Genomic DNA, 144,179 nt, shown 5'->3' with positions numbered 1-144,179 from the left:
CTTCGCAATAGTTATTCTCCTGATGCAGTCCTTGGCAGTTCTTCTCTTGAGTGGTCTTGCAGTATTTAGCGTTAAGTTTTTTCGTTACTCATTGTGTCACAATCTAGATACAGTATGGTGGATATAACACAACATCTTCCTGAAGCCTGGCTGGATTGTGAGAGAGTCAGACATCGCGCTCGGAGGCCTCGGAGCTCCGTCGACACACCCGACCCGACATTCCTGACAAACGACAGCGAAAGTGGTTCGGAAGAAAAGCGGCTGTCGTCACCAGCACGGGGCCCCAGAGACCTGCGATGGTAGGGAAGGGAGGAGGACATGTGTGTTCAGCAAGCCTCCGGCGACACACCGTGTGTTTCGTGAAGCAATCGCACCTCCCTTCGGCAGGTTTGTAACCTCCTGGCCAAACAGAACCCATTATCTCGTCACGAGTCTTTCAAGGTCAGTCAAAGCACTTTATCTTACGTTATTTCATCGCATTGCTGAATAGGGAAAGATACTAAAAGGAAAAACGTTTCCGAGTCTAAATCGGTGTCTTAATATTAAAAGTTTGAAAACGCAAACCAGAAGTATCGTTTTCGCAATTAATGTGGGTTTTTTAAAATTGAATATGTTTATTGTAGCCCGCTATAAGGATTACGTCGATCCTTCCAACTCTCTCTGTAACCAGGCATGAGGCCGGCCAGGTTCGCCGAGCACCCGCCAGGCCGCGGCAGGATCTTGTGAAGGAGCTTGTCCGGGACAACCGTTAAACCATTTTTTTTTAATTATTAAGTTTTCTTTTTAATCGAGATTCAAAAGAAAATTGTCACACTTAAATCTCAAGGCCCAACATTTACACACACGAATTTGAATAAGAATTTCGCTTGAAGAAATAACTGAACATTATATATTTTGGTTTTTATTTAATTATTGTAATACTTTTTTCTTTAGTCAATTTTTTTATATTTTTTTAAAACCATTCATGAATTCACATATATTAATGTTATTTAATACAAGAAACACAATGTCAAATATTTATGGGAGACATGCTTACAACTAACACATGTGAAATTGGCAATTGTTGGACTAGGTGTGGGAGGAAATGCATTTATTGTAACCCACTGTGAGGATTACAATGATCCTTCCAAATAATGCTCTCTGTAACCTTATGGAGCTTAAGTTGCTGTCTTCATTATATATATTTTTTATTTAAACCCTGGCCACGCCCCTGCGGGGGACGTGAGGGTCAGGCGGCCCGTCGACGGGGAAACTGGCGCGAAGTGGACGGCTTGTAACCTCTGCGGTCGCCACTCCGAGAAGCGCGGTGTACATTGCCAAGTGGCGCAATGGTTCGAACCCCGGTCAATCCGTTCCGATTTCCATTTCCCGCAAATACCGAGACGGATCCTAGAAGTGGGCTGTGTGGTTGATTCCTTCCCCCCAATTTCCCTGGTCGCGGAATATATGTATGTGTACAATGACGCACCGTTGACAAAATTTAAAACCAAATAACTAAATACATATACTGGTACAGCTAACCTTTACTGATTACCAGTATTACTCAATAACGCGATTACGGGTTGCGATATTTTCCAACAAATACACACACACACAAAGCATGAGCATGTCGCATATATATATATATATATATATATATATGCGACATGCTCTTAATGGAAAGATCGGCTCACTAGCAAAAAGACTAAAGACTTGTACTTGAAAATTCAAATTACCATCTCAATCACCGTGTCTTAAACGAACAGTAAGTTCGGTTTGCTTTCACATGTCAATGAATTTAAGTATTTTTTTCAAGTAGTGGGTAAATTTGCTCGTCGACACACCGGTGTTGCAACGTTTCAAACAGAGCTGAGCACTACAAGATTTTTTTTTTAACTTGATTCAAAAACACCACAGTATATTTTGTATATTAATGCTACACATGTTCCTCATAAGGATGCAGTAGGCGTCGCACCGGTTACTGGCATCGCAGGCAGTCTAACCTCCAGGCGCGAATGTCCGGAGACATTCAGTATATCATTCTGCTCTGACATAATGGCTGCTGAAGGAAAAAAATAAAATTAAATTAAAATATTGACGGGGCATGAGACAGCGCGTGTCTGGCCTGCTCGCCGTCGAAGACCAGCGAGGAGGTTCTCTTCGCCTCGACGACTGGCGTTTCGCACCCGGCAGGCGTCGGTCGCGGCGTCGAGTTGGCCCGCTTCCAGCGGCTATCTCGCAAACCACTCGCGTCCATTCACGGAGCTCGTTTTGTTCGTTTCACCGCGTCACTGCTCCCTCCCCGCTCGCTCTGACGAGTTGTGGGAACGGAATGGGATGGGAGGGGCGGGGAGCAAGCGAGAGCTACGGGCTAATGGGAATCTTCTCCTCATTCACCACGTAGCGACTATTAATAGGGCAGTTCTCCCCCCCCCCCCCCCCCCCCCCCGCGAGTCGGCCAGCTGATCACAACAGAAGCCACCTGGATTTCGCGACTCGTAGCGCGCCAAGCTGAACTTCTAACACTTTGTACGTTTAGGGAACGCTTCTGATACTGGCCCTCAGCTGTCCGTGAAGCATCCTGTATGATCCTAGCCAGTAATAAAACCAGTCTGTGTTCAAACACAAGACGATCCTGCCTGAAACTTCCGTGAAAAAAAAAAAACGTGAACTTCTGTGGATTTCAGCCCATAAGGTCAGATGAATCTGTGACGTTTTACGAGCTACTTATGAAAAACGTGGTCGCATACTCTTTTCTGCAACTTCATTCGGTTATATCCCTTCTTCAGGCAAATTCTAAGATTTTTTTTTTACAGTCATTGTCGATTATGTAGCCAATCTCTCTATATTGTTGTGTTGCTACACCTTGTATTCGACAAGAACTTAATCAAAATAAAATTCTTAAAATTAATTACACTACCTTTTTTTTACACGCGAAAGAATGATTTCCAATTTAAGAATATCTTTACTTGAAGCAGAGATTGTCGATGTTCGCCTGGTACGAGGAGTTTTCCATTTTACTGAAATTTTAAAACTCACGAATAAAAAAAAGGGAGGGGAAGGAACAAGAAACTTTCATGGTATGTATATCATTCAGTCCATATACTTTGCTTGCAAGTCAGTACGCACTGAATTAAAAAAAAAAAATAATTATATTTGATTGCCGCCACGAGAAATATACGCCACACCAAAGGGACTGAAAAGTTTGGCCGACAGTACGCCCCTGGTGGCCAAGAAAATAAAGTACAACTGAACGTGTTTGTGCCAGAACCAAACGCTGCGCCATACCGACAAGTAGCGGTGTAAAAGTAACTAAAAAAAGTGTACCCGTATGTATTCGTTACTATAACAATTAGTACTCGTTATTATCGTATCGTTACGTTACTCGTTGCTTCTGATACCGCATAACCTGCTATGTTATGTTGCAGCACCGAATCGAGTCTTATTGCATACGCGTACAGTATGACGTCACGTAAATAATAATAAATAGAATATAAAAAATTAACAATATTTGATAATTAATAGTTTTTGTTAACCAAGAAACAATTAAATCTCATTATATTGGCTTTATTATATTATCTCTTTTAAGATAAGAAAAAAAAGCGTGAAAATTCGCGATAATAAAAAAAACATACATAATTCTAATTTGTAAAAAATACTTTCTTACGTTGTTTCTGTTCCAATCTCAAACTTTGTCTACACATTACAATACCTTTAATAAACAGTAAAAAAACTTGGACGACGAATTTCCAAATTATACTTTACTTAATAAACAAACATCGTTCTTTGTAACGTAAATTCATCCCATATGCGCGCGCATGCGTGAAACATACTGGAAAATGCGAGTATACGAAATGCAGCCGTGTGAAACGTTTCGTTACTCGTATATAGACGGCGCACCCGTCACTCAGTACCGAATACATGCGGTTCGCTACAGCTCTACAGACAAGGCGGGGGTTGCGCAGACAAGAGACAGTCGACCTGGACGCCACGTGGGCGCTCCGACCAGGCGGCAAGAGCACGGCTCCCGAGAAGACGCGGCGGTGTCGGAAGTGTTCGGAGAACGCGAGGTGCGGCCGCTAGCTAATTGCCTTCCCGAACCTTCGGCTGTCGCTTCTGCGACCTACTGACGCAACTGGCTGAGAGGGAAATTTCTTGCTGCACCTCGTGCAGGATAATGTACATTTGGGGTTTCCCCCCTCCCCCTCTCTCTCTTCTCTCGCTACTTCGTTAGAATTAACAGGTGCTGACAGTATGAGTTTCTGTGAACGTTACTATCGGTACCTACTACTGACAGCATTACATTTTTTGTATGTTAATCTTATAATTTCAATTGATGGGATATACTGCATGTGCCAATGTGCGCCAGTAAATATCGATTATCTGTTTATTTGAGTGAAGATTATCCTGAGAGCTGAACATAGGAAATAAAATCCCATAAAGCCAGAATCATTTGAAAGTGTAATACTAATTCCTCCAAAAAAAAAATTAAAGCAATAAATGTAGGGTAGCTCAGCACTAGGTGGGTGATGATCGGACTTAATGATGAATGAATGAATCAATCAATCAATGAATGAATCAATGCACTTAACGTATCGTCGACATCGAGACCGTAAGAGACAGTTAAGAGATGAGACAGGCGCATTCACGGAATAAATGGGTGGAAGAAACTGTAACGTCCGTCACTTTCCCCACAGGCTGTCTGTCTAATGCAACACTGCAGTTCCCCAAAAACTAACTAATTGTATAAAATGATACGAAATTCACCGAAGTATAAATAATTTTCAACATAATGTTGTTTACGTTACAAAAAGGTACTGCTCTTGATTAAAACTTCTTGACAGTCTTATGATGAGATAGTTAAACGTTTATATGTTTATGTGATTATATAATGCTATGGGACCAATATGAAATGAAATAAATGCAGATGTGTGTATCAGTTTACGAAGGATTGCATAGAGACCTAAAAAAGGAACCTTTTGCAAGCCAGCAGACGCCCGCAAGATGAAGCGAATGATAGTGGCCGTGACCTTGAGGTCCCCCCCCCCCCCTCCCGCCAACTTCTCCAGCGTGTCGGAGGCCACCTTGTCTCGCCAAGCGAGGTTCCTCCTGGGCCGTCACAGCTAGCACGTCAGTGCTCACGTGAGCGAGCTGGATGAATTAGAGCTTTACTTTATCGTTGACATCGGTGTCATTAGAAGCAGTGAGGGGGTGACACAGTGGGCATGGAGCTTGGGCGTTAGGGAAACGGGAGTACCTCGAGAAAACCCGCTAGATCGCAGAGACGCCGGCAAAGTCTCCCGATGACCATACTCCCGGGAATCGAATCCCTGTACCTTGGTTCTTGGTGGTGGGCGAATGCTGTGAGCTCTTTAAATCATTTAATTAATCATTTATTTAAAACAAAGTTTTCAACATCAACGAGCCAACCATATGCCTTTTTTAATCAACGTTTATTTGTTTAATATGACGTTTTTATTTACCTTTGGTGCAAATGTACACTGTTGGAAATCACCGTAAAATTTAAGGACTTTAATTGAAAAAAAAAGTATTAGCTCTTCGTAATTTCAAACTAGGCCGTATTTCTACGTACGAGTTGTATGTTTCAATTTAAAAAAAAAGGCAAAACACACGCGTGGACAAAAAAATGTTCTTACTGTAGACTTCCACAGTTTATGAATGAAGGTGGTTGTTATTCACTGAATTCCATGTTCAAAGTACATAAGTGAACTCGGTGTCCGTAAATTGACGAAGACGGACGTAAGTTTGCGAAGATCAGTGGATAATCTCTGTAACCAGCGTTCTTCGTAAATTTAAGGTGAAGGTTTTTCAACGGTGTGCGGCCGTGCCTTGCCCCGGGACTCGAACCCTCTACCCCTCGCTCCGGAGGTAGGCACCGGCGCTCGAGCACCGCGGGACGCAGCTACCACTCGCGAGACACGTGACTAAACTTAACCAAAGATAGGCGGTCCTCGACCTGGGCTCCAACCAGCGATCCCGACGGCAAGTCAAGCGCGCAAACCACTCGGGCAGCAAAAGACCCCAGGAACTTGAAGGAAAAAGAAAAGAAAAACCTCGGCTGCATCGACCGGAAAAGAATTTCGCGGTCTGTGGGTTCTCCTTCCCTTTGCAACTTCCCGGCGACGTCTCCAAGCATAGTTTGTGGTTCACGGTTAATTGAACCCTTTTTTTTTAAACACATCTCTTTTTTTTTACTTCCAGCTAATTTTTCAACTATCCCACATTTATAAAAATTAGAAAAGGTTCTGGGACTCCCGAACTAGTGCACGAACGTCCATCAGTCAAGTGACACTGCGAAATTTTTCTGTAGACGGGATAAACGGAAATATTTGGATACTTGTGTACCATGGCACGTATCCCTGATTTTTTTTTAAATCACTCCTACCAAGTGCAAGGATGGTTGACTGATACACAAGGACGTGACCATGTCCTTTCCCAATTCCCAAACCTTCTCCGAATCGCTATCGGTAATGTCATATGAAAAAAAAATTAACTCGTGTACGATTACTTACGCAAAATAAAATAGTTTTGGAAGGTCAGATATAGCAAACACGTTCATTACTTAGCAAGTAGAATTACATTTCTTAACTTTGCTGAAACTTCATTTAATATTACACTCTCGTGGCAAGACAATACTCGGTGGTTGGATGCCAAATTATGGATAGGACTCATATAAATATTGGTGAGCACCGAGTCAGTGTTCAAGTGGTCAGGAGCAAAAAAATATATTGAGATGTCCTTTTAGCTACTTTCAGTGTCGAATTTTCTCCCAGAAGTGTTCCAACATTTTCCAGAGGGCGAAGCGAACGCAAAGATGACGTAAGTTGACGCAAGACAATCTGCGAAAATTGCTGTTCTTTTGTTTTTACAGCCCGCTTTGAGGCAGTAGCAGTACGTCAGCGGCGTTAAATGTTATGGTGCGTTTCATGGCACTTCAGAACCACGAATCAAGTGCGTCGCATCTGAAACAAAACGTTAAGTAATTTTTATATAATTTTTTCAACAAAGTTTCAGCAATACTTGACATGTGGTCAAAAGTCTGCGATACTCGAAATTGTAGACCGAATCAACACTAACAATCTGGAAAGTTTGGCAGAAATTTATTTTTCGATTTATTTAGCGTTGTTTGTAATTAGTCAGTAAACGCGGATACACGCAGTAACCAATTTTAATAAGTAGTTTATGGGTGGAACTCGGCAGCGCCTTTGAAAACGGACCATCCCAGCGTAAAGCTTGAGTGTTGTTTTTGGGAACCACGGGGAAACCGGGTCTGGAATCCGGCCCCTCCAGTAAATCCAACCGATTACCACCGCGCCATGAATAATGATAATTAAGAGCGAAGCTGCATTTGCAGACCTGCCGTCGTCGGGAGCCGCCTCGGGTGTGTGTGTGCGCGTGGGGAAGCCTTATTTTCACAGACGAGAGAGCCAAACGCCCGATCGTGCATCTTCGGGTTTTTTTTTGTTCATTGTAACTCATGATAACTAATGGTTAGAGACCTGCAAAATTCGCGGATTCATTTCGTGATATGCTACAATTCAAATAATTATACCTTAGCGCTGCTTCTACCACTGGTTCACTGTTAATCTGGAGGACTAAGGGCCAATTAGAGACCCTCACTCATAGAAGTGTCGAATCGCAGGCCACCCAGTCGAGACGACTCACAAGTCAGCAGCCAATGAACAGGTGGCATTTTGCCAGTGTGTGTAGAGTGTAGTAGAGTCTATCCTGGAGGTCATAGAACCCGCGAATTTTGCAGGTCTCCACTAATGGAATGGTCAATTAGGTTAGGTTAGCTACATTATAAATACTTTAATAAAACATTGTGGACGGTTGATTTGGTTAGGATAGCTACATTAAATATACTGTGAAATCACGTAAACGGTTTCCTAGCAATGAACTTCGGGGAACTTCGGGTGTTGGCTCTCTCGTCTGTGAAATGGAAGGCTTCCCGTGCGTGTGGGGAAGCCTACAACTCACGTAGTTTCGGTTCCCTGCAAGAATTTCCGAAGATTTCCGAAGTTTTGCGTTTTGGTATTAACGCCACTTCAGCCGCTAAATCAGAAGTTTCCAATGAAAGCAAGCATGTTGTGACTGACCTAACATAACCCAACCCTTCGGATTTTTTTTTTTTTTTAATTTCAATTTTTGAGAGAAATCCGAAGTTGCACGAACGTGGTAGGGAACCGAAACTGCGTGAGTTGTAGGCTTCCCGTGCGCGTGCGAGGAAGAGAGAAGAAACGAGGCGTGACGTGACGCGCGGCCCAGCAGGTGTCGCTCGCTGCTCCGAGGACAGCGGCTACCGTGACGGCCGACCGCGGTGACTCACTCGCGAGGTCCCTCAACCCGGGCAGGTCTAGACTGCTCAAGTGCGTTACTCGGTGCAGTACAAAACTATACCGTATATTTGCAGGCAAATAATTAATAGAAATAAAAATTTCAAAGGGCTGGAGTGATATTAAAACAAACGGTTGGTAAAGTAAAAATTCAAACAAATAAAAACAATAGTGCCTGGAGTCCCTCCGCGCGGAAGAAGTGAAACTTCGTAATGTGGAAATGAAAATAGGAAGGGGTAGAAATTGATTTTTAGTGAAATCGTATTGTTTCTTTAAGACAAACTTTATTAACATTAGCATTGTAAATGTTGTATTTTCGACGATTTTAACGAAGATAGGAAATGGAGATCGATTTGATGATGTCGAACTTGCACTAGAAATATCGAAAAAATTATGAATATTATAAATTAAAATAGAACAAGTACGTATTTCAGCTAATTTCACGACCCTCACACTATTTACTTCGCTGCATAGCAATAATACCACGCGCATATTGGACGCTACTCGTTGCTAACGCTCGCGCTGGCCTGTAACTGGTATACTACGCGCATGCGTTCGAGTGCCATGCATTCACTCACGCTCTGGCTGTATCCGAATACTGGCCTAATGGATCCCTTAGCTAAGGGATCCACTAAAAGTGCATCGTAGTGGACGCGGCCATCTTTGTGTTGAATCCGAATTCTCACAAGGGATGCCGATGCATCCCTTCACGCATCCACTAATTCGAGATTTCTAGGGATGCGACACTCGCATCCACTAACGCGTCCCTACATCCATTAGCTTCGGAATCGGGTTTTATTTTGTTTGTGTATAATATTACTTCAGATTTTCAGCATAAGATTCGTTTAAAACATTATAAGCGAAAGTGATAACTTAAACAGAGACAAATGAAGACGTTAATAAATATAATAAAAATACGAATTTAAACTTAAAGGATAATTCAAAACTCATAAGTATTTTTTAAGTTTACAATTTATAAAATGTATTTTATTTGGATCGCTAACATGTATAACATACACGTTACATTATTTTTTAATTGGTAGGTATTTATTATTTACGTTATGCTGAATATTCGTAGACATCCCTACTCAAAATGGCTGCGTCAACATTAGTACGACTGACAGTCAACAGGTGGTGCTAGCAGTAAAAGTATTCGGATACTATCCATCCATTAGAAATGCGTCCTCTACATTGTGGCTGCATTTGCTAAGGGATGTAGGGATGTGTGTGCTAAGGACGCATCCCTATGTATTCGGATACAGCCTCTGTGTCTTTCTATTCCCCCTCCCCAGGAGCGTTGAACGTTTAACGCAACAGTGCTTTCATACCCCCTCCATGGTAGCGTTAAACGTTTAACGCAACCTTGTTGGAAGTCGCATTAGAAGTTTCACTTCAAAAATTTAAAATAAATAGTCACGTGTATGCGATTTTTTTTTTAATTTTGTAAAACAATCGTGATAAAATTTAATTATTATAGAAAATCAATACATATGCTCAATAATTATTACAATTTAATACTATTTATTAAATAATAATGTTAAATTTATAGTACTAAACCTTCCACAGACACTCCCTGCCAACAACGACAATGGAAGCTTGCGTGCGACCTGACATCGTTTTACGTACGGGAACATAACCTCACTTATATAATACACTTTAAAAATTTTATAAACACAATTTCTATCACTAATATTCACAATAAATGAATGTGTTAAATTATATACATATACTAGTATTAAATTTCAAACACTTAAGAATAACATTTAAAAATTATATAATTTTTATTGGTAAGTAGCCTTTTTTTTTCATCCTATGAAAATTTCGTTGAATGTTGCGCACGCATCGCATAAATTCAGCCAATTTTTTTTTCTTATCGCGCCTGAAGAAGTATAACTTCATAAATCACTGTCCATATAGTCTGTCATGTAACTTGTCCCAAATTTGACTTCACTTGCAAAGCATCGCATGGTTTTGTTGACGTTCAGCTACATAGTCTCCACGAACGCTTTCCTGCTTCCTTAGGGCTTTGGCATCCTAAATTGTCATGTTTCTATAAATTTGTATTTTTGCTTATGCTTTTAAATAAATTCGTAAGATAACTACGGATAATTTATTATGAATGGTTTTGTCAAGCCATATTTAAAGGCTAATTTATATTTCAGTCTAGCACGAAAATAGAGCATGTAATCGTGTGATATACATTTTTGAATAAACTTTTTCAGAGTTTTTGGAATACAAAATTATTGTTTAGTTATGATTGATATCTTAAAATAAAATGATTAGTTAAAAATTGCTTAGCGCATGATTTAATGGTCTCAATTCATGCTAGGATTGAAATATAAATTGGCTGATGAAACCATTTATAAACCACCAACTATAATTATATAGATTTAATTTTTTAAGTAGGTTTTAACAGTATTTGAACTGGCTTTATTTATTAAATGTTTGCATTACATTTTATTCATTATGTTCCTCTAATGACGTTTCAAAGTATGGTTTTGAAATTTTTAGTGTTGCCTAGTGCTGAATTTTGTTCGTGCATAAATCTGATTAAATAAAAAATTTATATGTTCGTTTAAAATCTTAAATCACCGAAAGTTTTTCTCAGATTTCTTTGAACTCTTTATTGTGACTGGTAAAAATATATATAAAACTTATATATAGGTAAAAATATTGATAAATATGGAGGTACAGATAGAAACCTAGATACATAGAAGTGTAGATAGTGATATGGAGAGATGGACTGAGATATATATAGAGAGATTTATATGTAGAGTGAAATATAGTGAGATTCATAGATGGACATATATAGAAAGACAGAAAGAGATGCTTTGTATATGTGTGCCTACTTCAAACAAATTACAACAAAAAGAATGCAAGAGGCTTAGAAACCTATGCCGGGGCATTAGCTAGTAATTAAATAAAATATTACCGCGTAATTTTAAACCGCTGCGCAGAAACGCTGAACAAGGTATGTAACCGGTAGCCGAGGGAACTGCCTCCTTGCCGTGCAGCGTCCGCGCGAAGGCACGCGAGCAGTGACTCACGGAGATTGCGGCGAGTGTATCCCTCCGCCGCGACCTTGTCTTGGGCCGGACGCGGGCGACGCTGGTTGCGCTCGGTGTCCGTGAACTCGCCGAGCAGCCCGGGTGTGAAGGGGGGGGGGGGGGGAGGAAAATAAAAAAACGTGTCGGTGGTAGTCATCACGGAACAGATGCTATTCAGGTTTTGTGGAGACTCGAGCTGTTTGGTCGATGACGTAATTTTCACGTTCCACGCCTTACGTCAAACAACGAACCAGAAGTTTGAATATAAGTAGACACAGGACCTCGAATAATCTTTTTTTTTTTTTTAAATTCAAGCATTACTAGACCCCATATTATTCCGTTACAAAAAAAAAGTGTTAATGAGATTGATGATTATTCCGTATGTTTATTTTTTTTATTTCCTTGGAGACTTTAACGTGAGTGTAAGAAATCAACATCGTATAGCCCAATGTTCGCATTGCGATGTTATTTGTGCATTTATTGTTCATGGTGTCAGAATTTGTTCGTAAAGATGTCGCACCGTTTTTGAAAATAATATCGTCCCGTCAGTAACTTCTGTCGTGCCATCCGTGTTTTACTTACTTTCACAAATGTCACCTGTGCGAGGTTGGACAGAGAGGTAGGTTCCCAGGTGTGCTGCCAGATCTGGAAAAAAAATTTTCGAGCCAGCTGCTAAGTGTCGTAAGTGCACGAACAACCAAGCCATTTTCCACGTCCTTGGAAGGAAACACGGTGGCCATTGATCGGTCCGAAGAAGCAGGCTGGATGTCCTGTCTTCTCACGGTCGGGTGTTCCCATAGTTGCTGGGGCCTAAACTCTGCGAGACCCTGGACTTTCTGGGTTTTTTTTTTTTTTACTTTTATGCAGACCCTCCCCCGTAAAATGAGAAAAAAAATGTCAAAATCAAACCAACCTGGAACTTAAAATTTTGACGGGGGTTTTTGCTAATTTATCTTGAGAAACGTCAATTTTAATGTTTTTTTTAATACGAAACCAAGAATTGAAAAGAAAAAAAGTTTTGACGAGCACTTCAATTCACATGCCAATAGAATTCTGATTTTCCTTTTCCCAACAATGTCGTCCCCGACGAGTGAGGCTGGACTCTCAATGATCCGTCCACGTCCATCAAATACTTCTCCATTCCGATGCTGCCCGTAGACAAGAAGGTTTACATAGTGGTAAAAATTTATTTTGTTAGGTAGATTAGATTTACTATCATGAAAGTTAAGCACTTATAAATATTAAATTCAATTTTTGTTTCTCCCTCTGATATTTTTCAAATGTATTTTCAGTTAACCATAAGTAATTATTACAACTTGTATTTCTCTTTCAATTTTTGTACCAAACATCAAACTGTAAAATGTGTTCAAACGGAAGCTAAAAACATCTAATGGAAGTAGCTAAATAAATAAACAAGCTTTAAAACCTTTTAAGATCTTAAAGTTTGCCGGCAATATCTAGCTAATATTTTGAGGTTAAAATATAATCCGTCCAACAAAAAAGCAGTCAAAAACAACGCAACTGAATAACCAGCTTCAAATGACCGATGTACGATATGGTTCAATTCATGTCCACAGAGTATGCAAAATTTAAGTGAAGCCTTCTCTATGAACACACTCTACGACTTAATAAAAAAAAGCAGTGGTATTTATAATTGAAACTTTTCATTCAAAAATGTAAGGTTACAAAAAAGCACTTAACGTTCGCAGAGAGAGCTTCAAAATGTTTTTTTTTTCCTAATCAATATATTTTTTAAAAATTTCCGGGAAAACCGGTTCCTGATGGGGGAGAGAGAGAGAGAGAGAGAGAGAGAGAGAGAGAGAGAGAGAGAGAAATAACGTCCCCCACTCCTTCATCGGGCGCGGGAAACAGGATCATTTAAACATATATTCTCGCGACATCCTTCGGTCCCTGTCTTCCACAAATCCTGGCAACGCCCATGCGTCCGTCCGTCGAAATTTAGAGCTTAGGGAGCTTTGACGGATGGACGGATGGAATTTTTCGGACCTTCTGGTTGGCCAAGGTGGGCCCCGAGAGTTTAGCGCGTCGGTTTTAACCAACACATTCATCACTGGATAGGGTGCTTGTATGTTGTACACTACCCATATGTTTGCCAATATGCAGCATGCAGTAAACAGAAAACTTAAAAACATACAGAAAGTTTTCCATAAAACATAGCTTTTACGTTTAGGTTTATCAACCCCGTTTCACAGTCACGATTTTGCAAGCGCAAGCTAGGGGCCCGCATCCCCCCCCCCCTTTTCAGAATCTACGCCCATGGTCGTGGCCACTGTTTCTCCTGAATTCCTATGTAATCCGTTTTAAAATTTTGAAGATTTTTTTTTTTAAAGAAATCATTGAGTGTGTAAAAAAAGTCGATAAAAATACGCTCTTTCGTTTTCGATCAAAGCAATGTAAAAACACCAAAAGCCGCAGCACAAGTAAACAATAATTTTTTGGTCGTTTGGAAACTCTTCGTCCACATTGCAGAGGGTCTCAGTGAAGAGAACACTGCGCATCGCTTTCGGCGATGAGTAACGCGTGATCAATAGCGCAAGTCATGCGCGATCGCGAGATAAGGCGAGCCCGGGGGGGAAACCCGTCGAAGGCTGACTCGCTCGGAATACGCGATGCGCCCCGAAGACGCGGCCTTCCCCCAAGGATGCCCAGCGCAGCCCTGCGGAACCGTCCGCCTGCCGTTGGGCCCGCGTTCTGATTGGCCCGGCGCTCGGCGCTTCGCATTGTGCGGGTTGCCAGCTGGAACCCTTCCGTCGTTACTGACTCGTATCCTTGGGGCGACTGAAATGCTGCCCCTTGGAAGGGCAGCCCTTCAGGATTTTTCTGGCAAATGGTTTGTTTGTACAGCGACTGGAAGAGCAGCCCATCCAATTTTTGAAAACATGTTTCTTTAAGTGTTTAAATAATCCTGAAAACTTGCCCCTTGGAAGGGCAGCCCATCAGGATTTTTATGACAGTAGTGTTTTTGAATGGTTGTCTGAATTGTTGCCCCTTGGATGGGCAGCCCTTCAGGATTTTTCTGACAGTGGTTAGTTTGTAAAGTGACCTAACCTAACCTAACCTAACCTAACATAAGCTAACCTAACATAACCTAACCTATCTTAACCTAAACTAACCACTGTCATAAAAATCCTGAAGGGCTGCCCATCCAAGGGGCAACAATTCAGCTCCCCCGTATCCTTCACTGTCGCTCGAGAAGTGCACGCCTGTACGTGAAGTATTAAACAGAAACGTGCAGGTGTAAGGCTACAATTATGATTTTAAAGTTAACCAGAACCATTCTTGAGAATGTCCCACTTACACTCCCCGCTTCTCGTCGCATTTGGACGCACCAAAGTAAAATCAAGTTATATGTGTAATTACACACCGTTGTCATAGATATGACACCTTCATTTTGAAAGTAAACTAACTTAATGTATTTTAAACGATAGTAATCAAACATTTCGGGCTTAGTTACATTTCTGTCCGGACTAAACTGATGAAAATATTAGTATCGTTTCATTAATGAGAGGGGTTTGACGCCAATCCACATTTTTACTACTCAATCAAATTATGCATTCAACATTTGTCTGAGGTTAAACCAACGGGCTGGTGGTATGGTGAATAGTAATATTCGGCGCTTTTGTAAGCTTTAATGTTGGCAAAACGTAAAATTAAAAACATGTCATATATTTTGTTGTGTAAAACCTTGTCACGGAATCATTTTGTGTTCAAATATTACCAGTTGGAACATGGCACTGGTGATGCGAAAGAATGCGTTGCCAGTCGCTGAAGCTGGAACTCCTCGTAATTGAGAAGTAGGTACTTCACTGACGTGCTAAACGGAAAATAATATTTTTTTATTATTTGTGCTTGATAATCTTGTCGACAGCGAAGTCATTCGAGATGACAGTACATAACCGCACACAACAGGGATGATTATTATGATTTGTTTAAGGGTGCGGTCTTAGTCTTCACCGAGGAAAAATATACCAGCGCATTGGTGGCTTCGGGAAACCCAAATTAGGATGACTCGGGCGGATTAATTTCGATGTCGGGTCCTCTGTAACGTGTGTGCAGTGGTGAGACACTGACTGGTCCGCACCAGAGGGAGAGACTGGAATCCCCGAGTCGGGCATCAGGCAGCATCTCGCGGAGATGACTTGACGTCCACACCTGCTGTCGTCGAGCGAGCCGTGGAGGTAGAGAGGGAACTAGGTTGGCCGGGTTGGTGTAACTGTCGCCGGCGACCCCCGGGGAGGCTTACGGTACACCGCGGTTCTCTCTCCAGTGCCAAGGCCACGTCGCAACCCCTCCCCCTCCTCCTCCACCTCACCCGACACCTGCTGCGGCGCACATGTCCTCGCGCCGACCACATCTGGGGCAGCAAGCTCACCAACACGACGACAGACTCTCTTCCCTCCGCGTGGCGTGTCCGCTGTCGGTTTGGACAGCGCTCGGCGCAGTGTTTGTTCTCCGAGCAGACACGGTGTGCAAAGCCAACGGTAGTGTAACATCGGTATGTCCAGAAATATCCTCGGTGGCGGACCGTTAAAAATATATATAAAAAAAAGCTCTTGAGATCGTCCCTGGAGTTGTACCGTTGGGTGTACCCAACAGCTGACAAGACTCGTCTAACTTAGCAACGGAACTGTGAGGACAAGGCAGTAACGGTGGAATGAATACTAACTAATCCTGTGAAGAATATCCTCCCGTAGCATTAGCCCGTCGCAGATGCATGTTCAATTTCTGCTGACCAGAGGCCTTGAATTTGTTTATTTTATGGGTATATGTATTTCAGGTTTTTTTTTGTACTTGTGCTACTTTCGCCATTTTCACGATGGCTATTTTTTAAAGGATGTAATTAATGTAGGCTCATGTGTAGCTTTGGATTTTGCCGTGGGGGTTTGAGTTCATTGGTGAATGTAAAAGCAGTTGATGAGACTAATGAGAGAGGTTTGTTCAAAGTTTTTTTTTTCTCCCAGAAAACTCAATGTTTCCAGTGAAAGTTAACGATCAGAAAGAAGAGGGAGCTTCAGGTCTTGTTGTCATATCGTTAGTTACATTAATTCTGTAGATTGGGAGATGTAGGTTCGGATTGACGTGACGTGCCGGAGGCGCTAGTAGTCACCTCAGAGCAGCAGCACGCTGGAGAGTGATTGGTGGGGGGGGGGGGGGGGGGACCTGGTAACCGCGCATTGTTCCGCGAGAAGCCGCCCCAACAGAAATAGCCCGGATGGGGAGGGGCGATGGTAGGCCGTAATTATTAGTCGCGTGTCCTTAGCGCGACGCGAGTGGGTTAGTTAGACAGCGCGTGCCTTCTGTGAAAGGACGCCGCCTCTAAGGACCGTGACGTCACCGCCGGGAAATGCAAAACGCCCTGTGTCGCCGGCGCGCGGCGTAGGTACTGTCGGAACGCGAGGGATGGAGGGACAGTGTTCCGGAATGCAGCCTCCTGGAGACAATACGAGTACAGGGATAGCACGCAGTTTGGTGAGTCGATTAGCCAGAAGATTTAGTGAACCGCCGCTAAACTTGGTGTGAAAACGTTTGCCCTCGCAGGTTTCTAACCCACGCCCTTCTGCCGCCAAGGAAATTGGCAAATGTGGTATGACGGCAAAACCCCACTTGGAGGTCTGGCTGCGAACTGAAAACAGTTATCTATGACCATGGATTTAAAATATCAAAACATTTTTTTTAAGGACTTTTAATGACTTATCGTCCAACTGCGCTTAAATATAATCATGATGTTTTAATGGCCGTCAATAAATTTTAGGACTAATAAATTCTAGGTAAAATTTTTTGTGGATAAGTCTGACGGTTGAACATTTATTTTTTTCTTTTCAGAAGTTAACACCGCGTAAAAGTAATTTAAAGTCACCGAGCCCATCCTTCGTTCCAGCGCCTCCGCGGGGGTCGAAAACCTCGCAAACTGATTCATTCGGTTATTTTTTATTATTATTTTACAATCCTCGAGACCTGCGCGCACGTACCTCCCTCAAGGCCGGGTTCGCGTCTCCCTTCCTCCTCCTCCTCCGCTCCCCCCTCGCCCTCACCGGCAGCTTCCAGCTGCGGCAGGGAGAGTGACCGCCCTGGAATGCAACCACCGCAGACTACGAGACGAGAACAAAAAAATAGCATCTCTGCAGTACCGAGCCACCGACCCATGGTGTCTATCACCTCGGTATCTGTTTGGGAACCAAAGCAAATTCCTACAATGTAATGGCAAATAATTATCCTGGAACGAACATTCGTGCTAGTCTTTTGAACTCGTGGAACTACAGATGGTTTTAAAGTTGACCAAAAACTTTTTTAAAATGATACTCTGAAATTTAAAAAAAAAATGCGCGGCTTATGGAAATCTTATTTTTTAACATCTCACAGGGAAATACTTATTAGAAATATAATTGCATATATTATGTTTTTTTAAAGTTAGAATGCGTGCAAAAAGTCATAAATTAAAAGTTTATACTTGAGTTAAAAATTTTTATTTCTTTATTTAAATTTATGTGGAAAATAGGTTGTACAATTTGCTTGTGTAAACTATTTCTCAGAATAAAGATGTACTACGGCAAGGCTAAATATACAGGCAGGACTTTACATGGGAAGATCGTGCACAAAGTGTCGTAACGTACATAGTTATTTGTAGCTATTATGGAGGCGATGCTACAAAAAGCCGCGAGTCACACCAGAGGCTGCGTACGAACCATCGCAGGAGCGACCTCTTCGACACGTGGAGCCGCGCCCTAGCGGCCGCGGCCCCCGGGAATCCCCTCGAAGCAGCAGCACGAGCAGATGACGGCAAGAAGCCAACCTCCCGCCCCGTCACCGAAGGAGGACGGTCGCCGGCGAGACCTCGACCCATTTGCACCATTTGCTGAATCCTGGCCGAAGGGGAAGGGTGGAGAAGTGTTTTGGCACCTCGCAATTCCGCCACGCACGATCAGCGTGACGTCAAGAAGGCGCCATTGGCCAAGGCAGCCCGGCTGAAGACGATGTCCTCAGGAGGTCGCGGGGTTGTCGTGTCCACCGGCTGCGTCGACACGCGCTGATGGAAAGTCGCTCTCGGGTCCGAGAGGTCCCGTCAGAGTGGTCTGTGTTTTTTTAACACCGCGTTTCATTACTTCACAAACCGTGATGTATAGGACCCACGTGGAAATAACCTGGACAACATACAATTTAAATTTTAACTCACGCGCACGGCCAAATAACGTTCAAAAAAACCGCCATAAAATAAGAATCCCTGCATAAAGGTTGAGCATTAGGTTACACGATTACGAATATCAAAACTCAGAAACAGCCAAGAGTGTGTGACAGGCTCAGTCACCTTGCAATAAGTATTCAGTTGGGAGAGAGATAAGAGTGAGAGAGAGGTTGGTTGTGATCGCTAACTCTTCACGTTTATTGTGTAGAGGGTCGTGAGTTAGATCCCCGACACCTCGACAACGTGAGTTTCGGAGCCCACTGTAATCTTGGAGGTCCCGTCGCCGTCGCCTGTGCGCAGTCGTGAGACGCAAAGACCCTGTCAGAGTAACAAGAATAAATTACGGGTGACGTCGAGGTTCGACAGGAACCGTCGCCCGGGAAGAGCGCGCGCGGCCGTCGAAGGTGCGATCACCGCGCCTCGGACGAGGACGGCTGTCCGGTCCCCGCCATCGCTGCGTCACGTCGTGCCGGTGCGCGATTGTGGGCCAAGGCGGAGATGGACGGCCACGATGGCAGGTGGGCGGAACTGTCGGCTCGAGGTCCCCAGGCGGAGCGCTTTCGGAAACCACCCCCCGCTGGCCCGTCGCTGCGCCCGGTACCACACCGCACTCTCGAACATGGGCGTCGCAACCGGGGGGGACGAGGGGGACACGTCCCCCCCCCCAATAATAAAAGTCTTCAATTTCGTCCCCTCCAATAATATATTTAGTTTCGTAGTTACATTAAAAATATGATTTCTGTGATATAACCCATATGTTGCGCATGGTGCATTTAGTCCAATCGTGGTAATGTGAGCACTGTGTTTCTACAAATTTGTTCTCTGAAAATATTTTTTATAAAAAATAAATTATATATTGCAACCAACTATAATTAGAATATTTAGGAAAGAAAATGCCTAAAAACCACCTTATTGCACCTTCAAACCCCAAATTTTCCCGGGGGGGGGGGGGGGATCTTTTTTAGCCATGGGCTTAGTGTGGAATTGCTTGCAAAATACTAACACGCATACCTGAGACGAGACTATGACATCCTTTCCTTGGGGTTCGAAGACAGATATTTGTAACTTAAACATTTTGTACCATGATTTAAAGACTGAACTGGACTGTTGGTAAGCTCTAACTAATGAACAGTAGAGAATACTAACTACGCGATGATTTTTTACTATCAAATAGATTAGATACGTTTAATGTTTCGCCAGATAGCGCGTATGTTTACATTCGAAAACTATATATATATATATATATATATATATATATATATAAAATTCATTCGTATTAAGACCTGTACATTTTCATTTTACCATGCATGTAGTGTCGAGACAGAAAAACAGTTTATGAGAAATTGTCCCTCGTCTAACCTGACCGCATCAAACTCTTGACCTCCTGAATACCTGAAAGGCATGACGGCACGTTACCGAAAACCCGCTGGACAAGGTGACGTTTTTGGAGGTGCCGAACAAGTTGCCCATGATTTATTTCAACTGCTTCCCCCCCCCCCCCCCCCCCCAACTAAGTTGCGAGGTTTAATGGTTGTTGTTTGGCTCCACAACCCTTCATCTGAACACAGGTTTGCGGGACTCGAATGCAGGAAAACTACAAGACAGCTCTTCGCGAGATTCAGGTTCAGAAGCTGACCCGGTGACTCGCGCCTGGTGAACATCGAAACACGTTTTATTTTTTGTTTCTCCCCTGCGGACGAACAGGAAATGTTTTATGCAAAAAAGGAGCCGGTCTGGTGCAACTTCCAGATTTTTTACGGACCCATTAATCTCCAGTTTCTTTTTGAGATCGTCTCTTGGTGCCGTTATTGGCGCACTACCAACATTCCTGTGACTTGCAGAATTTTCCCTCCACGCTTGTAAACAGTCGCCTTTGCTTGGGGGAAAAAAAAAAAACCTTTCGAATGATGCGTGCGAACGAGCACAAATAGATTGTATGTCCAGCTGAAGAAAGAAAAACTTGTTTTCTGTCTTCCTTTTTTGTTGGTATAGGCTCCGTTACGCGGAGAGCCAATGCTTGTATCTGTTTTTTTTTTCTTGTACTATGTAATGTACAGGATTAACAGCATGGATTTCTTTATGAGCTTAATAATGTATTGCATATAAAGGACTGTTAATAAAAAGGGCACAAAAAAATCGCATTCATTGACCAATATCATTTCACCTTAGTAAAAAAAATACACCTCAGAATAGGAGGCCTTTTTTAATGTCTTTCGAAATCAAATATTGCCAATAAATGAGTACCTACTTTATTTTAACTAAGCGTTTTATAATCGAGTTGTGTAGATTTCTTAGCTGAGAGTAGTTGTGAAATGGGAAGGGGGAAGAAATGCACATGTTTACTATTTTGTTTTTGTTCTTTGCGGGTTTAGGCCTACCGCCACAGTTTTGTGATAGCCAACAAATATTACATAATATATAGGTGACAAAAAATAATTTTATACGATCAACTAAATCATTTATTAGTGACAGATAACTTTTGCCGTCGTCGGTAGACCACTCATTCATAGTAGAGAACAGTAATTTTTTTTAAATTTATACTTATTTAGGCACTTTGTGAAAAGAAAAAAAAAGATGAGAGTGAATTTTACGATGCGCGCGCACTATGCAACGAAATTTTCACAGGATGAAAAACAAAGGCTACAAACAAATAAAAATTATAAACGTGCTTTTAAATTTTATACTTTAGTAATTGCTAAAGAATACTGGAACATAACATAAAAAAAAAACATTTATTTATTGAAAATATTAGTAACAGAAATTGTGTTTACAAAATTTTTAAAGCGTATTTATATAAGTGAGGTCATATTTTCCCGTATGTATAATTTATTTGCATTATAAAATCATTTAAATAAATAAATTAGAATAAAAATTCAGCATAGGTATTTAGCGATTTTTATTATTATGTATTAATATTGATATATATTATTTTAATAAATGAAAAAATTAATTTTACGCACATGTTAATTCATACTTTACAAAACTAATTCATATAACTACAGTCCTTTTAATTATTTGCAAGCAAAATTAAAGGTTTTTTTTTTGTCACGCCAAGTAAGGATAACTTTTAACGCGCGTACGTAAGTACTACATGCAGCCGTTTGTTTTTTTTCTCGTGATCGTGTCGTTGAACCTGTTCACAAATACATAAGTTCAAGGAAGTTCAAAGGTCAGGCTCACGCGAATAACGGGACGCGATGCAACTCGCTCGGCTGCAGCCTCCCCGGCAGATATTATGTCTCTTTCCGGACGTGAGCAGCATCGCGGCGTGTCTCCCGGGGTCGTTGGCGATGCAGTTTTGTTTGGGGAAGGGGTGGGGGAGGCAGGGAAACCGGACTCGCTACACGAGGAAATAAACACGCTGTGTCTCGACCTGCGCCGGCGCGCAAGATGCGCTCTGCCCGCGAAGAGCCCGAGGCGAGCGATGCGGCGCGGGCTCCACGGGGCGTGTCCGGGTTCTTCTAGGGGGGAGATGACCTCGTGGGTGAACACTGATACCAGCAGTTCTAGTTTCAGAAGGCCATCCCAAAAATAAAAAATAAAATAATAAAAGAGTGCGTTAAACACGGCAATAATTAACTGTGCTTTTTTTTTTTTAACTGGCTGGGCACTCGAACAGTAGTTGTGTCATCGACTAAGAAGAGTGGATTTATACACACATACATGGTCGTTTATCCCAGGGAGGGGGGGTGTGAATTAAGTAGCTCCTTCATGAGGGGTCCAGTTTGCGGTTTGCAAAATAGTAGCTGTGAAACCGGGTTGATAGGCGTAATCGTCGAAACTATGTTTTATGAAAGGAAAATTAACTACCTGTATATTTTAAAGATTTTTTTTTTTTGCTTATTGGATGCATATAGGCCATCATTTGGGCAGTGCATAAAGTTCAAGCATTCTATTCAGATATTACTTGTGTCCGTTTAAATCCACACGCAAACCTATCGATCGCCCCCCCCCCCCCCCCAAAGAATTTTTTTTAAATAATTCCGGCGAATTTTCGCGAATTCTACAGAGTAGCGCCCCTGCACACATGCAGTGACAGTTTTCTGCAGACGGGAAAAATCTGGAAAGCAGGTCTCCGGGAATTGAAAACCTGGAAAAACACAAGTAAATTGACAAAAATGTTAGTTACCGACAAGGATTAAACATTTGATACTGGTCTTTTCCGTTGTTTTAAAACCACCTGTCGCTTAATCATAGATTATTGTGTATTTGAAAACCTATATGTTTTCATAGTTAGTTGAATGTGATAGAAAAAATCAGTGAATCAACTGTTGTACTGATTTAATGATTTGAAGCACAATCAAATGTCAACAGTGATTCACCTGGTAACAATAAGAGTCTGTCTTAAAAGTTTGATCAAATATAGCGTCATTATGTTAAGACCAGCAGCACTGATACAAACAACAGTGCAAACTGTGTCGTGCGCGGAAAATATTTTGTGGTCATTTTGACATGACAAGTGTTAAAATGGGTTTCATAAGTGTGTATGCACAGTAAATTATTCTAGTTATCTTGATTTATGAGGCAAGGAAAAATACTTGGTTGCACAAAGGAAACAGGGGAAATCTCAGGGAAATTGTGTAAAGCAAGAGATTGGGAACACTGGATGAAGGAAGGTCTAGTTCGCTTCAGGACGTCGCATCGCGCCTCAGCACCGTGTAACATGGGTTCCAACCTGTTCTGGCGGTTAGACCGTCGTGGGTTCAAAACCAGGGGTTATTTATATGGACAACGGCGCGCGCGAGAGAGCGCACAGCAGGATGAGAAATGAGACGGTGTGCAAAGATGGAAGCGTCGGTCCCCCTGCGACGGTTGCAGCAACTTGCAACAGAGTTGCAGCGTCGCCGCCACTACATCATCCCTCTCTCTCTCTCTCTCTCTCTTTTCCGCCGGTCGAAAAGGGTGAAGCAGGGAAGAGTGGAGGCGGTAGGAAGAGACAAGACTACGGATCGTGACCAGAAAAACTGCCCCCTTCGGGAGGTAATTATTTATGAACGCTACTTCCTCTTGTGTTCCTTGCCACAAACTCGCCCCCCAAACAACCCCTTATTTTCTCCTCTTTCCGCCTCCACCAAGCCATCAACCACCGCCAGGAACCTCTACAGCATACCGTCGGTGACATTGGTCACTCAACGGCCACCAGGTGCCAGAAACTCTCCCGAGGACATGTCCAGGTGTTCCCTTATGAAGGTGAGGAAGGAAAGGTAGAGAGAAATTTTTAACGATGCGGTATCCTCGCTATCTTCCTGTTTACTTTGTTCGGTGCTCATAAATCCGTATAACCACGCAGGAGCTGGTTCTAAAACAAAATGAGCGCAAAACCTTGAAACGAGCACTGCCGCCGAGTTGCCCTCTGGCGTCGCCAGCGCATGTCGTACTTCTGACCGAGAGTCCTGATGCCTTTCATGCGGTCATCTCTTAACACAGGCAAGTAGCCACGTAAGTTTGACCCACCACCCCCATTCAGAAAAAATCTTGGAGAAGGTTTAGTGCCAGGATGTTTTTTGGATATGTTTACATACTCAACTCTTATTGTAGGGACAAATGTTTTTAACATGGAGTAGTCACGTTTTGGTGAATCACAGATTTTCAGTAACGCAGCTATTGCGCACTTATTGTTTTATTCAAGTAAAAGTCGAGCTTATTTACCCACCCAATAAAACCCGGGGGAAAAAAATGTGACCGAGTCGTTCAGTACTCACCAGTGATTTGAAATATGTAACCTATGTAACAAGCAAAATCCCGGTTACGTCGAGTAGTGTTACCAGCAACATTTTTTTTTTTACCCTACACTTCCAGTTTGCAATTTTCGCTCACGCTTACGATGCATGTGTTTTCGGATGTTCACTGCTCTTGATTTACCCATCCCTCTAAATTAAAAAAAAAAATGTACGACATTTCATCGATTCAGGAAACTACTATTAAGAAAATTAAGTGTTCTAAAACTCATTATTCAATAACAAAAGTTTCACTCGTAATTATAACTCGTTCCAGAGAAATGTGAAAGTGTCCATGGGCTAGATTGTATATTAAAGCTTATGGGGGGAAAAAGGGGGGGGGGGGCATTATATTTAGGTGGGAAGGGAAGGGGCAGCCCCCTCAAAGGTGAAAATGGGACTTCAAATAATTTACGCAGCCGGTATGGATTGTGTGCGCTGTTGTGAATCAGTAGGTTCGAAAACATGGCGGTCAAATCTTGTGCGTACGACCTACTGTTTATGTAACTTATTTTTTTTAAAATTAAGCATCCAGCTTAACTTGCCTCAAACTTGAGAGTTCTTAAAAGAAAAGTACCGGTGGTATCCATTTCCCAGCCAGTCACTTGCAAAACCAACGAATGGCGTTTTTTGACGAGCACTTGACAACCACATGCAGTTGTTTATAAAAAAAACTGTTCACCCAACAGCAGTGGCAGAATGATACGTAGACCATTGGTGCTAATTTTGAGAACCGTCAAATTTGAGATAAGTAACGTACATTGTCTTCTCCTGGCTGCTATATCGTACGTTATTATTATTATTATTATTATTATTATTATTATTATTATTTTGTAAATGGAACAGAAATATTCATGTTAACTTACATATATTTGAAAATTTGAACGTTTTACGTGAAAACAACTGTATCACTACAAAATAATGTTCGCAGTGATACTGGGTTCGTATTCTTACCCGGGCATTTATGCTTTGTGTTGTCCCAGTACCTCCAACAGTTACAGTAATTTGTAAACCGTTCCCCGAATAGCTTTCCAGTTATAACTGCGCACAATAATAAGCATAATAAAACAAAATCGTCAAATAATTAAATATTCGATTATCTTTATCTGTGGTTTTAAAAAAAATTACGCTTGAATGAAACAGTGATTAAAAAATATAAATTTATGCGCCAATTTTCGTAAGAAATACTCTCTGTATTATCTCGAGAAAAAAAAAAAAGTATTTCATATAAGCAAAAAAATAGCCATGGCCATGTGTTGTGCAAAAGTTACAATATATTTCTTGTAGTATTTCGAACTATTTCTTGGCAACTGGTTTCCAAAGGAATCTTCTGTAAAAGTACAGGACATATATATATATATATATTCCTATGTAGGCTAGGTAATCCTCTTGGAATTCCGCCAGTCGGGCCGGAGCGAACGTCTTCCGTGGGCGACGGCACCCGAAACCCGGCCGTCCACATTCCTCGCGTGCCTTCGGGAGGTCTCCGAGGCCTGCCTCGGAAAAAGAGTGGATCCTCGTCGCTTTCGCGAAGTCGCCGGCCCGTAGGAGGAACCGTTGGGTCGGCTGACCCATTGCTGCCTCCCCCCCCTCCTACTCCCTCACGCAGGACGAGGCGGGGACGCGGGACAGAGCACACACAAGCCTCGGGAGGTCAGGAGCGCCGCGGCCAAGGTCTTCACAGATGTCCAGCTCCTGTCCGAGGCTGCCCACCAGGGGCGTAGCCGGGGGGGGGGGGGGGTGTTAGGGGTTCAAACGCCCCCCCCCCCCCCCCCTATCACCCCATTCCATTAATTTCTTATTCATCACTCAAACAATTTTCATATTAAAATTAATAAAAATTTTACCATTGCAATATTTAAATTTAAGTACCGAAAACTGCTAAAATAGCACTATTTTACACCTTAAAATCCTAATTTTCCCTGGGGAGGACCCCAGGACCCCTCGCTTTAATATTGGGTGGGGGGGGGGGGGGCATGCTTCTTAACACCCCCCATACACAAATCCTGGCTACGCCACTGCTGCCCACACCTCTAGCTGTCCTCGTGACAGCTGCTGTGACCATCGTAGTCTACGTTCGTGACGCGCCTCGGCTGTGTGCAGACCGTTGCAATAACATTGGCTGCAGATCATCTTGAAAATTTTCCCTGAGGCACACCAGGGGTCTCCACTTCGTATCCTGCCATAACTCTGTACCTACGGCATTCACTAACTTACGAAGTTGGTTTGGAGTTGTATTAAACATCGTGTTCTGGTTTGGTTTGGAGATCAGAATCATGCCACTTGTAACCGATATTATGTTCGTGAGTCAAGGTTTAAATTATTTTATTTCCGAATGGCTTCACCGTTGCGGCTGGTACGATAGGGAGCAAGTTCTCGTGAATACTACATATGTGTATTTGTTTATACATAATATCAAAAAAATAGGAAAAGGCCCATTTCCAATGGTGCTGTGAAACGCACCTGGCATATTGCGTTTGCTTTGATTATAGTGGTTGGGCTGTAACTTGGAATGACATTTAAAATAACAGCTCTGTACACTGTACAGACCAATAAAACATTGACTTTTGCATTAACGGTTGTAATTTTCTCATATTACGTTTTCATTACTATAAATTCTTATTGCTCGGTGTTGAGTATTTTTACCTGGAAGCTCCATTGTCGTGTGGGTACTAAATCCAAGTCATATTATCCACACATCCGTGTAACCTTACCATTTCAGGGTTGCTAGATATTATAACGGCTCACCGCTGAGTGTCAGATAGGCAGTTGTGGTTAAAGGCAAAGGACAACATGCAAGGTAACATGCAGTGTAATATTGGTTTGTTCTGGTTGACAGTTAAATTATATTACATGTTTTTTTTATGTGTAAACATCTTAGCTCTCGGTATACGGTATTTTGTAGGAGAAATTTCGTGGGTATGGAACGGAAGTCGATGAACGGAAATGCGTAACCACAGTGCAGTGTCTGCGTGGAAGACTCGGAATTCTCGAAAAGGTGGCAGACCTGCGTGATTCATCCATTTATGTATGTATATGCCCTAGCTATTTGAAAAGTGCTTGTTTATTGTTTTAGTGTGTTGCGATTAATTTAGTACTTTTCGTGTTGAAGTAATCAATTTTTTTTTTTTTAACTAGTTATCGTGTGTTGTTACCAACGATGTTGTTTTGTGTATATTACCAAAATTTACAAGGTAACCTGCATTCAAACATAACCTTCCTTTATACTGTTTTCGTCACGAGTCAATTTTATTTTTATTTTCGACTTTAACATTAATTTGCATGTATTTATTTCTTATTTCTTACTTACTTGTCGTTTGTTTCTATGAAAACTTCTGTGCTTTCACTATTTTGGATTATTTTAACGATAATTTCTCCCCCACCCGACCATGGTGTTATGTTTGAGTAGATTGTTGCGCGGAATTCAATACCAGAATAAAGCCAATAGGGCCTACACATTTGCTTGCACCATGCGAGCAAACTTCACCCTAGCTCTTCTGAAACTACCCGAAGCGCATGAAATGCGCCTACGTTGAGAAAATTTGTAGGAAATAAATAAACATTAGCCTAACCTAACCTGTGTTGAATTGGGTTCTGTTTGGATATTACCATCCTGTTAGACAAGATTTAAAAAGGAGAAAATATTTATACCGTTTTTTTCCCTAAAATGAATACTTTTCGTATATTTATTACGCTCGGCATTATGTTAAAAGAATTCTACAATCGTGTCCGATTTTCGTATTGTAAACTTATTTGCAACATGAGAACACACGTGTTTGCTCGTTACCGGGGTGAGATGTTTACACATCACTGGCGAGTACTCAAAGACTCGTTCGATTTTTGTTTTTTTTATTTTTGGGGGGAGGGGGGCAGTTAATCTGTTACTATCCAATGATTATATCCCGCGGTTATGCATAAAGGATTAAGGCGCAGGGACCTGGGCTCCGTACCAGTAGGTTCCGACTCAGCGCTCTATATTGTTTAAGTGTTGGAATAGAACCCCTGACCTTCGCCTCATGAATGCGACGCCTCAGCGATTACGGCCGCCGATGCCAATAATCGCTTGGTTTGTTTGTCACAGCAAAACAGGCCATGGGTAATTCCTTCGTCTGCATTGTGTTACTCGCACTAACCCTGGATAATGTGATATAATTTAAATTAAAAGTTCAAAACAAGTAAACAAGTAGAGGAAGTGGTGTGACGAACATCGCTTCCAGTTCAGCCGTGAATATTGAGAGAAATCTGAAAATTCATTGATCACGAGTCAGACGCCCAAATATACCACGATTGTGCATCTTCGGTTTTTTTTTCTGTCGTAAAAGTAAAAGTTATGTTAGGTTATGTCTATTACACAAATACAGTTCTCGCGAAAAATTAATTCTTTTTTTCGGAAGGGTTGCTCGTCTATGTGATCGTAGCTAAACTGAACAGTTGTTAGGTTAGGTCAACCCCGTTAAAAACAAATGGATGCGTGTACTTATGTACGCGTGTTATAAGTTATACTTAATTAGCGTAATAAAAAAACTTACTTAATTTTGCTTGAAAATAATTAATAGAAAAATAATAAAATGGATCTAGTGATATTATAAATACGGATGGTAAATTATACATTAATTTAATCAAATTAAAAAAATACTCAGTATTCAATATTAAAACGAACACATGTATCAATTTAATCATTCATTGAAAAATAATGTACTACTTTATAATTTTTAATGCAAATAAATATTACGCACGGGAACATAACCTCACTTAAACAAATACGCTTGAAAAAAGTTTATAAACACAATTTTTATCACCTAACATTCACAATAAATATATATTTTTTAATGATATGTACCAGTATTTAATATTAATCACTCAAGTACATGTATAATTTTTATTTTTACGTAGCCTTTTTTTTTAACCCTTAAAAATGTCGTTGCACGGTGCGCGCGCATTATAGAAATACATTATCATCATTTTTTCCATAACGCACCTAAAGAAGTATAACGTAAATAATTTAAAATCGTGAAAAGCTGCCCGAGCGCCGGACGTGTTCGGTAACCGCCGGAGGAGTGAGGAATGCGCCCTGCGCGGGTGGGAGTGGCTGTGCAGTTGCGCCGATGCCCGGCCGAGGAGGCGCCTGATTGGCAGCCGTGCGGCTCTGCGTGCCGTGCGTGACTGGGTTCCGGCCGCGCACGCACTTGCGTCACGCAACCCGAGGTGCCAACAGGCCCCGGGGCCAAGGCCGATCCCTCCACGTAGTCGGCACGTGTCGAGGGGTCCGTCTTTCTCGCCTCACTTTTGGAACAGTCCTAAAAAAAAATTACCTCGATTGTCGGAGATGAATATATGAAGTCAATCTACTAGCCATCATTTCCAGATAATGTATCCGTCACTTATGGTGCGTTGCATTAATATTTTTTTTTTTGTTAAAGTACAGTTGACAGAAGGGTATTCATATTCCGTGAAGAGATTTCGAGCTTAGCTGGTAGTTGAAACATTGTAGCATCGTCTTCGTTTCGTGTTTGGTTACGTTTCACTCAGACATGTCTACTGTATGGGGAACCATGGGGAACACAAAATAGGATGGCCCAGACCGAGATTTCAACCCGTGTCCTCTGAAACGGGAATCCAGTGGCGAGCATTTCTTTATCTCTTATGCCGCACATAAGTTAAAACACATCACTGCTACCGAAGTCCTGTTGTGGTAAAACCTGATACTGTGTCATCTCTCTCACACATATCTCAGACCTGTTGTAATAAAACTCGTCGAAGCATACTTCCACACGGTATTTAGAAGAAATATAAATTGGCCCATGGAGCTTTACTCTCGCATGAGTCTTTCAGAACCTTTTATCAATTTGAGATCTCGTTATTATATCTCTTATAACCACAATCTTCATTTCCCTTCCCCCTTTTTCGCATTGTCAGTCTTCAGACGGCACTGGATGTGGAGTACGAATCGACGTCGACGTACCCGCGACCCTAGACGGTGTGCTGCCGCGGATCTAACCGCCAAATAAAGCGGAGTAATGAACTGGAATGTGAAGACCCGCAAAGGGGAAGAAGGCAAGGCGAGGATAATGATATGGCAGGTGAAGGAAAGGAAGTCGGTTGGAAACACTTCTTGATGACGAGTTCGAAGACCTCGGCGGAGCAAGAAATGGCCACCACTTCGCTCCCGCGGACAGCAAGATCTGCTTTCCTCAGTCGTCCCGCACAGCACGAGCAATGTCCGAACCCTTACGTTAAAACTGGTTAGTTATTCGAAGAGGCAGATATTTTCCGTGAAAAAAAAAAAAACTCTTACTAGTCTGCAAAAAGGTGTGTCCGCACAAGCAATGTAAATGCTTCTGTGTTTTTTTTTTTTTTTTTTTTTTTTTTTACTAATTGTTCCAGTAAGCCCGCATAATGTCTGTACATGAACTGTAGTGCAGCGTGTAGTTAATTTTTCTTAAGTATTCAAATAGACGATTTTTTAAAACATAATTTGGGATTAGACAAAAAATGAGCGTCTTGATGGTTGTTCTTCAAAACAACCTGTGACCACAAAAACATCTCATACACAATAAATTATTCTCGAACGGGTGATTTCAACACACTGTTAGAAATTACAGACAATTTACAGACATTTCAACGAAGAATTCGCTTCAATCAAACGAGGAGTTCTTCGTAATTTCAGATAACCAGATCTTCGTATAAACTACACCGTATTTAAAATTCTCAGCGCTGTTTTTTGTTATAGACAGGGATGACAGAGTAGTCTTTACAAGTTTTTGAAGTATTGCTGATATACCGAGATTAGTCTTGTTAATTCATGCTCAAAATAAGTGAACTTATTTCCCGAAAATTTACGAAGATAACGGTAAATAACGAAGAGCCCTGGACAATTTGAAACCAGCGTTATTCGTAAATTCAAAGTGAGAATCTAAACAGTGTATTTATAATTAGCTAGCTTTATCATCTCCACCTAGATACAATATATAGGGTATTCTAGAGGGTATTTTATGTATTTCATATTCTTGTTCAGTCTTCGAAGAGTTTTTGGTCATCTAATTATTTTCTCGCGGGTATAAGAAGACCGACAGTGGCGGATCCAGGATTTTGGTTTGGGAGGGGCTTGACCCAGCTGAGGCTAGGCTTTATCAAGGCAAACACTAAAACAATAGTGGACCCAGATGCTTTTGGAGGGGGCTTCAGCCCCTTAGCCGCTACTGAAGACCGATTGAAATCCAGCGCCGGAGGTTGGTACACTCTCTTCGCGGGTTCGCGGTAACTCCTCGTGGTGGCCGCAGCCGTCAGCCGCCGGAGGACGTCCGAAACACTCGCGAAGGACGACTTCGTGGCCCCTTCCTAATCACAGGTGTCGCTCCAGCCTGGGGTCGCGCTAAAGGTCTTGTCGCGCGGAGGAGGCAGGCCTACTTTACTTCCCCGTGGAGACATCTGAAGTGACTTATCGCGTAGTCTCCAAAAGGGGACCTCTTTCGAAGCCCTACTAAGTTTCCGCTTTCTCCGTTCATTTTGTATATCCCTGTAACTTCTAATAGGTACTAAGAAGTTGATGGTATTTAGGAATTGAATTTATTGGCCCATCCCTAGTAACAATAATAACATAACAAATTTTTTAAAGAAGTCTCTCAGAAAAGGTATTGTTTAAAAGAAATTTATTTTATTTTGTTTATATCATATTTTGTTATATGAGCTATCAAATAACATCTTTGAAACTTCAATCTGTACAGATGATAAAAAGTTCCCAGTAAAAGTCTCCAGGCGGAATTCAGGCTCAGCTAGCGCCTCCGGTACCAGTTACCCGTGTATCTAAGGGTCGGCGCGCTCGCTGAGAACACAAATGTACGCAAACTCTTCTCATCCGGGACAGTTCTGAGGCAGCCTGTCTGGAAGGTTCGCCTACTGTCCACAGCCACTCGGATGTGAGGTCGTAGCCTTGAGCAGCCTCGCACCTTCCAGAGATTACTTTACTTTCTTTTTATCGTTTTTCAATCGAAGTCATGGAATGTACAGGATTAAATTTTCCTGGTATGCATTTTGTGGAAATTCTTATGAGTGTCAAAAAATCACAGGATTATTATCTTCGTACAATCTTGTTAAATCAGTAGTTAACTAAAAGACTTCTTTTTTTAAATTAGTTTGTGAGGTTTCGTAGAAGCAACATGACAGGTGTGAAATTCAAATGTTTTATGGACTTGATTACCACGGATACCAGAGGGTATCTTCGTTGTCGACTCGAGCAAATAAGAGGGATGAGGTGGGGGGTTTTTTTTTTTACGACTCCGAAGACCGCTTTCTTGTCAAAACAAGGTCTAAACTTGTTTCGTGATGGTGTGTTTAGGAGTGAATAGGGCTGGAAGCGGTGTTCCCGCGGTGTGTTCGATCTTTTCATTAGTCCCAGACTACCTGGACGAGTTCTTTTGTCTCGTCCCACGGCTTGGAGAAGAGTGCTTTCAGAGGGCGTATCAGCTTTCACTTTCAGCTTATTTCCACGTTCTCCTTTCGCCTTCTTTCGTTCCTCCGCCGACCCACCTTATCGGCTATGACGCGCGACCTTGACACTGACTCTATAGTCCGTGTCACGTAACTTTTCTCGAATGTGACAGTGCTCAAAACTAATACCGATGGGCCACACATTTTAAAGCGAAAAAACTCCAGGCAAACATGGCCTGGTCGTTCCTCAACTTCCCTGACTAGTGTTGTGTATTTCCATCTCTAATAAAGTGAAATCCAAACAATATAGAAATATAAATATACATAAATGCGTTTACAAGCCCATATTTTGCACAAAAAAAATACACGCGAGAATAGTTCTCTATGCGAACTTTTATATGCCTTGGCCGGTTGGGGCATTCAATCTGTTACGAATTAACTTAATGTTTGCTTGCTGGTGACACATCACGATAGCGTCAGTACTGGCGGACGACAATCCCAGTGACTCTGAATCACGGTTGTCGTAAAAACTAATCACGGTGATGTCTGAGTGGTGTGTGTTACACGCGGTCAGTAAAACTATACTTTGTTTTTGTTTTTTAAAAACTCGAGTAGCATGGTCGGCGTGACGCAGGCACCGCGGCGTACAGTCTTGTTATAGCAAACTTAGACCTTTGGTTGCGAGCATGGGCGCCCATTGTCTTTAGAGCTTTATTAATCACACCTTTATTTCCAAAAACAATATGTATAGATATCATCTTTTTACAATAAACTTTTTGTTACGGATTAACGTGTGTATACATTGGTCGTGCATAGTCTGGAGACGTTAACGTAAATATATAATCACAAAATGTTTCAAAATCGTGAAAATTCGAGCATTATCGACTACAATTCGGAAAGGAAGTTCAAATCAGAGAATACAAGTTTTATAAACTTCCCTCAAAGCACTCCTTGCTGTACACACACATGTCAAAATGAAATCGGCTACTAGCATAGTTATAGATTATATATATATATATATAAGCAGTTAATATGGAATACATGATCAGACAATGGGCTCACCGTCTTGAATATACTTGCAGATACGTTGTAGCGACCCAAGGATGGTAGTTCAGTGTGGTGTTTCCGTTTCAGAAGCGTCATGTTTGATTTAATGGCCACTGAAATAAGAAGTGTCTTGTTTTATATAAGAAACATAATGGTTGGTGTAATTATTTTCACGTAATCGTTTTTCAAAGTACGGGCTGGCATGATTTCCAAACAGTGCACAAATGATCACTTGAGAACGCTTCGGAACGATACATAATGGATTGAAATTAAATCCTAAGCAGGGCCATAAAAACTTACATGACGTGACCTGGGATGCGAGCCGATTTCAGTGGCAGTAAACTTAAAACGATAATTGTTAATAAACCATTTAAACTGTTTCTCTTTTTTAAAATCCTAACAGTGATTCTGATCAGGATTAAACTGTTTTCTAAAATTATCAGCTAACAATCTTCCTATGAACGTCAGATCAGCAGTCTCCCGCAGAGAAATTATGTCTGAGGTTGTGAAATGGAAACCACTAAATAATTAGTACAGCTACGGAAGTAATTAGTAGGATTTCAATTATTCACGTGGAACTGTTTCAACAGATTTGCAGTCAGTTTTATCTAATTTGAAGCAGTTTCTACCAGGTTTGGCTTATTTAAACCACAATGGTTTAAACCATGGTTTAAACCAAATGGTTTTTATAAAAAAAATTAAATATTGTGTTTTTAATAAAATATTAAAAAATTTGGTTATTTTTTTTAATGTTTTATTTTAACCTTGGATTTTACTATTTCAATAGTTATCAGAAAGATTTCTGCTGACGGTGAACACCCTGTAGAAGGGAACTCTAGAGGTTGTTGGCCGGTTGATAGTGGGAGCGTAAGGACGAAGGGGGAGGGGAGTGGTTCGAGCCCTGACCCGCGCAACAGAAGTCTTATTTTAAACACCGAGGTCACAACTACGCAACTTTCTCCCCTGCCGCTCGCACTGTCTCGCTCGCCGGCGGGTCGTTGTTGTGTTTCCACTCCCCGCCGCACCGTAGCGCCACCGGTCACCCCCATTGTCCGCGACCAGACCTTCACCCCCCTTCTTCTCACCCTTCTGTGCACTACCTCTGTTCTCGTTGAAGCTGACGTCACCTTCGCCGCCGTGAATGAAACACTTTTCCGTCACCTCCGATAGCCAACCTTTGAAAAAAAAAACCAGTCTGCGCACGTAACTGGTTCTAATTCAAAGCAATCACAGCCAGGTTTACACCTTGCGAAGTAGTTAGTTCAACGACATTTCGTCTTTCGAAGTAAGATTTCGCGTGAAAGTATCCAAATCTGCTCCAATGTTACGAACGTACATTTTCACGATAATCGACACATGCATGTTGTTAAGTCACTGCTCCCGTGACAGTGTTTAATGTCATCTGGCGAAGGAATTCTGAAAGACGATTTGGAGCAGGGTTTGCAAAAAAAATATCACGTTAAAGGCGAACCAGTTGTAGTCTGCATCGAGGACACTGAAGGCGGGCGATGGTCAAGCCACACCCGAATGGAGAAGCGTTGGTTAAATGGTGACAGGACAAGGGAGTCCCCTGACAAAGCCCACTGATTCACGGCTACATCCACCACGTATTAAAAAACTAATATTCGGATTTGGTTCTGCTGAAAATCAAACAAGGATCGCTTTGGCGATAGGCGCATTATCACACCACTCAGACATCCAGGCATCTTGATGCCTCTGTGATAAGCTCTCTCCGCCCCATGTCCCTCCCCCCCCCCCCTCCTCACTAAGGGTTCCGTTGATTTCTGTTTTTCTCTTGTGACGCGTCTTAACCCGTAATTTCATCAAGGAAAATGTAAACTATACTAATTTTTTTTTTGCAAACGAAATCATATTTCTGTTCGTAAGTACATGATTTAGTTTATCTTTTTTTTTGTATGAAACAAAAAATTCAAATACCTTAACCTTGACAGATAGCATACAAAATATGTATTACCTGAGTAATATTTTTTTAAACTAGTTTGACCTACAGTTAGTACACATGAAATGAACGAAATTTTTTGCAAATATATAAAATGATGATTTACAGTTTACCTCATTCGTGCTGATGGTTCCATCGTAATGTGTAGAGACCGGAAAAATTCGCGGGTTCAGTGACCTCCAGGATAGACTCCACTATCCTCTACACACTCGGGCAAATGCCAACAGTTCATTGGCTGTAGACTTGCGAGTCGTCTCGACTGGGTAGCCTATGATTCGACACTTCCACGAGTGAGGGTCTCCAATTGGCCCTCAGTCCTCCAGATTAACAGTGAACCAATGGCAGAAGCAGCACTAAGGTATAATTATTTGAATTGTAACATGTCACGAATTGAATCCGCGAATTTTTTCCGGTCTCTAGTTATGTGACATCGCAAGACACAAAAACGACAAAAAAAGTCGGGCGTGCGCGGAACTTGCATTTCCAACTTTACAAGTTGCCTGAACTGGCCACGTCATGTGAGGTTATAAGTAGAGACCGGAAAAATTCGCGAATTCATTTAGCGATAGGCTAAAATACAAATAGTTATACCTCAGTGCTGCCTCTGCTATTGGCTCACAACTCACCTGGATGACTCTGGGCCAATGAGAAACGCCCGACCAAAGCTTTATCGAATCACAGGCTGCTACGTTGGGACGTCTCACAAGACAGCAGCCAATGAGTGGGTGGCATTTGACCGAGTGTACGTAGAACTATGGAGTTCATCCGAGAGGTCATAGAACCCGCGAATTTTTCCTGTCCCTAGTTATGAGATTATACAGTGACGGGCGGGAGGTCTGGTTCGCAAGGCTGTGGCTGCCTGCGCCGTCGCGAAGGCACCGGCAATGCGCGCGCAGCCCGGGGTAACGACAGCCGTCACGTCGCCGCGCGGTCGGCGGGGTTGCCGACGCTACGTGCCGGCTGACCCCCGCCAACAGCCCCCCGGTTCCCCCAGGCACCAGGACGCCTGCCTCGTCGACCAGGCGCGGGTTGCTCGCGTCGGCACGTCTGGAAGGCGAGAATGATATGTACCTTCTCGGAGGCCTTTCACCTCGACTCTCAACCCACGGTTGCCAACAGTCCCTCCGGAAAAAAATAAAAAGCCGCGTCTATATAATTAAACAATTTTTTTTTTTCAATTTCTCTGTTTCACCAGCCATTTTTTTACTACGAATGTTTTTTTGTTTACACAATAGCGTTGCATATTTACGTTTTTTATTAATCTTTTACGCCAAATATTGTTTAACTAATTTTTTTTTAAAGACCACACAGTTATGTTACAATTACAATTTTTGCCTGATTAAATGCGTATTTTTTTTATGTGAGCTTTATTAAATGCTTATTTGAGTTTATAATGAAAAAATTATTAATTTTTAATTATCTGATGTTATGCGGTAGTGTTGTCAGGAGTCAATGCGTTTATTTATTTATTTTTTTACGTCATTGCAGCAGAGAAAAATACAATGGCAACGAATACAGGAGACGAAAGTCACGTGCGTTTAGCACTTCCAAAGGACTGGAAGCTGTAGGTAATGAGTATTTCTTCCCCCCGACACGGCAAACCCGCATGGCTTCGCGATTTACGACCGGCGAGCGCCCGACGCCCCGCCTCCAGCCCATGAAGACGGAGCGCGCGGAGCAGCCGACCTGCGGCAGGAGAGACGTCTTGTCTCCTGCTGTTCAGGGCCGGTGCAAGGTAAATTGGCGAAAAACCTTAATACCCACCCCCCTCCCTCCCCCGCCGGACACCCCAAAAAAATTTTCCTTGCCTCTAAATACATCACGTAAGCCTAATATTTTGTCAACAATCAAATGTAAGCAGGCTTGTGTTTTTTTTGTTTTTTTTTTACTTTTTTAACTTATTACAAATCATAAACAGGTCACCGTGGACTTTAAATAATTACTTATAGCAATATAAACATCCCAAACTGTTACAAATATCCATTTTCATCTAGTTTCAATAATAGTTAAACATATTATTATAAGCTGTTATGTGTCGTGCTGCGCCGCCCCTAGCTACTTGGCGCCCTAGGCGGTTGCCTGTATGGACGCGCCGGCCCTGCTGCTGTTCGTCCCGCCGCTGCAGGGAAGCCTAAGATGTCCATCAAGCTCTGTCCCTGCCCGAACACGCCCGAATATCCACCTTCGGCCAACCTCGGGATTTGTTTTATTTTTGCAGCAGGAAAAAATGAATTTAAAATATTAAAAAGTGGTCGGTCAGGTTAGCTACATTAAAACACTTTAAAACACTATGGACGGTCAGTTAGGTTAGTATAGTATAGCTACATTAAAATAAAACAGAGAAATATAAATACATGTAAATAAACCCGAGGTTGGCCGAAGGTGGAATATTGGGGCGTGTTCGCGGGCAGGGACAGAACTTGATGTACACCTTAAGGCCTTTTCACATTACCGCGATGCAACTCGATCTGGCGACGGGATGTAGCGAAAGCAGCGACGTAAATATATGTCGCCAGCTAGTGTACTTCATAATAGCGCGACGCGATCGCCATGCAGCTGGCGAAAAAAAACCGAACCAGCCTGCACTCTGCTGGGGATATTATAAAGCATGGTTGTAAACAAAAGTTTTTGGCGGTGATATTCAGATTGTTGTTATTATATTTGTACACTGACTGACTGGTAGAAGTATTTAATTATGGATAGGAATCGCGAAGCCCATAATATATTTCTAGCCAAGCATTATTTTTCTCCGTCTGATTACAATATTTGTTACTAGAAACATCGTACAAACACGGCTTTTTCTGAACTTCATCAATCAGACGCTCTTCAAAACACATTTCAATTGAACAAAATCCACGTGTTGTTTACTAACATTACTTAGATGCATCAGTACATCGTTTCTTACCTCTTGTTTTCAGTTCTTCTTTTTCTTTACCACAATCTTGTTTCTGATTGGCTGTTATTTCTGACGTCATTAGCGACATCGCCGAAGCGACGAAACAGCCTCGTCGCCAAGTGAGCTGTCGCACATCGCAGGCGATGTAGTTGTGATTGGCTGGTTTGGTATGACGTCACGTCACATCGCATCGCGTCGTGGTATTGTGAAAAGGGCTTTAGGCTTCCCGCCGCTGCAGGCGGGATGTCCTCGCGCCGGGGGGGGGGGGGGGGGGGTTGGGGGGTGTTAGAGCTGCGGTCAGTCACGGGCGCCCGCGAGGAGTCCCGGGGAGAGAGACCTGCACTTCGCGCCCCGCTGGACCTGTGGTCTGCGCCCCCGCCGAGACACACGTGACCCCCCGGCGCAGGCTGGGATGGGCGGTATTTCAAGATGTTGTAGTAAGGGTAGCGAACAAGCACTACCTTGTTGGGATACAGCCATAACCAGAACGTGTCCAAACCCAATCCCTGTGAGGTAACGGAAAAGCAACAGTTTTAATAAACTGTGCCCTGCACGAGCCTATAAACTGATTTCAATGCATTCTAGCGGACGTTTAGCAACCATCGATACACTTTACACGCCAAAAATCCTAAAGATAGCAGCACTAGCGCGCGAAATTAAATTTAAATTTTCAATTATTTGTTTGTATAGCCATTGAAGTGCACACAAGTTATTGCAGGATAGTTTCGCTATCATATAGTTTCATTCGGCACACCAACACGCTTGGTACGTCCCGAGATAGTTTGGAAAATAAATTAACTTCTCACTCTTGTAATTGAAAGACATAAACGCGTCTTTGATGTCTCCCGGCGTATCTCCGTCATCATAAGCGCAGTTGTGTGCGGAATGAACTGTAGATTAATGTCTTGTCGACATCGGCGTCGTTACAGACGGTGATTTACAGACCAGGATATGTTTTTTTTAAGAACCTAGTTATCCCATTTTTTAAATAAAATTTGCTGCCAGGTGTAGGTACGCTACTTGCTATCTGATTTTGCGACAATTCAGGCCAATGTTCATTTCTTTAAGTTTCTGTCTGACTTATTGCGTCAAGGCCATTCTCTGGAAAAAAAAATTAAGTGTACCTACACATCTGAGGAGTTGTTATTAATTTAATCATCCCATTTTCAAAATACTTCTTTACAAAAATCTGGCACAGCATAAAATTAAAATCCACCAAGAAAGATGAAGTCATGTAGATTTTTTCTTCAATTGTTTCATCATCGATTTTATTTAAGGATTTTTTCTGTAAATTTAAATCGATATCTCCCTTTAATTTGTTTTTCTGCCGCAAATACTTTCAAAAGATATTCACTTTGTGTAATATCATTAGTGTAAAAAAGGCGCGCAAGTTTTATCTGTTGAAAATAATACTGGCAGAACAAAAAAAAAAGGCAAAGAAGGTACAGAGTTGAATTTTAGAAATAGCTCTCCTTTTTTATGTGTGTATTGACAACCGAAGCCAAGTTTGGCTGTATCACAACGTGAAAAAAATAAAATTACGACAGCAGACTTCCTCATGTGTGGTCGGTGCCGGGGGAAGGGGAAGGGGTGCTGTTCAAACTTCGTGAGTGGAACGTCGAGAACGGCCCGGGGACTTGAATTACCGTGCGTGGACTCGCAGGTAAAGTTCGGACCGTTACAAGTGGCGTTGCTTGCAAGCCCGCAGTTTCCCACACAGCGAGTCGGCGTTTTGTTTCCCACGGACCCCCCCCCCCCCCCCCCTTCCCTCTTCCCGCCTCCTCCGACCTCCAACAAGTCTCACCAACTGCGCAAACGAGCTGCAGAACACAGGGTCGCCGTCCACGTGACTTGCCATCACTTCATTAAATGTCCGGTTCTGCCAACCACGGTTGAAAAAAAAATTGGGTGCGTGTACTTATGTACGCGCGTTAAAAGTTATACTTACTCGACGTAATAAAAAAAGCAAACTTTAATTTTGCATTCAAAACAATTAATAGAAATAAAATAATAAAAGGACTGGTGTAATATTATAACTCTTTTTTTCGTGGGGGTAGTGAGAGAACGCAAAATAATGAGTTTTCTGCCCAACAACCAAGTATGAAATCAGAACCATCACGACATGGTTTTGTCTTATTTCAACGAAAGTGTCACAGGTTGCTTCCAAAGAAAATGTGCGCCAAAATATGCGGTTGTCCTCAGAATATATTTATTTTTTGTTGAGTACCATCCCGCTAGAAAAAATTACATTCTGAATATATAAATATATATAAGTTACACGTTGTTATAATCGTGTGCTGCAAAAATATATGTATTTTCAGGCAGTAGTTTTATTTATTTTCTGCTGCCTTGAAAGCAAAGTAAGATTAAAATTGGTAACTTGTGTGCTTCATTGAATGTTGACCAGTTCCGCGTTTTATTTAAATTTTAATTTGTAAAACGGCACCCAGTCACTTATCATTCCTACTTCCGTCGTCGGTACGTGAAAGTGAATTGGTAGTGGTTCGTGCCTAACTTTGGCAGGGGCCGACAAGTCATAAGTGGTGAGTATTCATTTGGCACGACAGCAGTTTGAACACCTCCGTGTGGTTTTCGAGGCTCCCATCTCTTCAGTTACTTGTACGTGAATTGCCGCGCGGCTTGAAGCAGTGACTGTTACCAGTCCATCTCGGAGTGCCAAGTGGTCCATCGGTTTTCCCTCCGCCCAATCGCAGGGCCTAATGACAACCCTCGGACAGGCAATACGTTTAAGTACCAGAAGAAAAAAAAAAGTAACGGGAAAGTACACTTGATGTTGATAAACTTGTACGTGTCGGATGATGATGCCAGGTTGCGGTTACTGTTGCAGCGCAACTCGTCGGTAGTGTGGGGCCATTAGCATCATCATTAAATCTTCTGTAATTACTTTCAATTGCACCTCGTAGTCTGGTTATAGCTACGCCACGATAGCATAGCCATGCCACTACACGCGTGACCACCTTCGAGAAATGTCGTTGAAACAAGGGGAATAATTCATTGTTTTCCTAAACTACGTGTGTTACAAGAAGTATTGTTTTACCACCTCTTGAAGTCACTTCTTTCTACGATAAATGTCTTTTAGTTAATACAGTCCAAATAAAATAAGCAATCCTTGATAGATAAGTGTGTATGTATGTGTATGTATATATGTGGCTTGTTTGCTTTGCTTCCAAAAATAATAATAAATCACAATGATAAACATTTTAAACAGAAAATTAATTTATTTTTCTGTGAGTTTTTTCCTTTTTGTTTCTTCGAGTATACCTAAACAGATTATTCTTGAAGTACATATTAACATGAAGTGACGTTTAAACGTCAGATATATAATTATATCTTGCACATTCTGTTAGTTGTTTAATGCATTTATACTGAGCTGATGAGTGCGGTTATTCATTAATATAGCATTTTGACAAGTCACTGGTGGCCCCCTCCGTTGATTTATCAAAATTATAAACACAGTGTCCAATACAAGTCAGTCACTTAAACTGTTTTTTTAATAAAAATACTTCATAGAATAAATTATAAAAATAGTACAGTAAATCAGCATACTTCGTATTTCTTAAATTCGTGCTTGCGTCGAGTACAAAAACATACATTCAGGAATGATAGATAATTATAATTAAATATATGTTTGACAGTAACGCGAACTATTTAAAATTTTCATTACGTCTAATGAACCGGTATTTTTTTTTTTTATTAATTTATGGTTTTCCAGCTTAAAGACTTGTTGATGGGGGAGGGGAGCTGAAAAAAATAAAAAGCTACCGAAAACCAAAACATTTAGTTCTTCACGTAAGATATACCGAATCGTCCGTAGTCGTCATCCCAATGTTAGGAGTTGAGATCTGAAGATGTCCAATTACGCAACTCCCATCAGTCGAAGGAACGCTTGCTTGGTGGCCCGGCCAACTTCTTCCGCGTAACGGTCGTAATGACATCGGACCGCTTTTCGGTCCAACTCGCCGAACTCGTTCCCGGGACGCATCTGTGCGGGAGTGAGGCCACCGCGCTGCGGAAGAGCGACTCCAGAGTGATCATTAGTTCCCTCCTCTCTCTCTCTCTAGGTCTCTCATTCTTTGGGCGCGAGGCGCCAACGTCATTGCTTCGTCGGCTGGCGAAGGCGATCGCTATCTGCCGGCGATTGTCCTCCGCGATCCAGCCGCGGTGCCCGCAGGCAGGAGGTACACCGTTAGGAACTGCAGACAATTCGTGGACTGCGCACCTCGAACAAACGAAGAGTTCTTCAGGGTTTCAGATTAAATGTACCTTCGTGGTGAACCACGCCAGATTCATACTTTTTCCCAGCGCTCCGTCGTACTTAAGGTAAACGGGCATGGGGTAGATGGAAGAGTGTTTTGCTGTAGACTTAATTAATAATCTTGTGTGAGTCCATGGTCAAAAAAAAATGTTAACTGGATATCCAAAAATTTACGAATATTCCAGGATAATTCTAATTTAAGGGGGGAATTTTTAACAGCGTGCGACGAGGTACTCAAACCTCGCCCAACGGGATGTAAAGTTTGCGGGAAAGTGGGTAGAGTGTTTGGGAGAGGGGAGAGGAGCGTGGTTAAGATGCCGCGCCGACAAGGAATCGCGAGGGGTCTCATCGTGACGCGCAACTGGCAGTTTGCAATAACGGCGCCGGCTAGCGCGCCTCCGGGCCGGCGTTCGCAGTTCTGATAGGCGGGCGTGCACTCCCCCCCCTCCCCCTACATCTTATTGCCTTTTTTGGCAACGGTGGGGTACAGTTAAGAGGCGCTGGCCTCGTAGCGCCCGCCGTGCGACATCGAGGTCATTAGAGACGGCGAGAGACTGTGTGGATGAGCACGGAGCACGGGAGTACCTCGAGAAGACCCCCGTACACCATGTTCCCCACTTGCGAACATTCCCGCCGGGACACCGCGGCCTCCAGCCATCATGCCCTCTGGGAGAACGCGCGGGAATGAGTGGTTCAGAGCTCAACATCTCGTCGGCTAAGAGGTCTCTCTTTTTATTTTTATCTTCGCCGTCGCCACACCTGAAACATTGCGGAAATTGTGCTTGACCACGTCTGATGATAGCAGGCACAATGCCATTTAAAACTGTTTCCACGTTGAAAACACTACACTTCAATGTGTTGTGCATTTACATAAACAACATTGCGCGTACATGACACATGTTTACTCGCTTCCACAGTTCCAGCCCAACCAAGGCTCCAGCAATTAGAGTAGCAAACGATGTCCGTAAGTTTGTAGTCAGTTAAGCAGTACCTAGAATACTCAAGTTATATATTTTTTTTAATGTTTGTTCCAAATATGACGTGGACATCTCTTGGGTGAACCCCTACGAGAGAAGCGGCTGAGGAAGGGAAAGGGATAACGTCATCGGCTCGTGGCAACGTCCACCACGTCTCACACTCGGGGCCCAGGCCGCCGCGGCGACCACTCACGACACGTCTGCAAGCCGATGGTCGTTAACTCCGCGGGGAGGAGGGGGGACCGTTACAGAAGGACTGCCGGGGGGTAATGGGTTGTAGTAGTGGGGGGAGAGGGGGGGGGCAGCACACAATGGGGCGCCGTTGTTTGCCGCTCGCTCTCGCGGGTCACGGGAGTCCCACGGGATGAGAACCCGGCGCCCCCGCGCCGACAATGGCGCGCGGTGCTGACCCCTGGAGGAGGGGGGGGGGGGGGTACTCGCGCGTGCGGCAGGACACGCGACTCGCAGTCGGAACAAGGCTCGGGCGCCATCTTTACCCGGCGCTGCACCGCGCTTATCACATCGTAACATAAGGAACATCACCGCCGAGTTTCAATTCTGTAGGACGTACACTTGGAAAACGGGAAATTTTTGATTTTAAGGTCCCATTGATTGCACAATCTCGGTGCATCAAGGCCACGCATCAGCAAAACCGGGACGCCAATCTCCAGCTTCATATTGCGGGAAGGCAACGCCATCTAATTGACGAAGTTTTAAACTAAACTGTTATTAGCGCCTTTAGTTCGCTAGCGGATGGGTTTCGCCAAGGAGAAGGATGGGAATTTGCCAGACCTTACTATATAACCGTGCGGCGGACATAGAGAAATGACGCAAACTCACTATTTGTCTATGACATACCTCCTGTGATTTTCTATTATAAAACTCAATTTATCCCGTTTTCACTCCCTTAGGGATGGAATTTCATAATTATATATAGTCTATGTCACTCTCCGGCCCATGAACTATCTACGTATATGCAAAAAAAATCATGTCGAACCGTTGCTCCGTTGCTGCGTGAAAGGACAAACACACAAACACACTTTCACATTATTATTATTATTATTATTATATTATACATAGTAGGGACTGTTTTATTTTTAATTATATCTGCCAATTATTTTCAAGGCAAGACATAAAGGAAACACGCCTGCCGTTATGGCACCGGCGATACACACGTCATCTTTCGCGTTTGTACACTTTTTTTTGTTGTAAATTGAACATATGTATATATATATACGTAAAACTATCAGATATTTGTAAATTTTTACATTTACATCAAAACAATTGAATTACTACAAAGTATGCAGTGTTCGTAGTAATACTGGGTGCGAATTCTTACCCGGGCATTTATGCTTTGTATTGTCTTGGCAACTATTTCCAAAGGAATCTTTTGTGAAAGTACAGAACATTATTACTGTGTAGTGGAAGGAGGAGGAAGGAGGAGATATTGAATGGATTGAGCTTGAATTATCTTCAGCATCGAGGTCGCTAGGGATGATGGAAGGAGGTGAAATGCTAACGGAGCATTGGCGGAGTGAGTTGGTGGGGGTGAACCGGGAGTACACCGAGAAAACCCACTGGCCACAGCTTTATCCCACTTGGCGGAAGATTCAGACGCGCAGGAGGTCCTTTGCCCCACTGTTGCACCGGGACGGTCGGCCACCCTCCGCGCCACCCCCTCTTCTAAGGTTTGGATTCTCCTACACGGCTGGTTATTATGGCTCCCATGGCCGAAACAGCGTCGTCGGCCGGTGCGTTGTTGTGTCTGCGGGGAGCTGCCCTCCCTCCCTGCGCCCCGCCCACGCTCGTGAGGCTAGCCTCTCTACCTTGACCGTGACTTTCCCCCTCCCCCCCTCCTCTTCATGCGTCGACCGGCCGTGCGCGCGCATGCGCATGCGCAGCGCTCCTGGCGGCCGGCGCCGGCACCGCCGCGCGGCAAAGAGTCGTCAGCAGCGTAGAAGCGGAGACAACGTGGCGGGTCCGCGAGCTGCACGGAGTCCCGACACCACAGATTAGAGAAATATACAGATATACACATGGAGTATAATTAGAGTCCCGGAAATTTCGCGGATTCTTCTGGCCTCAGGATAGAATTCAAAGTTATAGGTGTGCTCGACCCATGTTTACTTTCCCATTGGTTGATTTCTTAGCGAGAACATTTTTATCCTTGTTATTTGGCACTACGTGATTCGCTTACTTCTCTCCTAGCTGGGCGTCGTTGGCTGACGGTCGTATAGGGGCGTGTCCAAACAACTGCGGTCCAATCATGAACACAGAGCGAGAGTGTGAAGGTTTGCATTCTAGCTTGCGACTAAATGAATTCGCGAAAATTCTGTCACTCTAAGTATAATGTCCGAGAGGGGTGAAGCCAAAAGGGGAGGGGGATTTCAGTGTCCTATACTTATCAATATGGCGGCCGTTTGTTTACAAATGTATCAGCTGTACTTGTATCGGAGGTTAAATTGGAGACAAATGTTCTTCCGAACAACTTATCTACAGTCGTTATTAAAAGCAGGCTAGGACAGCTGATACAAATATAAAAAAACGTCCGCCTGATTGGTATGTGAAACTCAGAAGAAGAACAAATAGGGGAGAAAACGGCTTCATGTCTGTCGGCTAATGCTCCATCTGTATCCTTTAGTAATCTCCGCCTACACCCGCCTACCCGGGCGCACATACTGGGCGCAGGGCCAGATAACAAGCACGGGTTTTGAAAACTGCTCAAGATATTTGAGTGGGTCTGCTTACGAAGAGCATTTAAGAATATCTGTAGGTGGACGAGCAATGGATGAGTAATTTTTGCTTCTGTTTTTCGTTTCTAAACTGTATTTTTAGAACTCTAGCGTTGGCTAGAGCGCATGTTTCCAGAATAACTTTTAGGCACGAAACACCCGGTACAGATTCCTTGAAAACACTCGCAGGGACTCGCATCACACGCTTATCTTAATTTCTCCTCCATATAATGTTATGCAAGACGAGAAGACTGCGCTCTAGTTGGAGCCTTTCGCTTAGAGGCGATACTGCGCTGGAAGCACCAGTGAGCGTTGCACTTATATTCTCGCCTCAAGAACACAAATTAATACACCCCTGACTAGGTGGTTCCTTTACGTCAACAGAACTGTCAAAAACATGTAGGCCTACCACTGATGAAGAAACTGGGACATTATTGAGGTTATAAACTCTCATCGCTTTGCATGCATGAGATTACTACTTCAAATTTAGTAGTTTTAACAAAGGACATGTTGACATCCGGTGGTATTGACAGTTACGTTGGCAAATTGCCTATGTTGGAGCCACGCGGACTAGATCTGTAACTATTATTGTTTTATGAGCATGTTCTTTTCCATGAGTCGGTGGAGAGACAGAATAGGCCTCGGGTTCCTTATTATAACTGGCATGAAACTGAAAAATTTCATCATAATTAAGAAATACCACTTATTACTACCTTGACTATTTGATTTATGTCATTACAATTAACTTTTACTCTGCAAATACCTCACTTCGCCTTTCTCACTTCGCCTAAACTCGTTTAGACATATTGGAAAATAAAATAAATTTATATCATTCACCAGGAAATTAATGTTTTCTAATCGGAGCTTTGTTATTTTTATTGCTAGGAAAACTTTGTTTAGCAACGCTTATTACAGTGAATTATGTGAACTATCGACATTAATTTATTTTTAATCGATTGGTAACAAATGCATTTGCGAGTCACCATGACGAAGCCAATTTCACAAATTACAAAAGGTCGATCCTTTAAAATATATGAAGCTATTAAAAACCAATTTCTTCGTAAAAAAAAAATATGTCTATCGAATTATTGTCACGCTGAACCAAGCGTTTTTAGCTGTTATTGACGTCGATTTTTTTGGTGTACAGGATATTGGTTCTTATCCGTGGAATGAGATATAAACTGTAGTTTGAGAAGTCTGGGAAGGATTACATATGCGTCCGAAAAAAAAAAAAACAAGAAACTGTTTGTGTACGTTTTTTTTCCTCTCTCTCTCTCCCCGACCCACCCACATCGTACTACTCACCGAGGTGTGAGTGGTGTGTGTGTGGTGTGTTTTCTCAGTCCTCGACGCAGGGTGGAAGAAAGCGATGGGTCTGTAAGGGGAAGCTGAAACTTTTCGGCTAATAGCCCACGCCCTAGAGCTCCCCTTCCCCCTTCACCCCTCATCGCCGCGCTCTGAGAAACCCCTCGGCAACCCCTGATGCTTCCCACGAACCCGTCGCGTCGGGTCCTTTTCATCTGCCGCGGGTGGACCGCACATGTGACCCGCCGACGGAAGCGCGGGGGTCGTGGTTTCCGCGGCAAGCCTCTCCCCTCCCTCCACACTTCCCCCATCCGCCCCCGGGAGACAACCCCCCCATCCCCTCCTCCTCCTCCACAACCACTCCGCCGACGATATTGCCGCGGTGCCTTTTGGTTCGCGCGAGCCCGTACTTCCTGTACCCCAAGGCGCGCAGACACACGCGGCCGCCGCTATAATTATTATTCACGAGGCCCGTAAAACGAGCGAGCAGGAGATGAAATGAGGGATAAGAAACAACGGCAGACAAATGAGGCGACCATGTAGGATGCGGAGAAGTCGACAGGCGAGGCCTCTTCCCCTTCCCACTCCTTTTTCCTCTTTCATGCACTTTGTCTAGACGACAGTCATGATGAACTTCATGGGCTGACGGTCGGAGGGGCTTGGGATGTTCCAACGGATATTCCTTCGCTCTGTAAGAGCGGCATAGCCCGAACAGGAATAAAAGTTAATAAAATAAACTAATCCCATAAAAAAAAAGAACCGCAGAGATGAAGACACGCTGAAACTCTTCGGTCGACGACAATAACCAGGAAATTGTGACAGATTTATTAAGAAAGTTGTGCCTCTCGGGTGTTTTTTTGCTTGAGGATTTTATTTCTGTTTGGCGTGTTGTTGGCAGCGAAGTTTAATTATTTGGGGCTTTCGACGAGTTTCATTCGTGCCGCCGCGTGGGGCGAGGACAGTCCGTGGAAGTCCCGCCGTGGTCGACCGCCGTAGATGGACGTCCCGCCGAGGCTGTCGTCTGGATGCCTCGGGCCGCTGACGATGTGGCAGCAGATCGCACCCTCTGTGCCACGCACTGCGACCCCAGCAGCCACACGCGGTCTCTGGCGGGCTTCACGGCTGAATGAATCACGCAGACGCGAAGGTTTCGAGCCCGCACACGAAACTAACCGTGATCTGAACACGGGAGTTGGTAATATCGGTCTGAAACGTAGAAGGGTCCGTCACGTGTTTGCAAATCAACCAAAATGGTTTGTGACTGCCAGCAATTTCAGAATATAATTTGTTTTCTGTTCGCGTTCGCGTAAATCCTTCATCCTTTAGCTGAGCCATAATTTTTTTTATATTAGTGTAACATAATCAAACCTATTCCTTAGCCTTAATTTGTGTTGGTAGGTTTTTTTGCTAATCGAACTAGAAGTTTAAGAAAGCTTCCTAAACACTAGGCAAATCCGATCTTATAACTAAAGAAACTCTTTAGCGAGGATTTGAACCCGGAAACACGTTTCCCGAAGGCCACCCAGTTCACCAATTACAGTAATGTATGGCATAATTTCTGGGAGATTGGAATAAAAATGGGCGTGGCCGCAGCATTGAATGTTAATCAATTTCTACGGAGACCGTGTTTCGAGTTTGTCGCGGAGTGCCATTGTGGTGGCGTTGTTTGCATCTCCTCCCTCCCTAACCCCCGCCTCTTACACCAACCCCCCCCCTTCCCAACACAAACACACACAAAAACACACACGAGACACACGAGACGAGAGCGACGAGACGAGAGGGACGCCGCGCGCGAAAGCCGGTTGCGCGCCGCGCCCCTGGTCCATAATCGTAATTTTCTTGGTCTTGCAACTCCCCTGCGACAACCAACCCCTCTGCCTCCTTCCACCGCTGTGCCCGTCTGTCTCCATCTCCCCGTCGTGACCTCGCTCGGCAGGCGACCACTTCTCCTCACTCCTTTTGCTTCTTTGATGATTTTTTTTTTTTTTTTTTTAGTTGGCCGGGAGGGGCGTATCTGGTCGTGCGACGGTCGTAAAAAAAAAGGGGGAGTTCCCCCTCGGGCGTGGGCGGGACTCGCCACAGCCCCTCTTCGTGGGGGTCGGCGACGATCGTGGTCCGCCGCGAGGAGTGACGGACCGTCCTCGGACAACCCACGTCGGTAGATGGGGAGGGGGTATCCTCCGAGTCGATAACTAACCAATCAATAAAATTATCGTCGGACCTTAGACTTCCGCAGATTCAGCGACCATATGAAATCGCTTGTAAAAAAATAATAATGCTTCTTGTTAACTTTTGTCTAGCCAGTTGTCCTCCAATATGTATGATGATGTTGATGGGGTCGTTTCAACCCGTTACTGGGTGTTGTGATGGCACCCACTGGAAAAATAAACTGTTTGTAATTTTTTTTATAAGGAAAATCCTTGGATATTCAGTTGTAAATCTGCAAGGCAGAGCTGTGTAAAATTGCAAATGGTACAAAGCTCTGATTTGCAATTTTACATGTGATATCGTTTGCAACTGATTTTCCAAGTACATAATATCCTTGTAAAAGTACAAAACTTTTTTTTACAGTATATGTTTGTCAAGGCAGGTTCATTCACCGGTGGTTTGCCATTGCCTTCCGCGGGATGAAGGGACATCTCAAAGACCCAGTTCTGATCCCAGAGAGAAGGTTTCAAAAAATCCCCTCCCCTGGTCTACCATCCAGACACGGTAGCCACCGAACCAAATGGGCAGACCTAGTAACAGTATACGACAAAAATGAGCCAACTTAAATCATCATTAAGTATTGTAATTAAAAGTATGTTAGGCTAGTACGACAGATCTGCTGCTTGCCCAAATTCCTACCGGCTTAACTAAATATATAAAAGAGCAGACTAATCTTGGTTTACTTGTTTCAATGCCTGAAACGAGACTTCTATAATATGATATTTAATCGTTCGAATGCGAACATAAAACACGACAAAGCAGGGGTCTGAAGCAAACAATGCCTCGTTTAAGCGGCTTCGCTAGTGACGTCGATTACGCGCGTGGCAGAAGCGACCAGTGCTGTTCCTCGACACCTGTCGTGCAAGCGACACCCGTAATCGAACGCGCGGCAAGTTCAGCGCCTTCAAGGTCATCGCTGTGCGGCTTGGGAGGGGTTAATAGCGCGTGGACGACAGGGTCAGTCGTCGGCGGAGACTCGGCCGGCTAACGCGACGTCCTGGACGCGGGTCCCTGCATCGGTGACCAGCGCACTAGGTACTGCTGGTTGCGTCTTGGAGGTTGCAAGGTGCCAGCTCAGTTGACAGCTGATTGTTATTACGTTTGCTGTCTCACATGACGGCTTACGAACTGATATATTCTAAAAGCACTCGGGGCCCGAGGTGGGATGCGAACCCACTACCCCTGCATAAGACCGACAGAAGCATCTACAGCTCGGTCTCACACGCAAAGTTGAAATTTTTTTTCATTTTTTTTTCTTCATACTATTTAAGCGCTCTTTTTGAAATTTTTACACAAAACCTCACTTGTTTTTGTTGTGCTGTCACTAATATTTTCAACAAGTGCAATATAATGGATGTAAAAACCCGCGCAAGTGATTATCATTACGAATTTACGGTCATTTTATTGCAGCTAGTCAATAGGTATATGTCGAGTTAAAATTTTAGAAATAGCCCATACATAAATAAAAGTAATGACGAGAAAATTAAAACAAACTCTACGTGACGTTTGAGACGGAGCCTTAAAGATGATATTTCACTGAATATGTAGTAAACAAAGCTTAGTTTTTAATATTTTTGTTTTTAACTTGTATTATTATTATTTAGAATTTTTAAACATTTAACTTTACGTATTTCTGCCATTACAGACAATTTACGAAGGAATATTTACAAAAAAAATTTCAGCTGTTTACATGTCCCAGCTGTGAAATACAGAAAATGGGATTTTTGTCAGTGACTTTGACGTAGTTGGGCAAAATCATTAATGTTTGACTGACTCTTTGCAAATAGCAGAAAACAAGTAGAGTACAAGCTTGCTTCAAAACACACAATGCATTGGTTGTATAGTGGAATTATCACGGATAATAAAATCAGTAGCATGAAAGTGCAATAATCCAAGATGGCCCCGAATCCTTGTGAGTGGAGAGATGTATGTGGAGTTGTCATATTCGAACACAGTTATTTCCATACTCTTTATTATGCCCAATAAAATGTCTGCAAAGTAATTATTCTCTGGGTGCATTGGAGTTATTCATATTTGCTGAAAGACATTTACAGACAAAACTATCTGTACGACAAGATTCTGACAGTTTGTAAAAAATATCAATAATTGCGTTTTAGCACCCCTTGGAAATCGGAACGCAATGAGATGCGGTTAATTGATTAAATGAGCTCTAAATAAGGAAAATTAATTTATGATAGAACCATAAATAAGCACAATTCGTTTGTTCAGAACTCTAAATTATAATATCGATTATTTCACATATTCTTTTCACTTTAAGCTAGACTCAACTGTTCTATACACATCACGTTCTCATTGGTCACTGTAATTTGGTCTGGGTTGCAGAATACTCCCTGACACAGCTTCTCTTTACGGTAGAAAATGATTTGTAACATGTCTAAACATGTAATAGAAGTATGAACCCATTTCAGTTTACGGGAAGATTACTGTGCAAATTTTATACATTTATTATGCATTTGGCTGTATTTCTAAACAAATGTTAGAGATTTGCCATATTTGTAAGGTAAATTTTCCAAACGATAAATTGTACAGGTTGTAACTTCCACTCAGTGTTTTAGGTTCACAGACTTCCAACTGAATAATAAGGCTCTTTGTTTCGTTACTCTTAATGGATGGTGTTCGTTATATTGTTTTGTTAGAGGATAATACCAACTCACAGCACGCGTGTACCAGTTTAACTTAAGCCAGAAATACGTAACGTGAGATCATGATCGTTTATTCATTTATGAAGGAGAATTGGGATCAAATTTACTCCCCAGTCAAAGGTTATCCGGTTGAACGGTATTAGATTAAACAGAGCCATTAAAATTGAGACTGCAACGAAACTACCGCGGAGAAAATAAAATAAATAAAATGTACACCCTGAAGGGATCGTGTTTGCTTGTCGATAGTCTCGTTAATTGTGGTCGTCGGAGGACTTCAAGGGCAGGAATTGGCTTCGGGAGTCGAGCTTGGCTGGCACTGCAGACTCATAAATGTTAATTGGTCACAATGACTTTGGTGAGGACTGCGCGCGCCCTCGGCTGAATGGCAGTCGTAAAGGCTACCCGCGAACGCGGCTGCGTCTTCCTCGGATGTCCTGGGGAGGGGGAAGCATTGAGCGGTCGTCAGGCGGGTCACGGGTTCTGATCCGCCGCGATCTTCCCCGCCAGTCGCTGCTCGCAGCGCCACCCAGGCCCGCCGTTCGTACCTTTCCTTCCTTCACGCCGTCGTCGCTTGGCGAGGAGGTGAAATGGTTAATCGTTTCTCTATGATCGGGTTCTTTGGAGACGGTTGAGAGTCCGAGAGTTACCAATGATGCTTCACGCTACATTATTACGTGGTGTGGCAATACTTATCAGTATGGGCATGAATGTTTCACGAAATGACCTGATCGCTCTTCAGATTGCAATGAGGCATGTCATGTGCCTATGCCTGGCGGCCGTCTGCAAGAGAATCCATTGCCAGGACACGTTTTATTCCTCTATGGATGGCCAAAATTTGGTGTGCTCACAGTGGACATGTGACTGGAATAAAAAAATCCGGCCAACCACGAAACAGAGAAAAATGCTGTAAATTTAGAACACAGCTGCAGCTGGTATGGAAATCTTTAAGGGAAAAGTTAATGGCCCTACTTATCAGCTTGGCTACATACACACACTCTCTCTCTCTCTCTCTCTCTCTCTCTCTCTCTCTCTCTCTCTCTCTGTACCATCTCAACCAAGCGTGGTCCAGATATCAACAGTTGCGATCGAAGCAAACACGCCGACTCGCGGCAACGTCCGCCAAGTTTAGGAGGGAGGATACTGGGTGAAGTGGGACTAGCGAGCGAACCTTTGGGAACCCTGTCACTTGTCGCGCGACGTCATTGGTGCGCAAAGGCTACGTTGGCAAGGCAACAGATGCCCCGCCCAGGCCGATTCTCGCCGCACTCGTTCAATTACGCCTTCGACACCCAAAATCGTGGAGGGTTGGGGGGGTGGTAGAATGGAAAAATGAGGGGGCAGAGGCTATGCACAGAGGTCGTATAATTCATTTAAGTTCATTACTTAATACTTTTGCCGAACACTCTTCAGCTAGTGGACACCGTAAGAAAAATCATTTTCATCGTCAAAATTTATTTTCATAGTTTTTTGTTGAATTATTTATAAAATTTTGTATTGATTTGTCTGGCTAAACATGAATCAGGGTGTAACTTCAGATTTCCCATAGAACCCACCGAACTCTGTTAGCTTTGAAGTCGTCCGAATTGAGTTAGTAGTTATTTCATCCTGCAGCCCAGAATACATAAACTTTTGTTTGGATAAATTTTAAACAGCTTAAAAGAATTTTTTTGTAAATCATACAAAAATCAGCTTGAAATCATAATTCGTTACTAAAATGTACTTATGACTGTGTTGTAAAATCCAAAGGTAGCGGGCATTGATCCCTCGTATACTCAAGGGTATGTTGCCCTGCTGGTAACTGAAAAGAGGGCGAGCTTTTTCCCGAAAGAAAAGCCACCGGCAACTGGACCGTTTACCGCTACACGCAACCAAGGCCCCCCCACCCACACCTCCCCCCCTTCTCGGTGGAGTCTTTTTACCTCTTGTACGCCCGTTTAAGCGTGACTGGCACTGCGCTTGTAGCCACGTCCCTCCGACAATCAGGCTCCAGGGATGACTTGCAGTGCTCTCGTCCAGGCACCGGGGTGGGGCGGGGCTCCTTGAGAAGGGGGAGGGGGAGAGTCGGAACGCTAATACACCCTCCTCCCCTCCCCCTCCAACCCGCGGGCGCTAGCGGCAACGGGTCGCAGCCTCCGGTAGCAGGGTTAATTAGCAATTTCCCACGGCGGGAATCCAATTAGCGTGCGAAGAGCGGGCAGACGGCCCCCAGATAAGTCCCCCCTTCCCTCGGCCGACAGGTGATCTCGGACCCCTCTTCCACCTCCCTCCCCAATCCTCCCCGACGACCAAAGCTTCCGTCCCCCAAGGCCGCCGCCGGGACCCTCTCGAAGTCGGATACTGCATTAACGACCGGCCGGCCCAGGACGTCCGCTTAGAACTAATAACCAATCTACGGCCCTTTCTTCACGTCGTATTAGTGTAATCTTCCCCGCCGAAGATGGGCCCGGGAGTTCTACAGCCTCGGCTAATACGGACATGGTATTATTTTATTATTATTATTTTTTGATGACGTAGGCACCCTTGTCTTATCATGCCGCTTGGTTCCAAAATAAATCTCGTCCTTATAAGGAGAGAATCACTTCATACTTTTGTTACTTCGGATTAAAATAACTGAAAGGAATTGGTCTGGGAAATGAATGATGACAAGGAACACGTAAGCGTATTTTCTAGGGTTCCCGGTATATAAAACTTCTCAGAAATTATTTCAGTTGGCAACGACCAACCCAGAGCGGGTTACTTGCGTAGAAACCTGCACCATGTTTAGCAACCAGTCCGATTGTCTGATGCTCCAGACTCCTTAAACCTCTTTATGCTCAGGCTGATGTCATTTGTTCACTGGTTTTGACATGGGGCTGTTGGATTTGAAAATTGATCGTTAGTTGTTTTTTTTTTTTTTGTTCAGGGGTTTTTATTGGTCGAGAACACCAGAGGTTACTCGGACGAAGTGAAGAAATACTCCTTCAAAAACAAACACAGGGTTATCTCACACAAGCCCAGCAAATAAACTTGTTTGAAAATCATAATAACTAACCCTAATATACCAATGTTGGCTTTATACCTAATGTGTGGAAAATCTCTCTCCCCCCCCCCCCACCCCCCACCCCACCGGGTCTTTCGTGAAGGAATAACCCAATTGCGCTACCAGAATAATTGTGAAGCTGCGTTCGGTCTGGTGTTCCTGCGCGCAGTACGTATGAACCACTCTTGATAGCAGGATACCCGGAAAGGTGGCAACAGTGAAACACTGCACCTGGGTTTCAATCCCCCCAGACAGCTGTACTGATTTATGTTCTACAGTCGTTCCCGTTAAATGGTGGGATAGATCTGTACCGTCGTTCATTACCGATTCTTCCCCCACATTTTTCCTGCGTCCTAGTAATTTCACCTGTACGTCTCTGGCAGGGCCGGTGCAAGGTAAATTGGCGCCCTAGGCGAAAAACCTTAATCCTCCCCCCCCCCCCGGGCCGGACACCCCAAAAAATATTTTTCTTGCCTCAAAATACATCACGTAAGCCTAAGATTTTGTCAACAATCAATGTAAGCAGGCTTGTGTTTTTTTTTACTTTTTTACTTATTACAAATCATAAACAGGTCACCGTGGACTTTAAATAATTACTTATATCAATATAAACATTCCAAACTGTTACAAAAATATGGTCTCTGGCGATCTAGATGTCGACGAGACGTTTAGCCGCAATCCCGGCACCGGCGAGTGAAGCACGCGACGTGAGGTCTCCGCTTGCCAGTCGCCCGACCCGGCCGCGACGTAGACCGCCGCCGCAGTCGGCGACGAGGCAGCCCCGCGTCCCGGGCACCTCCGGACGTCGGCGGACCTCCCATCCAGAGTTCATTCCCCTCTACTAGCTGAAAGCGCCATCCCACTCCCTCCTCGTACCTCTTAGAATTTCGACCGTGACATCCAATTTTGCTCGCGAATGGAAACCCCATACAAAAGCTAAGGATTAATGATTTGTATCGGTTGTGGGGGAGAGGCGGGGAGGGGGGGGGGGAATTCGCTGGAGAACGAGAAGGGAGAGGGAGAGGGGGGGGGGGGGGGGCAGAAGCGAGCAAGGAGAAGTGACAACTGCCTTTATTCGCTTCGTTCCGCCCAACAACGCGGACGAGGCAATGGGACCATCACGCTCTTCGACGGGGCAAAAACCAGCTAACAGATGCGGCCAGGAGCAGCTGGCCTCACTGGTGGACAGAAGGGGGTGGGGGGCAGGGAATTAAAGACGAAATTACTTTCATTTTCACACGTCGTGAAATTAAATTTTCGTGTTCTTTGATGCACGGAGCCGAGCTGACGGGAAGAATGCGCGTGTGGGAGGGAGTTCTTGCTGAGTTCGACTCAAAGAGGAGGAATGCACGCCATCATCCTCCGTTATCCAAACGGTCCCTTCGCACCCGGGAATGTTGTTTTTTTTTTTGTTGCGCGGACATGAACTGTTGGAAATAAGCTCGCAGGTGCACACCTTCGTAATGTATATGCCTCTTTTAACTAACCAGCGATACTGTTATACGGTTATTAGTTGCACGGTGCGGTCATGAGATTCGCAGTGTCCAAGTTGATTTTGCGGTGTTTTCGATCGCCTGCAATGTGGAGGCGCAAGGACTACGCAAGAGCCCGGTTCTGAACTCCAAAAGAGACAAAAGCGCCTATCCGATCAGGAATTTTAGCCTGGGCTAATCGGCCACTATGCCGGACGGTCGAATCCACCCACTCGGTGGCACCCATGACGCGAGCGACCGTCGGCGCGAATTGGGTCTCCGTCCCCGGATGACGTCCTTCGACGCTGTGCTAAGCTGCTAACGAGGCTGCAGTACCGCTAGCCCGCCACTTCACGCAGCTGCGTCAACTAGGCGCGAGATGGCGTGCCTTTTATACAGGCTGTTCCCGGACCACCGAGACAAAAAAAAAAATCCTCTATAGATGACGATAGGTCTTTTCACGAGAAAAAAAAATACTACTCGCTACTACGCTAAATGTCATTTTTCCTTAGAATCCTCGGTCGCCTTGTAGACAGGCAATCCGCGATGCGTGCTACACCCGCCTGTTGCTTACCTTTCATATACCTAACCCGACTTAACTCCACTCGGTCTCTTCTTGGGGGAGTGGCATGCTCTTGCATAGATATGTGATACGATAATGATACATAATGCCATTTAATAACAGTCACCTTATAATTTCTTCTAATATTTAAGCAACCCCAAACGTAGATAAGTGTATTGTAGACTCTTAGTACAATGCATCATTCATTTGGGCTCTTTGAGAATTATTAGAGCGTAAGCACTTACAAATACAGTTTGTGAATACTAAATTGAATCTGTAAAACCATTTGAGACAAATTTATTTGTTGGATTTTGTATGCAGTGCAAGGCCTTCGGTAGCTACGTTGGCGTGCCAAGTCTGTTCAAAACACTCAGAGCCAGAAGGTGCTATGTGCTGCATTATCGTGTGCCGTTTGCTTACCAAAATACTGAAGCTATGGTTTTACTTCATCCATTTGTACACAGGAAGGCTTGGATACAGAGCGACTCCCACGACTTTAATGGGCTCCAAACGACTACATATAAACTACTGGTTAGGCTCGGGTAATTTCGCGGGTTTAATTTCCTGTAAAGGTGGACTCAAATTCGTGTAATTTCCTCGTGGCTGAGTTTCAAGCATTTATTTTTGTTGTATTAAACTTTAATTGTTTGTTATAACAGCTATATATTTTGTGCTGACTCATAATTATAGTTAAGGGGTCCAATAACCTGTGGCTGAAATCTGAAGTGTGACAAGAAATAATATGAAAATAAAGTGGTGAAACATCCTGCTGTGTCATTGCGAATAATGTGGGAGATCTATTCCATATCATTGCATTTAAATAGGCGAGATTTATTCAGAAAAAGCGATTTAATCAGGACCGCAACGGCATGTGATTGTGATAACTCCTAGTCACGAGAGGATTTCGCTACCTTCATCGGTAATGATCGATTTGTGGGGATCAGTGGTTCGATGCCTCACCTTGGCATGATTCATTTTAATTAATGAGTATTGAGTCAGAAAACCAAAGGTTTTTCGAAGCTTTGTATAATTTTGGGAATCCCCTCATACTAAACCTTTCTTTCCTTCGTATTTGTGAGAATTAATACCAAAACTATTTATTTACTAGTCAAGTGGTTAGACATGCTGATTAAACTCTTTACGGTAAAGATCATAGTCTACTCATAACATACCACAACACTAGCGTCCTACCTAATTGGTTATGGGCGGTCCCTGAATGATGAACATAATATGTTGTTTTTTTAAGAAAAAAAATACGAGGAAGAAATAAAATTCTCTTCATTATTTTTCGAAGAGTCACCTTTGTGGTCAGGGAAATCTCACCACGGGACGCGACTTCGTTAGCAGCAGTCAAAAATAATTAGCCGTAGCTTTGTTGAATTTTTCATTAGGCGGCGCGTTAACTTTGGTGGCACGCCTTTCACGGCGATGAATGTGCAAGAGGAAAAGAGGTATTATTTTCAGGGGCCGTTTTGGGATTGATACTATAGCGTAACTATACGTTTTATAGCTATCCAAGGAATGGCCTAAAATCGTAAGTAAATGGTATTTGTTTTACGAGACTCCTTAAAAGGACACTAACCTACCTCCATCGCGTAGTTGTGTGTAATAACCGCCCAAATTGGGTCCGAAGAATTCTGGGTTTAAATTCCTAGTAAAGCTGCCTGCCGACCAACTAAACGAGTTTAATTAAAACGTTATTAAATCAAAAGTAAAAAAATAGTTAATGTAGGAAAACCAAAAGTCAGTTGTAAGTAACATTACAAAGTATTTAATTTTCAACTTGAATATAAGTATTCTCATGAACTGGATGTATAACTTAAACGTAATTGTGGTGTACAGTAAAAAAAACCTAAATCTTTTTTTCGTTTGAAAAAAAAGTACAATTGTTGTTTTTAAAATAGATTATAAAAACAACACGCTAAAATTTCTCCCGATTACATCCTAAATCTAATTTCGCTATTAGTATGTACCTCAAGGCGTCTACCCCAAGCGCGGCTCCAGAAGGGGGGCGGTGGGGGCGATAGCCCCTCCCGAGACCAATTTTATTGATTAGTGTATATTTATGTTTCCTAAATATTTAATTTCATATGTTAAACTTTTATCTCATCAAAAGTTGCATGGAGCTACTAAGGTTCTGTATTTTAAACCTGTAATTTGTAAATAATATTCCAAGGCCAATATCTGGCCACTTTCATTTTTTGCAACTACGACCTTTCTTTGTGCGATAGCCCCTCCCGAAAAGTCATCCTGAAGCCGCCATTGGTCTACCCTCATTAATACGGGGTATGTACACGACCGTATTGTTGTCATAGTCGCGTGATGTGCTCTGCTGATTGCGAAGCGTTGTTGACTGTCGGCGAAAGCGAACTCGACGACCACCTGCGAGCAAGGTCAGCAGGTCGCATATCGTCGAGTGATTTCCCTTGTTATCGCCGGATCGCACTTCCTTGCGCGCGAAATAAACCAGGACAGCGGGTCAACACAGCAACATCGAAGTTCGAAGAAGACATCTCTCGAGCGATGTCCTGATCGTGTTCCCGGACACACCGGAAGAAATCTAGAACTTCACCTTTTTTAAATATCTTGTTCAGGCGCTGTTCGGAAACTTCGGAAAACGTCAGGGTTCAATTACTCGAACCACGAACTAGTATCTCATCTTGGAGTCGATCTAATGTGTTCACATGCGTTTCTGATAGACATCTCAGCGCTGGGGAAAAGAGATGTACTTCGAACGAAGAATGTATCTAAAATAAACTATGGAATTGTCGAAGTTCTAGATGATAACTAAAACCTTTCTTTGTGAAACTTCGCCGAATTCCGACTGCCAGATTTCGAGTTCTGTTTTAAACAATGTAAACTAGCACGTGAAAGGCAGTTAAGAATGTTTTTGTCGTAAAACTTACAAGGTTTTTATTAATGGTCTAAGATGATTCTTGCCAGTTCACGATCAAAATAAAAACTATGAACCAGAATGTTCTATGTACGGAAACTATGTACTGAAACTGGTTACTGCTACCTAGCAATTACCGAACAATTGATTTAATTCAATTTCTTGCAACATACGCCATTGCAGTTTTGAACTATCATGGAATAAAAAATCATAAATGAGAAATAAAAAATGAAAATAACAAACCAACAAAAAACAAGTCTATATAAGCTGATGTCAAACAGATAAACCCAACGATGAACTTAAAAATATATTATGGAAATCACAACGACGACAGCACAAACGAACGCATTCTAACTTAAATATCAGACAGCACAATAATTCCGTGGAAGGAATTCAGTCACGAAAAAAATAATAATAACAGCACAGACGAACACAGTGGGTTAACAACGACGGGACAGTTTCAACAATAACAGTAAATTCAGACAGACAACCAAACCTGGACAACGCAGCCAATATACGAACACAACGATGAAGATAAACATACATTATGGACAACACAACGACAACACCGGCGAACACAGGTTTCCTATGACAAAACAGGCGCTGTTTTGTCATAGGAAACCTACTGTTTAGGTACATCGTTGGGTTTATCTGTTTGACATGAACTGATTAATAGGTTTGTTCTCTGTGGTTTATGTTTTAATTTTTTAGTTTGCGCTCTTGAATTTTTTTTTCCCGTGACAAACATTGCAAAACTGCAATGGCGTATGTCCAAGAAATTGTATGAAATAAAAAATTCCCCATTGCATGGATCATGTAAAGAACCTGTTGCAGAACAGTTCCCTGCTCTTGGCTCTCGGCGAGCCGAGCTAGCAGCTCGACGCGACGCTCTTGCAGCGACGCCCCGACGTCACAGTCGCCAGAATCCCGTCGGGCCGCACGCACAGCCTCGCCGACTCCTGGAACGTACCCGCGGCGACGTGCGTTATTTACGACCTCACGCATGTCCTGCGTGCGCGATGCCGGTGCGTTACCGTCTCTCAACCCGGCTTCCCTCCACGTCGAGGGTGACTTGGGGGGGGGGGGGGGGGGTGTATTGGCAACCGATTACCGCGCCTCTGCCGCGGCCCGCGAACAACCGCGCAAGTCCATAGCATTCCTCTGCGGACGTCCCCGCCGCGCGCACCACGCGCACCACGCGCACCAAGCGGCACGATTGTCGTTCCGTTCCCTCGGCAGTGCGCATCGCGGGCCGATGGGCAAGTGGTGCTTCGGGCGTTCGTCGTCTCGTGTTGGCGATCGCGCGGCGAGTATTAGATCCCAAAAAAAAAAAAAAAAAAAAAAAATCTTAACGAATGTCGTGCAGTAAATGCTGCAGTCGAATCTGCCACGTCAACCACTGATGCTTTATTTTATGCACATTTGAGTAAGGATATGAACTCCAGAATTTATTATTATTTTTACTTTCCTAATATTTTCACGGTTTCATGTGATCGTCACGTATTAGAAGGTGCCATTGCTCAAACAGTTTAAGAACACTCCTAATATTTTAGAGAGTGTAAGTACATGCAGCGATATTCTGATATTCGCAGTCAGGTTAAGAAATACAAAACTCAGCATTTCCGACAAATATAAAATAGAAAAAAAAACTGAGAAGAAAACATGAGGAAGCTGCTGCCTATGAAGTGGACTTTCGTCCATGCGTGACGTATAAAGACGCCTCGCGTCATGGCGAAACCTCTCCAGAGATCCTTTTCCCGACACTTACCTTCTTGGAGATTTGGATCCTGACCCGGTCATCGTTATTGCCGTTCCGGTGTTCCGAAACCATTACTGGCAAATTCTGATATGGTTTCCTTGAACCACAATGTCTAGCGAATCCATCTTGAATGTCCTCATCAATGCGTTAATAGACCAAATATTTATTTATTTTTTTAATTTAAACGTTTCGTCATCCAAAGGGTCATCATTATATACGGCCATGTGCGACACAAGCAAGGGAAGCCGGGATAGTAAACGGCCTTGGCCTATAGTAATGAACTATACAAACATTTCCTGGAGTGGTTTCAGTAAAACTGGGTGCACTGGCGGGATTAGAACCCAGCATCTTTTCGACTGCAGGTCCAACCTTTTTTACCTTTGCGTCACCTGACGAGTGTGGTCTCCGAAATATGCGACCCGTCACCCTTAGAAGTCTGAAGGAATCGTCAGGAAACATCCGGGTGTAGTCTCTCTCACGTGACTTTTCTCAAACTTGATAAACATTGAACTGAAGACTGTTGTAATTAAGTATAAAAATAGTTTCATGATATAACAAATTGTTATGCAATATATTTTATCGTAACTGATAATTTTTTTCGTAGCTATAAACTGACGTGTGAGTTACTTACTGATCCCCCCTCGGACGTGACGCGGACGTGACATTCGCGCGTGAAGAGCTGGCGTGCTCTGCTCGGGTAGGTCAGTGTCCTCGCTCGCCGGAGATGCGCGGTTCTTGCGCCGGGTCGCGGAGCCGCCGGAGGACGGGGGGAGGGGGGAGGGGCGCGGCCCGTGGGAACGACGCCGCGGGCCCATCACGTGTGCGGCGCGCGTGCGCGGGTCTGGGCTCCGGCCACGCGGCCAATGGGGCGCGTCCGCCGCGACATGCGGCCCCGCCCACCCGCGACCAGCTGATGAGCAGACACCCTGTAATTAATTGCCTCAGAGGATATGGGCCGGTATTCCAAAATTACAATAATAAGGGTTTAGGTGCACGGTATGACACGGCCAGTCCCTCATTTTTAGGAAACGGATTTCGGTGTCCTATCCGTTGCCGATCTGTTGCCCAAATCACGCGCATGCGCAAAGCTCACCTTTTCGTTGATTTCGTCCTGATGGCCGAACCGCATCTGCGGCCATTAACTCGTACATAGTCATTTTTGCTATCATCGGGGGGACGTACCAAACGCGTTGGTGTGCCAAATGAAACTTTATGATAGCGAAACTATCCTGGAATACATTCTGTACAATTTAATGGACATAACAAGAAACAATCGCAACTTAAAAAGTACGTGAGAAAATTAGAAAGTTGGTTCTGTTTTTGTGCCTTTGTGCTGCTATCTCTAGTATTTTTGCCGTAACAATTGTGTTAGTGGCTGCGAAACGTCCGCTAGAATGCGCTGCAACCAGTTTCTATCCTCACGCAAGGCACCGTTAGTTAAAATGGTTGCCGATTTGTATCCTTACTGGAATTCGGTTTGGGCACGTTCGGAAATACGGTCCGTGAGTTAGGTTACGGTTGTATTCCAAGAAGGCAGTGTTTAACCACTACCTTACCCGAAGGTCTTGTAATTCCGTCCTTAGTGACATTTCCAAGCTCTTTCAATGATTCTTGCATTGGGGAAGATCGGATTTAACTAATCTTGAACATACGTTCTTGGACACTGATTTACCCTGGTTGTCACAGAAAAAAATCTCACAGGAATGTACAACAAAGATGAAAACATAATCACACGGTGAACAAGCCAAATTTCAGCTGATGTCAAATGTCACATGCTTAGACTTGGCCAACACGGCAGATGCCAGTTCCCGAAACGTCTCGCAATTGTTTCGTCACAGAACACAGAAAGTCCATTGTGTTCGTCATATGATCGTCCAATTTTGAGAGATTTCAATGATTGTTAAACGACTAACTCAAATTTAAGGGTGGAGTTTAATTCCGTGCGTTATACTTAATGATCGCAAGGAGTTGGTACTCGTAGGATGATATATTATGCTTCACACCACACGGTAAAACGACAGCGCACTAATAAATTTATGAGTCGATTCCGGGTTTTAGGAAATAACCATAGGTCCTCTCTTCTTGCTGCGTGAGCTACCGGCCGTGAACATTGCGTGCGAATGTAGTGGGAAAACTAATGGTTGCCCGTGGGCAGTGCAGACAAGTATTCACAAATGTCGCTACTCGGTTTGAGACGACGCGCGCGAAGTAGACATTTATTTCCGCCGGTGGGTCGTGTGGGCAGAAACTTGTATTTCGAATGGGCGGCTTCAACAGGCGTAGGCGAACATTCGTTCCCAGGATAGACGACCATTCTCCACTCGTCACAATTTTTTTTTTAAGTTACACTTCTTTAGGCGCGTTATGAAAGAATTAAGAGAGTGAATTTTTACGATGCGCGCGCACCTTGCAACGAAATGTTCACAGGATAGAAAAAAAGAAAAGAAAAAAAGCTACATGAAATTTAAAATTATGTCTGTGCTTTTAAATCACAAACTTTAGTGATTGTTATTGAATACCGGTACATATAATTACAACCATTTGTTTATTGTGGATATTAGTGATATAAATTGTGTTTATAAAACTTTTTTCAAGTGTATTTGTTTAAGCAAGGTTATGTTCCCGTGTGTATAATTTATTTCCATTTTAAATCAATGCGTTATTTTTTTTTTATAAATAAATAAAAATTAATAAGCTAGAGTGAAAAATCAACATGTTTATTGATTGTTAGCATGTAAGATAAAAATTAGTTTTTTTTTTTTTTTTTTTTTTACTAAGCCCAGCAAGTAGGCCTTATAGCTTCTAACGCTCGTACATAAGTACACGCGCCCATTTTCTTTTTTTTTTTTTTTAGCGGTACAGTTGCTTTCAGGTAAATGCATGTGTAACATTACATTAGGTATAGTGTTTGTGGTGGTGTGTTGCAGAGCTGGCGATAGCAGGCAGCATGGCGACGCGGCGGTGGGCGTGCGGCGGCGTCCTGGCGGGCGCGATCCTGCTCCTGACGGCGCGGCGCTCCGCAGCAGGTGACTGTCCCGCCGGCCCCCCTGCAGCCCCGTCGAGGCCTCTGCGTGTCCCTGACCTGTAGCGGCTCAGCCCTCGGCGCACGGTGCCGGCATCTGGGGCGGGCGGCGCGGACCAAAATTGTCGCAAAGCAAAAAAAAAAAAATGGCTGTCTGTAAAGTCGGTTTACGGACGATAGTTTAACGTGTGACAACGTCATAACAAAACATTTGATGAAATTATTGCATACTTTTTATGAATAAAATTGAATCTTTTTTTTTATATTGAATCATCACTATTTTGTACGGATAAAAAGAAGTAGTGAAATGAAATCTACAAATTAATTATTGATAAATTTACTTTTATTTGCACTCATTAATTCAAATGTGTTCATTACTTTAACGAAGAGATTATTTTAACTAAAACTTTTATACATGTTTGCTATTTAACTTCTTCCAAATTGTGTTATTCTGTTAAGGATAGGACGATGATGGGAAAAAGTAGGAACCGAATGGGAGTGTTTCAAGTTTAATGTGCCTCGAAAAAGTCAAATCGATTGTTGTTCCAATCGAGTGGAAGAGGGAGAGAGAGATGCGGTGCAAGCGTACAATGAGAGTAACGGGTCACAGCGTAACGGGACAATGTGCGTTACGGGACACTTTTTCGTGCGTGCAGCCGGCGTTCGTCGATTTATTAGACGTCACGTCAAAACAAAAGGGATGGGCAGTTTTTTTTTAAATTTTTTTTCTTTTCATTTTCATGTCTTGTTTTTTTCCAGTTCATCGCAGCCGTTTTCCATTACATACATAGTTTAAAATCTCGGTTTGCTGATAAAAATGATTCAACAGTCGACGTAGCGGCTCCGGTAGCGAGTTTATAAATGCTCGGCGTTATTTTAAAGAATTCTACGTTAAACTTCGTGTCCGAGTTTCGTATTGTAAGTTTATTTGCAACGTTAATAACACACTGAATTTGCTCGTTACCGAGGTTAGATGTTACACATCTCTGACGAGTACTGAAAGACTCTCTCGCGTTTTTCCTCTTCTTCATTAAATAACTTAAATCAGTGATGGCCACCGTCACCTTTTTTTTAATGGGCAGATATTACCTATATTTGAAAATAATCTGAGGGCCAGACACACACATACAAATTAATATTACAATTTTTTTTTTTTTTTTTTTTTTTAAAGTTCTGTACAGTGACCAATTAATGCAATATATGGCGATGCATGTGATGAAGTAACGAATAATTCGTTAAAAATATATTTTAAAAAAAATAACTAAAATAAATTACCGCGGCATTACGCAAATTAGATAAATATAAATTATAGTTTTAAATATTACTATTGAAATAATGTTGTTATTTATGCTGACAACTTATTCTGTATGCACACAGTAGTAGGGTTTGTTTAAAATAATTCTTTTATATTTATTCTAAGAGGCTCAAAAAGATTCTAAAGGAAACCTATTCCAATAGTGCGCCGCAGAAACAGTTAAATAGTGATAGAGTTAGAATAGTACTGCGTTTTTTGAGATAAAGGCACCCTCGTAGTAAAAGGGGGAATTCATGTTAGTGAAGCGGGAATATAATGGCAACGTTCGCTGGTGTTCCCCGCACGGTATCGCCTCTAAGCGCTAAGCTGTAGACTAGCGCGCAGTCTTCTCGTCGTGCACAAGGCAAATAATGAGATTTTAAGCAATTACTAAATATAACATTATATGGCGAAGAACTAAAGATAAATGTGTAATGCGCTTTCCTTGAGCGCTTTTAAGAAACTGTACCGAGTTTTTCAGCATGACAAAAAAAAAATAATCTGATAACACGCGTTTTTAGCCAGTTTCAACGCTTCTAAGAATACAGTTTATAAACTAAATACAGGAACAGATCTACTGATCCGCCTTCAACGTATTTTTTTTTTAACGATTTTCCACTCTGATAAATGGCAAGGTTTCTTCTGAAGCTTTGCACACCGTGTGCGTGCCCGGAGGTAGGCGGAGCCCTTGGAGTCTGATCTTGAGCGTGTATTAAATCTGTGCCTTATCGCTCAAGAACACCAGTCGGTTGCACAAACAGTGCGAGTGGGATAGTCTTCCTGTTCGGCACAAACCACTAAGACCGTGATGAAGACATGTACATAGGTTCACACCTCAAACTTTCATCGATCCTCCCCAAGGCAGTTAATCCCGTTAGGGCATGATCCTGGTTAGGAGAATGATGGGTCTTTTACATGCCAGACACTGTTACCAGAGCCTGACATGGGTTCCTAGAACCGGGAAATAGATTCGCCATTTCCAATGGCATGTTACTGGAGAGCGCCCGGCTAGGTCGAGAGGTTGAGGAGACCCATCCCAACTTCGGCCCCACCGACCCGCCCCCAGCTCCGCCGTTCACCCCCGGACCTCCAACAGAGCCAGCCCCCTCTGTGGGATTTGAGTAGCAACGACCCGGAACCGTGATGAAGACACTCTGAGAACGGAGGGAGGGTGCGTGTCCACGCGTGGGAACTGCGGTGAGTGCCCCTCGCTGGGGCAGCAAGCAGCGACCTGGGCGCCGGCCCGCGTCGTCGATCACTCTGGCGAGCTCCACCGTGGTGCTCTGTGGTTGGCCGAGTGGAGAGCCCTCGACCAACCACAGCGCAGGTTCCCTGGCGCCGCGGACAGCCGAGAGATCCCTGCCCTGTGCTATGACACTGAGCTGGGCACGTACATACTTGATTCATAAACGCAAGTGCGCTGGCAGTTCATAAATCTAGATCAATCCATCCTTCAGCCCGCGCAACACCGTAGTCACAATGCGAAGAAGTTGAGGCTTGGGCCTCGCGATGAAGAACTGAATAATTTCCCCAACCGAGCGACTGCCTACTTGCGGCTCTTGTCCTCTCCTGGGTGTGTCCCGATGCTCCAACTCCCAGGGATGTACGAGTACGATTCCCAGCGGGTTTATCACGAGTGGCAACGTAACGGGCGTTCCCATGGGCCGGTGGCTTTCCTCGGGGTACTCCCGTATCGCCCCCCCCCCCAACTCAACCAACAGTCGACGCCTTATCCTCATCAACATCCAAGGACCTCGATGTCATCGGCCAACTGGTTACCGGGCGAGGCGTCTCAGGGCTGAGACACTGGGCTCACCTTCCAGACGAGTCGGGCTCGTACCCGGGTAGCAGCGACCCTGGTTCGGATTCCCACGGCATCCCGGAATCACTCCAGGCGTGTGCTGGGCATGTGCTTCACAATACGGTAGATAGGTAGCGCTCTTTAGACTGCAATAATGTATATATCCTTGCTAGCGGTTGTTCCCTTGTGATTGGCGGCCGTCTGCAAGTGAGTTTTCGTATAGATATATCAACTTAAAATTAAAGATATTTGTTGTAAATGTACATGAAAACAACTGCATTGGAACAAAATAGTTTTCGCAGTAATACTGGGTTCGGATTCTTACCCACGCGTTTATGCTTTGTGTTGTCCCAGTACCTCCAATAGTTAATGTTGTTTGTAACCCATTCCCTGAGTAGCTTTACAGTATTAACCGCACGCATTAATAAGCACAATAAAACAAAATAAAGTTCAATTATTTAATATCCGATTATCTTTCCCATAGTTAAAAAAAAATATATGCTTGACTGAAAAAATCAGTTTAAATGTAATATCATGCGCCAGTCTTTGGTGAGCACTGCTCGGTATATAAAGGAAACTGGAAGGTCCCGCCCAGGCTAGTTCCAGAAGCGCTCGTGGGGGCGTGGACGCTCGGGGTCGTCGCGTGGACGCAACCAACTAACGGCTCGTCGTTGCGTCCGGTGAGTCAGAAGTCTGGAAGGTATTTTCTTGCCCTGAGGGGGCCGTTCCGTCTTGGTGAGGGGAGGTGAGGCGACGGGTCCTAGTTTTAGAATGCGAGCCACGTTCGCGAGTCCAGGCCGCGGCAAAAACTGGTGCTCCGCCCCGCGGGGGTAGGAGGAAACAGGAAAAGAAAGAAGAAGTAAAAAAATCCACCGTGCAGGCTACAACTACAAAATAAAAAGAAGCGGCGGAGATCGCCCGCTATTTTTAGAGGCCGGAGTGCGTGCGGGGAATTGACCACTGATGACCTCAGCGGCGGTCGGAGCGGGCAGCGGCGGTGGGGAGGGGGGAGGGGGGTCGTTGTAGGGAAGTGGTAAGGTAACCCGCACCTCCCCGGGCCCCGACAGGAAATGTTTGACATCGCGTGCGGTATTTTTTCGCGCCTCCTCCCGCATGCGACGGCCCGCTCTGCGTGTAACGTGAATCCTGCCGCTGTTTCTGGTCTCTTGGGCTAGCTCTTCCTCCTCCTCACCCCCTCCCCCACCCCCATCACACAAACACACATGCAAGCACTTAATATCCCTCGGTGCCCAACTGACAATGAACTCGCACGTAGAGCTGAAGAACGGTTGATGCGAGAGACTAATTTATTGTTCTCGTCTATATGGATGCAAGTCCATTGAAGTCATCATCAGCTAGTGATGTGTAACATCTAACCACCGTAACGAGCAAATTCGTGTGTTCTCGTACTCACAGAACGAAACTCTGACACGGAATTTAACGCAGAATTCGTTTAAAAAAAAAAAATGCTGAGCTAGGTAAGTACAATATACGCAAAATGTGTTTTCAACTAAATTTCTAGACGCAGATTACACGTAGTTTCCACACCCGCCACTAGAATTGGCTGCCTGAGCAGCTACTTTGACTATCGAAACATTCCATTTGCAGACGGAAATTATAAACTATACAATGAAACGACTCCGATAAAAGCGAACAATACTTGAAAAAAATACTTAACCCCACCTTTGTACCTTTTTTTTTTGACAAGGAATTATTAAAATTCACTAAACCGTTATAAAATTTCCCTTTGGCTTTGCGAACTTTGATTTGCCCCATCCGCCACAGATGGCAGCACCGTGGTTACACATTTCCGTTCCATGCAACTTTAGTTCCATCCACGAAATCGCTCCTACCAAAAATGTCGTATACCGAGAGCTAAGATGTTTACACGCGAACAAAATTAAAACAAGGTTGTCGGTAACTGCCACCTGCAACACTTGTGCGTGCGAAGCAAGATCGAGACATTGATCGCCGCAAGCGCTGAAATATTCGCGCGAGGTTCACCAAACAGCTGTCGCGGTGAGGTGCCTCGACGATTACAATGGGCCCCAAACCACTTGGTCAGTCATGAGTTGAGTCATGCCGGAAGTTGGGACACAACCACCGAACTTGCCCAAAGAGCTCGAGGACACGATGACCACGATCATAGAACAAGGAGGGAGATCACGACAGTGGCGGATTTAGAGGGGGGCACGGGGGCAGAAGGGTAAAATATGCACTGGATAATACGACTCCTGAACTAATAAACAGGTATTATACTAGGTCCAGACTACCGGTGTCACACCCAGAAGTCAATCCTGGATCCGTCCGTCCCTGGATCACCATCAGAGAGAAAATTTACACGCGGAAAGATCGAGGCGTGTGAATCCAGGTGCTCTCGCTGGCCGTTATGAAAGCTTCATTCAATAACACTTTCTGAGCACTTCCTTTTGCAGCAAACCAAAATTTATATTGTCAAGTTCATGCGTCGACCACGTAAAGTGGCGATATTTATCGTAATACTAATAAGTAATTTGTACGCCAATTGTTATTCAAATTGAAAAAAAAAAAATAAGACAGCCGATTTCAGAGGCTACCAAATGAGTCACTTCTCTTTCCGTTTGACGTGTGGAACCACTTAACTTAAACTCGCTTTGAACCAAGTAAGAGTGTATTGCTGACAATGAACTCGTTCATAGTTTGCGAGTACCTATTTCAGAATGCGATAGTAGAAATATGATGATAGGATGGCAGTAGCAGGACGTCAGGGCTTTAAAAAAAAAAAAAAAAAAAAAAAAAAAAAAAAAGCGCTATTTCAACCTCGGATTGGCTCAGCCGGACCGTGTGAATCAGGGCAAGTAGGGAGGGGCGGTATTCAATCACCGGTACCGCTATTTTTCAGCGCATTGTCGCCCGGTGAGATGGGGGGCGGGGGAGGGATACTCATCCATTCACTTCCCCGTACATTTCTCTTTTATGCCGTGTGGGACGCGCACGCACGTAAGAGCGCACGACAACTCTTGCACCTTGACCCGCGCGCGGATGTGTGAGTGGGCACAACGGTCAGCGCGTTATCTACCCCCCCCCCCCCCGCGAGCTACGCCGGGGGGGGGGGGGTAGGGGGGGATCTCCACGTGGGTGGACGGCCCTGCGCGAGGGGTCGTCGACCCGGACGAGCGCGCCTCCCCATTGGCCGAGCCGCGCCGCCGCCATGGGAACCGATCGGCCCCGGCGCAGGGTCGCCGTCGCGGACCCCGTCTCTGGGCGAGGGGAGCCCGGGACGTTCCGCGTCTCGCCTCGGCGACGACCCATCAGCTGCCGTCGTGCGAGGCGTCAAGCCCTGCCTGCCTAGCGACACCTACTGTGCTGTGTGCACAGCTATACGATAATAATTATTTATTTATTATTATTATTTGAGTGCCTACCAACAGTCAGAGCCTTTAACAGGTGGGCACTTAACAAATAAATACAAAAAAAAATAACAATAACATACACAAAACACAAAATAACACAACAATAAAATGGGACAACACAAACATAAACACATGACAAAAGACACTTAAAAAATATATAATAACTAAATTGGTCGAATTTAAATTAATTCATTGTCAATGAAATAACAATAATACATTGTTTAAATCAGAAATTATCTTAACTGCAAGAAAATTAAGGATTCAAAATAATTAATTTCCCTTTATTTTTACTTTGTTAGCAATATTCACTTAATTAACCAGGAATTTTAGCACTCACGAAAGCAAGCTTGTATGGTGAGTGCATCTGGTCACTTCAAATTACATGCGGTATTTTGTCGATTGTAAACATTTGTAAATGTATAATAACGTGAGAAATAAATAAATATATAAAATATAACCTAAGAAACCTTACACTTGATATATAAAGATGAAAGTTAAAAAGAGCCAATTTATTCAAATTTAATATAATGTATAAACAAAAAAGTATAAATAAAACATTGATACATGAATAAATGAAAAAAAATTAATTGAATAAAAATTAGTAGTATGTAAAGTACAGGTACAAAGTTATAACAACATCTAAAACTTACTTAAATACTAAAGCCATTTCTTCATCAGTTAAATAATCTAGCCAAATATTAGCATATTTTTTTCATTTGAAAATAATTTATAGTGATTAGTTTTCCAGGAAGAATAACAACAATTTTTGGAAGCAAAAATTCTAAAGATCTCTGAGATATTGTTTTATGAAATAGAGGGATTTGTAAATTTATATTCTGTCTATGCCGTGTAGGATAGTTATGATCTATATAATTTAACTGATTATTCCTTTGATACATATTAATTATTGCTTCTCTAATAAACAATCTTTTAATATCAAATACATTTAATATTTTAAAAAGTTCCTTGGATGGGTACATGTGGTTTTTTTTAAATAACTCGTAAAATAAGTTTTTGAATTGTTATAAGTGGCTTAGTTGACGTTTTACTCATCCCTCCCCAAGCCAGAATGCCATACTGCATAACAGAGAAGAAACCCCGTGATTTGAAAACTGCTCGATACATCCGTGTGAGGTCTGTTTAGGAAACGCAATTGAGAACACGCCGAAGGTGGATGATTAGTTCTGTTTCCGTCTTTTAGTTTTTAAAATATATTATTATAAAAGTGAAATTTACTGGAACGCATATTTCCGCAATAATTTTTAGCCATTGAACTTGCATTACACTTTTCTCTTTTTTCTCCGCCATATGTTATGGTTACCGCTCAAGTTTCATAGTCGACCCATGCACGAAGAGAAGACTGCGCGCCAGTCCAGAGCCTTGCGCGACAACGAGCGTCAAACTTATCATCCCGCATCACTAGCACCTTAAGTCGTCACTCTAGAAAATTTAATAATTTATTAAATAAAATAAAAATAAAGTGTGGTTTGTCCTCCAAAGAACATGGATAGCCATCCATTTACCGGTATTTATCTCAGAAAATGATGGAATAATGTTTTGTTGTCATATCTATAAACGTTGTCAAAGTTACTGGTCGGAAAATGTGCACTCGTTCTTGTACTAAAGCTAAAGGTAGGTGTTTGGTTTCACGACCCGTCAACAGTGATCTCACCAGAGACGGACTCGCGTATTACATATCCGAATATGGGAAAAGGGACAGGGTGATGGCATGCAGTAAGAAATTATCCCAGCATTTCCTGGGATCACTTCGGAAACCACGGTAATCCAAAATCAGTATGAACGGGCCGGATTTCAAAACCAGCTCCTCCAGCGCGCAAGTCCTTTTTTTTTTTTTTTTTTTTTTTTCGTTGCGTCACTTTGCTCGTTTCTTTAAATGTCCCCGTGTCCCGGTTTTGTCAACGAACTGTATTTCGTAAAGTTTGAAGTCTACGAATTACAAAATAATAATTATAATCGAATTACTACAGTATTGGTTAAATCACTTGTGAGCTCTTAAGGTATAACTTGATCAAACTAAATTGGTGTGTAGTGCCCTGGCAGCTCTTTTTTGATTATCAAGTACCACAACTGTTAAATGGCTATAATTTTTCACTTATTAAAAAAAATCAGCGACACTTGTTTTTAACATTTACCGTACTTTAAGTTAGCAGAATATTTCAAGATTCAATAAAAATATATATTTTTTAAATTTTATTTTAATACTTTACGTTTTAAATTTACTCGAATGAAGTGTTCTAATTGGAAGCTTCCAAAATAAAATTTGAAAAATACACCACACACCGTACCATTTGCAACACGGGTATGATTGCGCCTTCTGCGCATGACAGACAACAACCCTAATATATGCCAATACAACTGCCAAGTGAGCTAATTTACGTGAGCTTGTTTACATTAAGTTTTAATATCAGGACAACTTTGTTATGTTAAAGTTATGAAATTTAAATTTGTGACCAAGCGCTGAGCATATTTTGATATTTCTACTAGTAAATAAGCTGTTAATCCATTTTTTTAATGTTTTTTTGCAAACATTTAAGTACTCTACAACATTAACTTTGCTAATCTAGGTTGTAGAATTTAAGAAGAGGCTTGCCATTTTAAAATTTCCAAAACTAATAAATACGATAAACACACATAATATGACGAATTTTGGGGGTTAGTTTGGACCTAGTAAAATGCTGCATACATTTTAGGCGCACTACAATGAACTGGCCTGCAGTCTCCTGCTAGTATGGCATGGTAATAAAGGTGATACAGCGAAAATTCAAAACCCAAAAAGATATTGTAAACACCTGCTTCAGCTATTTTCACTCTGTACTAAACACGGTGTAGCACGACACGCAAGCACGATTTTAGCTCTGCGACATCGACGATTCGTTACAATCCCTTTCGTGAACAGACGCCACACGAAAATCATGAGCAGGTTTTAAATGGCTTGCGCCGACAGCCGTGGCGTAGTCGGCGGAAGAGCTTTCTATTCGGGAGGTTCTGGGTTCCAACTCCACTGGCGGTCTTAACTGAAAGATTATTATCAAATTTAGCTTGAAAGCCGGCTCTTTGATTAGTCCAATTAAAGAAAATAAATAAATGATTGTCACACGTTTTCTCGGAACTGTTAAACATCTTCCAACCAGAGGACTACGGAGCCCCAACTTTCTAAAACGCCACCCAAATAATTATTTTTTGTTTCTACCGGGTTTCCACTGAAAGTCCAGGCAACGGAACTGCAACACCGACAAATACGGAACAAGCTCTCGGCATTCTTCCCCCCCCCCCCCCCCCCTTTTCCCTTTTCACAATTCTTTCCATTCTCCACGCCGGGTCATCACAGCTGAAAGGAGTGATCGGGCGCAACAGTTCTTCGGCGGCCGGGCGCTGCTGAGGACCTGGTGGCGGGGCGACGGAGTAACGGGAAGGTAAACATGCGCAACACGGCCAAAGGGAAGGAGGAAGGTGTACACGGAAGGAGCGTGGTGAAAGGAAAGGGGGAGTGGAGGGGAAAAAAAAGCTCATCACAATGTTACGAACATCACGCTGGAAATAACCTGAGCGGGGGACGGTGAGGCATCAGACACGGTCGCCCGAGCATGAAGGACGCTCTCGGGATAAACGCCTGGTCACGGCGGGCAACCCCACGCGGCAACTCCGCGTCTTCCTAACGAGGGAGGACTGGTGCGCACACCGCATCAGCACCTTTCGCCTTTATCGCGTTCGGCTGCTTGGAAGATGTTACGAAACAACCACGTCCATGCCTTGCTCCGCACACGAACCATGGAGACCTCGCGCGTAAACACGCCACCGAGGTTCCTTGCTTCCTTTGTTTCCGATCAAATAGCAAACAATAACAACCCGCATCTGTCGGCAATCTTGGTTGCCGGGGAGCCAGCGGGGTTTTCTCTGTGTGCTTCCCGTCTCGGTACATCCCGACAGGGTTCCATACTCCTCTCGTCACCTCTCGCCATCTCTTACAACCCCGACGTCGAATAGATGTTGAACTCTAATCTGTTACCAGCACCGGGTCAATCCGTGGCGGATCGCACGGATTGCTCGCGACAGAAACAAAGCTGCGCGCGCCTGGAACCGGCCGGGCCGACCACGTGATCACTCAGCCGCCTCGCCGATAGAGTCCCGCAGGTGCGAACCAGCCGGTTGTTGCCCTAGGGCGACCGTCCGGCCACCTCCTCCCCTCTCTCTTCCTCCGTAGCTACGTGCACTCGCAGGCAACACGTAGCCAGCACTCGGATCTCCGACCTCCGCCCGCCGCCAGGGGACCTCCTGACCCCTTCTGCGCGCCGCGACGTCGCCGCACGTCCTCTGGCGCCGTCTTCTTGTTGTAGTCGGGCGGCGCCGGCTGAAAGTGCCTTCGCGCCAAGCGTCGCTTTCTCACTGCAGACCGTTCAACTGTTAGTAACTAGAAACTTAAACTTTTTCATGGGCTGTTTTTATCCAATGTTAAAATTTATTATTTTAGTGGAAATGATAGCATCCCCCCTCTTCATTTGTTTCCTCAAGCAGAGCTAGAGAACTGGTGGGCGGACAGTAGAAGCATCACGCAGTACGCAGGTTTGTTGTCATGCCCCAAATAGTAACGCTGCAGAAACAGCTGGAGAGTCTCGGGTTGGGAAGGGGGGGTTGTAGAACTTAATTTTCGCGGTCTCCCGGCGGCGGAATGTTTTGCAGCGTAGCACGAGAGTGAAAAGCGCACGTTTCGCGCCCCTTCCTCCCCCACAGGAGGGAGTTCGACGCGTCATCGACAGCTGGACCAACAAAAGGACCGGCGGCAGCTGTTGGGGTATAGGGCCGGGATGAAGACTGCCTGCCGGGAGGGTGGGAACCCCGGTGGCGTGGGTCGGGGTACCAGCTCCATCAGGGCCTCATATGCACTCCGTCCACACTTCTTTCCCTCCCCCGACCCTTCCGAGTCCCGCCCGCGGGACCGGGTGGTCCTGTGGCCATGTGCGCCGAGGCATCTCACTCACGCGGCGACGGTTGACGCCCGACCCCCCTTCACGAAGTCGAGAGTCGTGAGCCCACTGTATTCTTGGAGGTCCCACCGCCTTGCATTTGTGTGCGTGACTGCGTTTTGTTGAGTCTGTCGTTCCGCAAGTCTCTCACTGATTTTTTTGATTTTTAAGTGAAACATGTAAATGCATCACCATCACGTCATGAGCCAAGAGCGGAAACGTACTTATGCAACAATATTGTAAGCACGAAAAGCTGACAAATATTGTCACAGCAGGCCTAACCCCACGTGCAAGGTGTTCTACAAAGTGTAGGGACTTGTGCGTGCTAGTGTCTTACTCGAACGTCTAAGTCTATGACGTCTAAGTCTATGACGTTGCGAGAGTTTTTTGCTTAATTAGAGAAGGAGAAAAGAGGGAGAGTAATTAGCCAATTATCGTCGCAAGCGAGCAGACAACCGGCGGGTTTTGACCGAGGAGGTAGCATGTGGTTGAGATTGGCGAGGGTGTAGAATTGGCCTGTAAAGTTGGATACTTACTGGTTTAATTTTCCTGACTGACTCAAATATAAACGTCACAGGCAGTAAAAATTTAATCCTCTGGACTCGTAAATACCTTTTATAGTTAGTGTTATAGGCTATTCGATAACCTTTTAAATTTCTATGTCGTTGACCTTTAACGACTTGCACTTGGTACAAGTGTTCAGCTTAGAACCAGTTTACTGACACGTTCTTAAAATGATTCATGCAATGGTAAATTCTTATTTAATGCAGTTTTTTGGACACGCACCATTGCAGTTTTGCACTGCTTGTTATGGAAAAATTCCGAAAAACAAAAAAATAAATAAATAAAATATGAAGATAAAATAATCAGAGAAAAACAAGACTGAATCAGCTGATATCGGACAAACGGAACCAGCGATGAAACTAAACAAGTATTATGGACAACACAACGAAGACAGCACGGACAAAAATTGTTCAATATAGAAATATCATACAGCGCAAGAATTCCGTTGAAGGAACTTGGTCATGGAAAAAATAATACAACACAGAAGAACACAGTGGGCTGACAACGACGAGACAGGTTAAATGCAGGCAGACAACAAACCTGGACAACGCAGCAAACATATATACACAACGATGAAGATAAACAAGTACTATGGTTGGTTCCGTTTATCCAACATCAGCTGATTCAGTCCTGTTTTCTGTAAATTTTTTATCTTCATATTTTGTATTTATTTATTTTTTGGTTTTTGGAATTTTTCCATGACAAACAGTGCAAAAATGCAATGGCATTTGTCCAAAAAAATGCATTAAATCAAGTTTACTGACGCCATGCAAAATGACAACCATATCCTTCCCGCATCCTGCGTTCAAAGAAATTATTAGCAGGTCATCGGTCAGCAGGGAGTTTCTCGATGATCAAACAAAGATTTTAATTTCTGGGAGAAATATATTTATAAGCTTAAAAATATGTTCGGCAATTAATATTAGCAACTCCACGTGAAAGTAACTGAAGTAACGTTATTAACTGAAATAACGGCATACTTTTATTTACGAACAGTAAAATCAAGTGGCAAATGTCGGTTAAAGTATGGTTAGCATAAATTAGAATTTTTTTTCCTTGCGGAAGACAAAAGCGTGGTATTTTTTATTTAAACCTACACAGATAAATTCATTGTACCAAGAGTTAATATTATTCTTTACTAGTTATTATGGCGCCATGCACGAGTATCGCATTGTTTGTTTTGTGTTAACATTAGAACTATAGTACTTTCTGTGGGCTGTGGTTTCCTAACACACATTTGTTTACAAATTTTCAAAATACAGGTTATTATAGGGAAACGCGGCGCATGGTCTTCTTTTATTTTGCTTATACTAAAATAATTATGTTCGTAAACATGGGTGTAACATTTTCTTGAAGGTGCCGAAAGGTCCTTGGCTGCTAGGCAGCCTCGCGGTCGGGGAGATGTGTGACTTCTGGTGTGTGTGTGTGTGTGTGCGTGTGCGTGCTGCCAGGGACGGGAAGCCTACGATTCACTCGTCCTTCTGGACATACCCGAATACTCACGTTGGCAAGCCTTCTTTCAACAGACGAGAGAGCTAAACTCCCGATCGTGCAACTTCGGTTTTTTTTTGTTTATTGTAAATAAATATACAACTCATGATAACTAATGGTCAATTAGGTTAGGTTAGCTACATTATAAATGCTTTAAAACATTGTGGACGGTTTATTTGGTTAGGATAGCTACATTAAAGATACTGTGAAATCATGTAAACGGTTTCCCCCAAATAAATACGCCTGTTGTGATACAAAAAAAAAATGCAAGCATAAACTTCGGGGAACTTCGGGTTTGGCTCTCTCGTCTGTGAAAAGAAGGCTTGCCAACGTGAGTATTTGGGTACGTCCATAAGAACGAGTGAATCATAGGCTTCCCGCCAGGGACCCGGGCCCCGCCGCGCTTTAGCCTACAACTCACGTAGTTTCGGTTCCCTACCACGTTCGTGCAACTTCGGATTCATCTCAAAAATTGAAATTAAAAAAATTCGAAGGTTAGGTTAATTTAGGTCAGTCACAACATGCTTGTTTTCATTGGAAACTTCTGATTTAGCGGCTGAAGTGGCGTTAATACCAAAACGCAAAACTTCGGAAATCTTCGGAAATCCTTGCAGGGAACCGAAACTACGTGAGTTGTAGGCTTCCCCCCGCCGCGCCGGATCACCGTCTGCGCATGCGCCGCACGGCCGCAACACTTTGCCAATGCGTCGCCCCCGGGCGACTTCCCATGGGGAGCAGCACATGCAGATGGGCGCGCTCGGGCATCGCAGCACGCAGCCCGCGAGCGAACGGCCAGGAATGGGACGTGGGCGTCTCCGGGCGCCGCGACGCCTCGCACATAGAGATCACACACAGCCCCCCCCCCCCACCCACTCTCCCGCCATGTCGATATGGAGGCAAGTTGAAACCAGACCACCCAGACGAGCCGACTTCTGCGACGACCGCCACCCCTGGCGCGTCCCACGACGTAGGTATTGGTTCACCGCACGTGACCACCGTTTCCCCAAGCGCGCCACCAACAGCGCCACTCCACTGTGCGTAGTCCGTGGAGCGGGACATTCAAATGCATTTGAAGTCTTGATACAGACAGTGCGTTTGAAATACCAGAAACTGCTCCACGTCACAAAAAAAAATACGTGACTTCAAATCTGTTAAAACAGTTAATTTTTCGACATTAAAAAAAATACAATTAAATTCACAGCGATTTCCTGTTTGGTTTACTGTAAATTCCGCCGCATCAAGCACAGATTCTCGGATGAGTTCCACTGATTTGGCAAGTCAGCAAACGCTCGTGAATGTTTGTTTTTCTTTTTTCCCCGGTTACTGATTTCGCTTATTTATCATCAATCTTTCGTTCGGGTTTACAATGTTAGTTGTTGTTCCACATCCGGTCCACAATGCGGGGAGAAAACCGCCCATATCAGTGCCTCGTTCGTCTGGCCCTGCTGTTCTTCTGTCTGGCTGGTGGTTATGGGACTCGATGACGCCTCTGCTTGACGGGAGGATGGTCCGATAGTGGCTCACCGCCGGAAATAAAATTAAAAAATATAAAAGTTAGCGCACGAGAAGCTCAGCTGGGTTTCGAACATGGAGCCGTTTAATTCGGCCACGGTGGTTGCTATTTAGGAGGTCACTGGTTCGATTACACACAATCATTACGACGGATGTTATACTAAACGCACGTCCGCATCCTTATACAACGGGGATTACTCCATCCTCGAGTAAAATGTTCTCAAAAACCTTATGTAATACTATTAAAGACCCCATAACCCACATTATGAGCCTCCGCATTTCGCACATTAAAAAAGTCAATGTCTGCTACATGATTTCTTCAGTTCGGATTGCATATGGCTGGTTCAAATTAATTTTATAATTTTCTCATTGGCGTCTTGTCGTACAGGGCGTGTCTAACTGACCATGATATAATGAAAACTACGACATAAATATTTACCTAATGGGAAGCATTATAGCCTGTCTACAAATAATAAAGCCGATTTCGCAGGTCTAGTAAATGAGAAAACATTTTAGTCTTTCCCTTTCGTATTTTTACTAACCGCGAACCACGAGTGCTTTTATCATTAACCTTGAATGTACTAAAAGAATACGTCGTCTTTTTTTCTGAACTTCGAATTGTGTTATTTTTTCCTCCTTCTGGTAACAGCAAGTGGTTCCGGAAGCGGGTTGTTACCATAATTCACGGAAAACATCTCAAGGAATAAGACGAAATAACTGCACGGGAAGAAGGCAAGAGAGCGGGCAAGGCGCCGCGCTATTGACCACTGGGAGGTCGTTTCTTAATTAGGACTTCGTACTTACTTTCCCGACTCGCGCCACGAAGGTCCAAGCCACAGATGCAATCGAAGAACCCGTTGCAGGCGTGTAACTCGCGTGAATAATTATTTATTTGTATATTTATTCACTCGTTGAGGCACTCACGATCTCGTCTTACATGCAACAATACAGGAATATATTTAATTACGTTTACTGATAAATACAAACATAAAATCTAATTTTAATATTATTTGAAAGTCTGACATATTATATTATAAATCAAAAGAACAGCTCACATTTAAATAACTAAATTATATATTATTAATTAATAATAATAAATACTAGTTTTTCAATGCTATTCAATGCCTCTAATGCTGTTCTAATTTCACACTGGAAAACACTGGACAATAAAGAAATAAAACAGAATTACTTAGAAATAAAATAATATGTAAACTACAGTGCAATACATTAAAAACTAAACACTTTAATATTAAAGTGTAATTTTCAAAAGGCGTCAGTCTATCTCAAGACATTGTAAATAACCACGCACACACACACACACACACATTGCACGCACACAATCTTACATAAAGTTGGGGGGAGGAGGGTAATCACAATTTGTGCCCCGGGCGAAGGAAATCCTAAATCCAGCCCTGACTTCGTCGAGACAGCTGGGACGTACCTATTTTACCACCCAGAAGCCGAGGAAGACGGCAACCCGCGCAGCACCTTTGCCAAGCGATTAGCCGCTCGAGCAGGAATACTGCACACAACCCAGGTTGTTCTGTTACCATACAACTTTTATTTGCAAGGCTGACTCTTTCTAGTTATTTTCTCTTCCATCTTTGGATTCTTACCCCTCCGATGGCTACACACCTCGAACATGTTTAATCTGAACTCGCCTCACAGTGCGTACATCTGAAAGGTGTATTCTCTTTACTTTTCAAAGCGTTAAAAGTGGGAGAGGGAATCCGCCCAAAGCGTGCCTACGGCTTTACTGTAAAATATCGTGGCATCCCCATTTGCGCCGCTTTTAAGTCCGAGGGGACTGGGAATATATATAGCTTTGTCTATGGACTTAATCCCCCTTCTAAAGGACAGCGTCATTAGTAAAGTAATCTGCTAATCCTCCTCCATACAGACAAACGGCACAAGTCCGATTACGTTCGCACACGCAGAGCCGAAATGTTTGCGGCTCCTCGTCCTTACTCTCCTCTTCCGAAAATGAATATAAAATAATCCCGCTGAAATTAACTACGGTTTAACATTTTTTTTCACATTGCGCCAGGGAGAGCTTATGAGTTTCACTTTCATATTTAGCGTTTCCTTCCAATGAAGTAGTTTCTTGTGTGGTGCCTTATAGCTGGCGAATACTCTGGGGGATTAAATATCGTCTGCACGTGGTTATCTTAGAATATTTTGAAACTCTGCTTGTATTTCCCCTTATTTTACCGTTTCCGCACACGTCCATACTAACACTCGTGAATTAGAAAGGAGGTTCTCTCAGATCCACTTCAGTGATACTCGGTTGAAGTGAATTAACCAAGCTTGATAGCCAGTGAAGCAGGAAGGTATTGGGAAGGTAGTGGCGATAATTTCGGCAGAGTTTTAAAAATGTTTTGACGTGATTATTCTTATTTTGTGTTTTATATTACACAACAAGGAATCAGGCGCTTCTTATAGCTTTTTTTTAGGTTAGCAACGTTTAACTGTTAAACCGACATGTAATGTTCAACTGTAGGCCTACAACTAGAATTCATAAATGACAGTCAACCTGTATTTCTTGATTTGGTAGCTATTTCTTCAAAGGTGTAATCATGCCACCAGGATGAAAAAAAATTGTAGATCCAAAACAGCACAACTGGTGTTTTACTGAACTTATTTATACAAGAGTTATTTTAATATATGGTCTTCTTTACGTTGCTATTAGTACTATTGTTTCAATACCAGAATGCTAATTAATTAATGCTATATTGCAAACTAAGCTAACAATCTTATTTCATAAAATTTTAGTCTCTAAATGTAAGCTGAATGTCAAAACAACTGCAAATTTGTGACGTTTGACTGAGAATCTGTTGAAACTGCATTGATGGCCTTTGGGCATAGTTGAAGCTTCTTCGTTTGTCATCCAGAGATAAAATTGTTCTGCGTTTCACCAGTACATTCACTCTTGAAGTACAATTTTTAAATCCAACTACGTTATGACAAAAAAAAGCAGTGTAAATGATCGATAATAGTGGTTAAAATGCTAAAAAGCTGTTATAATGTGAAACTCACCGTCGCTTACCACGCTCTTGCACGACGAAAGAACAATTAATTTCCCCAGAACCGCTGGGTACTGACGTGTTCGTTCTAATCTCCCCCTTCCCATTATTTTTTTTTTGCGAGGCTGTTAGAGTTTCGTGCCCCAATCTGAGTTATGGGCCATTCACATCGGCGACAATGGACGGAGAACAGATGAGTAACGACCCCCTCCCAGCACCCGCGGGATCTGGTCGGTTTGGGCGAGGGACATTTCGGCTTGTTGTCGGGAGAGAGGGAGGTTGGCAGCAGTGCGGAACAAAACACGGCCGCCCCTACGCGTAGCGGCCTGCCGAGATCGTTCCGCCGTGCGTTGCGCTGTTTCGGACACGTCTTTTTTTTTGTTAATCTCATCAGCAATAAAGTCTATCCTCGTGCTCTAGCCCAGAAAATATTGCTTGATTAAATTTTTGGCTCAGTTGTTTGTTTGACTATTACCGAAAGAATGGGGCACTGGTTATATCCCTGGCCCGTGCAGAAGCGGAACAACTACCCCCGTCATTAGCATTTATGGATTGCTTCTAGATTGTTCTTGAGGTTTCTACCCATTAAAACTCACCCCAGTATTTGTTTATGAAATTAATATTTACACTTAGATTTTTCTAGATATTTAACGACCCTAATAATAATGTTTTTTTTTTCTTTTTTCATCTGACATATCAGACATTCTCAGACCCAGTTGTAAAATCTCAACGTGGGTACAACCTCTTTTACGCCAAACCTTCCTTTTATGAAGTAAAACTATATGGAGATACTTTAACTCTAGTCTTAATGTATTATTGTTTGCTATAAAGCTAAAAGCGCCTTCCAGCTTAAGTTTTCGTGGTGCGACATTTTCAAAAAAATAATATCTATAAATTTCTGTAGTAAAAAAATCTAAACGATACCTTGTTCAAAGAATATTTGTTTTTAATAATGTCTTCGCCATTTTCAAAACATAATTATCAAATGATTACATGAAGGAAAACAAATGGGTGCAAGGCCGCAACGCGCGCTAGCAGTGAAACTTCACGCTTCAATTACTTCTAAATATTCAAACATTCGCGCGAACGATAAAACTAATAAACACTAAAGTTGACAGTTGTGACAAAAACGACGATAAAAAAACTTGCAAAGAATCCTACAATTGTCTGACTCTACTTTATTCGATATTCCCCTCTCTCCCTCTTGCCCCTCCGCTAACTTCCGAGCGTTGCACTTTTTCGTTACGCTCTATTAGTCATCGTCTCCACATATCCTACCGGCTGTAAAACCACAGCGTTGTGAAGGGGCGCCCAGCTGTTAGTGCTTCTAGGGTCTGGACTGGCGCACAGTCTTCTCGTCGTGCATGGGACAGGACAACTATGAGATTAGAGTGGTTACAGTTACTTTGTATGGTGGGAAAATGAAGATAAAGGTGAAATGCAAGTCCTTTAGGTACTTCCAAGAGTCTGTACCGGACGTTTCATGTTTAAATTTACTCTGAAAAAAATACGTGTTTTTAGCCCATTTCATTATTTTAAATATACAGTTTAATATGGAAATACCGGAACAGGACTGCTCATCCACCCTCGGCGTGTTCTTAAAGACTTCCCGTAGGCGGACCCCGCTCCGGCAGCGGGAGCAGTGGTTTCTCCTGAAGCTGTGTGGTTCTCTCGCCCGGCAGTGCGACTCCGCGACGGGCCTTATCGCCCCATCTGCCGGCCGCGTCTGCTGTCTGGGGTTCCGCCGCGCCGCCCCGTCGCGGCGTCCCTCGTCGCTCGCTCGCGACACACCGAGGACAGCGGGTCGACCACGCGTTGTCGCGTCGCTTTCTGCTGAGAACACATTTCAGTTCAGTCCATAGGCGTGCCCAGACATTTCCATTAGGGGGGGGGGGGGGGGGCTGCTAAATTCTTAAATCAGAAGCTGAATTTAGAATGTTAAATAGCCTAAATACATTCACTCATTGCCGTGTTTATATTTTTGTGCAGTATCAACGAGATATGTTTACTAGTTAATATTTATATCCGTATAATTCTAACAATCTTGAAAATATGTTTTTTTTTTTTTCCATAGACAATGTTTAAAGGGTACTTACACATTTCCCCCCCTCGAATTTTCCAATATCTTGGTCCAGATATACCTTGAAATGAACTTCTTTTTAGTGAATGCAAACACAGCAATTCAGACAACAGAACTTTAATAAACCTCTTAAAATATTTTTTTTGCTTGGCCATTACCTCGTGTTTTAAATAAACTAAGGCGGCTGTATTTCCAGAACGATAAAATGTTTAAAAATATTGTTAATTAGCACGCTGCAACACTGAAAAACAGTTTGAGTGTCACAGTGCCAGGAATATACGAATATTAACGAACGCATTAGAGAAAATGCCGATCTGAGTGATTACATTAGGGGGGGGCCATGGCCCACCTGCCCCCCCCCCCTCCTGTAGGTACGCCTATGGTTCAGTCTAAAGGAATTTTGAATTCATATCGGATTTCGGGCACACCGTGGTCAATATTCTCAACGGCTCTTCTCATCATCACGTGGTCGACGACACCTGTCTTCGCCAATGAGAAAATGTTGTTGATGAACCTTGCGGTCCGATGCAATGCCGCCGCAGATGAATTGGCAAGTGTCGCGCTCTCGATCATTCCGCCACAAGAACGAACATGCACCTAGTTCCATACCGTCAGAAGGACGGACTCCGTGTCTGGACGTAACGCCATTGCTTTTTTTTTCCTGTCAGTATAATTACTTAAGAACCCTTCCTGAAATATCTAAACGGTATCTTCCTTACATTTTTTGTTCTATCACTAATATTTTCAACATATATTCACTAAAGGCTCATTTACACGAGGCCAGTAGCTGGCAACAGTAGCTGGATCCAGTGGACTGGAAAGAAACTGGAAACGTGTAGACGGCCACCACCAGTAACTGGCGCCAGTACTGGCGCCAGTAAAAATGTGTTCCAGTAGCTGACTCGACGAGTCAGCTACTGGCATGCGGATGACCCACTGGAACGCAAAATTCCCGGAATCGCAACAACTGGCTTCGTGTAAACACGTCCTGGAGCACTGCCCAGTGTACTGTCAAGCTAGAAATATGGCAAAGTGGAGCGGTAAAGATATTATTACATTGTTAGAATTGTATGAATCGCAGGAATGTTTGTGGAATACGCAAAGTGAAAGCTACAAAAATCGTGGGGCAAGGGAAAAAGCCATCAAATACATGGTAGAAAATACGCTAGTCGCAGCAACAGAGCAGGATATAAAAAACAAGATAAAGGCTCTTCGATCCACATACAGCCAAGAAGTGGAGAAAATTCGAGCGTCAAAGAAATCTGGAGCTGGTTTGGAGGATGTTTATAAGCCGCAACTTGTGTGGTTTTCCAAGGCAGATTCGTTTCTTCGTCAAGTTGTGACATTGCGGACAACCTCTTCAAGTATGGTAAGTAATTGTGTTTTTTGTACGTTCAATGCAAGAAGAAAAGTAATAGGAAATATTATTTTTAAGATGATTGTGTAAAATATGTAATAATTATCAGATAAGCAAAAATGTAAACATAAAGGATCCTAAGAATAATGTTTAGTATCCCATTGAGCTGCAATAAAAGTCACTTTATTTGAGACTCAGTTCAGGTGTAGACTACTTAGTTATTTTAAGAACATTACAAATAGTGTAAACACAAGGTCTTTCATATTTACATAATTAAATCATTTTCAGCTGCCAAGGAACAGCCCCCTCGTTACAGAAGTACTGTGCATATCTGTCACGTATTAGTTTTGCTTCATTTTTGAACCGATTTCCTGTTTGGCGTTCACTGTAGTTTATTAGTCCTGTTGCACGAGGAACCAGACGCCATGTACCAGGTACAATAGAGCCTCGTTCATGGTCTTCAGCGTCAACTGTATCATGTGTTATGTAGTTTTAACTGTTTATGCGAAGCCAGTTGTGCAGAGCACATGTGGCTTTTACAATGCGGTCGGCTGTACTGAGCTGAACATTTATAGGTCTTTCAAATATTCTAAATTTGGAAACTAGAATTCCGAACGCATTCTCTACAATGCGCCGGGCACGGGAAAGTCTGTAATTAAAAATACGCTGTGTCACAGTTAGAGTGCCACTTCTTGCATATGGCTTCATTATGTCAACTCTAAGTGGAAACGCATCATCCGCTACAAAGACTCCGCCTGGCGGGATATTTAAATCGTTTTTCTCCAAAGCAGTGTACAAATCACTATGTCGGAAAATGTTTGCATCATTCATCCGACCATTTGCTCCAACATTTATGTAACTGAAGCTATAGTTACTGTCAACAACTGCAAACAATATGATACTGAATGTTGATTTATAATTGTAGAAGTCGGAACCACTGTGCGGCGGATTTCGAACTACTACGTGCTTACAGTCTACAGCTCCAATACATCCAGGAAAATTCCACTTTTCTTCAAATCCCTTCTGAATTGTTTTCCAAGCTTCTTCTCTATCGGGAACCTGCAAGAAAGAATAAAATACATGGCAAAGGTGTCACGCTTTTACCATTCATACAATTATATAAGGATTTATTACAACGAGTATATTTAATAGTGTTTGGCTCCGCAATACAGTAAACATAAAATTCCCGAATTCGAATTTACGTGTTATTTTTCACAAAAAAAAATATTATGTATATGAAATATAAGTAATATTGTGCTGAGCAATGTATTAATAGACCTGCCTGGGAGAGTGGATGTGTTTCAAATATTATAAATTATTTTTATATCTACATATAACTTTACTATTACTTAAACGAGCGTTATTTTTTGTTGGAAATACAAATTAGTTAGCAATATTTATACAGTTATCTATATAATACCAATATGTCTAGCCTACATCCAGACAAAGCTGTTTTTGCTTTGCTTAACATGCTGAGATGATTCCTCCTAAAATCAAAACATTGTTTCAGGCTACAAATACTCAAACAGCAGATGAGATGACACAAGACTCGGATGAAGAAGGCCTGGGAAGACAACACAATATAAGCGATGTTGCAACATCTATCACAAATTCCAACAGATCCGGTGGGCCGTCACGACCACAAGGGAGGGGACAAAAACGAAAGACGCCATCAAGTGTGACAGCCGTGTCAACAGCTCTCCAAGATTTACGAAAAATAACCGATGACATAAACAAAGAAGAGGACGAATTTGATTGTTTTGGCAAGTTAGTTGCCTGTAATCTAAAAAAATTGCCATTACAGTCAGCTCTGAACTGCCAGCTGGAACTGCAACATGTTCTAATGAAACACCGCATGCTTGCTGCAACTGAGAGGCAAACTACTATGCCTAACACATCATCTTCTCGTCCAACAGCAAGTTCTCCCCATTCAAGTAGCGATTATACTGACATTTTGCAGCAAGCTGTAGCAAGCATTTCAGATGAATCCGACATGTCTTTTACAACAGAAAAAACATATACAAATCTGTAGCATATTGCACCTTCAGTGTAATTATTAGTTTATTGTATGTTATTATTGTTTCATCTTTGTATACAAGTTATTCATGGGTATTTCTTTTTAACTTTTTAACTTTATGATATAATGTACGTTTATGAGTTACTACGGTTTGTAACTAATAAAATGTTGCCAATTGATGTGTTCATTGTGTGTAAAACTAATTACATGATGTTTCTTACCTGTATGTAGTCTTTCAGTGCTGTGAAAACAGCGTCCAGAACTTCTGGAAGAAACAGAGATATAGAACATTTGGGCACTCTGTACAAATACTGCAACGATGCCAAACTGTCTCCAGTTGCTAAATATCGTAATGTAATTTGCAGTTTCGTTCTTGCAGGAAGCGCTGGTCTCATCAAAGTGTCTTCTTTTTGAATAACATGTTTGACTTGCCCCAGAAGCCATTCGAAATTGTTTTCAGTCATCCTCAAATGGTTCGTATACATGTTGGGGTCCTCGTCAGCAAGTTCACGTAGAAGTGCCTCCGATGCCCCTAAACTGTTGCGCCTACGAATCCACTCTTTAACCCACAATCTGCGCCTCTTATTTTTCTGGTTATGTATTATTACCTCTAATTCTTCAATCAGTATATTCGCAATACAACGTACACCGCAGCGAAGAGCACTTTTAACACGACATGGCGCCATATTGTTCTGCTACTACAACTGGAAACGTGTAGACGTGCACTGGAATCACTAGCTGGGACAGCTCACTGGCCTGTGTTCTGGATCCAGCTACTGTCGCCAGCTACTGGCCTCGTGTAAATGAGCCTTAAAGTAGAATATAATGGGTGTAAAACGACGCGCCGTTGTTCGTGTTTATCATCACGTGCGCGATTTTGACAACCATGATATTACACTTAGTGAATATCTGTTGGAAATATTAGTGAGAGAACAACAAGTGAGGGGAAACAGCCCTAAAATAATAGTAATGACGAGGAAAAAAAGAAAATCAACATCCCTCCTTAAGGGTGATTATTCCTCGCCATCTTGCAATTTGGAATATTTTGTTACCGCTTGCAATAAAGCCTCTAAGATTTTAAAAAAATTAGAATTAAAGCAAGAAGATGACAAAAAATCCAAGATGGCGGTGCCTAATCCTGGAGAAATGTACCTCGGAGGAAGGTGTTGGCGGACGGCAACTTTGCTATTCGGGGCGGACGAGAAGTGTGGCGTGAGAGTTGTGATGTCTGCCGCGCGGCGGGGCGAGGCGCGCGGAATGGCCAATGGCCGCGGCAAGATGGCGGACGTGAGGCGCAGGCGCGATGAGCCGGCCAGGGGTGCCAACTGCGGTGCGTTGCTGGCCTGGGAACAATCACGACGTTTCTGCTCGTTTTTCTGCCGACGTCCCTAACCTCAGCATGATCCATTTCACCAGGAGCTAAGCTAGACCTTTCAAAAAAAAACATTCGTATGATGAACGGTCGTAACTCGTAACCGACCACTAGCGGCGCAAGAAATTCGCGCAGTTTTTTTTTCCGCTTCTGGCTAGCCTTCTCTGTCCTAGAGTAGACGTGGTTCGATATTCCCATTGTTATAATAACTCGAACCATATTTAAAACTGCCACTCAAGCATTCGACATTTAATACAAGAGGAACCGAACCCACGCGTAGAAGAATATTGCGTATATAATTTATAATTACTTGTTTATACCAACGTCCCTGGTAATTACAATCCATTAGACCGCTGTGATACAGTTGTATGCACCCTGACATTTGATGCAATTGTGGTCTTGGTTCGATTGCCTGGTAAGGCACGGGTATGGAATTACATCTCTGTACGTACCAAATGGAACCAAGCACTTTACGAACTACTTAGAGGGATGTAGTGACTCATAGACGATAGGCACCCTCCTGTCAGAGAACCTTAACACTAAACATTGATAGGTATCACATCAAATACACTGTATACTAATACCGGACAACTCTATAGGTACTAACAACACAGGCGAGAGAGTGAAAAATAACCTAGCGGCTAGAGGTGCGACCAGAAATATATTTAAAATATATTTTTGAAACAATTTTTTTTTAAAACTTTAAGATTTGGCGGTTTATATCACCCATAAATATATATTATGATTTTAAAAAAATTTCAAAAGGAAAGAAAATTATTTTTTCTGACATAATGTTGGTACCACGTGTATTAAACAGAACATTGATCATGCTGGGCTTGCCGTTTGTCATCTATCGGACTGACGCGACAACAACGCCAGGTTTTCACACAAAATTCTTGGAGCTGTCCGGTATTAGTGTGTAGTGTATTTTGTATTATGTTCGTTGCCCAGCAGTGTTGGGAAATAAACTATGAGGGGTTTTATTAGTCTTTTTTATTCTGTGAAACCTCAATTCTGAGATAACTTGAGTTCATGTTTTATCATTTAAGTGTACTGAAAATAAGGTTTCATGCTAAAAATATGTAGTTTTACTGTTACAAAACTTCAAACTTTTGCTTATTATTTTTGTTTTGTTGCAGCGCCTGTTTTCGAGCACGACGTCCCCCACACGCAAGTCGGCGAGTACTACCTGCCACGTAAGTTAAACGTTTCATCACTAACAAACTCTTGTGAGAAGTACAGTAGTTGGATGTTTGTTCAGTTTCAAAGGTTGCTTTCGGGTTAGTTTCAAGCGAGGAAGCCTTCACAAGCGGGAACTGAAATAAGATAGGGCGACATCGGCGATGGGTGCTTGATGAGCTCACGCTAAGGTTTCCCGCCAAACCTCCGCGACGACAGATCATCTTAACTTCATATTAAATTCCCCCACTTTCCGTCAAAATAAATGCTATAGTCATGCCATGGGCTTACATTGTTCCTGGGTCGAACATTCCGCTTACGATCAACCATTGTTATCTTCATTTTGGTAGAACATCCTTTTCCTTCAACTTGGTGACAAAGCTCGCACCTGGACATTGCCAGGGCATTACAACTATGTTTATTTTGATAAAAAAGTAAACTAAATCTAAATATTTTCAACATTAGATATGCCTGCCGACGCATTTGTGAACTAGCACTCTCTAACGTACAACGTCATAAACCAGAGTACTTGACAAAATGAATCGCTTGGCGACAATCCAAAACGTGACAGAATTAATCAGGAATTTTTCCTCGGTAAGAATACTGAGTTCTCCCTTCGTTAAGAAAATAAGTTGGGGGGGATGCAGTTGAAACACTGCTACTTATGCGCTGACCTCCAGTTAGTCCACCGCCGTAACACGGAAACTTCTTGCCAGGCAGGCAGAGCATCCCTAACTCGCTGACCGGTTCGGTCAACTGCTGCCATCTAAGGTGGTATTCACTCCCCGTCATGGAAGTTACGAGGTGTAACTATCGGATTTTTTTTTTTTTTTTTTTTGTATATTAGCGCCGCAGAAATTTCTAGTGAAGACGTTTCTCCGGGTGATGGATGGTTATTATCAGGCGGTGCTTGTGAAGGGGAACTCGTTATTTTCGTAATTAATATCCTCACGAGCGGCATTAACGAGGACCAGTCCCGACGCGTCGACGCGGAGTACCGCGAGGGCGACTCGGGAAGTCGCGAAGCACGCGGCGGCCCGCTGCTGACACGCCAGGGTGTCCACAAGGAAAAAAAAATATTTCGTACCAACTTAGGCGAGAAAAAAGTACTTGATTTGAAAAAAAAAAAAAAGAAGTACTAAATTATATATTTTTTTTAATGGTTTTAGCAATTGAGGAAGTTATTATGGCATTGCAATGCTTGAACTTAAATATCACACCACACACACACATGAATTCCATAGTTTTTTTTTTAAATAATTACGCTTGATAATAAAATATATTGGAGTTACTGTAATATTATTATATTAAAGAAAAAAAAGTACTAGATCTGAGCGTAAATGTACTAGACCACTAAAAAACTTTTAAAAGTACTAGATCTAGTAGGAAAGTACTAACTGTGGACACCCTGCCCCGCGCTCCACCGGAGCACAGAGCGCATCCCGCGATCAGCGTCGCGATCCGCGATACCTGTGAGCCGCGGTGCGGTTCGGTGACGTCATATGCCCGGCAACCACTGAATAATTAACGTTTGCGTTAAATTAACTACTTTACAGTGAAATATGGAAACAAATTTGGTATCACTGATAAATTAAAAATACTTTTTATTTAGATATTATTTTTATTTCGGGTATTTAAAACTTAAAATTTGGCATTTCTGTAGATTATTGTGATACACTTAAACCCAAAGCCAATTTACTTAAAAATTAACCAAAACAAAATTGTGTTTTGCATTCTATTACTTTATTTGTGCAAACATTGTTGGAATATACTATTTTATACATTTACTATAAAATAAATATTAGGGGGAAAAATATTTTATGGAACGTACTGGAAAACTAATTCTATAACTAGTTCTGAAATTCTGAATGTTAGTCATTTAGATAATATTTATTAAGTAGATCAATTTGTTGGCTTTGGTTTACTTATCGTTTTATTGTAATGAATGATAAGCACAAAAAAATAAAAATAGACAGTTCACGAAAAATTTCCGTGAACTTAAAAAACACGAAGACACAAGCTTAGAACATGGGAATGGGAATATGGATTGGCCTTTATTTTGGTGAATTATGGAAAACAGAAGTCAGTATGGATATACACTCAGGCCTTCGGAATGCGAGTGCAGTGTCTCACATGGCAGCAGATAAATAAAACCTGTTCCATTTCATAATATCTTCGTTTGAGAGCTTAAATTGAGATCCATTAAAACATTTCCTTTTTCTAATGTGCATTATAGTTTAAAATTACCGCTATGTAAAGTCATTATTACAATATAAATATGAAATGTGAGAAAATTAAGCAAAGTAGTAACATTTAACTGCTACGAAATGTTATAATACATTTTTTATATGCAATTGCATTTTGGCACTGTTTGTTATAAATAAAATTCAAAATGCAAAATAAGAAATGAAAAAATAAAAAATAAATAAAACATAAACCCACATACAACAAGCCCAAATCACCTGAAGTCAAACAGAAGGACGAACTCATTTAAACTTAAAATATCAGACAGTACAATAATTCCGTGGAATGAATTTAGTGATGAAAAAATAACACACAGACCAACACAGTGGTCTAACAACGATGAGAAAATGTAGACAGACAACAAACGTGGACAACGCAGCAAACATAAGAACACAACGATGAAAACAAACAGGTACTACGACGACAGCACCGACTAACACAGTTAGGCTTCCTATGACAAAACAGTTGCAACAGTTGGCGTATGTCCAAAAAAAATTGTATTAAATTTAAGTTCACCATCGCATGAATCATTTAAAGAACGTAGCCTCGAAATGATTCCCTGTCTGAGCAGTTCCAACAGTTTCTTAGTGAAATGTCTTTGATGTGATAGCTGTTGCAGTCACGTCTTCAGAGAGCTCGTTTAGCTGCCTCAGTAGCAGCTTTGAATATATATACTATATAGAAGTCGCGAGTGGATAGGATTTACTCTACGTTTTTCAGGAGCGTATGAGGAGCAGCTTGGGAACTTCACCGCTACAGTGCGTTGCCGTAACGCCCTGTATCGTCTTAGTTGTTATTTACACGTTAGAGCGCAGCACTGTCGCCCGCTGTCATTCCCCGCACCCCCCACCATCAATCACTGCAGCTCAAGGTCGTTCAACGGGAGGGGGAAGGGGTGTTTGAAGAGTTCGACACTTGTCCGCTAGGGACCACCACAAGTCGATGCCCTAGAGATGGTGGCGATTGTGGCGGTGAATTAACGAACTACCTCAAACCGTATTAGAAATTTTAACCTGGGCTGGCGACTTCTATACAGTATATATATTCAAAGGTAGCAGTCACAGAACAAGGAGGGAGATATAGAAGTGTGACTCTTACACTGGAAACTGAAACCATGTTTCGCGCGACATGTGACGCTATCTGTTGGGTGGGCCCATAACTACTAACAAAAAAAAAACTCGGGATTTAGGTTCTAGTACAAAGTTTTATTTAAGTAATGTTAAATTTATCTACTTGACGAATAATTGCTCAGTAAAAGTGATTTCAACTGTGCGAAGAACACTTAAAGGCAGTTTTGAAATAAAAAAAAAAGGTCATGATACGTAGACATGAGTAGGAGATGCAAACATTTCTGGTTTGCCACACCACAAAATATGTAGCTAACAAAATTGAATGAATGAATTTTCACTGTTTTTGTTTGTCTGATAATAGCGTATGCATTACTTCTCACAATCAATGTAGCTGTGTTAGCAATATATTATGAAAGCCACCATCTGCGGACGGACCCAGAACTGCTTAAAAAAAAACTAGGTCTCAGTTTCGGCAGATAACAGTTTCTCCCCCATGGTAGCAGTGTCGCGGTTTCTCCCGGAGGTCGTAGCGGCGTGAGGTCCCCGGGCGGCGGGAGACTCGGAGGAGTCACCAGTTGTCGGAGGGCCTTCGACCCGCGGCCGCCGACACCCCCTTGTCCTCACCCGCCCGCGCGCCTCGCCGAAGAGAGTCGTCGAGCGAGCTTTCGGCGGCTTCCTGCCCCGCGGGTGAAACGACCCCGGCCGAGTGTTAACGGGAACCCCCACCACCCAGGTTACCGGAAGGAGGTTGGGCCGTCGAGGGGCGGGCAACAGGAGATCGCGCGGTCCGCGACCTTGCGCGAACTTCTCCCGACACTGGTCGTCCGCCAAGTAACAAGAACAAGGGGAAAAAAAAAAAAAAGATTCCCACATTCCCGCACCCGGGGAAGGAAGTGTGTTGCCCCCCGCGCCACCGGATGTGACGTCAGCGAGCAACGACCCCCCGCCATTAGAAGACTGGCTTCAGGTGCTCTTCCCTCGCCTCGGGCGGCCGGGATCTCGCGCTGAACTCCACGCCGGTTCAGTTCTCCGTCCCGGGATGACAGCTGATTTCCTCGCATGGCCTTCTGGTCTGCACGGCAGGTGCCCCGCTTCAGATCTGATCTCGCCTGGCTGCGCCTACCCGCGTCGGGACTGAGCTGATGGGCACCAAGTCGCCGCGGAAGTGTGGTCCGCGGCCCGCTACAATGCGACGTATGACCACGCTTTCATCTCTCCGTCTTTAAATTACTTTTTACTCTAATGTTTTGTACACGAAACAAAAGAAAAAAAATGATTTAAAAAAGGAAGAAACCAGTATCAGTGTATTTCAAACTATAGCTATAACTATATATATTTCAAAATATAGCAGTCTTATTTTCCTTACATTACCATCAACCCAATATTGTAGGTCCCGTCGCCTAAAGGGGGTAGTTTCCTAAATTATTTCGCTTCTAATATTTCGTGTTTTGCACATGATTTGAAAGAAACTCGTCATATTACCATATTTAATTGTTTATAAAAAATCCGTTTTTACTAAACTATTCCTTATTTAATAGATCTTATGAACTTAATGGCAAATTTTATGTCGGTCCTAGCATGTATTGTAAGCATGGAATCATGTGGTGTACAGTTATGGATTAACCATTCGTATGTAGTCTTCGTTGAAAATTATTTATTTTTAGCATACCGTTGATTAAGTAAATAAAAATTACTAGCAGGTTATGCACAGAACTGTGCACAAAACCTGTGCGAAATCGGTTCACAGTTAAAATCTTTCCGTCAATTTCAGCCAGTGAAATTTTGCGATGTATCTGGAATCTGTTGGTAGTGTTATTAAATAACTGTATTAACTAAAATGATTATCATGTGTCATCTGACCAGCAGTTTGTGAACACCGTTTTTTTTAACATATAAATTAATTTTGGGTTATGCAAAAATTTTAGTTAACCGTTTTAAGAACGAAATATTTATATTTTTTTTTTGAATTTACATTTATCTCTAGAGGTTTTTTTCTAAGTAATTGCATTAATTTATTTTTAAAGCAGGAATCACGCGAGCATTGCGATATCTCAACAAATTATTGCCATGATCTGATTGATAAATATAAACAGTTCTCAAGTACCACCGAAATGGCATCCTAATCTTCTCTCATTGGCTGCTGTGCCATGCATCCATAGCAAAATAAAATAAATAGATTTCCCTGCTATGCACATGACCCCTCCCCCATGCATGTTGTCCCCGCCCTATGGCTGTTGCGGATCAGTAGGTTGGAAAACATGGCGGTTTGTGCACGCGACTTACTCTTACTGTTACTGTTACTGTTACTGTTAGTTCTATAACTGCGCACCCAAACTAGAGGTTGGTGCATTAAGTGGACCACGTGTGATCAATAAAAGACAGCGGACTTCATCGCCACTGCCATAACTGTATTCACTGAGGTATTAACTATACTTATTATTGTTTTGTTTTTACATCTAGTAGTGTCGATTTTATTTGTGTTATGAGACTGTAGGATTGTTGTTTTTATTCATACACTGTGTCGTTTGTCTTCGCCGGAACTATGAGGGATACTCTTTGCACAGAAAACCTACAATAGTCACAAAAACACCTAATACCTGTAACCTCCGACTACTTCCGAGGACAAAATTTCTGGTTAGTCCTGAAACGTTCTAGTTTGATTTAAATGGTGTGGCGAATAACAATGTTTAATATTTTTATATTTTGAACATTAAATAATTTCAATTGTTTATGCGTACATTAAAAAAAATTGTGCAATCCATGCAACCTTTCAATGAAAGCCAGAATGGAAACACAAATATTGTAGCCTGCAAAGTTTTTAACACGATCTTCAGTTTTAAGCCTGTGTGACAGACTGGCTATGTGTTGGGTACAAGGCCTTTGAAATAACCCAGTTTATATATATATATATATATATATATATAACAAATATAAATATATATTATAATGGTTTCCATATAACACAATAAGCACCTTCACTTTTTTTTTTACATTAGGACGGTGATCGCTAAGATGGCTTGCTTCAACCAAGGCAAATAAATTCGACTATTTTTAGCACAAATAAGCAGCATAGGGCATTGCAAATATAGTCACTTAGAATCGTACAAATAAGCGGAGATAATATAATGCTTTGTAATACCCTAATGGCTTAATGAGTCATAAGCAAGAAGCTCTCCTGGCATCGAAGTGCACACGTCATCTTCGGCGTGACTGAAAACTATTTATACGCTGAGTTGACGTTAGTTGTTCTTACGCTCTTACGTGTGTGGCCTTGGCCGACAGGCAGCCTTGACGTATTCGTGTATCATCACCCAGCGAAAATCATTCAAGTGAAAAAAAAAAACAACTCTTGCGTCTGTGCGCGTGTGAGCCCATCTTTTTCTGTAAGATTTTACATTTTCAAGGTTCCCCACATACATTTTTATCTTCGTAACGCAATCTGCCAAAATAAACGTCTTTATTAAACACACCTACTTCTGCGAGCTCGCCTTTCCAATAATGAATGTCTTTTGGCGATTAACTGCGCAATATTGACACGCAGCTTGTTTTATGCTGAAATGAGTTTAGAGGAATAAAGATCAAGCCCTGAACAGTTTGCAATTTTTTCCGTTAATTTTAATGCGCTTATTAACACCTCATATTTTTTTAAGAGGTTGACTTCAGCCACTAGGATTGCCTGGTTCACAGCTGATATGAGATTTCATTTATAATGATTTAGTATATATGCGATTGTCTCATGTGAAAATGATAAATGCCTGTTTTCATCCAGTGATTCCGTTCAAAAAACTCATCATCTTATGCCTTTCTCAACCACCCCTAGTGAGAATGCAGGTGGTCCGGTTACGAAGTAGCCGAACTCGCTTGACAAACAACCTTTTAAATGATAGGTTACGACTTTACTGGTTTAAATCCCGAGTAACTCACCAGCAAGTATGCATTTTTGAACGTGATCAAGTTGAGGTTTTTCTTTCGAATCTAATTTTTTCGTAGTCAGGAGTGTCAGACCTCGCTATAATGTCGTTGAGGAATCTTGGGAAAGAAGCACCTATAGTTCAGTCTTTCGCTATAAATATATTTCAATACACACGATGATATAAAATTAAAGACCCTTCTCTTTGGTGTTTAAATATCAAATCATTTTTGTTGCACAGTCAGAACCCTTCTAAATGATTCATTAAAAAACATTCTTGGGAAAATAAGCCCATTACCACTTTCCCAGAACACCTCAATTACTAAGCTAAAAAAAAAAAAAAATTGGTTCCTTTTAATTTCATTTACTACTGAACTTCAAATTTGATTCCAATTGTTTATTATATCGTCAAACGTGATAGCACAGAGGTACAATGATGCATAGGTACCTACGCTCACTTCTCAAACCAAACAAAACACCTTACTTCGACGCGGTCTTCGTCTTCCCGTCCTTGGGGGAAACTGACGTTTTGGGCCGATGACGTCAAAATACACTCATCTTCAGTACCCCCCCCCCCCCCCGCCCTAACCCCGGAGCCGGCATCCAAGCTTTTTACCCCAGCCGCCCGCCTTGCCCGCGACGATTACGTCCGCCTTCAGAGCCGGGTCTCTTTGTCCCGGAGCGCGGCCGCAGGCACGTGGCCCGCCGCGCGGGGAATCAAATTAAAAAAAAAGAAAGAATTAAAAACACGTGAGAACAGACGCGTATCATCCTCGCCGGCCGTCTCGTCTAACTTTATTTATAGAAGGTGACATCAACGCCCGCAGTATCGTATCCGAAAACATGCGCTACCAATTTTTGCTGACGTGACCACTACGTGTTTCCCCTGATATCCCCCCTCCCCACCACCATTATCATAGAACAATGCTTCCCCTCGCTTCACCGAGGTATATACGTCACGACCCACGTCTTCGGAGCTAAAGTTTGCGTTTGCTCGATTTCCACCTCGTTCCATTTTTGATTTATTTATTTATTTATTTCGTCTTTACTTCGCGGACACACCGTGAGGTTGTTCAAGGAATTTCGGGAAGCCATCCCAGCAAGATTCCGGGACAGGGGCCCCGCGCCATCTCTTTTATTGCTGATGCACCTGTGATACCAAAATTTCTTAAGTTAAAGTGGTACCACCATCGTCGAAATTGAAGTTCCATATTTTGGCTTCAAAACAAGGTGTTTTTTTTTTTTTTAATTTAAATCAATTTCTTGAACATATGACATTGCAGTTTTGTTCTGTTTGTCATGATAAAAATTCATAAAATGCAAAATAAGAAATAATTGAAAACATAAACCCAGATAGCTTTAGTTCTTCGACTTCATTTACAGTTATTGTTGAAACTGTTTCCTTCGAGTTAACCCAATGTGTTCGTCTGTGCTGGTAATTTTTTTTTTTTTCGTAACTAAATTCCTTTCACAGAATTCTTGTTTTGTCCGATATTTGAATTTTAATGTGTTCGTCTGCGCTGTCGTCGTTGTGTTGTCGATAATACCTGTTTAGGTTCATCGTTGGGTTTATCTGTTTGACATCAGCTGGTGTAGGCTTGTTCTCTGTGGGTTTTATGCTTTCATTTTTATTTCTTATTTTGCATATAACCCAAGAGTGAAAAACTGCAATGGCGTATGTCCAAGAAATTGAATTAAATCAAAATTCCCCATTGCACGAATCATTTAAAGAACGTGTGGTTTTTCTGAAGCTTTTATTTTTTTTCTAATTATCTGGGGAGGGCCACCCCGCAACCCTCCCCATCACCAGGTTAAGGCCGCTCTCTAAGAATATTAGAGCTCCGCAAAAATAGTTGCCCAGGACCCCTCAAGGTCTGGGATCGCTACTGATTCGTGACACTGTAATCGGGAATCAGGGAGGCTGTGCCGTGATCTGAACCACGGGGAAGAAACTCTGATTGTCGAGACTGATCCTACCGGTTTTTTTTTTATGTAGTTCTGAGCCCGTCCCCTAGATAATAGCTTTCATAATATATTTTTAACATAGCCACATTGGTTGTGAGAAGTAATACGTAAGATATTATCAGGCAAACACATCAGTGAAAATTAATTAACTTTATATTTTTTGTAGCCACGTGTTTTGTGGTGTATCATTCCATAAATTTTTCATCTCCTACTCATTTATATAGAAAATGTTTTTTTTTATTACAAAACAGCATTACGTTTTTTTCCGCACAGTGTATTTCTCTTTTACCAAGCAATTAGTATTTATATTAACATTATAAACCTAACATTTGAACCTCCCGCCCGAGTTGTTTTTGCTAGTAGTTACGGGCCCACCCGACAGAAAGCGTGTAGCGTAAAACATGGTTTCAGTTTCCACTGTAAGAGTCGCACTTCCCTTGTTCTATGATCTGAACCACAGTCCGGAATGCGAGACTAAACTCGATTTAAACTTTGCACCAGTTTCATAACATGGCGCTAGATTCAGTTCCCGGCCGGGTTGGAGATATTTAAGATTGAACATTTCACACGCCGGGGCACAAAACAAGGTGTTGTGCTATCGGTTCACTTCCACTTACACAGAAGGCAGTAGTGAACCACGTGAAAAACAACCTTGCCGAGAAGACCTTGATAGCGTTATTAAGGTGTAAACGCAGCTTTGCCGATGGACTGACAACAGAACCATGCCGTCCCGGCCAAGAATAGCTCGACCGAATGGAAACAAACCTTCCGTGATGCGGCTCTCCTTGACACGAGACGAGCCGCTGTGACGCGACGCGGACAGGCGCCTGCAGTTACGTGGTCGCTGCCTTGAACGTGGGCCTTGGAGGACGAGTCTGCGGGGCCTTGGGGGACTCGGCTCAGCGAGTTCGTCTCCCTTCGGCGCGGCAGTCAAGGCGGTTGTAATTGCGAGCCAAGCGCAGGTCGTGGCGACACATCTTTAGCGACACTGGCTACGGTTTACAATGGCAACGGCCACTCTATATAGTTTAGGTCCCACCCGCTAGGTACTAGCTTTTATAACACATCACTAACATAGCTACATACATTGATTGTGCGAAGTATGCATCAGCTATTTTGGTAACCACGTATTTTGTGGTGTGTCATGCCAGTAATATTTAATCGCCTATTCATTTACATATAACATGTTTTTTTTATTACAATACAGAATTAAGTGTTTTTTTTTTTGGCACAGTTTGAATCTCTTCTACTAGGCAATTAATCCTCAAGGATTTAAAACAACATTTTAAAAGTAACACTTTGGATTTGAAACTTCCTCCCGAATAGTTTAATTTTTCTTCTTATTGTAGTAATGGGCCCACCCAACAGATAGCGTCACATTTCGCGCAAAACATGGTTTCCCTCCTTGTTCTATGGTATATGTGTCGGCAATGCGAGTGCATCATTCCTCGTTGTGAACCTGCAGTCCACGATTTTCCTTAACTTACGAGTATACCTACTATAAAATAAACATTTAATCTTTATTAAAACCTGAGTCTAAGAAACCAACGAAAAGACACTAAAAATACGCAACTATTTCGGAGGCATGATAATTTATATCGGACGCTTTTCCACGTGTGCCAGAAGTCATAGTCGAGGTTAGGAATATTGCAGTTTCGGGGGGAATCCTCGTCATGTTCCAGAGAGATTATGGGAGATCCCCCCTGTCCTGGTCCAGTGCGCAGAGCCTGGTGCATCGCAGATCTACTCGCGGCAGCCCAACCCACCACACCCTCTTTCCCCTCCTTCGAGCACTGTCGCTGTTCGCGCGGGGGCTGAGTCATCTCATCAGCCGGCCGACAAAGCAACAGCCTGCACCCCTCAGAACTCGCCTCCCTTGCGAAGGCGGGAAACATTATGAGAAATGTATTACCCTTGATTGAGGACAACCCTCTATCCACTCCCCCCCCCCCCTCCCACCAACCCAGCAGCCCTCTTGTGGTACCGCGCGCTGCCGCCGATTCCCCTGGGCGCTGCAGTCGCCTACGACGCACGGTGATTCATTGCGTCTGCTGCAATAGTGCCTCTCCGAGAGCTCCCTTATCAGCTGCAATTTCCCCAGCGTGTGTTGTAGCGCTGGAAGCTAAAGAATCCACACTCTGAGATCGACTTTAAAATGTATGATCAGTAGAGACAGGGAAAATTCGCGATTTCAAATACCTATAGGATAGACTCTATGATCCTCTATGCACTCGTACAAATTACATCTGCTCATCGGTTACCGACTCGTAACACCTGTTGACTGGGATGATCGTGATTCGCTAATTCTTATGTTAAAGATTTTTCATTGGCCCAGAGTCATTCAGATAAACTGTGGCCCAATCACTGAAGCAAAATAATGTCAAAAGTATTTGGACTCTATCCTATCGCGAAATGAAACCGCGAATTTTTCAGGTCTCTAATGATTAGTGGAACAGTAAATCTGGTTTTGAATGACGCATCAATTGAAGCAAGCCAGTCAGAAGGGGAGCGACAACACAGGTTCGGTGCTGTCCAGGAAGAACACCACAAGGAAGAGAGAAGGTGCGGAAGGTAGCACGACATTCCGACAGAACCGCAAGTGCGATCTGCGTGGTCCGCGGATCCCAGTGCTATGCAGGAATGTACATTGGAACGTTGTTCTGAGGCGAACACGATATGAGCGATACGAGCTTTGCACTGATTGGATAACGAATTATATAGGAAACCCGGGGGTGACCACATCCGCATGATAACATGGTGCATGTGGACACGTTTTATTTTCCTTCAGTTAATTGTTGCGCCATTTGGTAGTTTCATATGTCATGGCAACTGCGCTTCATTGTAAATAAATGTGCAATCATTTCCCGCGAAAAGTGATTTTTATTTCAGTGGTTGTGGCGTATCAATTACTGTGACACGTCACAGGGATTTTTTTGGGCGTCTAACCAAAATGGCGCAACAATTAACTGAAGGAAAATAAAACGGTTCCACATACACCATGTTATCATGCGGATGTGGTCACCCCCGGGTTTCCTACATATTCGATGAACGAACTTGAAAACTCGCCCGGGAGCAACCACCCATCCAACACGTGGACGGCCCTGCGCGGGAGGCCTGATTATGAGGACTGCACGTCATAACGCGCTCCTTCGCGGCGGCCTTGTAACAAGGTCGCTCCTCCTCCCCTCCACCTTCATCAAGCCCCATCACCAGCCCCTCCCGCGCAACAATCCAACCCCGCCCGCCCGCTTCACCGGCCGCAGATGACGCCACAGCGCGGCGGCTCGAGCTCGCCCAAGGACGCTGCGTCGTCATCACGTGACTTCCGCGGCCGGTTCACGGCTAAGGTGAAGGTGCGCCGAGCGAGGCGACGGGGCCCGAACCACCGGGCGCTTGCGAGCTCGGTCGTGCCGGGGCGGTTCGATGCCTCAGCAATCACGGCCGCGGACCATTTACATTATTTATTTCAGCATCTGATAAACTCTAACCTTTATGTTTTCCATGCCAAAGACATGCATGTTTAATTAGGTATGCCACAAAGTTATAGTTCCGAAACAGTGTGGCTTCTTGTTATCACATTAATAACAAACCACATATTAACCAAATAAAAAAAAATGGAAGCCATTAAAAAATAAAGATAAAATTGTAGGATGCTCAATCATTTCTCAAATTTTACCACCTTACCGCTAGTTGCTATATAGTAGTTGTCTTGGTTTTTTTTTTTTCAATTTTTTTTAACATTCTTGTACATAATTTAGATCTTGCAGAATTTTTTATAATTATAATATAATTATTATAATTAATAAATAAAATAAATAATAATAATAATTATAATAATTAAAAATTTTACAAACATGTTTTTTTTGTACTTATAGAATCATATAATTTTTGTTTTGAAATTAACATTATAAAATATATTTATGTAACTACCTCTGAAAACATGTCACATTGGTTAGCTTATTCTATTTTTACTAAATTTAAGCAATAAATAGATCTATTTTGATGATACTGAACACAAATTTATATCCCTGAATGTACATCCTTTTATTGTTTCGTCCTGACTGGAAACAATTGTTTTTAATTTTGTTATTTAAAAAATTTTCATATAAAAATATGATATAATGACTATACTGGATCCCATACTTCACAAAATCCTGGCTACAGCCTTGTGTACATATTTTATTTTTAGATCTATCAAAAGCAGCCTTATATTTGTTTGTTTTTTTGTCTTAGACTTAGCCATTACAACACAGTGTTTGAAAAGAGCTTGTGTTATTTCCTCACTGCCCTGTGTTGCAGCGGACACCAACGGCTGCTACTACAACTTCGAGCACTACAACGAGGGCGACCGCATCACGACAAACGAGCCGTGCCTGAACTGCACGTGCCACAACCGCATGCTCATGTGCTACCTGAGGGTGTGCCCCTTCTCCAAGGCCATCGGGCAGGACTGCACTATCGAGAAGAAACCAGACCAGTGCTGTCCTATCATCACCTGCCCTGAAGGTACGGGTGTGCTGTTCACAACTATTCCATTCAGTGGTTCTCAGGCGCATTTAAAATCCTACCAAAGAATTGCAAGCGCACAATGTAGAAATTTCTGCAAAATATGTTATAATAATTAAAACTTTATTATCTTTGAAAGATTTGTGCAATGGGAGTGCATGACTTGACGTAAGCTTTTGAACATACGTCATTGCTAAGCACATGTATGTCTGTAGAAGAAAACTACAAAAAACCAAAACACAAAAAACACAAATTAAGCAAAAACTGCTGTTGTCAACAGGATATATACACCGCACCTGTGTTTTCATACCATGTGCGTCTCTGCCCGAGGACGGGAGCAGATAGCAGTTCCCAAAACGTTGCTTGTTTCTGTTTTGGAAAACTATTGTGTTTGTTTCGTCTTTTCGTTTTGTTGTGTTTTTGTCTCGTTTCAACTGTTGTGCTGGCTTGTTTCTGTTTTGGAAAACTATTGTGTTTGTTTCGTCTTTTCGTTTTGTTTTTGTCTCGTTTCAACTGTTGTGCTGAATTTTTGGGGTTCAATTCATCATTTGTGGGGTTTTTTCCATTCTCTTAGTCCATTTTCTTTGTTTTTCTTTGTTTGTTGACCAAATTCCTGTTATGGAATATTATGTGGTGTATATATCCTGTTGACAACAGCAATTTTTGCTTAATTTGTGTTTTTGTCTTTTGGTTTTTTGTAGTTTTCTTCTACAGACATACATGTACTTAGCAATGGCATATTTCCAAAGCTTACATCAAATAATTAACACTTTACTGTGCTGAAATAAATTACTATTTGATCAAAACGTGTAGATTACCTAGTTCAAATAACACATAATATTTTTGTGTTAGTAAAAAGCACAGGATATCCATAGTGAACTAGCATAACAGAGTAACTAGTATATTGATTTTTATATCTGGAAAAGTATTTCTCTGTATTATCACAGGGTCACTCTGAAATCTTGTAGAGTGCACCAGTGCACCCTGGCACACTCTTTGAGAACTGGTTTAATTATTTGCTGTAAACTTCCGCTGCTTAAGATACTATCTTACAGTGCACAACAACTTAGCCTGTGTATTTCACCAGCATAAGACTTTGGTTGGTCTTAGTGTAAAACATTACAAAATCTCTATTTGTATCAATTTCCTTTTAGTCTCTCGTCGACAGACAAGTCGTTACAACACCAAAATAAGGATGGACGGACTAGGATTCAGGTCTATGTCCTCCAGTGTGAGAGTCCAGCATCTTACCACTGCATTGCTTCGCTTCATATAACTACTTAAGGTCTCTTAGAAGACAAGAGAATATGTAATTTTTTTTATTTTGGTTTGATTAAACGCTGACCAGCAACTTTAAAACAAAAAGTGTCAGCACTTGCTGGGTGAAAAATAAGGAGGTTGAAAGCTGCACCAGAATTTTCCTTACCCCTTTCAGTCTATTCGACCACTGAAGTGGACAGTTCGTATCTCGATGATACATGGTGTTCATCAAACCTTGAATGTGTGGGTTAATGTGTACCTACCTACCTTTGATGTCTAGTGGACATCATACTTTATGGCTGTGAAATAAATAAATTTACTTTAATTTTATTTACAATTATAAAATAATGCACATTAATGGTATAATCAATGCATAATAATTAGGTACCACACAAAAAAAATCCAAAAAATTGTTTGGTTACAATAAAAAAAATTGTAATTAGATGTATCTCTTAGAAATTGATAAAGAATGACTGCAAGGGTTAAATGGTGAGGGAAAACTAATTTTTTTGAGAGAATTCCCCCCCACCCCAACCAAATCAAACACACATACAAAATGTGTGATTCAAGCATTCAACAAAAAATAAATATATAATTTATTTTAAATTTATTTTGTTTCTTTTTGTTTTGTTTGTATTGCAGATGTTTTTAGTACCTCTCCACACATTTCTTACGTGTACACAAATTAATGATTTTAACCAAATAGTCATAGTTTCAAGTAATTTCTGAAGTTCACACTAACTAATCCAAAAAAAAATTATCTGTTGACTTCTTGGACGACCACCTTCGACAGTCCATAATTACCTTACAACACAGCACCTAGGAAGAGTTACATATAGCTGCCTTGGCAAAAGTGGTTTGCCAATGAACTTGATCTTCACTTTGCTGAAGGTCACAGAAGTACTTTGCCTTGCTTTGGAGGCCAGCAGGTTCTAGTCCGAGACTAAATGCTCACCAAGGTTTGTCGTGACTGGTACGCTCACGACACAAGTCATCATCTTTATACGAGCGTCGCAGTAAAATTACCCTAACCGCAGGCTCAGTGACTACATATTTAACAGCCCAAGCTTATGATAACATTAACATTTTAATCTCAAAAAAATTTGGCAGCCATACTTTTAGCTTTAGTTTAACAGTATTAATTAGTTCAGATAAGTTACTTAATTCTAGGCCTGTGCGAAGCTTCGACTAAGCAAATCAAAAGAAGCTCTTTTTTAATATTTTATTTGACTTCGCCAAGAAATATGCTATCCATTTTATTTGAAGCTTTGGTTGTGATGAAAAGCTTCGCAACAGAAGTAAAGCTTCACTCATGAAAAAATATATTTTTTGTGTTGTATATGTTTTGCTTGAATAAAGTTGGTTATGTACTTAAAAAAATCAAAAGTTGGCAGTCCATTTGCTTTTTTGAATTCTCAGTATTAATATTATGCATGGTTATTTTATAATATATATTGAATTATGTTAAATATAGGGCCCAATCAGTTAACCACTTAATCATTTCAAACATTACAAAAATTAAATGATTTTCTTTTTACTTCAATCCTGTATTTGGTAAAATAAGTGTAATACTGCTTCACCGAGAACAATAGTCACAATTTTATTCGACTTAGCAAATATTTCATACATTCAATTTGTTTTATCACCTCACATCAAAAAACTAATGTTCCCAATTGAAATCCTACTGTTAATAACAGGCAATGAAATTTCGCGAGGCAATTTGTGAGCACAGTTTTTTAACATATAAATAAACATGGATTATATAAAATTTCTAATTAACCATTCTAACCACGACAAATTTTTTTTCATTTACAATTTTTGCTAGTGATTTATAAGTAATAGCATTAATTAATTTTTAAAGAAAGAAATACACCTGAGCATTTTAATATCCCGACAATTTCTTGCCGCAATATGATTGATAAATATAAATAGTTCTCGAGTCTCGCCAAAATGACTGCCTAATCTACTCTCATTGGTTGCACCATGTGTCCGTAACAGAAATAAAATACATTAATTTCTCTCTTATGCACGCGACCTGTCTCCCATGCACACGACTGTCCTATGTGCTATTATGAATTTTTAGGTTGAAAAACAAGGCGGTCAGATCTTGTGCGCACAACCTACAGTTACTGTTGCTGTTATTGTTTAAATTGTGCGCCCAGCTTAACTCCCTCATGCAGGGCTGTTGAGGAGAGGCCCAGGCACCCAGTTGAGTTCCAAGACTATATTAATGCATGAGTTTACCTTGACAGTTGGATGAAATTGTAAGTCCATTGCTAATAGAATTAATTGGAAACCTTATGTATTATGCGATATGCTCAGATCACGTTTACAGTTATGGCGACTGTAAAATTTTCAGGATAAATAAATAAATATATATATATATATATATATATATATATATATATATATATATATATATATATATATATATATATATATATATATAATTTTTGACTTATGGGATTTGAAAAATTACTTAAGTAATTGGAATTGGCTCGACAAAATGATTTTTGCCTCGGGCCCCTTTCCCTGCGCAACTGAAACGTGGCACATGGTTTGTGAGTTTTCTCAGGGTACACTCGTCTTCCCCACCAACACATTCCCCCACTGGTCCATGTTTAGCATCCCGACATTTGTTCACATTCAGGGGCTTGAACCACCTACCCAACCCTTGTCAGAAGTCTGCACGGGGTGGAGATAGTGCCTCTGCCTTCTACCTTGGGTTTATCCCCCCCCCCCCCCGGGCAGGGCCGGCGTGTCCATATAGGCGAACTAGGCAACCGCCTAGGGCGCCAAGTAGCTGGGGGCGGCGCAGCACGACACATAACAGCTGATATAATATGTTTAACAATTATTGAAACTAGATGAAAATGGATTTTTGTAACAGTTTGGAATGTTTATATTGATATAAGTAATTATTTAAAGTCCACGGTGACCTGTTTATGATTTATAATAAGTAAAAAAGTAAAAAAAAAAAAAAAAGAACACAAGCCTGCTTACATTTGATTGTTGACAAAATCTTAGGCTTATGTGATGATTTTGAGGCAAGGAAAAAATTTTTTGGGGTGTCCGGTTAGACGGTGGGGGGGGGGGCATTAAGGTTTTTCACCTAAGGCGCCAATTTACCTTGCACCGGCCCTGCCCCCCGGCCAATCCTCTCCCACATGCGAATGTAATCATGCACGCATGCGCAAAGGGCCCGCATCAAAACATGAAACTTCTCGGTGCAGTGCCAGTGGAGATTGTGACCAGTTCCACCACGACCGTCGCCCCGACGACTGCCCTCGGTCCCCACCGCGCCCACTACACCAACTGCAGCAAGGCACTGGGCCACCTGGACAACTACGGGTGCACCATCGAGGGCACCTTCTACACGGACGGAACACAGGTGCGCTCATCGCCGTCCCTGCCCAGGCACTGCCTTGTGAGGGGCGGTTCAGCTGTCTCTCGACCAATAACTGGCTCATTTTCGTTTTAAACAATGTACGATAAGAAAACTGGATGTGTTGCTTTATGTGCTCTCGTTAGAAGTTATACTAACTTAGCGTGGTTAAAAAACTGACTTTAATTTCTTTCACTTGCAAATAATTAATAGGAATAAAATAATAAAAGGACTGTAGTGATATTATAAAAATTTGTTGGTAAAATATAAAATCATACAAATAAAAAATAAATAAATACTCAGAATTCAATATTAATATAAACACATTTATAAAATTAATTATTGAATTTAGTAAAAAAAATCAAGATAATTTTTTTTATTTCTAATGAAATGTTATAATTTATAATGCAAATAAATTGTACATATGGGAACATAATCTCACTTATAAAAAATACACTTGAAAATGTTTATAGGCACAATTTGTAACAATAATATTCATGATAATTTTTTATGATATGGACCAGTATTTATCACTAAATTTTATCACTAAAATTTAATATTTAAAAGCACATCTATAATTTTTATTTGTATGTAGCCTTTTATTTTCATTCTGTGAAAATTTTGTTGAATGGTGCGCGCGCATCGTAAAAATTCACTTTCATCGTTTTTAAATATAGCGCCTAAAGAAGCATAACTTCAAAACTGCATAAAAACTATGTTTTCAAAAATTTTCACAGATACGTAGTCAGTGCAGGACAAAGATCTGTCTGAAGACCTAAGCCAACTTTTATATGTGGTGGAAAGATTCGTGACGAGCTGGAGGATATGTGAGCCATCTGCATGTTTGCTGTGCGTGCGCAGGTGCCTGGCAACCCGAGCAAGCCATGCGAGCTGTGTTACTGCATCCGCAACAGGACGGCGTGCGTCATGCAAGAGTGCACGCTCCACGTGGAGGGATGCACACCCGTGTACGAGGAGGGCGTGTGCTGTCCCGTTCGCTATGACTGCAGTAAGTGTGGGCTCGCGATCGCAATACAAGCTGATTACTGTACTCATGGCAAACAAAATGATTTGCTATAGTGACAGTTTCTTCCTTTGCGGTTGTCAATTACTGGTAATTTTGATTATGCCTAGTAATTATCATTTATGCTTTACAAGCAGTAGCGTACATAGAATTTCATTTGGGGTGAGGGGGGATAGAACTACTTTGTTTGTGGGAACAAACAAAATTTTGGGGTGGGGGGGATGTGGGTGATATCCCTTCTATCCCTCCCTCCCCTTTGCAGACACCTTTGTTTACAAATTAAGCAAAAATATTCTAAAATAGCATTTAGCATTCTAATGGCAAAAGCTTATTTTTTTCTGTACGGTTGTCTGGAATTTAGACTTGCAATGTAAATTCTGTGTTACATTGATTCTACAGTGCAAATATTACTGCTTAGTAGCTAGCCACTTGACTGCTGATGCAATTTTTGGTTCTGTAGGCCTATTCTCCGGCGCAAAGAAATTAAATATTTCTATCTAGTGGTTGTTAAGTTAAAATATGTTAATTTTAGTCGGAAAAAAAATTTTCATGATGAACATGTTCATGATGATATTTGTGAAGTTAAAAGTAGTGAAATTCATTTGTGTGGTCATATCAGGGGCGCAACAACTAAATTTCCAAAAGGAGGGGGGGGGGGGGGGGGGGCAATATACCTTTTTATAAAGAATCATCGATCCCCCCTATTGAAGCGGGGGGGGGGGGGGGGGGGGGGGCCGGGGTCCTCCCCCGGGAAAATTTGTATTTCAAGGTGGAAAATGGTGCTATTTAAGCAGTTTTATTATCTAAAAATTGATTACACAGCACTTTCTTTGCCCCCGTTTGCCACAAACTTCAAGGTTTCAGTGGGGGGGGGGGGGGGAGGGGGAGAAATACCCTTGCCCCCCCCCCCCCCTGTTGTTGCGCCCCTGTGGTCATTACAACATAACTGAGCAAAATAGTAATATACAAATGATATAGTAGTTAAACATAATAGAGAAGTGCAGTTAGCAGTTACTCATGAATGCATTAAGGAGTGGTAATTGTGATGTGAAGATTGCGAGGAGACGCCAGCGCTGCTCCCCACCGAGCCTCCGCCGACCACGTACCGCCCGACCACGCCCGGCCTGGTCTTCTCCACCACGCCCGGCCCGCTCGACTGCAAGCACGACGGCGAGACGGTGGCTGACGGCACCCGCATCACCACGGAGGAGCCGTGCGAGCACTGCTACTGCATGCGCGGGGACATCGTGTGCGCGGTGCAGGAGTGCGGCAAGCCGCTCGAGAAGGAGGGGAGGAACTGCACGGCGCTTCCGCCCGCGCCCGGACGGTGCTGCCCGGAGCAGTACCAGTGTGGTGAGTGGCGTCGGCCTGTCGACACCGTGGCGGGGAGTCCCTTTGCCCTTGACGCAGTCACGGCGAGCGTCCTAGAGCAACACGGTCAAAGAACTGAAGTAAGGAACCTGCGCAGCATTTGCTCCTGGGCAATTTATTGTGAAAAAATTAAAATCTCAGGACGGCCGATCCAGGATTCAAACCCGGGTACCCTGACAGGGTTGCTACAGGTATAGAAAACAGGGAAAATAAAGGCAATGTCAGGGAAATTAAAAAATGGTTAGAGATACCTGGAAATGTCAGAAAAATCACCAAATATTTCTGTAATTTTTTTTCTTGTGGCAGCAAAATTAAACCAAAAATACAATTCCCGCCAACGTTCAGTAGGTCCAAAAAGTGCTCAAATATTTACTAATCACGAAATTTTGTTGATTTTCCTATTCCTGAAACCCTGGTCTTTTTACTCTAAACAAAAAGGGGGCGAACTAATTTCCAGATGCTTACAATCAAGTTCGATAGCCTACATTCAATAGCTTTAGGTGAATTATGGCAGTTGAATAAAAACCATGTGTATCCATCTAAAATGGTGTTAATTTTGCTAAGGTGACACATTTGAAAGCACATCTTCCCCACCCCTCAAAAAAAAAAAAGCAACACCAAGTGAGCTGCTGGATAATTTGTGTTCGGAAGGTCAGGAAAATATGTCGATTCAGATCTGGAAAAGGTGTAAATGTCAGGGAATTTTGAAATTTCAAGCTTGTAGCAACCCTACTTGGAATGCGAGAGTAGCACATCTCTACCACCTGGCACCCCGCTCCATGAGTCTCACTTGGATCCGCCACTGGTTAACACCACCACCATCCCTGATCTCTCCTCACCAGGGCATACGGTATCGCAAGGCGGAACTACAAAGGTGTGACATCAAACCTATTGATGAAATTTCAAATATTCATAAATTCCAAATCTTAATTTCTTTTTGTAAATTATTTTATTTCTTTATGCATAACCAATCATCCTAAACTATAACGTTTAAAGGGAATAAAAATTAAATTTACAACAAATTACATATTTTTTAATATTGTCTTTAGTGCTCATTTCAATCAATATTTTCACTATTAAAAAAAGTTTTTTTTTCCTGTAAACATTCTTCTGAGCAGATAAAAAGATAAAAGTTAAGTAGTAAAATAGTTTAACTAAACCTTGCTAGTTATGTACATAAAATATATTTTTCAATTAAAGATGATATATTCTAATAAAAACAATTTTCTAATCATAATAAGAAGAAATTATTGTTTGGTTGATAGTTGTTAGTTAATTGAGAAAAAAATATTCTTCAAAATCTGATATTAATGTTTAGCATCTACTAAGTATTTAATTTTAATTGTACTAACTTCTCTGTTTGCATGTATGTGTACATATCTAAGCGGAATTGTTGAGGTAGAAAAATTAATAAATAATACTTAACTGACAATGAAAAAAAAAAATTTTGTGTGGTCTAACTGTCACTTCTAATGACTCTAATACAAAAAAAAATATATTTAAATTAAAATATTAAGGGCATGCTAACTAGTTTCGATTTTAAAAATTATAGTTACATTATGAATTAATGAAATTCTTCCAAGTAAATAAATATAGATATTTTAATTATTTAAAACCTTTTTTTAGCTCTTAAAATTTTTTTTCCAAATCCTTAAAACCATTTTGTTTTCATTATTACTTCAGTGAAGCTAGGCCAACTTCATTTTTTATGCAAATAAATTATCTCTACCATTTTCTCCTGTATAACAGACTGAAGCTGACAAATTGAACAGCATGCAGTGTGTTAGTTTTGACTTATTTGAGCGGATTTCTTAAAGCCAAAAATTACATTTTTTCACATTTGAAGGCAAAAAAAAAGTTATTTTATTTCTTGAGATAAAGCAAACTGTACAGTAATTCAAACTTTTATAAATAATTTGCATAAGTTACTGGGTTGTGTAAAATTTCTTTTGTGAAACTCCATAGCATGGCCTTATTATGTACATACATATTTTGAGAACTAACAAAACAATATGTTAAGCTGTAGAGACAATAATTGTGGTTAACTAATTTGTTCATTTAAGGAATATATCAAGGTGAACACAGTAAAATAACATGTTATTTTAGCACTGTATCTTCTTGTGTCTGTCCTTATATATTCTAATATTTTTCTCTGTCCTATTGCCCTTAAACTCAAAACACCCTAAGCATTAAGAAACTTGACAAAATTTCAAAACTGAATATTATTCTTTAATCATAAAGTTTATTTGTCAAATATATTTGAAAAGATAGTTATTTTCAAATATGTAGGTTAACTTTTTCTCTAAAAATAAAAATTCTTGTTTTTGGGGGAAAAAATCTATGTACTTTGCAATTGCTAAGGTGAAAACATATAAAAAAAATTCTCGGACCTAACTTATTTGAATATGAAGAGGATAATTAAAATTTCTTTGTTTCTTTTAATTTTAATTCCTCCCAAAACATTCAGGCTGTAACACCAAAGTGAAAGTGTTTTCCCAGCACTGCAGATTTGTTGGTCGGCCATTAACCACTCCTCCTCTGCCCCATAAATGCTTTCAACATGAACTTTGTGCATTTCAGAGTCAGACAAGCCTGAATCCTCGAAGGAAAGGCAGAATCGCAAACATGAAAATGGTAATAATTAGATTGTACTGGAAACAAAGCTTTAAACTCCTTGCCAGCTTATATTGAGCACGAAACAACAATAAAATAAAATCTAAAATATCTGATTTTGAATTTAAAAAATAATAAAAAAATAAGTAAAGTGAAAACTAAATATGCTGCTTTGATAAAATTATGTTTCGTGCTTGATAGTAATTTTAGTCACTGGTGATAAGTTTTAATATCTTAAAAACTGCTTTCCTAAATCAAGCCTTCCAAAGTAAAATTTTTACTAAAAACACAAAACTAAAATAAAATATTCTTATTCATTTTTTTCTCTTGTAAATGCTAACAGCAACAATGTTCTTTTCAGCTAACACATTTATAAAAAATTAATGAAAATGTAGAGCCAATACATTTCAAGTAATGTTTCATAACACTTTCTGAAATTATTTTTAAAAATTATAAACTTCTTAAAAGATAAACTAGTGTGTCAGGAGTATTTTTCTCTATAGTTAAAAAGCAATTTTATTTCATCTTATGTGGTATTCCTAAGTGAGATACTGTTTAATCAAAAACTCCTCCTACAGCATCTTGATGATAAAAGAAAATTGATTTTTAATTGGTATTGGAACCTAATAATTATTAATAAGTCTTTTAGGGGTTTGTGTGCTTAACTTGAAATGTTGTGGTATGTGCATTTGTTATTTTTTTCATCTAACAAATAACTTTAACATCTAACAACTACAAGCTAAAGTACACTAACAAAATTTTGTTTGTTTGTTTCTTGTAGCACACACAGCCATCACTATAAAATAACATCACTTTTCATTATTAACATAGATTTATAAAAATTAACAATAAAAAGTGCCAAGTTATTGTATGGACTCAACTTGGAAATTAGTTACAAACCCACAAAATTTGTAACTGACCCCACTGCAGTTTCTTACTTTTAGTAACAATTGTGGCTCATAAAAATGTTTTTATATTCATTCATTTAGTAACATATTGAATGAGATGTGAATACAAAATAATTATTCCACTTCCTTAGCATTTTTAAAATTTTTTCTAACAAATAAGTTCATAATTGTAAACTTTTGCCACATCTGAAGCAGAAATGTTCTCACGGTAAGAACCGCTCATAGGCGCCGACTATGGGGGGGCAGGAGGGGCGGTTGCCCCCCCACTGAACAGATAAGAGGGGCGTCGCCCCTCCTCGTTGGTCACAAAAATTATTAGTTACATTCTTGAAGTGTAACATAACTAGAACTTTCAGAATAATTTTAAGGTAAGGTGATTGTCAATCAATGTTTACGTTTTACGACTCATGGTGGTCACGCTATAGACATGGTGCATATCACATGGGCTCCGATTACGACCACAGGATCACTGCGTTGGCAGGATGTGCTGCTATCGGGTGTCACTTATCGGCATAATTTGTGCTCGGACGTTTTACCGCCTTTCACATGCTATCAGGTGTCACTTTCGCTTTCGGTATCTTTTGCTTTCAAATGTTACAACCCTTTACGTTCACGACTGCTATCAGTTGGAACATCAATTTATTTTGTTTTTAAATGTTGCCTTCCCTGCGGTTTGTATTTACCGATGCCGAGTATTTCAATGTTTTTATTGTGAGTGAAAACATGCCAATGTGCACGTTAGAATTTATAAAGTTTTAAGGTGTGTAATATAATTGACTTATTCACTTTAACTGTGGTGCATTATGTGGAAGTACATAAAAAAACTGCCCAGTGATAAAACTGTACAACACACAGATCTGACTGTTACCGACAGCAATCAGCAGACAACTTCTGCCTCATCAACAAAGGAGAAGGAAGAAGCACAAGTTCCTGTTACTGGTGAAGGTGGTGAAGAACGAAAAAAGACTTTCGGAACAAAAAAAGAAGGTAATCGACATTTTATTAGAGACTGGGAAAATAAATTTGCTTGGCTTGAATATGACAATAATAAGGATAAGGTATTTTGTAAAATATGTAAAACTATTTACTCTCAGAATAAGTGTGTGAATAAAACTTTTAGTGCAGCTTTTGTGGAACTAGGATTCTGCAATTGGAAAAAAGCGATTGAGAAATTCAATGAACATGAGAAGTCTCGGTTTCACAGGGAATGCACGGAGGCAGATTTTCATTCTCAAGCTGGTACTAATGTGCTCAAACAATTGTCCACAAAAAAAGCTAAAGAAATGGATGAGGCCCGAATTGCTTTGGGTAAAATTATAGGCAGTGTGCGGTTTCTAGCAACTCAAGGATTGGCAATTCGGGGTCACAATGACGAGTCATCAAATATCCTGAAACTACTGAAATTAAGAGCTGAGGACAGCATGGAACTAGATGCTTGGTTACAAAGAGATGGTTATAAATGGATTTCTCACGACATCGTTAACGAAATATTGTCTATTTTGTCACATGCAGTGGTGAATAAGCTTGTTTTCGAGATTAAAGAGAACCAACATTTTTCATTGATAGTCGATGAAACAACTGACTGTACAACTAAGGAACAAGTGTCATTTTGTGTACGAACAGTAGATACAAATCTTGAAATTCAAGAACTTTTTTTAGGATTCTACGAAACCCCCGACACTACAGCTCAAACCTTATTCAACATAACAAACGATGTTCTAGTTCGTCTTCAGTTACCAGTGTCGGACCTCAGAGGTCAGTGTTTTGATGGAGCCAGTAATGTAGCAGGTGTTCATTCAGGTCTGCAGAAGAAAATTAGAGAATTAGAAAATCGAGCCTTATTTGTCCATTGTCAAGCTCACTCTCTTAATCTAGTTACTCAAGATAGCATCAAGAATGTTCCAACTGCTAGAGATGCAATGAACTTACTGCGTGAGATTATTGGGTTTATTAAGCATTCCCCAAAACGCCTTGAGTGGTTTAAAAGGTTTCAAGAAGAACACAGCAAGAATTTAAGGCCACTATGTCCTACAAGATGGGTTATGCGTTACTGTTCTCTTCAGACTCTTTTGTCTAACTACAGTAATGTTATAGCCTTTCTAGACGAATTTTCTAGTCAAGATTCCAGCGAGGCTGCCACCAAAGCTTCCGGATTTCTCAGATATCTGGAAAAATCAGATACACTGGTAATGCTTGAACTGTTGTGTTTAATTTTCCAGCATCTTTCTGCCGCAAACAAATCATTACAAGGCAAAATGCTGCATATGAAAGATTCGTGCCACATTCTGTGTGTTTTGGAGGACACAGTAAAACAGCTGCGAGAGCAGTTTGATGCATTTTGGTCAAAAGTTGATCACAACTCAAAGGCTTTGAATTTAGAGCCTCCACGAGAAAATAGAAAAAGAAAATTGCCAGCAAGATATGATGGTCCTACTCCACCTCATGAATTCACTCCTAAAGAAAATTATAGGCAGATATACATTGAAGTCATGGATAATATACTATCAGGTCTCAAAACCAGATTTGATGTTGAAGCAAGGAAATTGCTGACCTCTGTGGAACATTTTCTTTTGACCCCTTCTTTTCCAGCTGACGAAGTTGTAGCATTTTATGGAAACGACTTCAACAGCAAACGGCTAGAAATGCATCGCGATATGTTCCATGATGTCCTGAAGGGGCAAAATTTAAAATCCCCTGCAAACTTCAAAGATGTGGTTGACATCTTAAAATCTGATGGTATGCAGCATATGAAAGACTATTTTGATGAACTTCACAAGCTTGTACGAATCATCATGGTTATTCCAATTACTACATGTGAAAGTGAACGATCATTTTCGATGCTACGTAGATTAAAAAACTACTTAAGATCTACTATGACAGAGGCGAGATTGAACCATATAGCCCTTCTGAATGCCCATTCAAGTACTGCCAATTGTTTGGATTTGAATGAAATCGCGACATCTTTCATTTTGAAGAATCCGATTCGGCAAAACACATTTTCGTGTAAGTGATGACTGTTCTTACTGTATTTACAAATCAAACTTTTTATGTTATTTACATGTGTTTTTGGTGTAATGGAATAATTTCAAATTAACAAGCCAACACTTGTTGAGATCCGAACTTTAATGAATGAATGTTGGTAATTGTGTGTTACCTGCTATGTTGTAAATAAATTGTAGCTTGTTCTTAATGCATTTTCCATTCTACACCCACTGACTCAAAATTATGGTAAATTATTATCAAGTCTAAATGAGAATGTTCAAATTTTATTATGGATATGGTTTTTATACTTCAAAAACGTGTCATTATATCGAATTTGTAACTTAAAATTACAACTTATGACGAAAATGGTTGGAAAGTAAGCCTATTTAATTTATGCATGCAACAATCACACACGACAGTGAAAGATAGATACAGCAATAGCATATCACTAAAAGTGCCCCACAATATGAGACTTGCCCCTTGCCCCCCCTCTGAAAACTAGAAGTCGGCGCCTATGGAACCGCTTATTGAACAAGAAGTTTGCATTCATTACTTGCCTACTGCACAAACAGGAGAGTCAGGTTGGCACCACTGGTGTAGGTGATAGCTGGACCAGACTCAACAAACCCTACTGCAGAGAAACAACCCCTTATTTATCATTAGAGATTAACCAACACAACAGACTGCCATTTTTTTATTTAACTTTTTTTTTTAAAGTGAAACTTCTTTTTGAGGGGGTTACAATATTCGAACGTTTCGAAAATTACAATGATCACATTAGGCGAATAGTTAGGTACGTGGTGGGGGAACTGGTAGAGGAGGATACGGCAGGGGGGAGGTAGAAATGACGCAGCTTACTTGCAAACTTGCATACTTGCACATTTGTATACTTGTACACTTGCACACACCTATCCCTCACTTAGCAAGACTAATTTGTTCCTAAAAATGCTCGTGTTATTCAAAATCGCGTATTCTGAAGCATTAGTTACCATAAATAGCAAGGCTAATTTATTTAATATGTTCCAAAATTGTGTAGGAAAATATACTTTATGTAATATAACTATAAATATGTCACACCATTAATCTTTATATGCCTCCCATCGCACTTTGTATGACAAATACGACACCGCGTAACGGGAGATATGCGGTTATGTTTGTACTCTATCGTCAGTCGGCTGGCTGACTTGCCCACCTGGGCATGACCTTGAACTCATGTCGCGTACCTTTCCAAACCATCCTTTACTGACAGTGAAACCGATATTACTGTCCTCCAAATGATTACATTTTAATTTTTTTTTTTTTTTTAAATTTAAGTGCCTATTTGCGTATCACCACCTGGTTCACACCAATCCTGCCCGGCCAAAGATTATTTTTTTCATTGCAACATTCATTTAACAACCTTTTCCACGTGAATCATCTGTTCATTTCTGTTCCGGTATCTAATGTCAAATATATTCCCGCTAGTACAACCAACAGCATCAAACTTAAATAAACTTTTGATAAGAGTCATTTTGTACGATTGTGCGCACAGTTGACTTGCTTAAAAATAAAGTGTGACCAACATAAGCGTGGCCTTCATGACAATCTGTGTGCTGTAATATTTCTAGTTTTGTCTCAAATACTTGAACACGATGCATTATGAGAGATCAAGCATGTACAGTTACCGGCAGCTGAAAGGGCAGACGTTGCTTTTGTTTGAATGAATTCCCTGCCACTGGCTAGACTGAGTTCATGGCCCGGTTTGTAGCCAGGTGACAACGGTACGGCAAGGCGGCATATGCACGGATGTAAAAACATTTGGTCCTTTATACTCCATAGTCGCAATTTAACTTGCCATAGCTGATGTTTGTACAACAGCCGATAGTGTAGTCAGACCTGCGCGCATCTCTTCCCCCCTTGTTTGGCTAACTGTATCCCGTGGCACATCTGTTGTTTACAGAAGTTGAAACAGACTTCGTGGCGTCGTGCCCGGCTTTTTTTTTTGCCTGCGGAGATTTCGTGTTAACTGTAATTTACAGACGTGCTATTCAAGACTGGGGTAGTAAAATTAGCATTGCACTAAATGAATTCGCGCAATCTGAAGACATGCTAATTGAGGGATAGGTGTAATAGAATACTTGTGCAGTAGCATAAATAGTCCTTGCACACTTGCATATAATATATATGCACACACACACACACATATATATATATATATTTATTTATTTATCTGCGACCTTAGCCAAAGAGAAATGTGTTTCCTATACCTAATAATATATTAAGCAAGAAGATTCACTTCTGTCACACGTAGGCTCCATGCACACACTTTCTTTTTAATTTAAGTTGTCCTTCACATCTCATTGACAGCGAGGTCGTTGGCAACGGCAACATACCCAGACCACCGATGTTTGGTTCGGCATGGAACCGTCCCAGCATTTGCCTGGAGTGATTTCGAGAAACCTTGGGAAACTGAAATTAGGATGCATCCTCCCAAACGCCAGTCTAACGCTTACCATTGCACAACCTTTCTCTGAAACGGACAACCCAAAATGATTCCACTTCAGCTATCAGAGAAAAAGTTACCATAACTCAGACGCTGGAGACGTGTTGGTCTCCGAACCACCGGCCATGAGCCCAGTGGTCGTAAATCATAAATAGATACAAGATTTTATGGTTTATAATTTCTAAACCAATTTAGTTTTCAAAACAAGGAGATTTTGGTGTTATTGTTTTAAATTTTTTTCCATTAATTCTGTTTACTCATAAAGATAGCATATTATTGTACACATGAGACATAAATGGTTTTGATACCGATTTCACAAAAACAGTGCAAGTTTGAGCGACAGATAATGCATTTGGAACAATAGAAATAAATTTGTGCATACTTGTTTGAAAAATGTACCAACATCGTAGTGTAAAAATGAGTTATGTATTAATAACAGTTGTACAATCAAAAAAAGTGTATAATAAAATTTTCCAATCTATTAAGTATGTTTTTGTAAAAAAAAAAACTTCATATTGAATACATTACAGTCATTGAATTTAATATATTAAGTATCACATTTTTATGATTTCGTTTTGATTAAATTTGCTGATAAATTTCATGATAGTACTTACATTTCGGTGATATAAGGTGTATTGACATGCTTTTCTGTGTTATTTTGGCTTTATTGCAATTCACCATATAATCTTGTCCCTAATCATGAGTTATACCAGAGGTGAGGCAACATCCTCACTTCACAATTGTGATTCTTAGGCATGCAAGAAGCACTCTGTTAACTGAGCAGAATGTGGCTCAGTGAAACTGCACAACTCTTGCATGGGAAGACTGTCTTGGTTATTTCAGACATCGTGCCTATGGTCTGTGTACGGCTTGACCCACGCCACAGGCAGATGACAGTGGTCCAGTAGTACTGGCAATATTTACAGGCATGGAGCAAGGGGAACCGGGTTCCAATCCCACTTCAGCCATTCTTATTTCAGTTTTCCATGATTGCCCTTAAAATATGCCATGGTTTATTCCTTGACCCAATATCCCTAGTCTCTGTCACGTTATACTGTTTCTAATGGCAATTACGTAAAGCCCCAATAAAAAAAACTTTAAAAATTAAAACAAGTAAAATTGCCAGTTCAGTAATATTATACGGACATTAAGTAAAACAGGCGCTCACGTGATACTTCGACAAAGATTATGGACAAGTTAAACCATTTGAATGGTCAATATGGTCTTCGTATCTCAATCAAATAAGGTACATATATTTAGAATGATGTGGAGTGAGATGTTCCCCATACAAATGCAACAGTGTCTATTACACAGTCTACTTCAAAAAAATTGTTGTGCCTTCTAGACTACACACATAAAAACTTATGATTATCTTAATACTATTGACAACTAAGCCAGAAAATTAAAAAGTGCTATGTTCGAGAAATTCCCATGTAGGATTACAGAGTGAAAAATTGTCTGATTCCCATTAATGCAAGACCATTTGTGCACTAACTGCTCTAATATTTGCTGCTATTGCTTTCATGATGTATGTCTACTGTATGTATGATGTAAGTAGTTGATAATGTGAGAACTGGACAACTACAGTTAAATAAAATAAAAATAATTTAATATTTTCCCCCCTAAATTCTGAAATTATTCACAATAAAAATGATTGAAAAATAAAACTATTTTAACCTACAAACTGCTAACATGTTACCACTTACAAATGGTTTATATACAGCATATTCTTCACATCGGTATTAAGTAGGTATAAGCAATACATAAAATTCCCCAGAAGTGAAATAATCTTACTGAGAATATAAAAGAATTTTAAAAATTCTTGGCAGCGCCCATTTGTTACATTGTTGTTATAAAGTTTGAACACTTTGAAAGGTTACTTGATGTGTCCATGCAGCAATTATTCCATTTATTAAAGCATTCATTTTCCCTATAACCATAAAATTGTTGCAAATTTGTAACATATTGCACCAACTTAATAAAACACAAACCAATTAAAAATGACTAATAGTTTTAGTAAAATAAAAAAAGGTTAAATATACCTACCTTCATAACACAACAATTTGTTCGAAGATTATTACTTAGTACTTTATATTAAGTACAGATAAAACTTTAAGCACTGTTTACATATTATTTAAATCAATAATGTGGCAATAACTCTATTTGGATTAAATTAAAAATATTAAATAACTGTAATTTCAACTGATTACATTTAGGATACTTTAATCAATTAGAAAAAATATTTATGTAAAATGTTTTGTTCTGTTTCAGAGAATGGAACATTACCATTTGATATACTGTCCCAACAAGGAGAGAATGCAACCACAGTGAATCCTTTACATGAATCAAAATTAACCACAAAGCAACACACATTAACACCAGAACAAAATATGGCCACTGAAAACATTAAACTACAGCATGAAACTATGACTCATGGACCAATAACATCTACAACAAATGAGTACATGTTACCACATTCGTCTAAGGGCGAAAAGGAAATATTAACAACAACAGGGCAAATCACAGAAGGAATTGAAATGTCTCCAACAACAATAAGGCATGATGTGACCAGTGGTGCAGTACCAATTTTGCACGAGCAAACAAGTGAAAATGTATTCCAAACTCTTGAAACTATAATACCAGAAACAGAAAATGTTATGGAAACTAAGAAACAAGAATATTTTCCTGTGACAGAACCAATAAGCCAAGGGTACAGCACTGAAAAATTTAATACAGGAATACCATTCATTACAAAACAACCAGAACTAGAATATAATACAGAATATATATCAGAGAAACAAAATGGTAAAACTAAAAGTCCTTCAAATGAAAACAATAAAGAAACAACTATAGGTACCACTAGTACAGAACCCCATGGACAAACTACAAACAAATACCTTGAGGCTGAAAATACAGAGGCACCAGTTATAACACACACATTTGCAGTAGAACACAGCACAAAACAAGAAAACGAGGAAGAAAAACCAGTCAGAACAACTGTGCCTACCCAAGAATATATCACCACACCTGCGACAATTTCTACATCTAGTTCGGAGGAAGGAATTATAAAGGAACAAACTACAGAGATCAAACCTGAAGAGGTGACAGTCCCTACTGAACAAGAAAAGGAATATGGCACTGAATCCACCAAACTAGAAGTACCTGAAATCACACAAAAACCTGAAATAGAGCACAACACACAATATCAGGAGGAAGAAAAACCAGCCGGAACAACTGTGCCTATCCAAGAACACATTACCACACCTGCCAAAATTTCTACATCCAGTTCAGAGAAAGGAATTATAAAGGAACAAACTACAGAGATCAAACCTCAAGAGGTGACTGCTCCTTCTGAAAAAGAAAAGGAGTATGGCACTGAATCCTCCAAACTAGAAGAACCTGAAATTACACCACTACCTGAAATAGAGCACAGCACACTATACAAAGAGGAAGAAAGACCAGTCGGAACAACTGTGCCTACCCAAGAATATATCACCACTCCAGCCAAAATTTCTACATCTAGTTCTGAGGAAGGAATTATAAAGGAACAAACTACAAAGATCAAACCTGAAGAGGTGACTGCTCCTACTGAACAAGAAAAGGAGTATGGCACTGAATCCTCCAAACTAGAAGAACCTGAAATAACACAAAAACCTGAAATAGAGCACAACACAAAATCTCAAGAGGAAGAAAAACCAGCCAGAACAACTGTGCCTACCCAAGAATATATCACAACACCAGCCACAATTTCTACATCTAGTTCTGAGGAAGGAATTATAAAGGAACAAACTACAGAGATCAAAAATGAAGAGGTGACTGCTCCTACTGAACAAGAAAAGGAATATGGCACTGAATCCTCCAAACTAGAAGTACCTAAAATCACACAAAAACCTGAAATAGAGCACAAAACACAATATCAGGAGGAAGAAAAACCAGCCGGAACAACTGTGTCTATCCAAGAACACATTACCACACCTGGCAAAATTTCTACATCCAGTTCAGAGGAAGCAATTATAAAGGAACAAACTACAGAGATCAAACCTGAAGAGGTGACTGCTCCTTCTGAAAAAGAAAAGGAGTATGGCACTGAATCCTCCAAACTAGAAGAACCTGAAATTACACAACTACCTGAAATAGAGCACAGCACACTATACAAAGATGAAGAAAGACCAGTCGGAACAACTGTGCCTACCCAAGAATATATCACCACTCCAGCCAAAATTTCTACATCTAGTTCTGAGGAAGGAATTATAGAGGAACAATCTACAGAGATCAAACCTGAAGAGGTGACTGCTCCTACTGAACAAGAAAAGGAGTACGGCACTACTGAAGCCCTAAAACATGGATCATCTGGAACTACACAACAACCTGAAATAGAGCATATCACACAATACAAAGAGGAAGAAACACCAGTCGGAACAACTGTGTCTACCCAAGAATATATCACCACTCCTGCCAAAATTTTTACATCTAGTTCTGAGGAAGGAATTATAAAGGAACAAACTACAGAGATCAAACCTGAAGAGGTGACTGTTCCTTCTGAAAAAGAAAAGGAGTATGGCACTGAATCCTCCAAACTAGAAGTACCTGAAATCACACAAAAACCTGAAATAGAGCACAACACACAATATCAAGAGGAAGAAAAACCAGCCGGAACTACTGTGCCTACCCATGAATACATTACCACACCTGCAAAAATTTCTACAGCTAGTTCTGAGGAAGGAATAATAAAGGAACAAACTACAGAGATCAAACCTGAAGAGGTGACTGCTCCTAATGAACAAGAAAAGGAGTATGGCACTGAATCATCCAAACTAGAAGAACCTGAAATTACACAACAACCCGAAATAGAGCTCAGCACACAATACAAAGAGGAAGAAAGACCAGTTGGAACAACTGTGCCTACCCAAGAATATATCACAACAACTGCCAAAAGTTCTACATCTAGTTCTGAGGAAGGAATTATAAAGGAAATAACTACAGAGATCAAACCTGAAGAGGTGACTGCTCCTTCTGAAAAAGAAAAGGAGTATGGCACTGAATCCTCTAAACTAGAAAAACCTGAAATTACACAACATGAAATAGAGCACATCACACCATACAAAGAGGAAGAAAGACCAGTCGGAACAACTGTGCCTACCCAAGAATATATCACCACAACTGCCAAAATTTCTACAACTAGTTCTCAGGAAGGAAATATAAAGGAACAATCTACAGAGATCAAACCTGAAGAGGTGACTGCTCCTACTGAACAAGAAAAGGAGTACGGCACTACTGAAGCCCCAAAACTAGGATCATCTGGAACTACACAACAACCTGAAATAGAGCATATCACACAATACAAAGAGGAAGAAACACCAGTCGGAACAACTGTTTCTACCCAAGAATATATTACCATACCTGCCAAAATTTCTACATCTAGTATTGAGGAAGGAATTATAAAGGAAATAACTACAGAGATCAAACCTGAAGAGGTGACTGCTCCTTCTGAAAAAGAAAAGGAGTATGGCACTGAATCCTCCAAACTAGAAGAACCTGAAATTACACAACTACCTGAAGTAGAGCACAGCACACTATACAAAGAGGAAGAAAGACCAGTTGGAACAACTTTGCCTACCCAAGAATATATCACCACTCCTGCCAAAATTTCTACATCTAGTTTGGAGGAAGGAATTATAAAGGAACAAACTACAGAGATCAAACCTGAAGAGGTGACTGCTCCTTCTGAAAAAGAAAAGGAGTATGGCACTGAATCCTCCAAACTAGAAGAACCTGTAATTACACAACTACCTGAAATAGAGCATAGCACACTATACAAAGAGGAAGAAAGACCAGTCGGAACAACTGTGCCTACCCAAGAATATATCACCACTCATGAAATCACACAAAAACCTAAAATAGAGTACAACACACAATATCAAGAGGAAGAAAAACCTGCCGGAACTACTGTGCCTACCCATGAATACATTACCACACCTGTCAAAATTTCTACAGCTAGTTCTGAGGAAGGAATTATAAAGGAACAAACTACAGAGATCAAACCTGAAGAGGTGACTGCTCCTTCTGAAAAAGAAAAGGAGTATGGCACTGAATCCTCCAAACTAGAAGAACCTGAAATTACACAACTACCTGAAATAGAGCACAGCACACTATACAAAGAGGAAGAAAGACCAGTCGGATCAACTTTGCCTACCCAAGAATATATCACCACTCCTGTCAAAATTTCTACATCTAGTTTGGAGGAAGGAATTATAAAGGAACAAACTACAGAGATCAAACCTGAAGAGGTGACTGCTCCTTCTGAAAAAGAAAAGGAGTATGGCACTGAATCCTCCAAACTAGAAGAACCTGTAATTACACAACTACCTGAAATAGAACACAGCACACTATACAAAGAAGAAGAAAGACCAGTCGGAACAACTGTGCCTACCCAAGAATATATCACCACTCATGAAATCACACAAAAACCTGAAATAGAGCACAACACACAATATCAAGAGGAAGAAAAACCTGCCGGAACTACTGTGCCTACCCATGAATACATTACCACACCTGCAAAAATTTCTACAGCTAGTTCTGAGGAAGGAATTATAAAGGAACAAACTACAGAGATCAAACCTGAAGAGGTGACTGCTCCTTCTGAAAAAGAAAAGGCGTATGGCACTGAATCCTCCAAACTAGAAGAACCTGTAATTACACAACTACCTGAAATAGAGCACAGCACACTATACAAAGAGGAAGAAAGACCAGTCGGAACAACTGTGCCTACCCAAGAATATATCACCACTCATGTAATCACACAAAAACCTGAAATAGAGCACAACACACAATATCAAGAGGAAGAAAAACCTGCCGGAACTACTGTGCCTACCAATGAATACATTACCACACCTGCCAAAATTTCTACTGCTAGTTCTGAGGAAGGAATTATAAAGGAAATAACTACAGAGATCAAACCTCAAGAGGTGACTGCTCCTTCTGAAAAAGAAAAGGAGTATGGCACTGAATCCTCCAAACTAGAAGAACCTGAAATTACACAACTACCTGAAATAGAGCACAGTACACTATACAAAGAGGAAGAAAGACCAGTCGGAACAACTGTGCCTACCAAAGAATATATCACCACTCCTGTCAAAATTTCTACATCTAGTTCTGAGGAAGGAATTATAAAGGAACAAACTACAGAGATCAAACCTGAAGAGGTGACTGCTCCTACTGAACAAGAAAAGGAATATGGCACTGAATCCTCCAAACTAGAAGTACCTGAAATCACACCAAAACCTGAAATAGAGCATAACACACAATATCGAGAGGAAGAAAATTCAGCCGGTACAACTGTGCCTATCCAAGAATACATTACCACACCTGCCAAAATTTCTACATCCAGTTCAGAGGAAGGTATTATAAAGGAACAAACTACAGAGATCAAACCTGAAAAGGTGCCTGCTCCTACTGAACAAGAAAAGGAGTATGGTACAGAAACTTCTAAACTAGAAGTACCAGAAACTACATTAAAACCGGAAATAGAATACAGCACACAAATTGTTAAAGATGAGACTCCTTCAGATGAAGAGCAGTTTACAAATACCAAAAGACCTGAAGCTATGGCAACAGAACCCTTAATGGCTGAGGCGCCTGAGACAACTACCCTCCCAGGTTACTTCTACCCACATCCACCTCAGAGCTCTAACTTCCCACCTGGCCCATTGGGAATTGTGCCTACCACTGTTCAACCTGAGCAAGGAATAGTACCAGGCGAAGGTAATGTTTATTAAATAATATTATTACTCTTTAATGCTTTGCCAATTTGTTCATAGTTATGTAAATTTATTTTTATGATCACCATATAGTTTAATAGCTATTTTACAATAATTGACATTTATTTATTTCATTTTAGCTGTGGAGGTTATGGATAAGCGACCTAACGATCACCTTGTGTGACATTTTCAGTTTATTGGTGGCGTTCATACAGTCGAGTTAATGACACCAAACCCAGAAACAATTATTAGGACTTATATTATTTTAGATATAAATAATATATGAATTGTAGTTATTATTTCATAAATGTAAGAGTATTATAATCTCTATGTATTAACATTTGACTTGAGAAGTGGTTTTTTGTAATAAAAGAGTATGATTTTGTAAATTATACTAAAAATATTTTCTTTCAGGTAATTGTTTACTCGAAGGGACCACATACAAAAACAATTCTGCGATCCCTCCCGCAAATGTTTGCCATGAGAGTTGCCGTTGTGTGAGCAGCATCATTCAGTGTGAACACATCACCTGCCCACCTCTGCCACACAACTTCACCAACTGCGTACCTGTTCAAAGGCCCAACGAATGCTGCCCTACATACATCTGTGGTAATTTTTTTTCCCAGTTGCTTAGAGCTGATAGTCTGTTTATGTTTTTGGTCATCTAAATGGTGTTAATTTGTTTAGTTTCTATCGTAACAGTGTTACAACTTAGTATGATAGACCCCAAGAGCGGACCGACGATTGAATTATGGGGGGTAGTCTGGACCTAGTATAATACCTGTTTATTACTTAATAAGTCGTATTATCCAGTGCATATTTTACCCTTCAGGGGGGGAGGGGACGGCACAACCCAAATCTCCCCCTTAAATCCACCACCGGTAGAAACTTGTTAAGTCAGTGCCTTTTAACTTGGATTGCCAAATAACGCTAACTAATTTAGAACACAAAAAAAAATTTAATTAATTATAAATAGGGGGTTGTCTGTAAAGTCGGTTTACGGACGATAATTTTACGTGATAACGTTATAAGAAAACATTGATGAAAAATTGCATACTTTCTAACTTTCAAATATTATTTACAGTTTTTGCAAATTTAATTTAAATAATTAGTTAAAAAGCCCACCTAAACCTGTTTGATATTATAGAAAATTTTCTCGCACGATGGTTGGCGGGTTCTTGCACGCTCGGCTCAGGCGGAACGTGAAAATTTTTCTTGCGTGCAGCCGGCATTCATCGATTGATAAGACGTTATCATGTCAAAAAAAATAAATTAAAAGATATCTTACATGATAGTGAAAGAGACTAAAATGTACAAGTAAACATTTTAGAGTATGCAGAGGTATTTCTTTAACTGGAGCACATAATCATAACTGTACTGTACAGCAACTGGGACTGTACACAATGATGCAATGAGTCACACCACTTGGCAAGATGAAGTTTAGAACTGATATTCATTTCAAAAATGTTTTTATTTTAAAATAACATTTAAGTATGTTGTCTATTTTAATTTATCTCGAATTTACCAGCTAACGCGGATTTTTGTTTTCTTGAATTTGTTCCAATCCAAATTGACCTAAATTTACTAGGTTTTACCATACCTAATACAGCATGCTAATAATGCAAGCATTTCAAAGATATTTTTTATAGTCATTAGTGGAAAAACATCACCACCCGTACAACTTGAAATCAAAACACCACTGCTTTAGCTTTTTGTTAAAGTAATATTTATAGTAAATATTAAAAAAACCACCAATAAATTGTTAAAAATAAATTATTCACTTTCATTGTGCCAGAATTAAAAGAGTAAAAACATGACAGAAAACCAAAACATTCCAACATGTTATGCTAGCATAATGTTTTCCAACTGCATCAGTTCAAATACAGAAGATGAAAATACAAACTGGAAAGCAAAAAAAGCTGAAAGTTTACCAGTACTACTAACATTTCTTTCAGCTCTTGAGAAGAAAACTAGATGCTTATAAAAAAAAGTTCAGTTACATCAGTGTTGTAACGGAACCTATGACCCTTGCCACATGAGCATGGCCTAGACCATCTCTAGTAAATTAAAATCAGTTGAGGCCTGACAAGTTAGCAGTATCAGCCTCTGAGGTTTAAGTATATAAAAATAAAAATATAGCAGGATAATTTATATGTAAATCTAAGGACAAATTATGTCAATTGTATTAATTAACTGTGGCATGAATTGTAAGCAAACCATTCCTGTGTCAGTAAAACTATACACTTTACCTACCTAATAGGTTCCAATGAAAATCATCTTGACAAATTTCTCAGTCATTTCAATACTGAAAATAATCCAACCAAAGAAACTGAGTTAAGCCATGCAGCTTTGTTACTAAATAACTGTGCAGCTCCATAATTTTAATTACCTAAATGGGTGGGATTATAAAACTTTTCTACACTTTGCTTGTAAATTGTTATTAAAACAAAATTATAAGTTTGAGAGACTAAAATATTTATATTAATTTGTGTACAAATATTTTCATAAAATTACCAGTAAAATGTTTATAATAAATTACATCTGATTTTATTGGGAACCTTGTTACATATTTAAACTAAAACTCAAAGACTAGCAGTAACTAAATCACAATTTTCTAACATTAAAAATTAAGAAGTAATTACACAATACCCTAAGAAAGCCAACAATAATTCATCTTGGAAAATATAGCATTACATTTTTTTTAACAAGTTAAATGATAAATTTAATATTTTTAAAGAATCATTTTGAAAGTGAAAGATTACACCTCAAAAAGTACAATGTTTCTGTAAAAAAAAAAAAACAAATACAGGTAACAAAAACTTGTTTATTTTTTATGTTACAGATGAGAAAAATAAAATAGAACTGGAAATGGAAAATCAAGTTATGGAAAAAGTAACTACAACTCAGACACCATTTCCAGAAAAACCACAAGGAGCAGAGGAAGGGACAAAGAAAATACTTAGTTCAACTACAACAGAACATTTAGAAAATAAAAAATCAGAGCACATGACAACCTTATCAGAAATACAGACCCAAGCACCAGGTGTATCACAAACAATAACATCTGAACTTCCCAAGGCAGCAGAGGGACCAGGTGCAACTACTTCGAAAGTGGTTGAACACATTACTGAAGCTGGTGTGCAAAAAATTACTTCTGCTTCAACAGAAGCCCAGGCACCTGGTGCATATCCCACAGACGTTTCTGGAGTATCCAAAGAAGAAGGACCTGGAGCCACAACATCTAAAGTTCAAGAAGAATACACTGAAACAATTAGGCCAGAAGAAACACCATCCACTAATGAGGCTCAACAGCATGGTGTTACGTTACCAGAAGGTGCACAAACTCCAATGACCGCTCAAATAGAAACTTCAGAGTCACCAAAGGCAGAAGATAGACCAGGTGTAACTACTTCTGAAGGGATTGAACACATTACGGAAGCTGGTGTGCCAAAAGTTACTTCTGCTTCAACACAAGCCCAGGCACCTGGTGCATATTCAACAGAAGTTTCTGGTGTGCCCAAAGAAGAAGGACCTGGAGCTACAACATCTAAAGTTCAAGAAGAAAACACTGAATTAATTAGGCCAGAAGTAACACCATCCTCTATTGAGGCTCAAGAACCTGGTGTTAAGTTACCAGAAGGTGCACAAACTCCAAAAACCACACAAATAGAAACTTCAGAGTCACCAAAGGCAGAAGAAAGACCAGGTGCAACTACTTCTGAAGGGATTGAACACATTACGGAAGCTGGTGCGCCCAAAGTTACTTCTGCTTCAACAGAAGCCCAAGCAACTGGTGCATATCCGACAGAAGTTTCTGGAGTACCAAACGTTGAAGGACCTGGAACCACAACTTCTAAAGTTGAAGAAGAAAGCACTGAAAAAATTAGGCCAGCAGTAACAACATCCTCTAATGAGGCTCAAGAAACTGGTGTCAAGTTACCAGAAGGTGCACAAACTCCAATGACCGCTCAAATAGAGACTTCAGAGTCACCAAAGGCAGAAGAGAGACCGAGTGTCACTACTTCTGATGGGATTGAACACATTACTGAAGCTGGTGTGCCAAAAGTTACTTCGGCTTCAACAGAAGCCCAGGCACCTGGTGCATATCCTACAGAAGTTTCTGGAGTATCCAAAGAAGAAGGACCTGGAGCCACAACATCTAAAGTTCAAGAAGAATACACTGAAACAATTAGGCCAGAAGAAACACCATCCACTAATGAGGCTCAACAGCATGGTGTTACGTTACCAGAAGGTTCACAAACCCCTATGACCGCTCAAATAGAAACTTCAGAGTCACCAAAGGCAGAAGAGAGACCAAGTGCAACTACTTCTGAAGGGATTGAACACAAAACTCAAGCTGGTGAACCAAAAGTTACTTCAACTTCAACGGAAGCCCAGGCACCTGGTGCATATCCTACAGAAGTTTCTGGAGTACCCAAAGAAGAAGGACCTGGAGCCACAACTTTTAAAGTTGAAGAAGAAAGCACTGAAATAATTAGGCCAGAAGTAACACCATCCTCTAATGAGGCTCAAGAACATGGTATTACGTTACCAGAAGGTGCACATACTCCTGTGACCACTCAAATAGAAACTTCGGAGTCACCAAAGGCAGAAGAGAGACCGGTTGCAACTACTTCTGAAGAGATTGAACACCTTACTGAAGCTGGCTCGCCAAAAGTTACTCCTGCTTCAACAGAAGCCCAGGCACCTGGTGCATATCCTACAGAAGTTTCTGGATTACCCAAAGTAGAAGGACCTGGAGCTACAACTTCTATAGTTGAAGAAGTAAACACTGAATTAATTAGGCCAGAAGTAACACCATCCTCTATTGAGGCTCAAGAACCTGGTGTTACATTACCAGAAGGTGCACAAACTCCTGTGACCGCTCAAATAGAAACTTCAGAATCACCAAAGGCAGAAGAGAGACCAGGTGTAACTACTTCTGAAGGGATTGAACACATTACGGAAGCTGGTGTACCAAAAGTTACTTCTGCTTCAACACAAGCCCAGGCACCTGGTGAATATTCGACAGAAGTTTCTGGAGTACCAAAAGAAGAAGGACCTGTAGCCTCAACTTCTAAAGTTGAAGAAGGAATCACTGAAAAAATTGGGCCAGAAGTAACACCATTCTCTAATGAGGCTCAAGAACCTGGTGTTACTTTACTAGAAGGTGCACAAACTCCTGTGACAGCTCAAATAGAAACATCAGAGTCACCAAAGGCAGAAGAAAGACCAGGTGCAACTACTTCTGAAGGGATTGAACACATTACGGAAGCTGGTGTGCCAAAAGTTACTTCTGCTTCAACACAAGCCCAGGCACCTGGTGAATATCAGACAGAAGTTTCTGGAGTACCAAAAGTTGAAGGACCTGGAGCCACAACTTCTAAAGTTGAAGAAGAAAACACTGAAAAAATTAGGCCAGAAGTAACACCATCCTCTAATGAGGCTCAAGAACCTGGTGTTACGTTACCAGAAGGTGCACAAACTCCAAAAACCGCTCAAATAGAAACTTCAGAGTCACCAAAGGAAGAAGAAAGACCAGGTGAAACTACTTCTGAAGGGATTGAACACATTACAGAAGCTGGTGTACCAAAAATTACTTCTGCTTCAACATCTGGTGAATATTCGACAGAAGTTTCTGGAGTACCAAAAGAAGAAGGACCTGGAGCCTCAACTTCTAAAGTTGAAGAAGAAAGCACTGAAAACATTAGGCCAGAATTGACACCATCCTATAATGGGGCTCAAGAACCTGGTGTTACTTTACCAGAAGGTGCACAAACTCCTGTGACCGCTCAAATAGAAACTTCAGAGTCACCAAAGTTTGAAGAGAGACCAGGTGCAACTACTTTTGAAGGGATTGAACACATTACGGAAGCTGGTGTACCAAAAATTACTTCTGCTTCAACACCTGGTGAATATTCGACAAATGTTTCTGGAGTACCAAAAGAAGAAGGATCTGGAGCCTCAACTTCTAAAGTTGAAGAAGAAATCACTGAAAAAATTGGGCCAGAAGTAACACCATCCTCTAATGAGGCTCAAGAACCTGGTGTTACTTTACCAGAAGGTGCACAAACTCCAATGACCGCTCAAATAGAAACTTCAGAATCACCAAAGGCAGAAGAAAGACCAGGTGCAACTACTTCTGAAGGGATTGAACACATTACGGAAGCTGGTGTACCAAAAGAAGAAGGACCTGGAGCCACAACTTCTAAAGTTGAAGAAGAAATCACTGAAACAATTAGGCCAGAAGTAACACCAGCAACAACAGGAACAAAGTCACCAAGTGTATATCCATCTGAAGTTTCTGAAATACCCAAAGAAGAAATACCTGGTGCAACAACTTCTGAAGGTGCAGAACATATAACTGAAGTTGATCTTCAGCCCGAAATAAGTTCAGCCACTACCGAAGCTCAAGCCTCAGGGGTACTTCCAACTGAAATTTCTGGAATTTATACAGAAGGACAAAAGACGAGTACAACAGGCCACATTACTGAAGCTGTTGAACCAGAAGTAATATCAGCCTTAACTGAGGCAAATGCACCAAGTATTATTTCAACAGTAATTCCTGAGATTTCTAAAGAAGAATTAAAGCCCGGTGCAACAATACTTGAAGGTGCAGAAAAAGTTACTGAAGCTTTTCAACCAGAATTGACAACAGGTTCAACAGAGGCTAAAGCACCAGGTGTAATTCCAACAGAAATTCCTGAAATTCCTAAAGAAGAAATGCCAGTATCAACCAAGATTGAAGGTGCAGAACAAGTAACTGAAGCAATTCAGCCAGAATTAACAACCGGCTCAACTGAGTCACAGTCACCAGATGTCATAACAACTGAAGTTTACAAAGAAAAGCCAGGTCCAGCAACACATGAAGTTTCGGAACAAGTCTCTGAAGCTGTAACTATTACTGAAGGGAACGAACATATTACTGAAGGTGTCAAGCAGGAAGGAACATCAATCTCAACTGAAACACAGGCACCAGGTGAACTTCCAACCGAAATTCCTGGAGTTCCCAAAGAAGAAGAAAGGCCTGGCACAACTTCGGAAAGGGCAGAAAATATAACTGAAACTCCTGGAGTTTCCACAGAACAAAGGCCTATAAAACTAGAAGCTACAACTGCAATTAATGAGGTTGAGGCAGAAACACCAGTTGTTTTTTCAACGGAAGCAACTGGAGTTTCTAAAGGTGAAACTAGTGAAACTGTTCCTGTGGAGGCTGAACATACCACTGAAGAAGCACAGGCAGAAACATCACCAGCTTTAATCAAGGAAGAAATAACACCAGCAACTTCCGTATCATCACAAGAACCAGGTGAAAGTGAAACCGAAATGCCAGTATTTTCTACAGTTGAAGGTGTACCAGCTGCAACAAATGCACCTGAATATGCTACTGAAAAAGAAAAACTTGAGCAAAAACCAAGTGAAGAGACACCTACAAATAATTTAGAGATCACATCAGTTGGGCCTGAATCTGTATCACATGAGAACTTTTCCGTTGTAACAACACCTGAAAGTGCAGAATACATTACTGTAGGTGTTAAAACAGAGGAAATAACAGTCTCAACAGAGGCAAAAGCACCAGGTGTAATTCCAACAGAAATTCCTGAAATTCCTAAAGAAGAAGTGCCAGTTGCACCAACAACAGGTGCAACTTACACAGAAGAACCTGAGCAAGTTACTCAGGTTTCAGGTTTTGAAGTGTCATCTACTGAAATCAAAATGGAAGGAGTCAAAGGAGAAAATGAACAGACAACAGAAGCTGGAACTGTAACACAAGTACATGAATATGTGACTGCTCCTAAGGTGAAGGAGACAACAACTGTTGGTGCTCAAAATGAAACTGTATATTATGAGACAGGTGCAACAAAAGAACCCAGTACTACCGCCGCAGGATATGTTACTGAGAAAGCAACTTCTACCATGAGTGTAACGAAAGAACAAGAATATATTTCGGAGGGTGGTAAAACAGAAGTTACTCCTGGAGAATCTCAGACAGGAGCCCCTGCAAAAGAAACGTCCGGTGTTACAGAAATTGGAGAAGTGACGGTTGGAGTGCAGGTTACTGAAAGACAAGAACAAGTAACAGAAGCAGCTAAAATACCAACACCAGAACATGTCACCAAAGGTGAAGTGATTGAGACATCCATTACTGAAGGTATTGAACATATAACAACAATCAAAGAGCATTCTACAGAGAGTCCGAAACCTGAAATACAGTTAACAAGTGCAAGGCCAGAACTTCCACAAGTCCCAAAAAATACCACATATGTTTCTACACCTCCTTCAGCAATAAATGTTAGTTCTGTGGAACCAGGGCAAGAAGAGCAATTTCCTGAACAGATGCCTGAACAAATTCATATGCAACCACTTGAAAACATTACAACCTCAACACCTGAATTTCCTACTGCAGGGTACAACTTCACCACATCTAGTCCTTACTTCCAACCTGTTGTCACACAGCATACTACTGAATACATCCAAGCACCCTATCCAGACCACGAATCACTTGTACCACCAAACAATGCATACCTACCACCATCACCATCACATGGTGAAGAATACGAAGAAGACGACGAACCGACTGCTTTCGGACCAGGAACATGTCGCTATGCTGGAAAGGTGTACGTTTCCGCCCAGCAGATACCAAGAGACGACCCGTGTGATTTCTGCTTCTGCTTCCGTGGTGATATAATCTGCCTGCAACAGAGCTGCCCACCACCAATCCCTAACTGCCGTGAGGAGCCAATTGAAGGCTTTTGCTGTCCTCGCTACGAATGTCCAGTGTCGATGGTAACCGTCATGAACACATCCACAACCACAACTACCACAACTACAACTCTACCACCCCATTTCTTCTCTCATGCCTACAAGGGCACAGCGAGAAGAACTGGGTGTCTGGTGCAAGGAAAAGGACATAGAGTGGGAGAAGTAGTGGAGTCAGCTTCCGGCCCCTGTTTACTGTGCAGGTAAGAGCAACATTGTACGTCTTATTAGCTTATGCATTATTTTAACTTGGGCTTCATGTCTCATTGATGAGGTCATTACACAACTTCACAGAACAGTTATATTTGAAGGAACCCACCATGGCCTATTGTTAGGAACCAATCCAGTATTTTCCTAGAGTGATTTCAGATAACTATGGATAGCCAAAATCATGTTGACTGGACCAGAATCTGAATCTGAATCCTCTGGAATGTGAATCCAGTATTTTTGCATATGCTACCTTACTCCATGCAAAGTTTTGTGACAAAAAGTTAAGTTATGTAAAGTGTTAGATGAGTGATGTACAGCAAAAATAATTGAGCTTGTTAAATCATAACAATTTTAAAACAAGGTTAGCTTGTTTGATGTACAGTCTCCAGCCAAACATTTGTACAACTTTCTTAAAATTCTTTTTTTTTTTATGTATTAAATTCATGAACCCATTTCTTTTTACGTTTAAATACTGTGAGAGCCAGCAGAATATTATCATCGCTGGATTCATCACTCGAACCTGACGGCATGCAGACTATCCTTGAGCAGTGAACATACTGAACATTGCATAGCTTTCTGTGTGGCCTCAACTTTACAGTCCCTTCACAATCATTCCAAAAATGTTTACACAGTAACCAAATGCCTAGAAAGAATGAACTAAGTGTTTTTCGTACATCACACTCGAAGGCACCATCAGATGGATTTCAGCCCCACATGTCATAAAATATGACTTGCTCAAAATACACAATATGCATGGTAAAATTAATGGATTAGAGAAAGAAGATTAGTCTTGTTATAACCACGTCAAGAAAATTTCTTGACCTGACACATATTTTTCCCTGACTAACCCTTATCTTTCCAAAAAAAAAAAAAATATTATTTTCCAGAGCTGGATAAACACCCTGCAATAATTAAAACACATGGTTGGTTTCCTCTTGTGCAATCAAAAATTAAGGAGTTTTTATGAAACCATTTACTTGCATCACCTCTGTCACTACCAAGAGGCAGAAAACTATATCTAATATCACAAAATACCTCAAGAAAATAACAATGTTAAATAGTTAATGCACAAAAAAATTATTTGGTAAATCAGCTCTTACAGATAAGCACCTCTTGTTCAGAATTATCTCTGGAACTCATACCTAAACCAAACATATTGTCCTTCTGAAATTTGTAGCCCAAACGTTTAATTTGATCACTCATTCCAAGTACTATTTAGATTTCAAATTAAGACAGCAAAACTCACCTTTATAGTTTAAAAGTGATATACAAAATATGAAAAATTAATTCAAAATGTTTTTTATACATAAAATCTAGTCACATGGCCCAAAATTCGCCAGTTGCACTGCGCGTGCTCGAAACATTGTTTGCTGACTAAGGACTTTTTAAGTACATTAAGGAGGCATATGAACTTTGAAACACAAGAAGCCTAACATTTATATTCAAAAGTGAGCAATTCCAAACTGTGGCATCACGCTGGGTGGTTTTCCAGGTGCGGTGGAGACGGACGTATGCAGTGCGAACCGCAGGTCTGCAACCCACAACCGATGCTCAAACAAATGATCTTAGCTGCAGCATCACGTCGCAGATGAAGCCAGCTGGGAGATTAACATAATGATTTCTCTAATGCCACATGGTCAGTGGGGGCACTGAAGTCGAGCCCTGCTGCAACCAACTGAAGTAACAAGAAGCTGGTCAACTCATCACAGCCAACTAGGAAGACTGAACTGAAGTGCTTTTTTTTTTGCAGCAGACTGTAATCATTGGTGCCAAATCTACTGTGAAGGAACCAGATGTACCCTTCCCCCCTCCTTTCTTTTTTAAATTACATGATCACTATGTACTGTGCCTTTAGTGTGGCCTATTATTATATACCAACACTTTCGTAAAAGGCACAAAAATTGTCAGAAACAGCGCAAGAAACAGACGATGCGAAAATAATTTACAGTGAAAATGTTTTTTATTACTCAGTGTACATGTTACAGAGAAGGAAAGGCAAGGTGTTGAGTGTATTATATAATCATGTACAAAAACCCTATTTTCAATTCTCAATGAACAATATGTGATTGTCAGACTGAAAACTCATCTACGTAATACTAGAAGGAACAGTGTATATTCTGTGCGCGTGAAAAAAAAAAACTTTGTAGATTTACAGATGATTTTCTAGGTGTATTGCACCATCAGTTGTATTGGTTTATGCGCCATATTATGTTGTAAGAGACAGTTATCCAATGGATACGAAAAAAATTTTAAGTAGTTAGATTCTCTACAGTTTTTCTTCATGATTCTGAGGGGTCATCTGATCCCTATTTGCTGAATGTTTCAGTACTTAATTGTTTATAATTCTTTGAATGTAAAAATCTGTAAATTAAAATGTTTTAAGATTAATTAACTTAATGGCCGTTTCAAGTGTCATGAAGAAATGGCCCAAGTGGTTTGACAGGTAGAAAAAAAGTGTTTCCATTCAAGCAATTCTTCATAGATACAAGCAGATTGTATATCTCTAACTGACTAAAACTAGATTTCATTTTCTACCTCTTGAACATTTGGACCGAAAAAATTTTGTACATTTTTTTCACATTATCTACAACTTTATAGATATTGCTTAGTATTTTTGTAGTATTTATAATATTATACATATGTAATTATGTGATTCTTTGCACAAATGGGAAAAAATTGAAGAATGTGAGCGTTTAGCACATGAATTTTGTAAAAAAAACATTTTCTATTTGTGATGAGAATTTCTTTTTTACAAATAAAAGACATTTTTATGTGATGTGCCGAAAATTCTTTCCTTTATTTCTCTAGTTTGTAAAACCTATTTACAATAAATTGCTGTTGCATTAATATAAAACATTATCGTGAAAAATTATTAGCTTTAGTTTAATGACAATGTCCATTTTGCATTAAGATACAGTAAACTCCCGGTATATCGCGCCCCGATTGATCGCGGAATCGGGTATATCGCGGGTCAAACCATGTCCCCCAGTCAGAAATGAATAATAATGGAATAAATGGTTGATAGCCGATTAGGATAATTTTGCATTGTAACTAACAAACTAAGCATCGGGCAGAAAAAAGCCTAGACGTAGAAAATGTCCGCAGTGAAATTCTAAACAAGATATCTCCGTACATTATTCCTCTATCTTGTAGTGTTTTCAAATTATGGTCCAATCCAGCCCAGTGATATTTTCTGAAAGACTAGTTCTTAACGTCGCTTTATCTCACAAATGAAGCAGGGGATCTGATAAAGCCCACCGTCCAGCAACATTATCCAGCGTGACTCGGCTGGGGATTGATGTTGGATAGGCTTGGTTGTCGGCAAGCGCTGGGTAGGGAGAGGCGAGCCGAGAATATGGAGAGAGGTAGAGATTAGAGCGGGCAGAAACAGGGCGAGGGGGAGTGGGGGAGGGAATGTGTTCACGCAGCACACAGGCAGAGCATGAGTCACTTGACTGAGCAGCGTCCCTGCGTACAAGGCAAAATCAGGTAGTCCGGTGTTTAAAATTCCACTCCAGAATCATAATTGGTACATCTGTATATAAATGTTTTGTTACAACTTAAACCTACAGACGTTATATTATTGGGTAATTCATTGTATTATACACGTTCATCTTTTTACTTTGGTATAATGTTTTAACATTAAATGGTAAAGTAAATCAGCTAGCGTATTTTTAATCTTTGCCCAGGAATTCCCAGTGGTCCAATACTTACGTGAACCATACTGTACCACTTTTGCCGTGAGGTAGTAAACAATTCCCGGAAATGTTTATGTGTAGCGGTCTCCCGACCTTTAACCAGAGGCTGGGGAATATAATACTTGCCGATCCGAGCAACACACACTCAGCAACTCGACACAGTGTTTGGTGAAATAAGTAAAGACATAGTTTAACACGGTTTTTAATACGGCGTCACTGATTGCGCTAAAATTAAATTGGCGCAATTTTTGTTTCCCACACGTGACCATTTATAATTTACTGTAAGCATGGATAATAAAGTTTAACCACTTGACACGATAGACGATTCTTTATTTTTTATTGTACGAATGCTAGAATAGTTTTTTCCTGTATCTGCGGCCTACTTCTGCAAAAGACAAGCTATCTGTAAGTAAATATAGAATTTTTATTTTGTCAATCAAACTCGGTACTTTGCGATTCATATTCGGTTTGAAGTATCACTACGGCCTTTCTTTTTAGAAGACTTCGACCACAGAATCGTGTGTAACCGCACACACTGCACTTACTTTGTTACGGACACTGACGAAGCAGATACTGTGGCTGACACCACGGGACTGGCAGCAGCTTGTGTGCCGCACGTGTGTATGGCGGCGTGTGGCGCGCTCGTAGGCCGTGCGACAAACTGTGCGCGGCACGCGGAAAAATAAAAACAATTCAACATTTAATATTTATCTTTAAAATTTATTATTTTTCTTTTTTCACCCGCGTTCAGTGAAAACTGCGGATGCAAAGTCCGCACAACGGCGGGCCGTCTATACTGTGCGTGCTTGCCGACCTATTAGAACACAGGCGGTGTTTTATGCCTTTTGACCTTGGTCACATCGAAACATCGCGGTTATGCAACAACGCGGGTAAAAGTTATGTCCCCCGACAACCGCGTTAAATAGGGAGTGTACTGTAGTTATATTTTATCTATAGTTATAAAATTTTATATTGCCATTCTGTAAGTGTACAAATCAGTACTACACAGTACAGTTGTCAAATCAAAAGAAAAATATAAAAATAATGATGAAAGAATAACTCTCATTCAAGTTGAAATAGGATTTAAATTTTGATGGTGCAATCTGTACCTACTAGGTATTTGTGCTAGGGAAATAATTTTGTCATTCACAAGCACACACATGTAAGCAACAGCATTTTTGTCCCAAAGAATGTGACGTGTTCGTAGCTAAGTTGTGGGTGCTGAATTAGAAAATTATATAAGTTTTTGCCTATCGGGTTCATTTTTCTAATGATATGCTTCCCTCTGTCTATCAAACCCTTGAAAACACTGCATACTGGTTATTCTGCCGTGACTTAATTCAATTATTCTGCATATCTAATGTTGAAAAACAATCTGAAATGTTATAGGAAATCCCATACACGGACCTCAAACCATAAATCCTCCTCCAGGAAAGGAGGTTTGGCAACATTCAACAGGAAGAATAGCATTGGGTTGCCAGTTTACTCTATAGTTTTTCATGTTTATTCTGAACTCTTGCAAGAGCATGCCAGATACACTAGAACCCTGATGAGACTTGTTCATGGTTCCACGAACTGCTTTCGTAAAATCGGGGGTGGCCCATTCTGAGCCCCCTCCCCTCCTTTTTTTTTAAACTTTTTTTTTAAATCAATAATATATTTGGTATTATTTTTGTGTATTTGGTTTACATAAATAAAACACCACTACAAATTAAAGACTGCTAAGGCAATGAAAATAGATAACCTCCGGCCGCAGCGGGTGAACACCACCCGACCTCCGCTGCACTGCTTCCAATCTTGGGATGCTTGAACTTGTTATGCTACCGTCTCTCCTGTGACAAACATTAAAAAATATCAACTGAGCGTTACAGCGTATCATGCAATGAAATCTTGCCCGCCTTTCACACACACACTGTTATTCCTACGATTGCGTGAATCTACAGTGACAGCAAGTGCTGTCCATAACTGTTCGTAATTTTTTAAAGGCCTACACATAGACATTTCTCACTAAAACAAACAGGCCAACCACTTATTTTGCCTCCTTTCCCTCCGTATTTCCCTTCCTTTATTAATTTCGCCCAAGCACATCTAATCTTTATGGAAGAGATAAAGAAGGGGTGAAAAGAGCAACAGGGGTACTACTGGATAGAAAAGACTTGCCCAGGGCCTGATTTATAAGCTGGAAGAATTTCCTGCATTGCATTTCTAAGCACTTCCCCTTAGCTTTGTAAGTTCATTCTTTAGCAGTTTGCCGTTGAAAATACACTGCGCTGTATTGACAAGCACATTCCTTTAACTACATTTTAGTGCGAGAAACCCGTCAATTATTTGTTTGTCTAGCAAATTGAAGAGAGCTTAGTCGAAACACCGCTCGTCGTGCCTGTGAACTGCATCACTTACGCCATTTTGTTTTTGAGCACTATTCACAGCTTGATTGAAAAAATTCACTCC

The 144,179-nt window shown here is 41.4% G+C and overlaps 1 protein-coding gene across 1 annotated transcript; it reads left to right on the top strand.

Moving 5' to 3' along the window:
* The first annotated feature begins 27,064 nt into the window (after positions 1-27,064).
* Positions 27,065-140,811, top strand: LOC134530510 (mucin-2-like). Its single transcript, XM_063365379.1, has 12 exons — positions 27,065-27,101; positions 65,425-65,523; positions 91,544-91,600; positions 105,072-105,278; positions 109,772-109,929; positions 110,785-110,932; positions 112,001-112,300; positions 114,899-114,952; positions 123,575-129,064; positions 129,475-129,669; positions 131,903-138,023; positions 139,523-140,811. The coding sequence occupies exons 1-12, from the start codon at positions 27,095-27,097 to the stop codon at positions 139,620-139,622; spliced, it is 12,936 nt and encodes a 4,311-aa protein (XP_063221449.1). The 5' UTR covers positions 27,065-27,094; the 3' UTR covers positions 139,623-140,811.
* The last annotated feature ends 3,368 nt before the right edge of the window (positions 140,812-144,179 follow it).

The sequence above is a fragment of the Bacillus rossius genome, chromosome 3, assembly GCF_032445375.1.
Source record: "Bacillus rossius redtenbacheri isolate Brsri chromosome 3, Brsri_v3, whole genome shotgun sequence".
NCBI classification, from domain to species: Eukaryota; Metazoa; Arthropoda; class Insecta; order Phasmatodea; family Bacillidae; genus Bacillus; species Bacillus rossius.
This window is presented reverse-complemented; position numbering and strand designations above follow the sequence as displayed.

Excerpts from the sequence above, each read along its gene's own strand:
- LOC134530510 (XM_063365379.1), top strand. Across the intron at positions 65,524-91,543 it reads GGCGCGGCGCTCCGCAGCAG|CGCCTGTTTTCGAGCACGAC; the intron begins GTGACTGTCCCG and ends GTTTTGTTGCAG. Across the intron at positions 105,279-109,771 it reads TATCATCACCTGCCCTGAAG|TGCCAGTGGAGATTGTGACC; the intron begins GTACGGGTGTGC and ends TTCTCGGTGCAG.